At 41.5% G+C, this 144179-nt stretch overlaps 1 protein-coding gene and 1 long non-coding RNA gene across 6 annotated transcripts; one reads left to right on the top strand and one right to left on the bottom strand.

Moving 5' to 3' along the window:
• Nucleotides 1-27270: 27270 nt before the first annotated feature.
• LOC146433117 (uncharacterized) lies at nt 27271-33045 on the bottom strand. The gene is made up of 3 exons (XR_014853996.1): nt 32232-33045; nt 28199-31720; nt 27271-27696 (listed from the first exon to the last, which is right to left on the bottom strand). It is a non-coding gene; the product is annotated as an uncharacterized LOC146433117 (long non-coding RNA).
• A 423-nt stretch (nt 33046-33468) lies between these two features.
• Nucleotides 33469-141429, top strand: TBL1XR1 (TBL1X/Y related 1). Of its 5 annotated transcripts, none has more exons than XM_085069061.1 (17): nt 33469-33839; nt 80648-80712; nt 103376-103443; nt 119259-119361; nt 121549-121694; nt 123170-123389; nt 125369-125501; nt 126207-126348; nt 126632-126695; nt 126797-126894; nt 128585-128645; nt 129808-129929; nt 130405-130479; nt 132874-133001; nt 133184-133349; nt 134202-134303; nt 136064-141429. In XM_085069061.1, exons 4-17 carry the CDS (start codon nt 119304-119306, stop codon nt 136088-136090), a joined length of 1542 nt encoding a protein of 513 aa, XP_084925187.1. In that variant the 5' UTR covers nt 33469-33839; nt 80648-80712; nt 103376-103443; nt 119259-119303; the 3' UTR covers nt 136091-141429. The 5 variants fall into 5 exon arrangements, with proteins under 5 accessions (XP_084925187.1, XP_084925190.1, XP_084925188.1 ...); XM_085069062.1 differs by lacking the exon at nt 33469-33839 and adding an exon at nt 34792-34863; XM_085069063.1 differs by lacking the exon at nt 33469-33839 and adding an exon at nt 45759-45777.
• The last annotated feature ends 2750 nt before the right edge of the window (nt 141430-144179 follow it).

Below are 144179 nucleotides of genomic sequence, written 5' to 3'. Positions count from 1 at the left end.
GCAACAATCCAGACTGTGCAGAGATCGGGGCTGGGACAGGAGTTGTACAGGCAGTGGAGATTTAAGATACACCTGGTGCTCCTTGTCACCATGTGGCCACTGTCCTTTCACAGGGCCATCAATGTAGCAGTAATGAGAATTTTAAAAAATATATAATAAATTAATAAAATAGATGTATAAATAAACATGCATCCTTGCAACGTAAATTAAGGCCATATTGCAGGAGAAATTGAATCCAAAGAATGCAAAGAGCCAAACAAACAAGCAACCAAAGAAAACCAATTATTTTTTGAGGGAGTCAGGAATGAGTAAACAAAACAATGACTGCCTCTGGCCTTCAGCATCCGTGCACTGGCACTATCACATCTCCCTGGGAGCAAGGCCTGGGCTTCCTCTTGGAGTCACTGCTGCCTCACCAGGATGCCCTGCTAGCATGTGGCTTGTTTATCTCAGATTAAAACAATTTAATTGTGACACACGGCTTTGCCTGATGGACCTGGCACCAGCATTTTTTTGTTAAAGCCATAGACAATCTCCCAGAAGGATGAGGATTTATTTTTCCATTTTTCTTGTAGCATCCACTTTGGAAGGAATTAATTTCTCCTCCTCCTTGATTGGCCATGCAGCCTTACAAGATTTCCCTGCATCATTTGAAAAGCAGCGTAGACGGTTGGCCTATTGTGAGAAACCACAGGGAGTTTTTAAGCTGTACAGTTACCAGCTTTAGCTTCACCAGGATGAAAACACACAATAGCGAGAGGATGAGGGTTCTGGAGAACTCCAGTCCACTGTTTCCAATTAGGAAGCGACTTCGATTCATTCCATCACTGTAGATCTTTGTGAGCAGCACAAATTGTTTGGGTCCTCGCTCAGGCTCTGCTTGAAGAAACTTCCCTGCTCAGCAAAGCCCTTCAGCACGTGCCCCAGTCCTGCTGAATTCAGCGAGGTCGACGCAAACGCTCCAAGGGGATCCCAAGCTTTCCAGCCTTCCCTGAGCTGGCATTTCCCAGCCTGCGGGATGGGGAAGGTGGAGGGAATGCCCTGGTTTCCAGTGCATGGTCTCGGTGCTCCCTTGCACCACCTGCACAGCCTGAAGACTTGGCTCAAGAGCTCGTCTCCTTGCACTTTGACCCAAGCTCAGCTCTAACACAGGCCTCTCTGCTGCTTTCAGCACCTTGTTACCGAAACTGCAGCACAGTCCACCTGACTTGTAATGAACCAGCCGGTGAGGAATTTAGTATTTACTGTAAACTTCCCAGCCACTTCTTGGCTAGTTTTACAGATTTTAGCCAACGATTATTCACGCTTCTGGCCAAGTACTATCCCGTGTCAGTGTGGGTAGAAGGATCTGCCCCTCGTTTATTGTCCTTCCTAGTTTATTGCCTTTGTTTCTCTTTTCACAGATTAATTACAAACATCTCACTCTGTGAACTCCCACTGTATGGTGGCTGTGTGATCTCAGCGCCATGAATTATAGATGCCTGACATATCACACCAAGCTATTATGATTTTTTTTTCCACAAGCAAGCTATGAATAATGAAGAAGATCTATTAAATTTATAATATTCTCTATCTTTGGTATAGGAACGGGAAGGCAAAGCCCAGTGATGCCTTTTATTGCCCTCCCCTCCTTCTCCAGACTCGGGCAGCTCAGACAATGTGAGTCTCAATACGGACTCTATGTATTTAAGAAAAATTGATGTTGTTGAGATTTCAGCTATGGGGTCCCAACATCACTCGCAGGAGGGTATCTCACGGCTTTATTCAGATCGCTGGGGACTGTGGCTGGCCCAGGGCCGCTGTGCAAGGGGCTGCGGCTGACACGGCCCCACCACCCGCTCCTGTACCAGCGGCCTCCTGCCTCCTTCTCTGGCGCATTCTGCGGGGAGAATGGAGGTAGAGGAGGGTGTTTAAATGGAGGGGTGGAGGGAGGTTGTGACAGGCGGCTGAGAGGGGCCGCATGAGAGGAGGGTATGGACCCCCATGGATGAGAACAGCCGCCTCCTCTCAGGGGTTTCCCCTCAGCGGCCTGTCCTCACCGCTTTCCCCGGGGTCTCCTGTCAGTGGCCTTCGCCTCGCGGGTCTCCCCTCAGCCGTTTCCCCTCGGGGGTCTCCCCTCAGCCGTTTCCCCTCACGGGTCTCCCCCGGTCACCGCCTTTGCCGCCATTTCCCCTCACACCCTCCCCCCACCGGGGGTCTCCCCTCAGCCCTTCCCGCGGGGTCTCCCCCGGAGCCCCCCAGGGGCGCGGCCCCGCCCCCTCCCCCGCGCGCGGCAGCCCCGCGCGGTGCCCGCGCGCCGCCGGTGACGTCACAGCGCGTTATTGCCCGTGCCCGTGAATGACTGAGCGCCGGCGGGGGGGAGGGCGGGGAGGCCGCGCGCGCGCGGCGCCCGGCCAGGCGGAAATGGGCGCGCGGGCCGCGGCGGCGGGCGGGGGAGGGGCGGGCGGCAGGTGGGGCCGCGCCCGGCGGCGCCGCGAAATGGCGGCGGGAGGGTCCGGGGGCCGCGGGTTCGGGGCCGGCCAGGGCTGGGCCGTGCGCACGGGGACCTGGGCCGGCACTTGCCCTCGGGCGCGGGGGTCCTGAGCAGAGCACTGCTGTGTGCAGGCCTCGTAGCATGGGGACTCCACATCCTCATCCCATGCCCCCATCCATGTCCTTGTCCTCAGCCCTATCCCCATCCCTGTCCATATCATTGTCCCCATCCCCATCTCTGCTCCTCAGTGCCTGATGTGGGTGACAAGGCAGGACCCCTGGCTGGTGTCACCCACTGAGGCTTTTGGCAGCTACAGATGGCCCCACAGGGGTGATCGAGCACTGTGTCCAGGCTGTTTTGGGATGGCCTTCCCACAGCTTCCTTTGCCATATTCCTCTCTAGCCCCTACCCCAGCTCCTGTCTTGGCCATCAGTGTTTCCGTGGCTGCAGCCACAATCTGTTTGTCTCGCCGTGACATATCCAATCCTGCCCTGTTCCTGGGTGCAGTGACCAGGGCATTGTCCTTCACCCACCCCACTGACCACACTGCTCTTGCACACCCCGCTGCTCACCTGCCATATCCCTGCTTTGTTCCCACACTGCTGGAGCTGCCTTGTTCCCACTCTCCTGTCTCTCATTTGGGATCAAATGGAACCTATCACCTGCTTCTTCAGTGCTCAAACAAGCCACTTTAGGCTTTCTCATGTGTTTCCAACTTGGCTGTGCCATGAGGATTGTGATTTATGGCTGCGTGGGGCAGCTGGGGTGCTGCGTGTCCTGGCTCTGTCAGGAATGGCTGCATCTCGGTGTTTGGAGCTGAGGCTTCTCCCCAAACCTGTAGGATATTAATTCCTTGGGCTGTTTGGATCACTCAGAGCTTCCCCACAGACTCCAGGTGAGCAGGACTGGACACAGGACTGGACACTGGGCACAGGGTGCTGCCCTGGTGTTGGTGGGAATCACCTGCACTGGGAGCAGTTTGCCCATTGGTGTGGTGCAAAAAGGGAAGATAATGGCACTTAATTTTTAGTCTAGCTCAGTGCTATCATTGGGAGCAGTGGGCATCCATTCTGAGCATTTGGTCAATATTTATGGGGTCAGGTATCTGCTAGTAACAGAGAGGTTTAAACTCTGGGATATGGAAACACTCCAAAAGCAAATGCCCTGGGGTTCATTTCAGTGCACACACAGGGTGATTACAGCCCAGACTGTCATTTGCCACCTGAGAGCAGAATAAAGCACAGGGAAAAATGTCTGCAGTGTGGCTGAATCCTCTTGTCAATGCCCAGCAGGATGGTAAGGGCTTTGCTGGAGCATCCCGTGTGTGATACCTCTGGGAGCTGCTGGAGCCAAACAAGACGGACTCAACAAATGCCTTCTGGATATAATCGTTCCCAGGCACAGCAGAAGGGAAGGAAGACTTCTATAAACAATTATCCATGCAAGCTGCAAGAGTAGCATTTGCAGTAGCTCTCCAGGGCCCTGATAATACTCCCTGAGACATGCCGAGATGGATAGGATTTATAAACCGTGGATGGGTATTTCCTACATTGCGTCTCTCCCGGCAGTATTATCCCATGAAGCTCTCTGCAGAAGACATATATGTTCATGAAAACATTTTATAGCCCTGTTGTGCTGGGATTAATATCAGATAAGAAAGTCCAGACCACGTGGACTTTGTTCTTCCCAGCACATTTCTGAGTCTGCAAATAGAAAAGAGCCCAAAGGAGCAGATGACTACTAACTAATATTTTTGCAACTTGGTGCAATTTTGTATTTCATACACAGTTTTCACAATAATTTACAGACGATGCATTTCTTCAGAAGCAGACTTAGGTGTGTGTCCAGAGATAGTGTCCCAATCTAGAGATGTACAGATAGAAATTACATTTCTTGGCATACAAAAGCTGTTAGTCAGAGTCGGGAAGTCACTGGTTGAACTCAGTGAGTGGTTTTGAGTCCCACAAGATGTGTTGCAGGTGCTCTCCGTGGGGGTGTAGCTAATAAGGTGTCACACCTTGTCACAGTGGTGACATGGAGTAAAACCCTTCAGACACTCCTGTCCTCACCCCTGCAGTCCCTGTGCACTATCCACCCTCACTCCTCATTTTTTAGCACTGACCTTCAGAAACTACCCAGCACAACACAGCACAGGGGACTTCCTGGACAGCTCAGCCTTGTAACTGGGGGGAATTGGAGGAGATGTCAGGAGGCGAGGTTAGAAACCCATCTGCCCTTGCAGGCCCAGGCTGTGGGGAGAGAAGGGACAACAAAAGATACCAGCCCCGGCTGCAACTACTGGCACCAAGAGAACCCACCTAATTTCTTAATTTTTGGGGCAATCACTGTCATAATAGCCTGTTTTGTGGAAAATGCCAGGATTTATTTAATGAATAACATATGTGAAATACCCAAGGCAGGCGGTTTGGAACTAGATGATCTTTGAAGTCTCTTCCAACCCAAACCATTCTAAGACTGTGGAGTCAGAAGTTTCCTTAAGAAAAAACACTGAGGTATCTTTCTGAGGCTCATACAGACCCACCTGGACTTACACCACTGTGAGACCAAGCAGGGCCATCTCCAGAAATCCAATTCCCATTCTGTAGGTATTTGAGGCACCCAAGGGTACAGAGGTGCCTGCAGTCCCCTCCCTGGGCAGGAGCAGTCAGACAGGCACCATGCAGGGACGCTCATGCAAGGAGAACTGAACATGTTGTGCTGAACACGCTTTGTTTTGCATTAGGCTTATAATTTTAGGGCTAATGTTTGGTTTGGAAGCTCAAAGCCGTGCCTGAGCCCACAGCTGCCTGCTCTAGAGCAGGCAGTGGTTTAATAGCCATTTAATTCCCCTCACTGTAATCTGATGGTGGGATGCCCTCCCAAGCTGCTTTTAGGTCTGACTGGGGAACGAAATCAATCACAGAGCACCCGTTACAACGAAAGCGCTGTTGGTGTCAATTACCTAAACTCTGCGAACGTAACTCTTCTAATTTCCTGTTAAATCAGTAATGTTACCAATCTCAGTCTATTATTTTAATTAGGACTGTGACTGCAGTTGCTAGGAGCCGAGCGAGCGCAGACAAATGCGAATGTGTAATTAGTCCCACAAACGAGTGGCAAGTTGAATGTGTCAACATCCTGGATGGTTACAACATGGGGTGCAGCAGGAGGCCAAGTGATTTGGGCCAGATCCTGATCTCACTGGCCTCAGTGCCAGCCCAGCAGACTCTGCAGAGGTCAGCAATACCCTGGACATCAGCTGGGCTCAGGGCATCTGGATCCAGCCCCTGGTCATCGCAGCTTCTTGGAGCTTCACGCTGGGTTATTTTTAAAATGTCTGATGTCCCACCTTGTTTGATTAATTTTATTTTTTTCCTTGCTGTAACACCTCCTCAGAGCCAATTATCCTGCAGTGAGCACTGCAGTCAGGTTAGCTGAACGTGGGTGTTCCCAGCGCCAGCTGGCATCAGATTCCAGCCCTCCCTGGGGACAGGAGCTCCTCGGGAGCTCCTTGGCTCCCTCCTCTCCCTTCCTAGCTGTGAAAGAAACCTCTCAGCTTCTGTCACATCTGACTGCCTCATGCATCCCCAAAACAGCCGCGCATTGACGAGGGAGACAGGCGTTCCGACAGCAGAGCAGCGTTAGCTACCAACCTCCCCAGAAAACACGAGCTGAGGACAGAACCCCTGGCTAAATATAGAGCCAAACGGGGAGAGAAAACAATGTGGCATTGCAGAACCATCGAAATTAAGAATGAAGATCTGAAGCTGCTGCTCACTGACGACCCCCGGCTGCTCCCAGTGAGCTCTGTGTGCCCAGAGGTCCAGCCTGGAGCTGGTATCCAGCATGGAATGGCACAGGAGGGAGAGCACTGCTTTTATTAGCACTTGGCCATCACTCAGCAGTCCACACTCCACAAATAAATGAACGGGCCGGGTGCGTGTCATCCCAGTTCACGTGTTACAGAAATAACGCTGGACTGGAACCAGAGTTAACACAGCTGAGATTTGGGATGTGGCTGATTTGGAGGGAGGGCAGATGGCAGGGCCTTGTTGGGCTGTACCCGCTCTTGGAGGCAAACCTGATTTACAGCTCCATCCATCTTCTACACTCTTAATTTCCCTGCTTTAGTAGGTCGCTCTCCTGCTTCACGTGGTACTTCTTTCGGAACAAATAGGTTAGGAAAAAGTCAAGAGTTTGATTTATATTGGATGGACTGGTTTGGTCACCTTTCCAAGACAACACCAATATAGAAATAGTATGAAAACCTGAGAGAACCCTGAGGGTGTTGTGTGAAGGTTATTCCTGGGGGACCTGAGGACCATGCAGTGATGCTGTGCCAACATGACCACTGCAATGCTGTCAGACCTGGTACCTCATCTGGGGCTGGCTGTGGCTTCATGCTCTCACCCATGGGTTACATTCAGTTGGATTTTCCCTCCTGTCTTGTGACATTTAAACAGAGATCAGGTCCTGTTACTGGCTGCATTAAGCTCTGAGCCCAGCTCCCCAGTGATGGAGCCTCTGCCTTGCAAGAGCTGCTCGACTTTGCAGAAGGTGCCTGAGCTGCCCTTGTTTTCTTCCCACTTATTTTCCTTTACTCCTACAGGAAACTGCTTTAACCAAAGCCACATTGCATATGTGTCTGACAACAACAGTCCATTGTTGCTGTCACTGGTGGGTTTTCAGGCCCTATTCCAGCACGTGTCCTTGCAGCAGAAAAGCCAGCATCCCTCCCAGGGATGTCCTGATGGTCAGTGCCTGGTCCATTCCAGAGAGAGCCCTGGGCCAGGTGGCTGTCACCTCTGAGTTTTTGCAGGTCAGTACACTAATCCCAAGAGCCCAGGGGCTGGCAGAGCTCCCTGCTGCCTCCACACCCCTTGAGATGCCTGTTTCGTGCAGAAAACACAGGGAGAATTGCCGTCATTACACCCTCCTGGCCTGAAGGCATAGGAGCCACAGCTGGTGGGATGCTGCAGTGCCCACGGGCTCTGTTGATCCTTACTCCAGCTTTCTGCAGGAAGGGAGGTGTAAAGCACCTGTACCATCCCAGCTCCAGGCTGGCCAGGCAGGTTCCTCATCCCACCACACAGCCCTCTGTGGTGAATTAAAGTCTGTGATTAAAGTCTGTGTGATGTCACAGATGTGCACAGATACCCTTAGCCGTAGGACTGTGCAACTGGCTGGTAATGTGCATGTTAATAAGGCTGTTAAGGTTTACAAATATTCTGCTCTTCCTTACAGTTTATAATTTAATTAATTGCCAGTTAATTGTCTTATTTTCCCCCTGTGATTGATGTCAGTGAGTGGGATTAGGCAGCATCAGATGACAGAGGAAGGAAGAATGAATGCAGCATCCTGTGATGGTGTGAGAGGAGATGTTTTTATGGACAAATCCTTTCTGACATGGATGAATACCTCAATGAGATATCACAGAGTATCAGCTCAATACATATTGTAATGGGATCATTAGTGGAGGTACCAGCTGTGTGAGGTTTGTATTCACAAGCCACGAGAAAGTAACGGGGAAATATTGGCTCCTTGGAAATGTTTGCCAAGCATAAATCTTTCCTGTTTTTACTGAGCTGGTGCTCAGTTTACATAAACTGGGAAATAATTCTCTAAGGCTTGTGGGACTGCTCCAGCTACCCCTGAAGTCGGTCACGGCAGGGCAGCCTTGGTGAAGGAAGGGAATCTAATGCAGCCCTGCTCAGCAATATTTTTCCATGGGGAAAAATTAAAGAGGAGGGTCTTCCATGAGCCAGGCAATGGCTTCTAAAACAAGAGGCATCTTTACTTCTAAGTGGGGAAGGGCGGGATGGCTGAGCAGACACTGCATCTCCTTCTCTCCCAGGATTTTGAGTCTCTCACCAGGCTTGTTCGCACCCTGCCCGCCCCCGACTGCCTGTTTGATGGACAGGTCTGTGCATCACAGACGTGCTGGGAATATCATTCCTTCAAGATCCTGGTGTGCATGCAGACAGGGGCAATGTGCAGCCACAAGGGCCAAGTGGGTCACTGCGCTCCGGTTGATTCTCGACCTGGACATGGTGCAGAAAGAACTTCAGGGCTTTTGCCTTCCCTGAGTCTTTCTGGGTGACCAAAGGCAGCCAGCTCTGTGGGGGAACAGCATTCCTTTAGCTCCCAAAGCCTGCAGCGGTGCCAAGCAAGGGGATCTGGGGTAAACAAAAACTCAGGCGACTTTTGACCAGGCTTTGATCGCATTTCAGCAGAATAAACCTGGAGTGATTCCAGCGGCTTTGGTGCGAGTGGGATCAGACTGTGGAACTGGGCTGCACGGCAGAAAGCCTGAATGTTCCTGCTGGGGTGAGTGTGTGGTGTGGTTGAACCCCTGCTTAAATCAGCATGAACTAACGAGGTCATTTCTGAGGCTGTAATCGGAACAGGGAGCTGGCCAAACCACATCTGTCTCCTTTAATTCATTCCTTCCATTTTGGGGACTTAGCCTTCAGAAACAGCTATCGGTGATTACATAAAAGAGATTAGCCAACATTTCTGCATAAATCAAGGCCAGTGCAAGATGTTTCCTAAGTGCATTGCGAAACCTGGGGCTGGTGGAGGACAAGTTCCTCCTCTTGGGGAGTGAGGCTCCCCAGCATGGGGTCAAGGACAAAACCCTCCTGCTTCTCAAAACAGCCTTTCAGACAAAAACCTCTCTGAGCAGAGATGGGCATGGTTGGGCATGGTCTGCCCTGGGGGTGCCTGGTGTGGATTTTTTCACCAAAGCAGATTTTCTATCCAAAATACATGATGGAAACAATGAAAGAAAGGAAAGGGCTGGAGAACCTTGTTGTAAACCAGATCCCCATGTGTGAATGCAAATCAATCTTGCTGCTGAAGGAAAAGCCAAACCAGAATGTGTTACATTTACTCTTTTAGCACAGTTGCTAAGAAAATATCTTGATTTGAACACTGTTGGATGACTCAACAAATCTTTTTTTTTTCTGCTTTTTGTTTGGTTGGGGTTTTTTTTTTCATTTTGAGGCAATTTAATAATTTTTCCTCTGTTTTTTGCTCTGTTAACATGCAGGGTGAGGTTGTCCTAAGGTCAGGGAGTTGGAATTTCCCTTCCAGTGTTGTCTTACTGCTCCCCTCATTTTTTTTCTTGCTTTTTTGCTGCAGGTCAGAGTAGATCTGTGGTGAGGTTGGTGTGGGAAGGCTCAGCCCTTCTCTCCAACTCAATCTGCCCTGGATAATGTCAGTCCCTTGACAGGAGAGCACCTGGCTGGGCACTGTCCTTCCACCTCATCATCAACAGGTGTTCATCACATCTTCCCTCATGAGCTTTTAGGGCAAAATTACTGAAAGCAGTCTCGAGTTTCTGATTTCTTCATTTTTGAGGAACTGAACATGCGACGCAGCAGCCGAATTTCAACAGAGCTGAACACCAGTAGCTCCCTTTACTGGCTGAGCACTCATCACTGCTTGAAATCAGACCTGGAGTGTCTTTGATGGTATTTATTGTTTAGAGGAGAATTGTGCTTCAAACCTGAGCAAGACCTGAGAGAGACTGAAGAAAGGGGGATTTGCACTCTTCTGGTAGGAAACTGAAGCAATGTGCAATTTAAGATCTGCCATTTAAATGTATGTTGGCTCTTCATGATGAAACCACCTACCCAGAGGCATTTAGAATTATTTTTTAAAAAGCACAAAGATGCTTATTTCCTATTGAAATGTTCAGGAAACACATGCCCAGGAACAGAGCTGAAAATGAAGCTGGTTATCTTTCTTCTATCCTTTGATCTCTAACATCTTTCAAAATGTGGCCTCCAAGTAACGTGCCCAAGGATGCACGAAATCAAGGGCTAAATCTTTATCTCCTCCACTTGATCGTCTCTGCACTGCAATTCACAACACTGATACATTCCTCCTCAGGACCAGCCCTGGGTAAGGCAGTCAAGACTAATCCCAGAAATAAGGGTTGTGGACAGGAATTCACAAATGCCCTGCACAGCACCCTCCCATCCAGGTTGCATCTACATCTGGCCTGTGATTCTCCCCAGATGTGTGGTGAATTTAAAGATCTATCCCAGTCCTTGACCTACATGGAGGAGCATGGAGCCAGTAATTTCTGAACTAACAGCCATAGAGAATCTGAGGCCTTTTCATGCTGGAAATACCACGGGGAGGAAGGAGAGTGCCTGCAGACAGCAACCGCCTCTGTAGTGAAGGGAAGTCTGAAGTTTCCCCTCTGCTTTTTCGTGCATAACAGCATCTGTACGCCTCATTTCCATCTTCACAGCTCCTGTAATTTACATAATGAACATTTGCAAAGCCTGAGATCTGGGTTCACTTTGTACCACATTTACTGTAGATGACCTTCAGCGTATCATCAGAAAAGTTTCCCAGGCAATTTTCCCAAAGGGTGTGAATGTGAAACCTAAGATCGTCAGGGAAGGAGAAAAGGGGGAATGAAAGCAGATTTCTGAGATATGTGTCATTCAAAGATATGTTTTCGCTTCTACAGCAGAACAAAAATATTTGAATTTAAAAAGAAAGGAGTTTTGTCTTTAAAGCAAGTGTTGGTATGAAGTCCCTCAATAAAGTGACTTTAATTAGGTTTGCCTCCCTAGATCTGTAGAAAGAATATTTCCTTCATAAAAATACATTTGAAAAAATAGTAAGTAGAGGGGAAAAAAACCCTCAGAGAGACAATTTTATTTGCATTCCTTCATAAGCAATGGCTGTAAAATGGGTTTATCCACTCTGGCCCCCTGATCAGGTAATGAATCTGAAAAAAAGTCTGGTGACAAATAACTGGCAATCTAGCAGAGATTGAGGACTGAAGAGGAATTCTGACCTCGAAGGATAGGAATAGGACATGAGGGTGAGAACAAGCAGCTGAAGCCACTTATGGCTCCTCTGAAGGTGTCAGCTGCAGCTCTGATTGCACCTCCTGATAGTGTTCCAGCAATCACCAAGTGATAAAGCAGGAACTGACCCATTTTTCCTTCTGACACCCATCCTCAAGGAACTGTCCTTTTCAGCCCCCTTCAAGTTCCTGCAGAGCTCATCTGATAGAGCTCTGGAAAGCTGCATCTCCAAAAATATATTGAACTTTATGTTGTATTTACATGGGGCAACAGGGAAGACACTTTTGTAGTTGTTGGCTGGCTTCAGGATAAGCACAAGTCAGCGATCATCTCTCGTCTGAGAGGTGCTTGTGACTCTGCTTTTTGTTTGCTGTTTGGGTTTACAACACAGGTTCTTGCTCCCTGCAGCAATGGAGAATGCTTTGAAGAAAGAAATGCATTTTCTGACTGACTCAAGACTCCTGTTTGTACAGAAAATGAGCAGAAAGCTGAAATGTAGAGACTTATTCTGGTGATGAAGAAGGGTTCTCATATCAGCTGTCATAAGACTCTTCAGACAGCATGAATCACAAACCCACCACGATAGGCATGCTGGAAATGCTCACGTAGATAAACCTGACACCCTTCCCGCTGCTGTAGGCCAGGCATATATGAAGTGTTGCTTTACATGATAATCTTGAGAAGGCAAGAAAGCTTTTTAGATTCCTTTGTGCTTTGAAAACTGTGCTCTCCTCAGAGGGCAGGTAGGTGTGTTTGCTCACTGCCAGGTAATTACAACGTGATGGGTATTAGCCTGGATCTTCCTGCCTCTTGTGTATTGCCAGTGGTTTATCCATATATCCTTTTGGGATTCATCCTACAGCTTTAGGGCCACTGTATGGAAACCTGGAATCTGGGTGAATCTTCACCAGATTATTTCTTTTAGTGTGGTCTGGCTCTTGGACTCCAGTTATTACCTTGGTCTGCAGACAGATAATTGTATAATTAGGTTTTTAGAAGATGCAGTGCATATTGTCAACTTTCCACCTTGGGACCAAAAAGGAAAAGGGGTGGATTGGAGGGAGATGAGGAATGCTGCTGTCTGAGGGGCCTGGAAGGGACCTCCCATCCTCAGTGGCTGCTGTGTCTGGCACAGCTGACAGGGCTATAAGAGGAGCATGTGTGTTGGATGAGGTGTTCAGTACAACCTTATCCTGAGCCAAATACAGGATCTCTGCAGCTCCCCTTTGCATTGTCCTAAAATGACATGAGTCTGCCACAGTCACAGTTCAGGGCTGCTGGACCCTCATCCTGGACTGGAAGGGCTTTTGCTTTTAGCCTTAGAGAAAGACCATGCTTTTTAAGCACATGGTGGAGTTGTGAACAAATGGTTAATCTAGCTGCAAGGCAGCCAGAGAAGCTGTTCCTTGGGTTTAAGAATGTTTCCTCCTGTCAGCCTGCCCTTTTTTCTTTCTTTCTTTTTTTTTCTTTTTTTTTTTTTATGGTACCATATAGTGTTTAATAATTCAATGCATACATAATCCAAAATAAACACACTAATTAACCTTTGTTTTGAGAAATTTAATTAGTTAATGCTTAGTCTCTGTTCAGCTTCCAAACAGTTTGGAGTGGGAAAGGTGCCATGGGGAAAGCATGGCAAAATATGTTTAATGCTGAGCACCTTCAATTATTTAAACAGTAACGTGGGCTGGACCAATTAAAAAACAAAGTTGTTATACAGGCATATACATGCTGAAATATCTTGATGTAGTGTTCCCAAACTCCAGCCTTGCTGCAGAATATGTGGTGAAACATATCTATGCATAAAGCAACTGTATGGAGGAGGGAATCTGGTGGATGAGGAGTGATTCAGCTGCTTGCCAGGAACCCCAGAACTTCCCTGCTGGGCTCAGGGTGCAGCAGGGGTGAGGGGAGTGCTAGAGCTGTTGGGGTGGAGACTACCCACTCTGGCTGGGTGAAGCTGGAGGACAAATCTTGCCCTATGTCCCAAATAGATGATGAATTTTCAGAAAGGTCAAATGCTGTTCTCTGACTCACTAGTACTAGTCATCCACGGCCCAAGTGCCTTCAAAATATGTTACTGTCGGATAATAATTTTAGCCAAATACTCAAGCTTTAATATTCTTCCCCAGCTGAACTGTAAATAAAATTATTTCCTAAGAGCACTTATTTGAGCTTGATTATTAAATACATTGCCAAAATCTGGTCGGTTAATATACTGCCTGCTACTTGAGCTGAAGTATCTGAAAGACAAAGAACGAAGTAAACGAAAAGGAAATCAACATTTTGCTAAATTGCATGTTTTTAAAAATCCTATAATTGAGGCTGCTACTTCATTTCCATTTGTAAAACAGATTGAGTTTCCCTTCCATCTACTAATGGATCTGGTTTATCTCTGATACTAATTGCAGCATTTGCATGGTTTGCACAGGCTGCTGGTGACAGGACGTTGGGTAGGGAAAGTCAAACTGCTCCTGCTGAGCTCTGGGCTGTCACTGAGGAGTGATACTTGGCACAGAGCTCTGCTGAACTTCAAGCCCTTGTTCTTTTTCCTATGGCTCCAAAGTCTGGGTCAATCAACCAAAATAAACTTGTTAATTCGTTGTCAGGATTCTGTGCCTCAGGTCTCACTTGAGAAGCAGTGGGAAGGCTCAGGTGATAATAAAGCAACACCAGACAGTCTGGATGTTTAATTAAACTTGTCCATGCTCTCTCTGACCTAGTGACTGGGCTGGAAATGTCACCAGAACAATGGTTGCTCATGAGGCTTCCACGTGGGCTTTCCAGGCACACAAGGATGTGGGGGTATGCAGCTGTTTTCTCATTCTTTGAGGTTATTGTTGGGAAGAGAATTATGCTCCAAAGGTCTGGGGGCAAAGAAAACAAGTTTGGGTTTCTTTAGGTGAATGAACCTTTTCTTGGACCCTCCTCTAGCAAATCTGTGTGCACTCACCCAAATTAAGCACTTCTGGGTGCTGGGTCTGGTGAAACATGCCCAGCTCCTAGTTAGCAGCTGTTCAAGAGCTCCAGGATACATTTTTATTGCTGGGGTGAGCAGGCAAAGCATCTTTTCAGAGGATTGTACCCAGGACTGTAAGCTGGAGATCTCTGTTCTCCTCTACCTGATGATCTCTGCAGCCCAGATACTTTTCCTGGTATCCATGTGCACAGATGTATGATAAAAGCTTCTGTGAGGTGTTCAGCCTCTATCAGTATCCCCACCAGCAGAAACAACCTGAGGATTCACCCTTTGCTGTCCATCCTTTCATTTCGCATTCACAAACAGAAATGCTTGTATTTTTATTTCTTTTAAGGCACTCTTGAAAGTGATCCGTGGGATTCCCAGAGTGGCAGAGGGAGCCCTGGCTACAGAGTGGCCTTTGTGGAGCAGGTCTGTGGGCTCTCTGCCACCAGCACCACGGGGGAGCTTGTAATAACCACACCAGCGCAGACCAGATGTCTTGGAGAGGATTTGGTTTCAAGACACACGGCTGCAAGTTCAGGAGAACGTGGTGGAGGGGGGTTGGTTTCTGCTCTAATATACATAATTTGTTTAAAAAGTTTGCAGGTGTTAGAATTTTTATTGAAGGCAGGGAGCTGAGAAATCGTATCCAGTCGGTGAGGTAATGGTTTCTCTACTCGGGGAGAGCACACAATCTGCATTAAATAAAGGGCAGCTGTGTTGCCAGCAGAATTTTATATATATGAAAACTAATCCGAGCCATACCAAGCCAGACCTCCGCTCCTGCAAATCCTGGGAGAGAACAAGAAAATCCACTGATTGCTCACAGCTTTCCTCCAAAAGCTGGTGGGGATTTGCCCCCCGAGGTGTGGGAGCTCCTGTCCCGGCTGGCATCGCTCCACGGTCTGCACCCTGCAGCTGTGGGGGTGAGCTGTGGGAATGGGGATGCTGCTGGGCTGGAGACATCCCTGCAGCTCATCACAGCCTTTGGGGGAGTGGGAACAGCTGCTTGCCCTGTCAGCTCCCAAATAAAATGCCTGTGACGTGTGGTCCCACAGGGGCCAGGTAGAGCCCAGTCCTGGCCTCAGCTCCAGCTGCAGGGCTTTGCTCTGCTAAGCCAGAGGAGAGCAAACACCAGCAGTGGTTCCCATGGAGCTATTCAAGGGTTGTAGTTTTCTGTTTCCTCTTTCTCTGGGCTCAGTTCTGCTATATGTTGAAGCCCCAGTAGAGAATTTTTTCTTATTATTATTTTTTTTTTCTATAGACAGGTTGTAATGTCAGGATATGAGGTTGAAAGGGCAGGTCTGAGTCAACTCTCAGATGAATTCTGAGCATTTCCTTTCTACGTGGATGAGTTCCAAGAATTTATCTCAGTTCAATAAACCCCACTTATTTCTGATGCTCATTCAAACAGACTTTGAATCCCTTGTGCCCACAGACCAGGGCTGGTCATTTGGGTTCTGCAAAGCTCTTTCCAGAGAGGTCAGGACATGTGGAATCAGCAGGGGGATGTTTTGGGGTGGCAGATGAAGCAGGTTTCTTTATTTTTATATATATTATAGATATTAGAGATTTTAAATATATATATACATATCTATTTATATAATCTACCGCCTGTCAGGATACAGCCTGTAAGTCTCAGGTAGCATCCTTTCAGGTACTGCCTACATCCAGTGCTTGGGGCAGAAACAGGTCCTGCTCCAGGGCTGTGGGTACAGGTTTTGTCCTCAGCACAGCCCCTCCAGGAATGTGGCACCTTCCCATCACACAGCAGTTACATAAACAGGGCTAAAATTAGAGCAAATGACACTTCACAGGCGGAACATCATCCCCAGGGGCTCTCAGGGTTTCTACCAGCTGGGGTAAGGAAGGCACAGCCGTGGTGTGGGGCTCTAATGCTGGAGCTCCCACATCCCACCAGGCTGCCCCCAACATCCTCCACATCCCTGAGCCTGGGCTGAGTGAGTCCCACGGGGTCTTTCTGGCTGCCTGAAGTAAATTTTCTCTTATTTCCCTCCAGGCTGTCTTTTCCCCTGTTGCTGAATTTCGCTCAGTGTAATGATTTCAAGGGCACCATTTTCAATTTCCTCTGCGGAGCCAAAATTAATTCTGAGTTTATGCCACAGCGTAGCGGCGCTTTAAGCATCCACCAACAGTGTGCATATTTCACAATAATGTAATGGCTCCTAAACCCAAATACTGCTTAAACCACCACGGTACTCCACCGTAAATATCAGCGATTCCTGCCTGAACCGTGGCGCCAGCAATGACAACTCTGTTGGTGCTGCTGATGTGCCCATTAACATCCCCCCATGAGAAACATTTTTTTAGCACCAGGGGCATGTTTGGATGCTGCTGCAGGGCAGGAAGAGGTGCTGGTCCTCACCTGGGAGAATGGAAAGGCTCCCTTACAGCTTGCATTTTTCTCTTTCCCTTTTAGCACTGTCTGTGTAGGGAAGCCCCTCTCCTCTTGCTTTCTTCACTTCTCTCTCATCATGGCTCTAGGTAAGACTTAGATCCAGATAGGAAATTTTCCTCCATCCCCAAGTCTTGTGGGCAACTTATTGAGATGGAGGTTTTTAGTTGGGCTACTCCTTTGGTTTTTGCCCTTCTGTTTATGCCTCGCCCCTTACAAGGGAGGTAGCCATGGGTTTTTTTAAGTAATACATATAGGTAAGAAGAACAGAGGGAAATTTGTCAAAAGAACATGTTCTAAGTAATTGCCAAGCTATGGATTGATTGACCATGTTCCGTGCCTTTGGATGGTGATTTTGACTCTGTTTAGAGAGGAGCAGGGGGATTACAAGAACCCGTGTGTGCAAAAGTACACAAGCCATTAATTACGGCAACTGCTGCGCGATAGGATCTAGCAAGAGCTAATGGAGCTTGAGAAACCTGTGGAAAATGTTAGCGAGAGCTGTCAGGATGTTTGTCTTAGGGCTGCTCTGGATGATCTCATCTCTCCAACGTTTCAGAGGGCGAGGGGTGTGCCGGGGTCAGCTGGAGCTGGCAGGCAGGCGCCCCAGCTTGGGAAAGAGGGCAATGGGGTAGGGGCTCAGGGGCTGCCCAGGCAGAGAGAGGGGCACTTGCTGTGCTCCACTGCTGGAGATGAAAAATACAGATGGAAAGAGTAGGACTTGAGGGCGTTTGGAAATCATTGCATTGTGTCTTTTCTTCCTGCTCCTCTGAAGGAGCCTAAATAAAATGTCACTTGGCGTTGCGTAACAGGGTGATGCAGGGCCTGGAGAACAGCTCAGAGGGGCAGTGCTGGAGCCCCAGGCAAGGGGCTGCCGTGGGCAGGAGGGATGTGGCTGGGATGGGGAGCTGATGTGATGCTGCATGCAGGGCAGGAACCATTTCCCAGGGGAATTCCTTCTGCCCCCACCTCTTCATGCTGTGGCTCGCAGAGACTCTGCCCAGAGGACCAAGCGATGACAAACTGGTCAAAAATGGTGGCTTGACCACGTCAGAGCCAGGGGTCAGCTCTCTGTCCTGATTTATAAGAGATGTCTCTCAGTGTCCCAGGGCTGCCTTGGCTTTTCATTCATGCTGGTGATGACGAAGGGCTGTGCTTAAGCAGCATGACCGTGCTGGCACGGGCGGCTTTGGGAGCAGGAAACCGCTCCCTTTATCCTCGCTTGATCTTTCCGAGTGAAATATGTGCAGTGCCCTTGTCAGCAGTAAGAGCCTCCGAAGGAAAGAAAGAAAGGTTAGCAAGCAGAAACAGATGTTTACCTTTAACTTCTTGCTTTGTGTGGATGGGGAGACTGGGGGAGGGGGGTTTGAAGGGCAGGAGAAAATGCTCTCTGGAAGCCTGAGAAAGTCCTGTTGGATGGAATCTGCCTTTCCCTTGATTTTGCTGTGGTTTTTATTTGATCCAGCATTCTTTCATCATAATATCATTGTTTATTATTATTATTATTATTATTATTATTTAAACACCCCATTCTTTTAAGGGAAAGATAATTGCTTTTTCTTTCTTCTGCCTGAGCTTCTCAACATGATTAAGATATAGAAACCAAATGCCTGGACATGAGGATGATCTAATAGGCACCAACCAGGCCGAGTCACTGTGGCCCAGTTTAAAAACATGGCACTTTTCCAGAATCTATTTGTTTCTCTTAATACGGTGATTTGTTTTTCTATGTTGCTCTCTATAATTATCACTGTACTGCGTATTCACTGGCTCTAGGCTCAGTGTAATATAAATCTGGAATTAGTCTATTGAAGTCAGTGTCAGATACATTTCCTTTAACATCTAAACTCGGTCTTAGACTCATTTATCCTACTGTAGCTCCAAACTAACTACACTGAAATAAATACAACTTCTCTCTCACCAGTGTTTTCCAAAAAGCCCTTGCCATGGTCCTTGCCTACACCTTCTCCCCTTGTGCTAAACCTTGGGCTGGAGGCTAGAAAAAAAATTGTCAGAGGAGGTGATTCAGATTAGACATTAGAAACATTTTTTCACTTAAAAAAGTGGTGAAACGTTGAAATAAGTTGTCCAGGAAGGTGGGGGAATCACTGTCTCTGGAAGTGTTCAAGAGGCCTTTGGATGTGGCACCTGGGGACATGGCTTAGGGGTGATTGTGGTGGTCTGGGCTGATGGTTGGACTCAATGATCTTGAATGTCTCTTCTGGCCCTGCACCACTGCTGATGAGGTTGGTGTTTCTTCACCACTTGAGTTCAGCCTCCCCCCAAAATTCAGGGTAACCTTGGGCTCAGGCTGTTCCTTAATCTGCTCCTTGAACCTTTTGTCTCTCTTTGGGCTGCCAGGGCTGGAAACTCCTTCTACAGGGCCATGAGATCCTGTGGCTTTACCTCTGCACATAACATGTGCCTAGTCAGTGCTGAACTGGGGCCAATATTTACCCTTCCCAAGGCTGTGTTCAGTAGCTCAGGAGGAGGGTGGTGACATCTTGGCACAGGTTGTCCAGAGAAGCTGTGGCTGCTCCATCCCTGGAAGTGTCCAAGGCCAGGCTGGATGGGACTTGGAGCAGCCTGGTCTGGTGGAAGGTGTCCCTGCCCATGGCAGGAGGGTTGAAATGAGCTGCTCTTTAAAATCCCTTGATGTTCTTAGAGGTCTTTTCCAGCCTAAATGATTCTATCATTCCATATATGTGGAAATTATCAGGGAAACCCTTATTAGGGTTGCTATGCTGCACATGATGGCCATGGAGCTGACCTGCCTTGACCACGGCTGGTCCTTGCTCATCCCCTGGAAGCACCCAAGTGCTTTTCTGCAGACTCTGATAGACATTTCTTTGAAAAAAAAAACAACTTTTCAATCTCTTCCAGTTTTAGATTCTGATAATGTAAAAGATCCTGATATATCTGAGGGATTAAGGGGTTTTTTTCCTTTCTCAGATGAAGGCTGTGAACATCAATGGGTGCCCAAAAATACACCTTGTGCTTCCTAGTGTTTTCCCCAATTTTTTTTCTTCAGTTGCTGCACAATAAATGCACTTCACAGGGCTGTGCTGCTGCTTGATAACACAGCTGGAGAGAAGCTATTTTCTGATTTTCAGATACTGTGGTTTATCTCTAATGTTGGTTTTCACTGGCAGTTTAAGAAGTTCTTAGAAAACTCTTCAACTTCCCCCTTAGTACTGAGATGGTAAGAGCAGATAAAACTTGTCGTTTAATAATAACCACCAAAAAATGTAGAGTTTTTTTTAGATAAACTCAGGAGCTATTATTTGGTTTTTAGAGACAACACATGGCTCATCTCTACCCCAAGGAGAAAGGGAAGTTATTAACTGTCCTTTCTACTAGACATAAACAAACAAACAAACCCTCAAAGAATGTAGATTTTTTAATTGAAAAGTTGAAGCTTGAAGATCTGGGGGCAAATCTGTCTGTTAAAACATTAAAGTTCTGATTAGGAGATTTTCTTGCGGGGTAGTTTTGTGGGCCAAGACACATGTCCTGTGTCACCATGTGATGCCCTTTCAAATGAGAATTAAGATGTTCCTGGTCATGGTGCCTCACTGGGGATGAGGTTGGGCTTGGGAGCTCTCCCCAGGAAGAAAAAGCATTTTTTGTCAGGAAAAAAAAATTTCTATTTTCCATAGGACGGCAGGCCTGTTTGTAAAGATTTCTGTTACAAAACCACCATTTTTCCAGCAAACATTTTTCCTGGCTACATGAATTACTTCACAGCAGAGAGACCTTCTGGTCCTTCCCTAAGCATCCCCCCAAACCAGCAATATCCAACCAGCTCCTGCTCCCTGTTAAAATTCAAACCACAGTGTTCCTCACCACTCCTTTTCTCAGATGACATTTAAACCTGTCAGCAGTTACAACTGGTGTCACGTAATCTTTGCAACCAGTACAAAAATTGCACTCTGGCTTCTAAAAACAGAAAAAAGAAGGGTCTGGCTAAGAATGGACATAAATATTCCAAAATGCCCGTGTGCTGCTGTCTCTGCTGCTGGTCTGACAGTGTTTCCACCACTCCTCCCCTTGGAAAACAAAATAAATTTGGGCAGTGGTGAGTACTAACAGAGAATAAGCAGAGCTGAGAAATACATTTGTCAGCGGTCAAATGACATGGATGGTGCCACCCCTGTCCCCATGCCACATTTGATGGCACCTAAGTGTCCTTAGGGATAAGGAGAGGGTATTGGGACATGTCTGCTAAGAAGCTGGAGTACATTCCTGTGGAGCAGCTGGAAGGAGATCCCAACAGGGACCCTCAAAAGACCCCTAAAGGGATTCATAGAATTGTTAAGGTAAAGACCTCTAAGGCCATGAAGTCCAGAAATCAACCCAGCAGCACCACTATGTCCACCACTAAAGCAAGTCCTCAGCTGCCATATCCACATATTTAACACTTGTAGGGATGGTGACTTCACAGCTTCCTTGGACAGCTTGCTCCAGTGCTTGACAACCCTTTCTGTGAGGAACTTTTTCCTAATATCTAATCTAAACCTCCCTGAATTCTGTCACACGTGGGCTCTGGCATTTCAGTGCTGGGCTGGTTGAAACACAGCCATGTTCTGATACTGCCAGGAGTCTTGAACACACATATGAACCATCCTAATTGCTTTCATCTGGCCCAAAATGTGGCCACTGGTAAGCAGAGACCTGCTGTTTATGTAAAGTACAAAGGGGGCCAGACAGTCCTCTCAAACTGTTTCCGTTTCCCCGTGATTAATATATTCAAGTCTATAGTCATTTGTTTTTACAAACTTCACAAACAAAACCTTGATGTTTTGGTACCAAGCTCAAATATGGGAACAATTTGGTTCCCAGCCGCCAGCATTTCTGATGCAAGAACTGAAAGGCGTCCAGAAATTCCGTATTTTCACTGAATAGTCTTCAGTCCCAAGATATAGCATTTTTAAAGCATTACAGAAGCAAAAACAATCCCAGTGCCTTGAAAGCTTTTTACACTGACTCTGCTTCATGGAAACACTGACTCAGGGCCAAATGGCTGATTATGTGGTGTGATGTAAGAAGGAGTTAGAAAGCTTAGCTGGGCATTAGAATAATGCAGAGTGTGTGTGTGTCTGTGTGCAGTGAAGGGGGGACATGGCATTTATTAGAAAGCTTTAAATCTTTTGCAGCTCCACGTTAGTCACTTGCAAAACAGTCTCAGACCCAGCTGAAAGCGATGGGGATGTGATGTGTGACAAGCTCTGAGCTGCTGAGCTGAGTCCCTGCTTGAGATCTTTTCTGTTCATTTCAAGGCTGCAAAACCTTCCTTGCTGGGGTGTGGGGGAAGCAAACACTGCTGCTGTGCAGCCGAGGGAGAAAAGGACTCTGTGAAAAGGACTCTGTTACGCTTCTGGAAGGGGATGAAGGATGCAGCAATGTTCAGGGGAGCTAAATTGTGGCTTGGCTTCTGCTATCACACTGAACTAAAGGTGGAGATTTGGGGACGGTGCAGCTCTGCCGTGATGCAGATGCTGGCAAAGGGAAGGATGCAATGTGAGGGGAGTCCCAGCCCTGCCTGTTCCCTGCTCCGAGCTGGTAGGAGCCACTTCACTGGGGAAGATTTTATCATTTACTTTATCTCATTGTCCAGAGAAGCCATTCATTGCAAATGTGAACTCTGAGACAAGTAAAAATCAGAGATGACCCAAGTGCCTGGAGGCATAAAACCAGCTGCAGAATTGTTCAGCATGTTTAATGAAATGGAGCAGCTCAAAGACACAGTTCAAGTATAGATCTCTATATATACAAAATTGGCACTCAAACAATTTGTGGAGCTCCTTGCAAATTTAAGATTGGTAAACCTGGCTGCTGTCAGCTGTTAGGAAGAGATTTGAGATAGAAAGTCGTATCAGGAAAGCTTCCCTCGCTGTAGTGCTGTGATGGCAGAACATGAAGGAGCTGGGGATGTGCCAACTCAAAGCTGCTGTGGGAGGTCAAGGGGAGCTGCTGCTGAAACCTCAGGTCTGGATACAGCGAAGTGCTGCTGTCATCTTGCCCTTGAGTGGTGACTCCCTGCAGAGCTGCAGGTAAGTCACTGTCCCTGCTGCACCTCAGGACAGGCTGAGCTACGAGGCAGATGTGCTGCAGTTCACTCTTCTTTTCTAAATATTTCCATTCTACACATACATACATATATAGCCATACCACAGCTATCACACCATCCCTTCCTTCCCAGGCACCCCAGTTCCCAGTGGTTTGATTGTGAGTGGGCAGCTGGCTGCTCATACTGCCCTCTCTGCTCTCTCTGCCCTTGCCCTGCTCCCTCTCTGCCCTTGCCCTGCTCGCTGTCTGCCCCTGGCACAGCCCCGTGGCCTCTCCTGCCCGCCAGGCAGCTGTGATGGCTCCACACTGAGTGCTCCCAGCCTGTTCCCGGCGGCGTGGAGGGTGAGTAAGGCTGTCTCATCACGCTGCTCCCACCTCCAGTGAGTCATCGGCCGGGAGGAATTGCAGGCGCTGAACTATATTTGATGCTTATATCTGAAACAGTGGGCTCGAATGACTGTGCAGGTCATTAGATCCCTAATTTCTTCTTTAATGGATTTTCTAATGTATCTGATGAATAAAGAGATGCTCAATAGTAAATAGAGATACCATTTGCAACCTTGGATGCTAACTGGGGCCACAATGATGCCTTTATTTATGTTTACCCAAGTCCTGTGGACCTCACGGAGGTGGAACAGTGTGAATGCTGCAGTGACAGGGGCTGGGAGTGCACAGCAGTGTCACTCCGGGCCACTGCCAAAGGAACTGCTTGAGTGTGGGCAGGGTTTTTGGGACATGAATGATCCCATTGACTCCTGATGCACTGCGGATACGACCTGGGCTGAATGGCTCTTGTGTTTGCACGCAGAGATGGCCCAGAAGGACCCAAGAAGGATTCCAAGCAGACATTGCTCAATGTTGCTTTGTACGTGCAGGGTCTGTGCTCCCCCCTGGCTGTGACCCCTGGGAGGGGTCCAGCGTGCCTTGGACTGTGCTCAGGGAGGGGTGGCATGAGCAGGGTCCTGACCAGCTCTGTAGGCTAGACTGAACCCCTCAGAAGGGCTCACACTCACTGCATGGAGGCTGCTGTCCCTGCTGTTTGGAGGGGAGCTCTGTGCCCTGCTGGCTGCAGCGAGTTGAGCCTCTTGTTTCAGAAGTGCCATGTTGGTGCAGAACGATGTGATTAAACATCCACATCCATTTGTGTGAAGCTGGCAGCCTCCTCGGCGGATATTTTTGTACCTCCAGTTTCTAAATGGCATTTCTGCTAACAGCCATGTATCATCATTACCAGCACTGCTTTGGAGGATGCACAAGCAAAGTGTGATATTACTTAAACCTCTGCAAGTACTGTCTGATAATTAATCAGGCGTGGGTTGGTTATGTTTTCACCTTACTTGGTGGAGAATAATGCGATGCAAGGGAGCAGGATTTTGGTTAAAATTCGGTGGTGAGCTGCTCCCCCCAGGTTAGGGAGCTGTCTTGCTATGTGTGTATGAGGGCATCACGGACCAGAAGGATTGTCCAAATCTTTTTCTTCCTGCTGAAGCATCAGATAGGCACTGAATCAGTGCCAGAAGTGAGAATTCAGCCCAGGGGAACCAAGGGCCCTATCCAAGAAGGCAGAGCCCCAGCCCTTGCTGGCACAGACACCATTTGATTTTTGGGGTCCCATCCTGCAGCTGCTTTTTCTGTGGTGTTTTTTCCAGTCGTGCCATTATGTATTAATAGGGGATGGAGCTGGCAGCAGGAAAGGGCAGCAGAAGTACACATTTGTCTTGCTGTCCAGTAAGCCACATAACAAATAGCGATGCCAAGTGTAATCCTGCTTCAGTTAAAACTGTTGCTTTGGTTTGTCATCATTCATTGTTTGCAGTACAGCTGCTTAATGACAGGATGTGGGAAATGAAAAGTTTTTTATGTCCTTGGAGACTTTTTAAAATAAAAATTCCTGAGTGATGAAGGGGAAGAAGGTGCTTGCATGGAAACTCTGGGTCTCAGCGCCGAGACACAGTCTGGATGGAGTGAGCCTTGTCCCAGCAAGGCTCAGGAGGTGGAGGTTTTGCTCTCAGCTTTAAAAATAACCTGCTGTGTAAATCCAGGCAGTATCTGTGCCTCAGCCTGCTTTGCTTACATTACACATCTGGCACAGCTGCCTCTGCCTGGTGCCTTGCAGAACAGGACCCGTGCTTGATAGGAAGAAATGAAAAATAAAAGACAAATGCCATGGATCTGTGTGGGACCACTTGTTTGCAAAATGCCCCATGGCCAATGAAGTTAGCAAATGTCATGTATTAAACCTAAATACAGAGGAACGGAGTGAATTATCCACATGGACCATGAGCAAGCAGATGAAATCTGAGTTGGACAGAGCACTTATAGGGGAGACCTCATTAAGCCAGCAAGGAAAGAGACAACGCCAACTATGCCAAACTCTCAGGTGCATGGGGGTGCCTTTTTCATTTCTGGGTACATTTTAACAACCTTAATTTTCATACAGGACACAGTGGGACCACAGTAGGGCTCCACCCCTTCTGGCTGTTAATCACTTCTAGTTGACAGTGCAGAATTACCAGTGGGTGCCTGATCTTTGCTCCCAGTGGGAACTCTCCTATGTGGGTGCACTGCACTCATGTAAGCAAATAGGGAAGGTGATGTGTTTAATGGGAGATGCATTTCATCTGGGATTTGAATCCATTCCTGGCAGGTACAGCCCTTGCAGAAACACTGATGTGTATGTGGCCAACAAGTCTGCATTAGTGCTAGCCCATCCCATGCTTCACCCCACCTTTAGAAATACTCTCTCTCCTCCTCTATGTATATTTATTGAGTCATGTCCTGAACTATGTGAAATTGGTGTGGAATTTGCCTGAGGTTATTCTCTGCTGGCCCAGGGCTTCTCAGCAGCATAAACAAAATTAAAGAGGATGCTGGGGTTGGGATGAAACCACTCCTGCCTATCAAAGAGGGAGAAAGAGAGGAGTCAGGGAGCTGTGCTCTCTGCCCTCAGTGCTGCAGGAGGATTGGGGAGTGGCTGAAATCCCTGTGGTGAGCTTCCTGCATACCTGGGATTCTTCATGTTTTATAATCTCAGATAAATGTCACATTTGTTTAGGATAAGTTGATATATTCTTACAGTAATCCATTACCAACAGATCACCGCCATGCTCATCACCACTCTCTAGGTCCAAAAGTTGTTTTTTTCTGTGTGTTTTCTTGTATCCCTTGAAAATTTATATTTCCAACAAGCCCACTGTTATCTCACTTTTGCTATTTTAAGTCCTGTGGCACAAAAAGGCTGACTCACAGAAAGCCGTGTTGTAGGAAATACTGGCTCAGCTGAGGAAATAATTCTCAGTTCATTCTTCCACTGTGAGATTTGGGGGTTTTTTCCTGCCTTTTTTTTTCCTTTTTTTTTTTTCCTTTTTCTTTCTTTTTGGTTTGTGTGTGTGTCTGTGTGCCTCTCTGTGTGTGTTTTTTGGTCTCATGTTACGGCACATATCGAGCACTGTGAAATATTGACAGCTATTCCTAATGCACTGCTCTGCCCAGTCAGATCTCTCTTTCTGTACATACCCCAGAGTATTTTATGTACCTGCTAGGAACGTTACACAGGATGCTCGCACAGCTCATAAAATTTGGCGTCGTATTGGAAATGTTTTGTGGGAATGTGCTGCTTAATCTACTGCAGCCACTCACAGTTAGTGTCGTCGGGAGGGGGTGAAGATTACAGCCGGCTCGGGGAAGTTTGATACCTTATCAGAAGTCCTCAAGAATAAAACTGAAAGAAGTGGATGCTCAGCAAAATGTAGCTAATTGACTGAAAAAAAGGGGAAATACAGGCCCCAGTGAAGTCATCCTTCTGGCTGGACTTACGCTGCTGTCAGTTCTCTCTGAGTACCTGCAGTCACCTTCTTGCTAGGGGATTGAGTGGAATAAATCCTGGGTGTGCTTTAATTGAGTGTTAAGCACATCAGTGATGTGCAGTGAAAGACGAGGCTGGAGATCCAGGATGGAATCCTTGCCCAGCGGGGTGGGGAAACAAAAACAACCCAACAACTACAAAACCTCTATTGACTTCGAGGGCTTTAATCACTGGAGCAAGTTGTCTAATAACATACTGCAGGGTGTGCTTTGGCACTGCCATCTACGTCATTCATTTTATGCTTAATATGATAGAAAACAATGTTTAACATCTGGCAAAAGTGGATATAGCATATCTGTCTACAGGAAAGCAGCTGATGCAAACAATGTAAGGAATAAAACCAGGGGCCTTCAAGTGTACCTTTTTTTTTCTACACCTTTTTGACACCATCATTAGCAAAACCTAATTAGAAGGTGGTTTTCAACAATTGCTGTCCTCAAGACATAAAGTATAGCCCTCATATAAATAATATTATCATCATCTTTAAAATACTTCATAAACACTAATTTACCCTCCCAATTTTCTTGTAAGATGGATAATTATGTGTTAACAATAATATAATCACCCTTAGTAGCTGTGTTAGTCCTCTCTTTTTATAGACAGAAGCTCATGCCCTGATAATAAACAGCTTGCTGAAGGCCACATGAGGAGCCTTTCAGGATTCTGATTAGGGAGAGAATCAGTCCTGGCTCTGTCCTTCCCTCACATAAAAACCAGAACAATGTTGGTATAATGAAAGAAAAGCAGGGTTTAAGCATGGGCAAGAAAGAGAAATCTTCTTCAGGTTGGCTGGATTCTTGGACTGACAGGAAATACTAAAATAATATGTGACAAAGATCAAGGTAAATAACAAATATTATACCTTTTGTACTTGTGCCTTTGTTTACTCTGCAGTAATTACAGCAAGTAATGTAGATTACATTATGAATCACTATGACGCTTACAAGACTGAATTTTTTGCAACCACATCCTGGCTCTGTGAGATAATCTGTTTGATCTCCTACGAGGGCCAGATACATCTTGCTTGAAACTTCAGAGGTGTGCGAGAGCAGCTGGGACACACCCATTTTCGTAACCCTGTTAAAATAAAACAAGTTTGGATTTGCTCAGCCATTGTAGGATGTAACATCTGAGTTACAAGCCTGCTTGTAACTTGTGAAGGGAGCTTTGCTATAGCCTCGGAGTTAACAGGGGCCTCTTCGGTGTTTCTGTCTGAGAACTAACATTTTCTTTCCATCTTAAGAAATATGGATATTTACATATGCAAAAAACCCCAAAGCTAAACAAAAAAAAAAACAGAACAAAAAAAAACCCACAGAAAAACAACCCCCCCAAAACCCAAAAAAACCCTCCCCAAAACAAACAAAAAACCACCCCAAAAACCACCCCAAAACCAAACCAAACAACCCCCTCCCAAAAATGAAAAAAAAAACCCAAAACCCAAAAAAGCCTCCCAAACAAAAAATCACCCAAAAGAAAAAAAACCCCAATACTTAGAAAATTATTAAAGCCAAAACATAAATTTGTTCCTCTGCCTCTAACAACTTTAGAAGTTCACACTGAAGCTACAGTGCTGCACCTGCAATAACTAAACCCGCTGAGGTAAGTCTGTGTCGCTGCCCAGAGTGAGGTCTGCATCAGCATCTTTCCTTGTTGTTCACTCATTTTTCTCCTCTTCTTGTGTGGAACATCCACCAATCCTCCTGGGGCTGGATTCTGGATAGCAAGGGATGACATTCAGCTTTTATTTCATCCTCCCTCTTTGCCAGGAACCACAGTGGAGCTGAGGTGGACAGGGACATAGTCTGCCCTAAATGACAGCCCTCCATGGGTAGGGAGGTCCTGGGATTACGGCAACAAACCCATTGGTTTTTGTCTCCAAAAAAAGAGGGACAAGTGCCCCAGTAGAAGCCAAGGTGCAGGAACCTGGTGCAGGGTGCTTGAAGAGCTCAAGCAGAGGGCATCTCTTATCCTTTATTTCTCTCACATTTCCTTTAAAAAATATTCCTCTGGCACTGATCTGGAAGCTCTCCTTGGGGTGACACGTTTACACACACATTTGTGCTCCTCTTAAAGCCTTCAGGAAATGATGGGCCTCTGGGTGGGAGGTTGGCAGCAATAACAGTGTGAGGCCAGATTCTGGTAGGTATCCCCATCCTGCAGCAGTCCTGACCTTGGTCATCTCTGGGGCTGTGCTATTTTTTGGGGCTTTGTGGTAGATTTTGAAAATAGCAATATGAAATTGCCCCTGTGTAGAAGGGCCAGGGCAAGCAGCCGTGTCCTGCAGAAGCTCTGTGCACCAGGGAGGTGACTGCTGGTCAGTTCTTAACACCAAATTAGAGTTGAACATGCTCTGAGCAGCGTAACTTGTGTCCTGAAACTTCTGAAATAGCTGCATAACTTGTGTCCTCAAACTTCTGAAATAGCCCCTTCATAGCTTTGGATCACACAGTTCATCAGCTGCCTGTGAATGAGGGTCTATTCACCTGGTTCCTCTGCTCTTGCTGTTTATTTTGAGAAGCAGAAGCCTCCCAGATCTATCTGGAAAGTGTATCAATGAGATGATTGTTTTGGGATTGCCTCCTCCCTGCCTCATAGAGATCTACAAGGTTATCTGTGTGCCTATGCTTTAAAGCAACTGATAGAACTAGTGGTACTGGTATGTTGATCACCAGTCTTGGACATTTTTTACCATATAAGATCAATACATGATGAATTACCGATACATTTATGCTAAGGTAGGGGCAGAAGATGCTCCCTACTCAGAAAGAAGGCCTTTTCCAGCATGTCCTCTCCTGCTAAGAGTCATTGTCAGCAGTCTCAAAAGGAATAAAACCAGTGCCTTCAAACCAGTGAACCTCCATTTCCTTTCTCAATATGCACAACACAGAGACAAATAATTTAGAGGTTTGTTGTTTTATTTTTTTTAAGTTGATATCTCCCTCAAATGAAGGAAAAAGCTAAAGGCTTAGAGTATGAAGGCCTCTAGGCCTAACTGTTCAGTGCTTCCGATTCGGAGCTCGCCGTCACAGGGAAGTCACGGTGGAATTGCCAGGGTGTGGGTGTACCTGCTCATTAGGATTAAAACACCCTTGTGGTTCACGTTAATCCACTTTGGGATGCAAACTGACAAAAGCATCTTTGTGGGGGATCTGTCCATGTGGGGAGCCCGGGCCCTCCTCTGCCCTGCCAAACCCTGAGCTCCCCCGTGGGAGCCTGATGGTTTTTCTGTTTAAATCAACAGGGTTTAAAGTCCCGCTGGTTTAAATATCAGGTTTAACTGGGGCTCGCCTGCATATCAAAGGCACTATGGTAATTTTTACGAGGGAAAGTGTTGAGGGAAAGTGTTTGCCTGGTGCTGTCCAGGCTCCTCCCTGCCCTCGCCGTTGCTCAACGCGGTGCTGAGTCACTGACTGCCCTTTCTCACCCAGCTAGCTGCACTTCCCTGGTGCTGTGTTTGTGCAGGATGGGGTCAGCCTGGGGGAGCCCCTGCATAAACACCAGCTAAAAATGAACAAAGAGCCTTCCCGGTTCGCTGGGATTTATTTACGCGCTGCCATGCGTGGCGAGCTCCGCTGTGGCACCTGGATTGCGTGTGGATTCAGCCTGAACTTTCCTGGAGCCAGCCATCCGCTTCCTGCTGGTGTGCTGGTGCCTCGCTGTGCCTTCAGTCTCGCTCCAATCTGCACAGGATTTATGGGTGGATATTATATAGATTTAACACAATACCATGGGTTTTATTATTTGCTGGAAAATGTTAATAAAGACCAAGTATTACAGATGCATTTTAATCCCTGAAGTGATTTTTGAGTAGAATGCATGAATTATTAATTGTTGTTATTGTTATTATTGCAGTGCATACCTACCTCACAGGGCATTGCGAGGATTAATTAATTCTTGTAAAGATGTAAAAGGCCGTATAGGTGTCAAGGGTTATGACTAAAGTGCTTTGGAAATGGAAACCACTCTGCAAGTGCCAAGTATTATTATTTATGGAGTCCAGGCAGTGTGCTTGGTGCTGTGCAAACACCGGGCCAGTTATTGCAAATATTTGCTTATATGTGCTTGGTAGGCCGAGCACTCCCTGTTACAAGTCATTTCAACTATTTTAAGGATGTGTCTTTAAAATATGGGTGTGAGAAGACTTTCCAGTCATTGGGATTATGGAGCCTTTGGCCGTGAGCAGTGTCACTGAAGCACTTCAGAATCTTTTATTCAAACACAGGGATGAATCAGATCTGCTCCAGTTATACATCTGGACGTTAGGGTTTTGTCCCATCTTTCTTGCTACTTTGGGACAGGAAACATAACAAAAGTTATTGTTTAGAAGTGGCTCTCCCAGAAGGCAAAGCCAACTCCCTAAGCTCAGCTCGCTCACTGAACAATCCACTGTAAACCACAACCTGCTCAACTGCTCCATGTTACCCAACATCCGTTCTTGGAAACCTCTGAAAGCAAGAACCTCCTTCCCATACGCTCTGGAAGTGTCCCCTGTAGCTCTGAGACCAGCTGCACATTTGGGCAAGGGAACTGCGAAGTCTAAAGCTCATCACAGAGAGTGAGAGGCCTCTGTGCAGTCCTGCAGGGTGTTCACCTTCGTGAAAAAAGAGAAACCAGAACAAAATGGACAGGGGATAACTATTAAAGCATAAATCTGCCAGGATGCACTTTGTAGATCTTGCAGAGCAGAACTTGTCCTCGGGAAATCGCCCAGTTGAGCACGTCATCGTGTTAAAAATGAGAACCTGGCATCCCAGAGCCGCGACTGAATATTTGGAGAACAGCAGACCACGGAAACCTTCAGCCAGATGACTTCAGCTCAGCACGTTGTCGCTGCTCGGCAGATGGATGGGAAGACAGTGTTTGTAGTTCCTGAGGGCCAAACAACGCACACTTCAGGGATTCTCCCTCCCCCATTTCTCACACAAGCTTTATGAATGTCACACCTCTAACTTCCATTCCATGGACTTCTCACATACCCTTCTTTAGGCCCCTGCTGTCCCCCAGTCCCCTAGAAGAGCTCCCTTTCTTCTTGCCTTAGGCTATGTGCATATTCCCATTTCCCTTCCTCCACACACTGTTGCTGCTTATCTTCTTTCACCTGGGAAATAAATCAGAGTATCAAGAGGTCAAACTCCTTTAGAAGCATGGACAGATCTAAGATTATAACACAAGAACGTGCCTTGCCACTTTTTCTGCCCCTTTTAAATTTATTGACTTTCAGCAAATTTTGGAATTGGACTGGATATAGTCTTCAGAATTACTACCTCTTTACATACCTAAAGCAGACAGCCTACACAGCATTAGTGAGAAGAGGAAGTTGCCCACTTGGGCCACCAAAATCATTACAGAAATAAATGTTGGACACCAAGTGATTTACAATATGCTTCCTGGCTTTCTAGAGAGATTTAGGTTTCCTCATATAATTCTGGCCTCTTCAAGCAAATGGTCTGAAGGGCCAGGGTTTCCTCAGAATTAAATTATTTTGCAATGCAAAAAAAAAATTATTTTCTCCGAGTATTTATATCTTCTTCATAAAGGAAGGAAAAATGCATGGGCTTGACCCTGAAGCAAATGAGCATGTTGAGGTGATCCTACACCCAGAAACCCACTCACCCAAGGCTTTGTGGAGTTGATGGGCCCCATCTGCTTGTGAGATGATACTCAGGTAGGCAAAATTGGCCTATGGTATGTCCCAGGTGTAGACTGAAAGTAAAATCCAGAACTGCTGCATTTAGGACTAGCATAATTCTCCAGCAATGCCAAGCTCTATCCACAAAAAACCCAAAACCAAAAACCAGGAAAAAAAAAAAAAAGCACTACATTCATGGTCATCTCTTTATCCACTGCCAGCTGCGGTGAAATCAAGTTCTGAAGTTGAGTGTGGTGATGTGGACACCCTGTTTGAGCAGCACCAGAGCTGGGCTGGGTGCATGGCGAGCCTTTGGAATGAGCAGGGATAACATCAGATGTTATCCGTGAAAGGTTTGTGGTCATTGGGACTCTGCAATGTGCCAATGTCCGGACGTGAGAGCGCTGGACCATCGCCCGAGAGCGTGAAATGCTGTTGCAAAACCATTTTAAGATGGAAAGGGCTGCCTGGTGACGAATGTGGTTTTGATTAACAAAGCTCGCCTCCAAAAACAAACAATGCAGGCATATAGATGACATTTCAGTTCTAAAAATGAGCAGCACCCAGGTAGGACATGGCATTACTGGAGCGGAGGATTGTTTTTATTAAATCAAAGGAGAGGGCAGAGGCGGTAACAGGGCTGGCTCCCGGTGCCAGGTGCCATCGCCAACCGCGACGGGCCGCGAGCAGAGAGGCAAAACCACCATGTTACATCCTGCATTTACATAAGCTCTGTTGGCAGCGCAGTTTAATGTCTTTCCTAGAAAAGCTCCGCGGCCCGGGGCCTGCCGTGCCCGGGCGGCCTCCCCTTCCCTTCCCTCCCTCTGCCCGCGGCCCTCCCCTCCCGCTCAGCCGGCGCGGCGGGGCAGGGCGGCAGGGAAGGGGTCAGGGAGCGGGTCCCCCTCCCGACCCCCTCGCTGGGCTCGTGTGGCCGGGCCGGGCCGCTCCTCCTCGCCTGGCCTCGCCTCCCGGCTCCGCTGCTTCCCTTCCTCCTTCCTTCCTTCCCTCCCTTCCTTCCCTTCCCTCAGCCGGCGCCCATTTCGGCGCGGCCGGGCACCCGGAGTGTCTGCGGGCCGCCGGCTGCTCCGCGCCGCTTGGCTCCTTCCCCCAGTAACAGCTCCCACATTCCGCCCCGATCCCTCCTCAATCTCAATCACACACACACATATTACTTTTTTTTTTTTTCCCCTCCTTCCTCGGGACTTAATCTCCAACCCCCCCCCCTCCTCGCCCTCCCCACCCTCCCCTCCCCCGGCCCCTGGCTCGGATATAATTGAATATCACAGCGCTACGCGCTGGGTATTTTTTTTCCTTCCTCCTCCTGTGTGTGTGTGGTGGTTTTGTTTTTTTTTTTTTTTCTCCTGGTTTTTTTTTCTCCTCCTCCTCTCGGTGTGGACACCTTAAAAATACATATATATATATATATATTATCGCTAACTCTACGCGTGTACACACACACACTCACACACGCAGGGATGTGCGCGAATATACACGCGGCGGTATAAAACACACGGGAGGAGGAGAGACAATCCAGGGTGAATTCCTCGTGCCTCCATTCCCTGGGAAGGGGGGAGCAGCCGCTCGCAAGGTAAGAATGGGGGGCTCGGAGCCCCGGGATGGGGTTGGGATGGGATGGGGGTGGGGATGGGGGTGGGGGGCGGCCGGCTGTTTGTGTCGCTGGAGGCGGGAGGGGGATGGGACCACAACGCCTCTGTGACCCCCCCTTTTATTAATATGTGTGTATATATACATATATATGCACACACAGATATATACACACATGCATATTTACCCCTTCCCCTCCCCCACTCCGCGCCGCTGGCTTCCCCTCCCCCACCCGCCTTCATATTTTTTTTTTAAATTAAAAAAAAAAAAAGCCAGAAAGGTTTAATGGAGCGGGGGATGGGGGGGACACCGGCCTCGGCAGCGAATGGCACACGGGAGCCATGGCGAGAGGCCTATTTTTAGCCCGATTTGTGTGGAAGAGCGGCTTCCCCTCCCCCCCTTCCCGCATATTTACTTATGGGGGGAGGGGAAGGGGGGGCAGGGCGGTGGGGTGGGGGAGGGGAGGTCCTGCCCCTCCCCCACTGCTCCGAGCTCTCCCCCATCCCTGGAGGGGATACACCCCCCACCCCCCCGGGCTATTCCCCGCGCTTCTCCCCCCAGAGCCAAGTTATTGATCAGTTTCCCTGCGAACTTCAGGGCGGAACATGCAATACTCCGCGGTGCCAGGGAGCGGGCCCGGTTCGGGCCGTCAAATAAGCTTTTATTTTCCCATTTCACAGCGCCTCTCTTTGCCAGGGCTTATCCCTGTCCGAAACCCTGGTGTAAATTGTGTGTTGCATCAATTAGCCGGGCTCGCACGGTTGATGTAATGTGTTCTGTTTTCTTGGTGGAGGATTTGAGTCCTAAAATATGTGGCTTGTTATTGTTGTACCCTCGAAAGGGTTAAAATTTATCGTGTTGTTCCAGGTGAATTTAATCTTTCATCACCGAATTTCCTTTTAAGGCAGCTTGACAGAATAAAAGTCTCTCCCTCGCTTGTCTTTATCCCCAGAACAGCAAAACTTTGTCTGTGCTTTATGGCAGGGGCTGGTTGCTGCAGATGACACGTGAGTCTGAGGAAAGTTTGGTTTGTAGGTCGCTGTGTAGGAAAGTGAAGTTTGCTGGTGAAGTTTTTACTACTCTCCAGTGTGCTCAACTTCCTCCTTTTCCTGTCTGTGTAAATCAAATTCCTAACTGATTTATGGGGGAGGGGATCACAAAACATATTCCTTCCTTATTGTTAAGGCAAGGGAGGCATGATCAGGAGGAGCAAGTCTTTGTTGCGTAAAAAAAAAGTGTTGTGGGCTCGTCTGACTTGCTTTGCTGTCCTGTGGTACTAAAATAAATGTCTGAGCACGTTGTGTGCATTAGCAAAGCTCTTTGCTGCTGGTGGTCTCTGCCCTTTGGGTATTGTGAGTTGTGCTCCTTTGGCAGCGAGGGCACCATTTGCAAAATTGGTGTTTGGGGTTTGGATGTACCTGAACTTTTGGGCAGTTTTGTGCCCTAGTCTTGCTCTGGGTAACGCAAAGGCTGGTCTGTGTGAGGCTCATGTTGGGTTTGGGCCTTCCTTTGGACACGTGTTTTAGCAGGATTTTTGGAATACATTCCAACTGAGGACTGAACCTGCAAGCTCTTGTGTGTGTCCTTAAATTTAAGTGAGTGGGCATGTGTTTGTTAATGAGCTGTGAAGCATTTTTTTCCTCTTATCCATTGCAAAAAAGGGGCTGGTGATGGTGCTTAGGGCGAAGGTGGTGCCCTGTAATTGATCGAAACAAACTTTCTGTGGTTTTCTCCAGTGGGTTTTTTTTTTCCTTTGCTGTTGGTTAAGGTCTAATGGAATGGTAACATTTTGTATTATTTACCTAAGGTCACCTGAGCTGGTACACTGTCGCTATCTTAAGTTTTCTTGGGGGAAGTTGGTTTTTTTCTCCATGAGAACTGTGTCTTGGGAGTGTGGTGGCCTGCCTCCCAAACTCTTATTGGGAGCACCTGGAGAACGCTTAGCTCTCACTTCTTGAGGAAAGGAGAAGGAAATGTAAACTAAATGTATGAAATAACTTGGGGTTTGGCTTTTGGGCTTTATAGTTTGTTTTTAAGACTGTGCAAGAGTTTATGATTTTTGTTTGTTTGAACGTGCACAGCCATAACGCGTGTGTGTAGCATAAAGAACACAATAATTACAGGAGATTCTGTTGCTTAAGCTTTTTTCCCCCCCTTCAAACAGGTAGTTAAGATTCTTTTTCCCCGTGAGTTTCTTTTTTAATATGAATACTTCTTTCAGTTTTACTCTATATATGGTAATTATTGATGTTTGTGTAATGCTTTGAAGTTGTAAAGCGGGGTATAAGCGCTAAGTACCCAACAGCAATACTTCATAGTCATTTTCCCATCATGAAAGAGTTTGATGCTAAAAAGTGCTACAGCCCTAAGCATAAAGAGGCTCTGGATGGATTAGGGAAAATGGCCAAAATTGCTGATAATGTTGTTTTCAGATAATAGTTTTAAGTTAGGAAGAACAGATCTGAATAATGTAAAGCAAACTGAGTTATTTTACCTAACTTGATTTTGGTCTGGAATTTAATTGATCTTGGACTTCACGTTTGAGTCAGAATGTGTTTGCTGTTATTAGTTTTGTAGTGGCAGTAAAGACCCACATCCTACAAGGATGTAATCTTGCAGAAGTCAGGAAGTCCTGTAAAACACACAACTTTGTGAACATCAGCGGTCTCGTTCAGCTGAATAAGCTCTGCAGCTGTCTGTGAAGTTGCTCCCAGAAGTTGGGTGTGTTTTGTATTAGTGGTGGGCAGTAGGATGTGAATCTCTCATTACACTGAGGCTGTTTTGGTATCGCAGCACTGTCAAGTGTTTTGGGAAGGCTGAGGCAGTGGCAGGTGTGACACCTTTTCATCACTAATTCCTCTGCTCGTTGGGAGTCCCAAGTGACAGTCACCCCCCCAGTTTTTGCTTGCTTTCCTGTCTCTTCTGTCCCCGTGGTCCCACAGCTGCTGAGGATCGTGGTGCCTGTGTGAATTCTGACACCTTGCTGGCAAGGACACTGTTGGGAAGTGGAGGAGAGGCAGACACAAACTTCCTGCCAGCTCTTCCCCTTCCCAACTGGGATAGGGTGGTGATAAAGTGGTCTGGTCTCTGCTTTGGAGTGGAGGGCAAGGACAGGGTGTGCTGCAGGTCAGTGTTGTGTGGATACTGCAATATTGTGATTCTGAAATGTATCATACCCAAGTGTGACTCATTCATAATCTGATTCACACTGTTTATATTGAGTGGTGTGATACTGGTCTGTGTGCTGACCATCCTTACTGTGTGTGTGTTTGCACATTCGTGCACCCAGAGTTCAGGGTGTAATAATGACTGTATTTAATGCCCTAAACATCAGCTCATGCAAGTAGCTGCAGGTTGGGAGAGAAGTGAAAGTGTGTGCACACTCTGTAATTATGCACGTTTGGCTCCTGCAAAAACTAACTGCTCTGAGAATATACTCATTGCATGCTCATTTTTAAATACAAATTTAAGTGTTTGTGTTAGGTGAAGAAGTGTCAGTAGCTTCCCATTAGGAACTATGATTGACAGCTCTTCTCTGTTTTTGAGTTGCATTGCTGCATTAATGTAAGAGCTTCAAATTAACAGGTGATGAAGAAACCATTTTTATATTCCTGCTATTGATTTAGCTACCCCTGTCCCAAATATGCTCAGTTTTTTCAGTGCTGAAGTACAAAGTTAGATGGTCTTAATTTCTGTAAAGTCACTTAATGACAAGAGTGACTTTACTAGAAAAAGGTTTATCCAGTGATCCCAAGCAGAGTAGATGGAGACCGCTTTATTCATCTCATAATTGGTTTCCTCCGAGATAAAGTGTGACAATGAAATGAGGAATAAGGAATATCTTTTGATATGAAATTGTACGGGAATATATTGGCTTTCTTTTAATTTTGCAAAATTGAATTAGCTAACTGGAGGTAAGAAGCAGTGAAAATGAGGCAGCATAGCTGTCACTTTGGGAGAGTTGATTGCTGGTCTGGAAATCGCTCTGCTAGTTTGTATGAAAACTGTGGAGGACTTCTTAGGGTTCCTTCTTGTGGTATCTAATCCAAGATGAGAAGACCCTTTCCTTCCTTTTTGTCATGAAAACAAAGCTGAACTTGTTTATACAAAATGCCCTAGAGCTTTAGTGGCCTTGTTTGAGCTTAAGTTCAATGTTCCTTTGGTTCTGAAGGATCTACAGAACTGTAATTCAGCTTATACTCTGAAACCTTGGTCTTTAATACTTTACCACTTAGCTTTCTGTGACATCCTTAGATGTACCTTTTTATATTGATAAGGAGCCTTAAAAAATTCTTCCTTGATAAGAAGTGGTCATTCCAAGCTGAAGGCTGTGTAACTGCAGGGGAAGATGCACATGCTGGTTGGTGTGTAGGATTTTGCTGGCTTGGCTAGCCAAGGAGTGAAATTGGTGGTGTTGCAGCTCACCCCTGCTCACTTGCTTCTTGGATGGGCTGATTGCAGGGAAGACTTTTGAGCATATTTCCTTACCTGTAGAAACAGTAATCAAAAGGTCTGGTGAATTGGTGTAGCTTTCTGAAGAATCTACTGAAAAAAGCTCTGAAGTGATAAGGGGGAGCATTATGGAAGTGGCCAGTGTATGTGACACCTTTCAAAAAATCTTCCTTTACTTTGAGTGTAATTGTGTGTGGCCTAGCTCAGTGCTACATGGAGATACTGAGGTCCTTTGGAACGTGTTAGCTGGAATGCCAGAAGCAACATCCCTAGGTATGCTATCAGGTCATTTTTTGAGGATGAGTAATGCAGGCAGACTGGGTGTCAACCTGACTGTGTAGTTCAGTGCCTGCCTGTGGCCCTTCCTGGTGCTCTGTGTATCCCACTTGCCTTCAAGAGCTGCTCGGTGTGGTGGCAGAAGGGATTTGGCCCCTGAATTTGTGCTGTAGTTCTTGGTGCAAGCATGACTCCTCTTAAGAAGAGTATAAGCTGGCATCTGCATCTGTAAAGCAAGATATTAATAGTCTTATTTTCAAAGATGCTGAGTCCCCGCAGTTGCATGTGAAGTTGGCAGTCTCTGTGTGTGCTTAGCATTTCTAAAAATCAACTCTTGTGTGCGGTTTGCCGGCTTTTGCAAACTCCCGGGAGGCTGTAGTTTCTGTTCCTGGGAGCAGTATTAGTAAAAGGCTATGTTGTGTGCTCTGACTTGTGTTTATTGTTGTAATTCTGAAGTCTCCATGTTGCAGAGGAGCAATCTTGCTTACTAGTAATGTCTAGCAGTAAAAAATCAGAATCATCCAGAGAAAACAGTTGTGTGGGTGTTTTTGTTTTATGATCTGAGGCTCAGTTCAATCTCTGTTCACTGTCAGACACGCTCTCCACAGCCGTGTGCCATATGCAGACACGCTGGGTGTCATTTCAGATTGTTGGAGGTGCGTTAACTGGGAATTTTGGCTGGTGGGGTGTGAGTTGTAGACCTTCCCTTCCCCTTCAGCAGGGCAATAGTCTTGCCAGCCTGGCAGGTCAGGCGAGCAGCTGTCCCTGCAGTAATGCTGGTTCTCCTTTTAACCTGTTGTGGGTTTGGGGAATGATTTGGTCGCTTCTCTGGTTGCACGCAGAGCTCCCTCTCACCCCACTGACGTCAGGGCGATGGTAGATTTTTATGAATTGGGACTATGGAAGTGGAAACTTCACTCTGTGCACAGCTATGTGCCCGTTGATGACCAGAGAGCCACAGAAAAGTTCTCTGTGCAGCCTGTTCCTGGAGCATTTTTCCAAGGTTGTGAGTTAAGCGTCAAATATTTACTGTTTGTGAAAAGGTAGCGCTAAATACTGTGCCCAGTGCCAAAACCACAGAAATTGTCAAGGTCTAGAGCCCTGAATAGGACTGGTCCTAAAAGTTGCATCCATTTGATATTAACAATATTAATAGTTCAGGCCCTTCACATGGATGACTTATCACTAGCAATCTGAGGGGGAAATTATGGATGGCGAGCACATGTGAGGTGGGTTTCAGTCCCTTGAGGGCTCCCTAAAAGTACCAGGCAAAGAGGAGAAATTTGATTTCTTGGAATAAGTTGCCCAGGCTGGCTGAGGAGTGGAATAACAAGTTTCATAGCTCTTTAGTGGTTTTTGGACAGACTGATTCATGCTCGAGTGTCAGCATGACTTCTGAAAATACATTTTTCTTTGTAAAAATAGTATTAAAATATGTAGTTATTTTTCATTTATTATTGATATTGGTCTAATTTATGGTCCTCTTGGAGGAATGAGTGTTTTTGCCATTAATTTCAGCAGTTGAGAGTTGATCTTACCTTAAAATACCAATTGATCTTAACAGAGATGAGTGAGTCTGGCCCTCCCCCCTGCTTCCTGGTCTCTCTAGCTCACAGTAAGCATGAGAACTTTTCCTCTTTTAGGTTATGTCTAAATTTGTGGGGAAAAAATAGTTTTGATATTGCATAGACCTATGGGGGAAATAACAAGAGATCTGGGTCAAAAAAGTAGGACGTGCAAGATTTAGAAGCTGTTGAAGTGTATTTATTTGTCCTATATTAGGTTAAAGGAAGTATTGGTGCTTTCAGTTTGGCAACGTGTCCTTCAGTCTGCGGTGTGCTGTGAAGGGAAGACAACTGTTAAACAATGAATCACCACTAATTTCTCTATGGATGTCCACATTCTTCTCTAGTGCCGAAATTTCTGCTTGGATATCAACACAAACACACGTTCCTAAATACAGACTCTTGGAGATAAATTTTAATTAGGAAGTGCTTTGTAAAGATGCGGATTTTTGCCATGATGATGTTTGTGAATCTGTAATGTATTTACTTTGGAGTTTCATTTGTTCCGATTTAATAATTTTTAATGTACTTGTAAAGCAAAGTTAGCATGAATGTGGATGGAGGAAAATGAAGGACAAAGTTGTCAAACCATCTATTAATGCTGACATCAAATAAATTCTGCTAGAAACATATCTTGTGTAGCAATGGATTAGCTGTTTCCCATTGCTAGTGCAACAGATTTGGGGTTTATAGAGGTGGGGTCTGTACTTGCTGAACAACATGAATGTTTTGCTGATGCAGACATGGTACCTGATTCTCCACTTTATTTTGAATGCACAACTAAATTTCACAATCTGGTGTCTTGTTTAGACTGTAAGTATCTAGCATTGTGGAAGATGAAAAAAGTCAGCAATATGAAACTTCAATATGTTGAACTGTGATAAAACTTGAACACAAATACAATGAAACAGCCTACTAAGCAGTTTGGGTGAGCTTGATCTGATAGCAGGAACGGATATCTAAATGTAGCTGATTAATAGAAACCAACTTATTTTTCTTTATTTTTTTTTTTAACAGCTTTTGCCATTATAGTAAATATTTGTCACAGTTGTTTGAGTTGGAAGAAAAATGCTTTGTATTTCTGTGAATGTCTTCCAGGGCAGAATGTGAATGGCCTTTGATTACGTTAGAAATATCAATGTGTTTATCTTGCTGTTGACAAAGTCCACATTAGTTCGTTCTTCTAGTGTCTACACGTGCAAGGTTATTTTGATATGGATTAGTTATTCCTAGTTCATCAAGGCCCTTTATAAGATTCCTTCTTACAGTACGTATAATGCACATTAAATATGTTAGCAATTAGATTTTAAGAGTCTCTTCTATTATAACAAAACAAGAAGCCCCTTTTGACCATTGGGTCATCCTGTCAAGGTGCCTGGCTACCACAGCCCTCCCAGGTGTATTATTTTCTGGTAAAATAGATGGGCATTGCTTTTGTCTTAAAAAATGAACCATCTCACTGTGTGGTTCTGTGGGCTGGTTGTGAAAGCACCAAACTCAATTTTCCTGTCAGTGTCTTCTTGTCCCAGTGCCTGGAACACAGCTGGGATCCCATGTTAGCGAGATACTCACCGCTTGTGTGTGCTGGGGCACAAAGGTGGGCTTTTAGATGCTGTGTGTATGGACAGAAAGGCTGGGAAAAATTTAAAAAAAAAAGACAATATGAAAGATAAAGGGATGGAAACTTTCAGATGTAGCCAGGGAAAACACTCTTGATGTGTTTTGACTCGCTCTTTGATGCTATGGATGACTTCATATGGGAGGCTCGGAGGGTATGTGAAATGCAGTGTCAGACTCCAGCTAAGAGAGCGTCCCTTACGTAGGCTGAGGTTCTCTGTTGTGCCAGCAGCAAGGCTTGTGTATGTTGGACTCTGCTGCAGAGCTCCAGAAAGCTCCATTGATGGTGTTAGAATATGTGAAATTTTATTTGCCTGCTTAATGTGCCTCCCACTTTCCCAGCTGTGGCCTGTAACTGCCTGCTTGTGGAACGGAGTCTTTTCAAGGTGAAACGAAAGAAATGCACAGGTTTTAAAAACACATTCAGGGATCAGGTTAGTCAGACTTCATTTGTCTTGATGTTCCTGTAAATGGTAAAAGTTTGGAACTGGAGTGTACTTTTGTGTGCCTGTTGCTGCCTACTTGTATTTGTTAATCTGGTGCTGTTGGACCTACTGCTGTTCTGTGTAATTAAAATACCCCCCAAGCCTCCCCCTGCGTGATAAAAAGACAAGTGGTGCAAGATTGTGCTGCTTTTTTTTTCTAAATTATCCCCTTCCAAGGGTCAGGGTGGCTCTGGCTTTTCGGCTTGGCTCTGCTTCCTTGTCCGTGCTGCAGCGGGAAAGTGGCAAATTAGTGTGGTGTACTGGAGTCTTTTGTTGTCCTTTGCATCATTTTATTCTTACCCCTTCCTAAGGCTTTATTTGATTTTTCTAATCATTCCCCGCTTGGTTTTTTTTCCTGGGCTTTCTCCTTCCTTTTCATTATTTTGGACTTTTCTTTTGCATTCTCCCCATCTGTTCTCTTGTCAGTCCTTTAAATCAAATTGGTGCCTTTTTGTTTCTACTCTCTGGGTTTTTTCTGCTTTCTTCCCCTTCCTCCTAATGTTAAGTTTATATGCAGGACTCAGTCCTAGGTAGCCCTCTTGAACTGGAGGGGTTGAATGGGTTTGGATGATGTAGCCTGAGTCAGTGGCAGAGCAAAACCTGCTGGGCTGCTGGGGAAATCTCTTTCCTGTGTGTGCCACTGGCGGTGAGCAGGAGGTGAGCGAGGGGCGGATGGGTGGCTGGGATGGGCACGCGGCAGGAAATGCAGAGGACAAATTTTGGCAGCGCTTTTATTTGGTAAAAATAATCTTGGCTCTAGGCATAAAGCATTGATCCAACTCTTGATGAAGTCAGAGGGAGGCTTTGGAGGGAGTTGGTGTGAGAATTTAGTACAGACGCGAAAAGCTGAGGAAGTTGGAGCGAAAACCTTGGCGCAAGGTGGGGTTGGCTTTGGGCTTTTTTAAATAAGGGGTTTTCTGCAAGAAGTTTTTATTGACGCTGTGACTTAAAATTAGCGAAAACAAAGTCAGTCATCGTGAAATCAGTGGCAGCCTTATCTTATTGTTTTTATTGTGGGTAGTGTTGACAAGTCACATGCCCCATTGTTCTGGATGAACAAACAGGGCTTTGAGGCTGCGAGCTGGGACGTGCGCACAGGCGCCTTTGTCCTGTGTGGAATTGCGACTTCAGAGTTGAAAGATTTGTCTTTAAAGAGTTCACATCTAGAAACTGCATGGTAAAATACTCTCTTGCTTGATATCTAAGCACTATTTTTATTTGGTGTCTTGTTGTTCGGAACTTAAGGAAATAAACGCAAGTGACTTGATGGATGATAGTTTATCTTCCATCGTTGCCCAGTGAAACCTGTGGATAGCAGCTTGTGTTCTGGCTCTGAAGTGGATGTGCTTGGGACAGAGAGAATACAAGATGTGCTTTTGAGAAAGTCAGTAAAAGATGTTTTCTTGAAAATCTTCCATGTATAAAGTCCTTTAGCACAAAGCTGTTGACACTTGGGATGATAATAGTGAACCTCTTCTCAACTGAAGTCAGTTTTGTGGATCACCTCTGCATTACTCATGCAGTTTATAAATCCCTGTAATCAGGATATGTGTAGTGTAACTAAGATGGATGCAGTAGAGACTGGCTGCAGGAGCAGACTTGGCACATGTAGGCTGTGGATGTAGTCATCCAGCCATATCTGGGGGAGAATTCCATTGAAATTGCTGTGAGTTTTGCTTAAGGAAGAGCAGAAAGATTAGTCTTCCCTGCCTACAGTGATTTTTATTATGTTGTTTTTAGTACATCTTAACAATGCCAGAGTAGCTCATTGTCTGGTCCAGTATTTTTCATTTGTAGAATAAATGTGATTGTGGGGCGATTTTTTTTCTTTTTTTTTTTTTTTTTTTGGTCAGCTTATAGCCTTTCTTTTTCCTCTTTGGAAACTGGTGCTTGCAGTGTGTTTTGTACCTATACAAGACTGTTCACCAAAATGACATGGAATTGTCAGAGCTCCACAGTAGGTATTACCAGGATGCTTTCATGTGTAACTGCACAAAAGGTGGTACAAACTTTCAAGCTGGAAGAAATTCTCATAGCAATCTTGACTGCGTGTCGACAGTGTCAGCTGTGTGTCCATCTGCTCTCTGGTATTAGAAAACTTCCTCAGTTTGGGTGGCTTGCGGGCAATCTGTAAAACACTGCTTTAATTTTGATACAGAATGAATGGCAAACTTTTGTCATCCTTATGTGGGTGTAATACAGCAATGGAATATATTCTGTGGGTTACTGTCAAGGTTTTCAGACTTTTTTTTGAGCATGACTGCAGTTTGTTTACACAGTCCCTTCATAGGAACTGCTTGATAGAGGGAATTATGGAATTACTTTCTGGTTATGAATTCTCTCTGTAGATTTCCATAGGCCTGTCTGGCTCTGTGTTGGATCCCCAGAGACACACCTCCCCTCCCCACACCCACAATTTTGCTTTTCTGAGTTGCCCTAATATACGTGGATGTAACAGATAACTCTGTTTACTTTATTTTTCATTTACATCCCTGAAGATTTTCTGTCCACATAATGATTAGGACAGAAAGCTGGTGTCAGGATTATCTGTTATTTCTGCCACTGTGTGACCTTAGCAAATGGATTAACAAATTTACCCATGCACCAGTGATTTAATACTTAACAGGAGCTTTTTGAGACTAGTTCAGTGCCCTGAGATCTTCTGGGGAAAGGCTGGCTAGCAGTGTAAAGTGGCTTTTGTTTAATTTTTCAGTGTCTGCTTACTTGGAGTTTTCAGTTTAAGCAAGCGCTCAATTTTTCTTTATAGGTTTTGTGTGCGTCTTCTAGTTTTCTGTTGCACAAAACATGGTCCTTCACATTGGAAATGTTTTCTACTAGCGCCAGGGCATGTTGAAATCACGCTATTTGATTCATAAAGTTAGGTATGTTTGTGTCCTTAGTAATGTGGAAATGCAACCTTATATGAAGTTTTAAGATGCTTGCACTTTTCCTGGACCGTGGCAGCGTTTTGGGAGGGAGGAAAGGCAGAACTTTCTTGGTAAAGCCACTTCAGGAATGGGTTTTGGAGAACAGCTACACAAGTAGCCACTTGTCCCAGCAGTGGAGGTGGAAAGGTGGGACCTTTAAGTTGACCTTGTGGATGGAGCAGAGGCAAAAAGTTTTTGTCCTCTAGTGTGGTATCTCGAGTCCTCTGCCATGCTTGTATAGGTTTATTTGTCCTGAAAACATCATCTCTGGAACGATATGTTAAACCCAAGAGCTGTTCTGGTGGGGAGAGGGGATGAAAACCCAGGTAGCTTTGCTGCACCAGTTTACAGCCTGACTCCACCAACACCAGCATTGTTCCTGTGAAGGTTGTGGCTGAACCATGGCAGTGAACTGTCTAGGTTAGGTAAGGATGGGCCATGAACTTGTTATCTCAGCTTTGATATCAGACAGAATCTTCACAGAGTGCAGTGGGCTGGCTGATAGCTCAGCCAGGCTGTATGGTTTGTACTGACTGCCTGGGTTCAGCCATACGTAAAATAGACATCAATCTTTGTCATGTGCTTACGATTTCATTTGGGTGAGTCTTCCTTTATAACTTCCTAAATTATTCTTGTTTATAAGTTTAACTATAAACTGATTTACAAGCTTTTATGAAAATCATCTTTTATGCCCTTTACCTGGAGCCAGTGGTGTTTTCCTGGTCAGAGGACATGGATTTCTGGTGAATGTTTTCCCTGTTGGTTTAGGTGTCTCCTAAAGCACATCATGGTCCTGGCTGTCACAGCTATGCTTGTGACACTGATGAACAGACATTTGCTGTTAAATTATCTTATTTTTGTATGTTGTTTGGACATTTTTCATCTGCTGAAAAAAAGAAATTTTAAGTAGTGTTTTAATTCTGGGGAATCTCTTCAGTTTGGGAGTGGTATTAAAGCTGTATACACCTGGGTTTTCCTATTATAAATCATTCTTCTGTATGGTGACTTTTCCTATTTTCACCACACTCTACTCTGAGAAGTATCCTCTGGTTAATTTGAAAAGGAAGTCCTGCTAGCACTTTAATAAATACCTTAAATTTTGCAGAATTGTATTTACACACACTGGCAGCATGGCTTGAAGTTAAAAGTGGGAATTTAGAGTATGCTCACATTTTTTTTGGAATGACTCCAGAAAGAAAGTGTCTTATTCCTGTTTAGTGTAATATATATCTATATATCAACTGATATAGCTGTTGGTGTAGTCAAGCCCTAATTGTTTGAAAAAATACCACTTTTAAGTGTGATTCTTGAGTATATTTGAAAGAGCTGAGTGAAGCCCTTTCTTGATTGAACCATTTTCTTGTGATCTGAGGCAGTTTACGTGTTCTTCCTAAGAAATATATTATCACTCCATTGAAGTAAATTCAGGTTCTCTGGAAGTAATCCAACCTTCAGGAAAGAAAAATATTAGTGTGCATGTTGAGGGAAAGGGTTTCCCTTTATTTCGGAATTTGCTTGTCATGTGTAGCAAATAAGCCATTTTCAGATGCATTAAGGCTCTGTGAAACTAATTTTTGGCGCTGACAGTTTTCTAGTCCTGGGTTAAGTTGAAAGATTTAAATTTAATGTTTTCAATTTTGTTTTGTTTCAAATAGGAAGGGATATGTGTATTTGCTCAGTTATAATTTGAGTGCCCTGCATGTTTCAGGAGAACAGAAAAATGAGCCAATTGAAATGAGGGCGAAGGGGATTTTTTAGCCAACCATTTGTTTCAATGTCTGAAATGTTTTGTTGCCAGTTTAAATGTTGGAATTTACGGAAGTAGCCTTTGCTTGGAAGCCTTAAATACTTGCAATGTGTTGTTTATTTGGTTTATGAAGTTTTGTGCCGTTTGAGCGCTGGTTTTTGTTTTAGCTATGAGTTTTGGCAGAGCACATTCTAGCATATGTAGCCAGTCATAAACAAACTAGAGACCACTAATGTTTTATTCCTGTGTCTGTATCAAAGCGTGTAAGGTTAAATTAAAACTGTCTGTCTGCCTATGCTTCTTGAGCCTGTGCTCTACTGAGACCTTCAAGATGCTCATGATAAAATTCTGTGCCTTCTGTCATTAAAGCAGCGACTCTCTTTAAGTTTTCGCAACTTTAATCTTTTAATCAAGGAGGGGTTTTCAGGTTTCCAGGCTTGGTTTGTGGCTCATGCAGACCTGTCTGAGTTGGGCGCCTGCTCTCCAGGGCGAGCGGAGCTCCAGTGATTTCTGCAGGATTTAATGTGCTTCCCGGGGGAGGGCAGGGATTTGGCAGGAGCCTGCCCTTCGGTAGCTGTGTGCTCTTGCAAGTTACGCAAGCTGGGTCATTTGGCAACCGGCTTGTGAAGTGTGCAGACAGGCTGCACAAGGGTGGAGGTGAGGTGCAGTGGAGAGGAGCCCCAGGATGAAGGGCTCTGCTCTGCAGGCTGGAGAGCTGTGTGCTGTCACCCCAAGGGAAGGACAGTCGGGATGGCCTCTGGACAGGCTCAGTAGGGGAAGAGGTTTGAGCCTTGTCCTGAACACAGAGGCTAAATAGGAACCTTTTCCAGGAAGCTGCCACCCTCCCTGAGACCTGCCCTTCGTTCTGTCCTCAGATTTGGCCACCAAACTCATGGCATTCGTCCTACACCTGCTCAAAGCACTTCTTTTCAGTGTTGCTTCTGAACCAAATGCCCTCTTTGCCTTCCTGTCATTGCAATCATAGAGCGACAGTTTAATTTTTTTTTTTTTTCACTATTTGCACATATTTCAGTGTATTTTCCTAAATACTTTATTTAGGCTTTTAATGTCTTAATGACTTCAAACCTCAGCTAGTTTTGTTTGGAACTGTTTTTTCCTCAGGCAGAAATCAGACCTGAAATGCTTTTTTTCTAAAGTTTGTGAAGAAAAAGCTCTCTGCTAGCATTTATGAGTTGTTGAGATTAGCTCTGAATTTCCAGATAATGTAATTTTCTTTTTTAAAGGAGCTCCCCTCCCCCCTCCCCGGCAAGCCCTAAAGTATTCTTTGTATGAATGTACTATATGATCTCTAATTATATGATCACATACCATTCCACAAATAGTGCAATACAATAGCATAGAATTATTTCTAGGATCTGGTAGAGGTCTATTCACTAGACTACCTTAAACCCTGAGCTTGCAAGTTGTTTTGTGTAAATCGACTCCTTCGCCTCCCAGAAGCCCTGTTTACTGTAGCTCTGCCTTAAGCCCAGGTTCAAAGCTTGTTATGGAATGAGGGTTTGGGATGTCAGCCTTGAAAGTTGCCATTTAACTGCTCTTATACAGCACATGCATATTAAGTAGGATAGCAGAATAACAGTGAAATTGCTCACCTAGGTCTGCAGATGAATTACCATAATTAACTGCTTCTTCCCATGAATTGCACCTAACGAGGGCTGTGCTGTTGGCTGAAAATAAATTGCATAATGCATTGCTGTTGACTAAATTATTTACATACCTCAGAGAGGAGATGGTATAAAAAAGGCTGCAGAGCAAGTACTGGACCATTATGAGAAAGAAATGGGGGGAGGGAATCACAGCTAGAACATGGTGTAGCCTGCCTTCTCCTGGGTCACCGAGGAGCTCTGTGTCCTGTTTGCAATACAGTGTGTGCCTCCATGGTTACATATTTATCACATTGCATTGCATAATGTATGTGTGGAGAAAGCAGAGTTAGATCTGTGCACACAGCCTTGGGCCTGCTCTTAAAGAGAGTGTGGCTGTGTGGTTATGAATTACTAAAAATGACTTCTTTTTCCCCCTTGTGTGTAACTGGTTCCAAAATATCCGAAGTCAAAAGCAGAATGTGCCTTTTAAAAAAATCAATTATAAACCAAACTGGACCATTTTTTAAATGCTTGGTTCTTTGTTTACCTGTGAAGTGTCCTTTTTGTGCCTGTTGTGAGATGGTTGAGGATTAAGCTATATCCATGGTGTGTTTTTCTTTACTTCTTATTTAGCCAAGAACTATTTTAAAAGAGCTGTTTTTGGGTCTGCTATCCTATTGTTGTCTTGTGGAATGCTGTGCAGCCCTATTTATTGATACTTATTAGAAAAGATGGTTCTACTACATAGAGATGACTTACACGGATTACCAGAGGAGTCAGACAATAAATATGTGTGAGCTGCTTCTTGCACAAACACTGGTAACACCAAAATAACTGCAACAAAACTGAACATGAGCTCAGTCAGAGGTGGTGTTTTGTGTAAGTATTTTCCAAAATGAGGCTTGTCACAGCCTGCATTTTCCATAGGTGAAAACCAATCTGGAACTGTAGATCTTGATTCCTATTTTTTTTTTTTTTGGGTTTGCCTTGGTCAAGATTAGGCCCAAAACAAAATCCTTGACAAAACTTGAAAATACTTTTTGTTCTGCACATAGGGTTGTCCATCCCTCTGCCTCCATGACAGAGGTGGTGGCTTGGGATGGACAAAGGAAGCTGCAAGTGGGGTCACTGCCCTTGCAGAAACTCAGTTGTTTATGTGATCACTTCTGGTTGTGGTCCCAGTGGAAATGTGGTTGCAATGGGGAAAAGCTTCGTGAAAACAACTCAGCTTGGGAAATTGGATCACATTTATTTTTTTATAAGTAGGCCAAAACATTGCATGATAAGGTTTTGTATTGAGTTGGCTCCCTTTTCTTGCCAAATTAGCTGGAATAGGTCAGCTTTTGCGATAACAGCGACAAGAAAAACCAGTCAGTTGTTTTCGGGTTTTTTTACCTATTAAAAATTTTTCTTGAAAAGCTTTATTTCCTGTTTGAGAACATGTGCTTGAAGTTTGGCAAAGATGTGATCTTTGTGTCAGCACAGGATATTTTTGGTTTGGTTTTGTTTTGGGCTTGTTTTGTTGGTTTGTTATTTTTGTTTTTTTTTTTTAATGTTGGTAGGGCTATTCTATAAAACATAAATCTGACCTAGGCAACTTTAGTTTTTGCATTTCTAATAGACTGTTCAGGCTGGTGAACCACTTACTGTGGAGAGGTTGTGTGTAGTATTAAAAAGCAATAAATGACAAAAACCCATTAATTGGTATGCAGGCAAAAGTGTAAAGATAGCAGAACAGGCTTTGAAATAAAATACGTCAATACTACTTAACATTTGTGACATACCTAACAAATTATAGCAAAACATTTTTAGCGAACATTTTTCTCCAAAATTTCAGAATGCTTTCAAACAGTTCACACACACTTTTTGCACTGTACACTTCACAGTGATGAATGATTAACACTGCTTCTAATACATCCTGTCCAAGAAAGTGCCACAGAAGAAAATTTATGTTGTTTGTGTAGGTTTTGGGTGGTTTTTTAATATTATGTTTCCTATTTATATTTTTAGAGAACGGTCAAAATTTAATTTATGGAAACAAATGAGATATTTCCATGGAAAAGTTGTGAGATTGCAATGAGCAGAAAGGGAATCTGCTCATGGTTAATACAGTCCTTCAGACACATGGTAAATCTTGAAGGCACTGCTGAAGGACAGAGCTGTTTTCTGCTGTTCTGTTGTTGTTTGTCACTGAACTTCTGAGCTGTTGTGTAGGAGAGAGCAAAGGACAGCAAAGACCTTGGAAACACCTTGCCAAAATCTGAACTGAGGTGTTGTAAAAGCGTGTTTCCTTTTTTTGAAGACTGGAAGAGGAGACTGGGGCCTTTAGAGTATAGAGGAGGGGGAGAAGTTGGATTAATTCTGCTTCTCGCTCTTCCCTGTGGAGCACTGATTCTGTGAATGACTGAGCTCAGTGCCCTGCTTTCATGTGGTGGGAACTTCACCAGCTTCCTTGTTCTGTCTGTTAACAATCAACTGATTTAGGGTCACGAGTGTGTTACAGGACATGGCCACCTGACGTGGCACTGCCTGTGGGACAGGGATCCATCAGTGTTCTCGGGCTTAATTGTGCCTTATTGTGTGCAGGTAGGACTTGGGTGACAAAATCGTGCAGTAGGGAAGGGATACAGAGAGAGCAAAGTGTGCATGGAACTACCAATGTTTACATTGTTTAGGCAGGGGAATGGTCACTTCAGAATGTGGCATAACTGTCTTCTGAATTTGTTTGGCATTTTGGTGGGTTGGATGAAGATTTTTGTGTGTTGTAGAAGGATTGTAAGAGAAAAGGTCACAAAGGGAATAAATGAACAAATTTTGTGCAAAGCCTTGGGGCAGTGAGAACCTGCTATGAAGCATTAGTAGAAGGGGCAAGACTTCACATTTAGTGTATAACTAAAGGTATGGAATAATTGTAAATTTGCAGGTGAGAAAACACTGTACTTTGCATCAGGCTTTCCAAGTCCCAGTTGAGCAGGGATGGTATTTGTCTTGGCTAACATCTGTTCCTTTCTGGAATAAGTGGCTTTAAAGGAAGGCATGAAACTTTAATATGATTTCTGGTTAGTTCAATCTATCTCTTTCTTTCTATTTTCAAAACATATTTTATTTTATTAGATTCAAGAATACGGGTTACCTATACAAGCTGCTGGCTCCTTACATAAGTAATCATATGATAAATACAATTAGATGGAACTTCAGCAATATTGAAATCACTTCCATAGGAAGCTGGCCGACTGCCCAGACATCTTGACGTCACCTAGGAACCACACGCTCTGTCTTGGACAAATGTCTTTGGCACAGCCCTGTGAAAGTCACTGTGGTTGGGATCTGAGTGGAAATAAGCTCTGAAAGTCTGAATGTTTTATCTCTGGTATCTCCCTCCCCTCAGATATCTTCCTGCATGCCTCTGAGGATCCTTGCAGTCTGCAGGCATGGGGAGGTGGATGCCAATCCTTAGCCATTAAGGATTCCTTCATGTACAGCGACAAGTTTCCACTCAGCCTTCCAAACCCTTGTTATATGCTGTAATAATGTGGGATAAGGACTTTGCTGTGGCCAACGTAATTCTTGGTAAACAGAGACGAGGAATGATGTCTCATTAAAAAATGTAGTGTGGCAATAGAAAAATCATGTTTATTACCAGTTCTAGAGTTGTATAAATAGAGATGTGAGACATCTGCTGAGCTTTGCTGTAGTAGAAACACTGAAATCACGTTTATCCAAGTTAATAAATCTCAGAGCTAGGAAGGAGAGTAGTGGAGTGAGAGCTTAGGAGCAAGGCAAATGAAATGAACAGTGGCAATGTAGTGATGGGAGACTTTTTGAATATATTTTCACCAGGAGGTAGTTGTATAACAATATTCAATGTTTTAGGAGATTTCATTTCCTTGTGCTTGTTGAAAAGCAGGACAGACTAGACATAACTAGGAAAAGCCTTGCATCAGGCCATTAATTAGGCTTTTATTTAAGTGGTGAGTGTGTGTTGGGCTGGTGGAAGTGAGAACTGCATCTGCAGAGCAAGTGTTATCCCAACGGTGGGGAGTTCCCTGTGTGGTTGGGATAATTGTAGGGGATTCCCAAACTGTAGAAGGTTTTTGTCTCCTCCTCACACGCCATCGGGATTTGGCCTTGAAAGATCACTAATGCTTATGATAAAGTGGGACCTGGGGTTTTTTTTGGTGGCCTTTTTTGGTTTGATTGGTTATTTCATTTATTTTTTTTTAACAGTGAGTGCATCTCAATAAAATTCTGAAAATGAAAAAATCCCACTCTCTTGGTGCAGAGTAGTTCCAAGCTGCTAAGGAGCAGAGTCATAGTCTAGATTTAAATCCAAAAGTAAACGAGTAATTTATTGCCTGTTAAACATGAGCAAACAAAATCTCAGTACATTGAAGAATGTTTTGAATCTATTTTCACTGTCTCCTGTGTGACCAAATGTGTGTTCTCTCAGGATCACTGGTTTTAGCTATTGGAACAAGATTAAAATAGAAGGTGCAAGTGTCACAAAATGTAGTTCCACAAATATATAAGCTGGTATTTCTCTTTATGATAACAAAGTTGGTTGAAATAAGGAGAAACTTAGAAATTGCATCAGGTATATTTCAGGCTGGTTTAATAGAATTCTTATGTTTTATTTAATTGTTTGGTTTTGGTTTTTTTATACTCTGAGGTGGACTGCTGGATGTTTTTCTGCTGTATTTACTTACTGAAATTTGCAGGTTATTCTGTTGACCACCACCTGTCTCTTATCTTACGAATTTGTATTCAGGATTTTTTTGTTTGTTTAGCAAAAAACCCGTAAAATAATGCTGTGCTGTTTTCCACTCAAACTCCTCCTTATTGCTTGAGCAAAATTGGTTTTGATGATAATAATGTTACTTCGAGACCTGTCCCTTCCCCCTCCAGTGTTGGCTTTCCTCAATAAAAATTCATTCTTCATTCCATTTACAGTATAGCAACCAGTTCCCCAAAGCCATTCTGCTTGATCCAAGTCTCACACCAAACTAGATTCTTTGTGGTGTGGAGCATCCACCAATTTAAGATTATTGTTAGGAACTTTATAACAAAAATCAATTGTGAACAGCTCAGGAGGAGCAGGGAAAGACTTTTTTTTTTTTAATCCCTGAATAATTCTAGATTGAAATTTTTTTAAAATACATTTTTACAATGTGTAATTTTAGGTGGAAAATTTGTAACATTTTTGAATATTGGCAACACAAACCCAAAAACTTGGTGACTCTGACTGCAGGCTGGATGTCTGCTGTCATGTTCTGTGGACATTTGTGTGCGTAAATGAAATGGTTGCATTCTGTTTAATTTGAATGGTGGAAATTGCTGTAGTATTTAGTGAACCAATATGATTACTGGGATGGGGTGGCATGGGAAGACCGAGGGAGTTCATTATTTATGGGGCAGTTTTTATTTTGTGGTTCATTATATTGACTTGAAATTAATTCACTGCGAGGTTCCTGTAAAATTGCTTTGTGTGAAATAGTATTTATTTTACCTTTTAGTAAAACACCCTGACTTCTACAAAAGGCAAGAAAATAATTGAAATAAATTGTACACAAGTAATTATTTGAATAGTACGGAAATATAATGTGTGGTGCGATTAAAATTCCTGGACTCCCATCAGTCTTCCTAAGTCCTTGTAATGGTGATTTTTCAGCTGCAGTTGGTTCTGCTCTTGGGCTTTTCCATGTGAAGAGCTCTAGTCTCTGTGCTCAGTGGGGAGGATGCCCAAATCAGAGTGTGAGCAAATTCTTACTGGGATTTCGATATACAGAGGATTAAGGAAGCCTCTTTAGGACCCTGGTTGCAGGCAAGAAATTAAACTATAACCAGAGCCATCCCTTTCTTGGGTGTCTCCAGGTCTGGTTTCCTCACATTGCTGTGCTTTCTGAAGCTCAAAATAATGCCTTGTTCTCAAGCGATATTAATCATCTCGCATGCATTGAAGTGTGGATCTGACTGTGACTCAGAACAATTTAAAATCAGGCTTCATGTCTTATGAAAATAAGTGGCTCCCAGAGGAGAAAGGACTTCTGTTTCCATTTATCACTTGTGATGGTGAGCTGTGCCTCACTTTGAGTCGTCCCATCTTGCATTGACTCCCTCCGTGTCCCAGTTCATGCTGACAGTGCGATTGGCTTTGATCCCAGCCTTTACTGGGAGAAAATCTTGTAATGGTTTGGGTGGCTTGTGGACAGATCTGATAAAGAGACAGTTTCTGATGTTTCGTCAGCAGGTCAGGCAGGGATTGACAGAAATACGACTGGCGTATGTTTTAAGCATGGGGAGGGAAAGGTCTCATTGAAGGGAAGACAGCTCATGGGAAGAATGGAATTGGCTTTGGGAACAGCCCTGGAGCGAGAAACTACTGAAGTAAAGGCTGTGAAGATTGATCTTTTGGGGGTTATTGCTGGAGGGTGTGTGAAACATTTTGCTATCATTAAAATAAATTGTATTTGAGTGTTTTCTAACTGGCACCTTATCTCTATGCTACAATTGAAGGAAGTTACTTTTTGTCCTTTTGGATTGCAGTGGGTGTGTCTGTTTCAAGCGTTTTTAGCCAGTTTCAAGGGGATTTTTCTTTTTTTCCTTGGAATGGTCTAGGATGGTTACTTAAGTAACAGGTTTCAAAGCAGGAAGGGAAAGTAAAATTCTCAGCTCTGTGTCTGCTCACAGTGAACTCAGCTGAGAAGAATGTTTAATAGTTTCACTGAAAAACATCAAGAGCTACAGGAATATTTGCCTAAGTTAATTCACCACATTAATTTCTAGATGACACTGGGTGGCATGGGGATACAGGCTACACAGTAGTTCCACCTTTGAGCATGGGCTAGTGTTTTTTTTTTGTTTTTTTTTTTTTTAAAGCATAATCTTCCCCTTCAGAGGCAGCATATAAGATTGGTTGCCCATTTGTCAGGATTTTGGACAATCTAAGACAAAGTTGTTTTTGTAGACAAGTCTATTTTTGGAGTATGTTCTGGGAACAGTAAGTTGAGGTGGCAATTTTTATTTATATTTTGGATGCTTTCTCATTGTCCTCATCCTTGTTGAGTTGGACAAAATGGTTACATTTCCAGGCAAAAAATGTAATCCTGTTGGGGAGCTAATGCATTGCATTATTCAACAGCAGCCTCCACCCAGTTAAATGTAGTATTGACAGTTGCAGTACCACACTTCAATGTATTGAAGATTAAAATGTGTGTGTGTTTGTGGGAGAGCATTTCTGGTGCTTTTTATTTGATACATGTAGTCATCATAGCCTATTTGTCATTTATCTGTCTAGTTTCAGACACTTCACACCTGTGATGCTTCAGAGAAACCATGATCAGTTATACTTTAGTGCAAAGGCAAGTGATTTTTGGTGGTCTTCCCCTAAAAAGTGGAAAACAAGCTGCATTAAAGTTGGTGCTGATTCAGAGCCTGCAATGTGATTTTGTTGTCCTCTATAGCTGCCATGGAAGCTTGGCCTCCCGTTCATTAGCTTATTTCTTCATTTTATTATTTCATTTAGGAATTTTTGGTTTTTATAACATTAGTGAAAGAAAAAATCTCAGGATGCTACGCTGAATGGCTGCAGTTATTTGAGGAAAAAAATCAGAATGAAATTTAGCTTCTTTTCTCAGCAAGCAAGAACACAAGAATTAATCCTCATTAAGACCTCCTGTGTCATCATCTTGTTAATTATAATTTTCAGTTATGGCTTGGGGGGAGGGGGAGTGCCAATTTACCCAATGAATTAAGAAAAGACTAGCAGGTGGAGAAGTGAGGTAATGTGGAGAGGCTCTGAATCTTTGAGCTGTTGAGTCCAGCAAACAAAGTCATGTGTTTGTGTGGAGGGGACTGAATCAGTTCTCCTTGCTTGTGACAAGGCTGGCCTTGTGCAGCAGCGTGTGGTTGGATTTGGGGCAGGTGTTGGATTTGTGGCTGGATGTGTTCTTGATCGGTGATGACTTTCTTGGCATTTCACTGAGGTGTGTGTTCCTGGAAATGATAAGCTTTGAGTGGCAGTGTATTCTGGTATTTTGTTGTCTTGAGCAACATCTGTGATCAACTGTACCGTTTCAGAGGGCAGGTGTGTGAGAACCTCAAATCTCTGCATGACAGTTCATGCTTCCAGCAACAGTTGCCCTTAGTACTTGGCCAAATAGAAAATGTGAATCCTCTGTGCATTCTCTGTCCTGTTTTCAGTCTTGATTTAGATACTTAGTTACCTAAATGACATAAAAACCCAAGCAAGACTGGCCTTAGGCCAGAGCTCCATTTTCCTGCTAATGGGTGAGTGTGCTTTTTGTATCTGTGCTTCTTGACTCTTGTTTCCAGGAAATCAGCAAAGGCCCGACTGATACAATGACTTTGGGGGAGCTGTGGTGTCTGATCAAACCTGGCATGTGCCAGATCTCAACTGCTTCTTTTGGGCTTCTTTGTGCAAATTCAATCTGGCAACATAATTTTGTATCAACTTATCCTTTTGTCTTGTGTGGTGCTTTGGTGTTGCATTTCAACCCTTGACCTGGTTTAGCCCAAGTTCTTGGTGTGGTTGCAGAGAGAATGGGTAAAGGGTCTCATCTGCAGCAAAACCCCCCAGACCCTTACAATACAAGCAACAGTATTTGCCATTGTAAGAATTTCAAATTATTGCAATGCAAAGTGTGAGGGGAAGCCATCTCTGCTAGACAGCACTGGAATAAGATGCATTTCTCCAATGTCCTCATCTAGCTGTTCAGCCTTCGGACATGAAAGGAAAAAACACACTGAAGTTTGTCCTGGCAGTTCCACAGTGGTGGAGCAGTGTGCTGCTGTGGATTTGACGTGCTGCTCACAAGTGTGCTGGGAGAGGTGTATTTTACAGTCTCACCCCGGGGTCATGTGCACTAGGTACAGTTCCTTTGTGTTGTGGTAGTCCATGGTTCTGAGCTCTTGTGGATTTGACCGCTCTCCTCTAGAGCCACAACAGCTGAAACAACTTCCATTAAACTTCAGAAAAAGTAAGAGGGAGTTTGCTTAGTAAAGAAACAAATCCCGTGGTGTTTTCTGGATGTGAACTTCTAACATAGGAGTGTGCAGTTAAGGTAATTTTAAAGAAATGAGAGTTATTTTATGTGAGTGGCAGACTCTCACATCTCCATATGATTTTCTCATTGGTTCCCCTGTTGGCAATTCACAATCTGTCCTTCAGGCTTGCACTTAATGGGCCAGTGTTCGCTGCATTTTCTCCTCCTAACTACCACAGGTGCTTATTTGCTCCTCTCTGGCCTGTGGCACTTACAGGTATGCCTCTAGAGTGAGGAAATGAGGAGTCATTAAACCAGAGGAAACTCGAAAATAGCTTGCTTCAGGCAGCGTATTGCAAGGTTGTTTAGTGTTATTTTTTTTTCTGAATAGCAGAACAAAGCCACAACAGTACAAACGTTTTAAAGGCCTTTTCATCACTGCTGTGACTTGTTTATTTCTTTTTTTAAATTCTCTTTTTTCCCCCCCTCATGTTATATTATGAAATTTTTGGGCTGTTACCTTGCCACAGCTTACTGCTTTAGCAAAGATGAAAATAGTAACCTGAGTAATCCCATATGCCAGGGATGGCAGCGACACCTCCGCTGGATCGGTAGATGAGGTTCTTCTCTCAGGTTTAGCAGTGGCATAGGTGATATGTTGACCTCTCCTCCATGTTTTGGCACTAAATCCAGGCTGGGCTTTCTCCCATGGCCAGGGCATTCAGTTGCTGTCTGCAGATGTGATAGGGAGCAGTGGAATTATCCCATGGCAGCTGCTGGGCTGTGCTCAGTGGCTGATGCCATGGCTGGGAAGCAAACTGTGTCCAGGGAAAGAGCAGGCAGAGCCTGTGCTTGGTGAGCAGCTCTGGCAGCACAGGAGCTTGAGTCCCACGTGGTGATGTTTGGTGACACTGGAGGTGAACAGCTCTGGCAGCATGGAACTTGAATCCCACATGGTGACGTTTGGTGACACTGGAGGTGAGGAGCAGTTGGTTTTTGGGGTAACCTGACTGCTCGGGGCTGCAGAGGAGAAGAAAGTGTCACCCCTCAGGATAAAAAGCAGGAAGGTATCAGGCATTTGGGGTGGCAGGATTTGAGAACAAATGAGGTGGCAGCAAAGGCTGGGGAGGAAAAATGGCTGGAAAGTGTCAAGGCAGTAGACAGAGGTGGCAGAGGGTGAGTAGCTGGCAGAGGAGAAGCTTGTTTCAAAATGACTGGGACCATTTGGTTTATGTTAACACATTCTACTTCACAGTTTGGGAGGAGTGCAAATAAACTAGGTCATCTCATGCAAGCCTTGTTAAGAGAAACATGAAAAAGTGGCTAAGTGTAGTAAGAGAAACTATGGGAAGCATCAAAGATAAAATTGTTTGAATGATTTTATAATTTTTAAAATGATTATTTTTATTGGATGTGCAATGTTAACTTAGTGAGGCAGCATGGATTTTATTTTCCCTGCTGCTATAGTTAATGATTATCTTGCTTCTTTTGGAGAGTGAAAAATAACAGTGGTCTAGTGTGGCTGGGGCTCTGGAAATATCTGTGACTCAGTAGGCAGCAGTTCTGTAAACAGATGCGAGACATCTCAGGAAGGGATATAAAATTATTAAACCATAAAGCAGTGAAACCATAGAACCTTTCAGTGTGTTTACCAAAGTTCTTATACATTCATGCTCAAAGGAAATAAAACCACTACTAGAGAATCTCATTAATTTGTGTCTCAGTCAGCTTCAAATCTGCACCAAAAATGCATTTCCTGACTTAAAAATATGAATTTATTAGGACACTACTGCTGTGCTGTGGGTATCATGGGGAAGTTACTCATCTAGTAAATTAATGGAGGCGTGTGTGTTGAACTTCCTTACACAGCCATTCCCTTTTGCTACCCAAAGCGGGAACTGATGACTTTTTTTCCTGCTGTTGCAGAATAAGGAATTGGACCAGAGGCAGATTAGGCTCTAACAGTTATGTTAGAGCTGTACCAAAGTGCACAGGAACCAGGTCTGTGGCTTCCCTGCAGGTTTCTGGTTTGTCACAGCTACGTCGTCATCCTCAGTAAAATTCAGCCCTTGTGAGAAAATCCATTTTGCACGGTCGTGAGATGAGGTGTGGAGATGAAATAACCACAGCGGCTGGGGGAGGATTTGACAGTCCTCACTATCCCTCGCTGTCCTTTCCCCTCTGCTGCCATGATCTGGGTGACAGGGAGCATCTCTCTTCTCCTGGCAGCAGGAATTAGTAGTGCTGACGCCTTTCTTTGTACACTGAACTCAGCATCTAATGTCCTTGAGGTAGAACAATTCCAGAAGCCTGTCCTTCTAACGAGAAAAAAACCAAAGTGATTTCTTTTTAAGTCTTTGCTGGAAACTTAGCAGTGTGTCTGCCTGGGTTTATGAGTTGGGTCATCCCCACAGTCAGAATCAGCAGTGGAAAAGTTTCATTAAACAGTCGAGGAGTCTCTGGTTTGAGTGGCAGGAACCCATTAACAGCTCAGGGAGGTGATGGGAGAGATTTGTAAATTGAGGAGCACTATGGTGAAGGTAATTAGGGAGTGATTGCTGTTGCTCTAATGTGAAGACTAAAGGCATCAAATGAAACTAAAAAGTGATATCCAAAATAAACACAGTTAGGTGGTTTTTTTTCCTAGATTATTCCTGCAGAATTTTTTGCCTCAGGGCATGGTAATGCTAAAAGTTGATGTGAATTCAGAAAGCCATTATATATTCATGGAAGAAAAATTCACCTGGAGCTATTGAACACACAGTTTTTGAGCTGACATGGAAAGGGAGACTTTTGAAAAGGGATTGAAAGGAGACTTGTGAATTTAGGAGCAGCACTCATAATGAGCACTGTGTGAGAAAGCATGCTGATGCTCATCAGAAAGTACATCAAGTGCATCATTAGCCATTTGGAGGGAGCTGAAGTTGCTCTCTGGTACCAAATCAGTGATAAGCAAAGTGCAAGGGCCCTTCTTGGCTAATAAAGGAGAAGCCTGGTAAGTGTGTTGTGTTTGAGGCATTAGAAGGTGAAGCTGGTGAAGGGCTACAAAGAGATGTGGCAAGACAAAAGCCAGTCACCTTTTCAGAAGGATTTGAAGTGGTTCTGAGTGGGGTGAGACTGCTTTTGCCAGCATAAGCTCAAGTGTGAGATAACAAAAAACTTCAGTTGGATGGATGGAATAGGCAGTGTTTTACTGGTTCTAAGCAGAAAGAATTGCAAAATTGAGATATAACCTAGTTAAATATGTAGTCTGTATAAAGATAAAGGCATGTACACCAGTAAAAAAGTGTGGGATTTTAATGTGTGGCATTGTGCATCTTGTATATGTGTGTACTTTTTTGAAGATGTAGAGTCACAGGCTCTAAGGCTATATAAATGCTTTCAAAATAAGAATACCTTTGGTTTTTATTGCCATTTGCTTAAAGTGTAAGGAGCCCTGGGATGTACACTGAGGCTTCAACAAGTAAAACAATCTTGCTTTTCTTCATGGTTATTTAAAGAATAAATGCTCTGATTGTGCAGGCTTAGTTAAGAGGATTCTTTGAAGAGCAGTGGAAATGGAATGGTGGTGTATGTCAGCCTTTCAGCTAATATGCCAACTGTATGCTTTAATTAATTTTTTTCTTTTTTTCTTTCAAAGTGATCATTACATGAGATTGTGGTTACTGTGATGCAAAGACTAAAGGCATCACATGAAAATAGTGATGTCCAAAATAAACACAGTTAGGTATTTCTTTCACAGAATATTTCTGGAATCTGCCAAGTATTGCTCAGATACATGTCATAAAGTCCTTTTTTTTAACCTTGATTTGTGAATGTTTATGATATTTTTGAAATTTTTTTATGTTAGGAGATTGAGCTTTTTTGTGGGAAGATTTTGTCCTAAGGGAGGAATTTTGCAGGTATTTCAAAATTTTAGGGGCACTATAAACATCACCCTACCAAATTAAATTTTAACCTCAGGATGTGGTTTAAACCTTCATTTTTAAGAGAATTCCTTTTAACAGCTCTGATTTTTATCTACATAACAGTTTGATTAGTAGCCTTATGCTCACACAATTAGAATATGTCGCTATACAATTAAAATACGTTCCCAGGTATGGTAAATGTTTTATCTTTGAATATTAGCAAGGTGGGATGGGATGAAGGTAGGGCTGCTGTTCAAGCTTGGGAAGACAGTCATGTTAAAGTTTCTTGCCTCTTTTTTCCCCTCCCTAGATGTTCACAGTTTAACCTCCAACTTTGTGCAGCTGCTGTTCTTTTTCCTGGCAGAAGATGACTTGGGGGGAGCATTGATTAGCTCCCCCAGTATTTAGGAGAAATGAAGCTTTGTTTCCCATTTCCCATGTTTCGAAAATGTGCTTTTATATAAAATATTTAAGAGTGTTTGTGCCTATATACGTATATATAAAATACAGTGTTTATATGAACATGCTTCTTGGATAGATTTGCCTTGGTTTAGGTTAGAAATAGCAATTATGTGCTAACAAATTGCCTATTACATATGCCCAGTATACAATTTTTCCAGTAAATTTGTAACAGTTTGCTCAGTTCCAAGCCTGTGTGAGTGTGCACTGTCTCTCCAACCCATTCTGGTTTTTGCATGCGGAAATAAATTAATTTGGTTTTGCATGTTAAGTACTGTATTAATGAAAACTCAAATAGTCACATATATTTATGGGACTTCGCAATTGCTTGACTTTTAAGATGCTTGATAACGAATTAGAATTAAGTACAAACTCAAGGAGCTCCTTTGGCAAATAAGCATAGATGCTCATTGCACTCATCATGTGGCAGTTTTTCATGCACAGGGTATTTACTTTAGCAGCATGCACTGTAGAATTTGCCCCTTAAAGTGCCAATTGTGGCTTCATTATAGACACAAAAATCACAATTTTAAGTTGTTTTGCTGAAGGCTCTGCACAGCCTCTCTCTGAGGACAAAGCGAACATTTTGGGAACAAAAAATCTGAAACCAGCAGTACCTGCTGGATGTGCTGGCATGCTGCTTTCTAGCAGGGTTTATTTTATAAAAGAACTCCCAAACTGTGTTAGTAAGGTTTCAAAGTCAAATATTCCAAAGGCAGTGAACAGACAGAATAAACCACTGTAGCACCCAACATGTCCAAGAGTACTCAACACCACTGGCTGGTGCTTGGCCAAGACCCACAGGTTCTTCTTAGCTGTGAGTCTGTCCCAGCCTGGGGTGATAAAAGGGTTCTTCCTTCCCTGGAGCAATCCCTGCATTGATCCTTGTGGAATTCTGGTGGATTCCTGGTCTCTCTGGATGCCAGCCCTGCTTTCTGGCACACCTGCTAATTGCCCCCAGACTGGTGTTGCCTGTGAGCTCGATGAGTGTTCACGCCTGAGCTTTCTTTAAGTCATTGGTGGAGACACTGGGTAGGTCAGGTCTCAGGAGAGATGACTGCTATATACCAGGTGTTTCTGCCCTTCCAATCACCATGGAACAGTTTGGATTGGAAAGGACCTTAAGAACCATCTCCTTCTGTCTCCAACTTGCCCTTGAGCAATTCCAGGGATGGGGCAGCCACAGCTTCTCTGGGCGGCCTGTTCCAGTGTCTCCTCACAGTAAACAATTTCTTCCTCATATCCAATCTAAACCTGCCCTCTGTCAGTTTAAAGCCACTCCCCCTTGTCCTGTCGCTGTGTGCCCTTGTATAAAGTCCCTCTCTGCTTTTTTTGTAGGTCCCCTTTAGGTACTGGGAGGTGCCCTAAGGTCTCCCTGAAGCTTTTTCTTCTCCAGCCCTCTCAACCTGGATTCATAGCAGGGGTGCTCCAACCCTCTGAGCATCTTTGTGGCCTCCTCTTTGTTGCTGAAAGACTCATTAACTGCTGTGTTTGGAATCCAGCCATGTTTCCACCCATCTGGTGGTCATTCATCCAGCCGGCCACATCCCAGATTGGATAGGTGCATGTTGTGGGGTATAAGTTGGGGTAATACCCTCTGCTGCTCTCTCTTTTTATTTAAGGGTGGCAGAAAATCTACCTTTCTGCAGACATTGAGGACCCCTTGATCTCCATGAGCTTTCTGACATGACAGTGGTGGCCTTGCTGTGACCTTGGCTCTCTGCACCCTTGGACACAGCTCATCTGGTCCCATGGGTCAAGATCAAATAATCCCTGATAGGAGCCTCAGCCTTATCTCCCGTCCTCTGTCACTAAATCATCCACCTCCTTCAGCAACAGGCCCACTTTTTCCCTGTTTAGCCTTTTACTATTATTTGCAGCATTAAACGTCAAACTATTTTCTAAGCATTTCCATGAAACGTTGATTTGAAAAGTTATGGTTTATCAGTGAAATGTAATGCAGCATGTGCTACACCCCAATTATATGTGCATTAAGCGTTCCCATAAGAAGTCTAAACTGAATTTTGCAAATTTTTATTTAATTATAGACTTACATTTCAGGATGTATTAGGCCACCCACTAAGTGTGAGGGCGTTCTAGATTGCTCCCAAAGAGGTACCGGTTGCTTCGGGAAAACTTAGTTCTTGTCAACCTGATGAAGTTTACAGGAAATCTTCCTGCAAAAATGACAGCAGCTCTCCTCTGACTTTTCCATTGTACCCAATAATTTAATTTTAAAATCATAAAATCTAATATTTGAAATAACTCCTTGTTAGTGACAAGTATAAATATTTTTCACTTTTATTTGATATTTAAAGCAAGTGCTGTGACTGTGTATGAATGTGTGCATTTGTACACTGTGTAGAAAAATACTCAGCATTTATGTGTGCTTCATTCATTTTCCTGTTATGAAAAAACCTCTTGTATGTCTAGCCAGAACAGAATTTTACTGTAAACCTAACGCAGTGTGCTCATTTGTATGGGTTGCTGCAACTGGAATTTTTCAAATGCATAATGTGGTGGTCATGATAATGTGTTTACAGAGTGTAAAATTTGAGCTTGAATTATGATTACTAAAATAATTGATCGTCAGCATTTGTGCTTTGCATAAGAAGAGTTCAGGAAAGCTGAATATTAAATAAACAGCATGTTGGATGAACAGCATTTCTCTTTCCTCACAACTCATCAAAGAAACAAAAACTAAAAGAAGAGCATGTATTCTTATTGCCAATTACTGTCCAAGGAGGATAATGATACAATCTTTATGACCTGCTAGAACTGTATGCTTAAAATAAATTTCCCATTACATTCCTCTCAGTGTTAAAATACAGTCTTTCTACCAGTAGATAAGTTGTGCCAAAAATAAAACCAGAAAGGTCTCTCATACATAGTTTCTGGTTATTAAGTAATGTGCACTCTCTCTATCCCTTCCCAGCAGGCTCTTCTGGTTTCTCCAAAGGCTTAAGGAGCTCCTGCAGGAGCTCAAGGAGCTGCTAGATGCAGGGGGTGAATGAACCAAATTAAAATCCTTTCCTTAGAACTTCTCACTCATTTTGATCATCTTGCAAATGAGTAGAAATGTATAGAATTCCTGTTGGTTGTAAAACAATATTTACACTGTGTCTCTGATACCTACAGAAGAGCATCTAGACATCAGAGGGGATCTTCCTTTCGTGGGAATTATAAATTCTGTAAGAAAATTATTAGAGAAATCATTAGGCTTTTGAGGCACGTAATTAATATGTGGGAGTCAAATGTGTTGTGCATTCTGTGTGTTTGATCAGCCCTTATTCTGGGAATGTAATCTTTCAGTGAGGCCCTGAAGTGCTCTGCATTGTGAGTGGGGCAGGTGAAGGATGGAATAAACAGCTCTGATCAGAGCAGAACAGCACCCTGAGCCTCACACTTTGTTTGGATGCAGAGCATTTGCTGCTCCGAGGAAAGAAATAAAGCTGTCTCGGGGCTGAGGCCATCGCCAGGGCAGGCAGGGGAAATCTTTAGGAGATGATGCATTAGTCTCAGCGAGATGTTTACACCCCGTGCCGCTGTTTTCCTGGAACTGTGCTCTGGCAGTGTGGGAGAGATGCAGCTGCTGCAGAGCCAACAGGTTGGGAGGGTTTGGATGTGGTGGAAAAAGGGGGAATGTGTCTGGCGTGGCATAGGCAGGAGGAATACAGGAATATACACCCTCCAGCCCCCACCTTTTTGGGTTTTGTTCCCTTTGGCAGTCTCTGCCATCCCCTAGTACATCTCTGTTTGTATGCTAAAATGATCAAATCAGTAATGATCACTTTCTTGGGGGTTTTATGGTTTTTCTTGTTTCTTTTCTGCAAGGAGTCCTTCAGGGCTTCTGAAGATCTCATTTCTATTCTTGTGATAGCAGGTGCCTTTGATAATCTGTTTTTCTCCAGTCTTAATTATTCTTTTTCTGTGTTGTTTGTTTCTTCCTTTTGGCAATTACATCCTCAATTTTGGATTATTTTCGATTTCTATTGCTAAAATCAAAACACAGTCACTAACCATCTTCTGCATTTGCTGATTTATTTTTTCAGGCAGCGAGGCCCCTGCCCCTTTGGCATCCTAGTTGTCTGCATATGGTAATTTATATTGTCTCTTAGCTGCAAGTTATTTTTTGTTCAGCAAATTATTCGTGTTTGTTTGCAGTCGATCTTTTTTTGTTTAATAGCATTTTCTATTCCATGGCACAGCAGTGTCCTGGGAGAAAAGGATTTTTCTCCTGGTGCTCTAATGAGTTGTTTTCTTAGCTCTCCCAAATGGTGTCCCATTCTTAGAAACAGTCCAGCAAGTGTCCTTGTGGTGTGGATGTACATCAGGGCTTGGCAGATTCATCCTGCCTTGTTGGGAAATTTCTCAGGCGCTGAAGTGAACACAAGTGAATCCGACAGCTCGGTGATGGAGCCAGGGTGACAATTAGATGCCAATCCCAGCTTCCCACATCCTTCTGTGCTCAGGGACTCCAGGGTCTGAGCTGTGCTTCACAGGAGGAATGACTCGGCAGAACACAAATCCCTGATGTCTCCAAGCCAGGAATGATCTGATGTGAAGAGTTTTGGTGCTATGATCAAAAGAGGTTTTTTTGCAGTTTCTATGAGTAAAATCCCTCCAAAAGTAGCAAAAGGGTTGTATCTGCTGATCAAAGGGTCCTTTGGCATCCCCAGCCGGTGAGACTCAATGCAAAGGGAATTTTCAGAAAGGTTATTAAAAATTAATAATATTGGGGAGGGGGGGAAAGCGCAGAGATAACTCCTTAGAGATCAACTTCCTTTAATAAAAGTTTTTACTGGAAATGAGAAATACCTGAATGCACACTAGAAAACAAGTTCTGTAATACATTCTTTGCACCACAGTTGCTATTTGAAGATATGGGAGGTTTATAAATTCTGGGTTTATAACCTGTTTTGTTTCTTGCATGGAGATCTGTTTGATTTATCCCAGGGTTTGCTACTGTGCAATTTACCATATTAAAAAAAAATGGATTTCTCCACCTTAGATTCTTATGGGTTGTATTGATTTTTTAGGGTCTTTCATTTTTTTGAAGTGTGTAAGACAGTGAAACCTAAATTCAGAAGGGGGTTTCTGAGGTTTATTTTTTTATAATTTATACATTTTATATTATTGATTCCCTATTTGCTACTGTACAAATGGGAACAACTTTATTATTCTTCTGATATATCTCTTGTAGTTAAAATCAGCCCTCTTGGTCCAGGGTTTAGTGTTTCTTACTGATGTTCCAGAAGGGATACAGAGGAGCCACTGTAAAGAAATTTCTGGATGAGATGTACAAGTTAATTATCAATGAGGTGAGATTTTTTTTTGATATCCACAGTGAACTTTTGGGAATGCTTCCCTGCAGAAGTGAGAGCAGGTGTGGCACTGCTGGAGTGAATTACAGAAGTGAAGTGCAAAAGAGCTTAGTTTTGAATGTGTACTGAATACAAAATCTGTTGCAGGCACAATTAAGATAGGTGACTTCCTGTGCCAACTGCCCCTCATTCTCTCTTTATTTCTTTCTCAGTGTAATTACCTGAAGATTACTGTAGTCTGGATATAATTTTGTGGTTAATTTCAATATATTTGCTGGTTTTGAATTAAATGATAAAGCTAAATTTAAAAAAAAAACAACCAAACAAAAAAAAACAACCCACCCAGGACAGAATAATTAAATTTTCTGTATTTGTTTGTTTGGTGCTCTCTGTTGTACCTCTGAAGCAGCACCAAACACCTCAGGATGTGGGTATGTCCTGCCAGGGTTTTCCTTGGATGTGTTTGCCATGACTTACATCCAGAACAGAGAGACTACCTAGTGCTGGGTGCTTTTGCTGCTCTACTTGAAATCTTTTGCTTTTGAAAGTAGTGAACTGCTCTTTGAATATCAAGGCTGATTATAGATGTTGCTTTAAGGAGATCTTTTAGGCTTTAATTTACACCTTTGACTACTTAATACCAGAAGGAATGTCTGCTAGGCCCGGAGTGGATCAAAGGGAAAACAATTTAATCAACAGGCAGAAGCCCTTATTTGAAGTAATTGATTGTAATTTTGCTTTGGATTTAGAGAAATCAAACTTTGTCGAGAAAATAACTGTGCTGCAATCTATTAAAATGTTTGATTTGCTACTAAGATTGAATTGTGGTAGTAGAAGTGGTATTTATTTTGCTAATCAGGCTGATTTACTGCTTTTGTTAAGCACATAACCTTTATTTATACAAATTATTTAAGTTTTTATGACTTTTTATGAAGTTGTAAGTTGATGAATAGCATGTTTCTAATTTATTGTGTCAAGCCCCATTTAGAGGAAGGCGTGTGTCTAATGCACAAAATCTTCACTTGGTTCAGTGTTGCAGTGTACTGGATAAACAGGGACTCTTTATGAAAACTTCTGCATTTAAAACTAGGAAGAAATACTCTTGGCAGTAATGAAATGATTTTGTTGTTCAGTATTTTGGATTTAGTGGGGGGTTGTCATCTCATAACTGGCAGATAAATTTCTTATCCTTGAGTATCCAGAGTACATACAAGGCACTGAAGCCACTTGAATGCAAAATAGTTGGGGTGTTAAAAGTAATTTCTGTGTCACTGTAAAAGCTGACCTCCTAACATTTTTAGTTTGTGAGCACTCTGCCTGTGATTTCCAGCAGTTCCATCAGTAGCTTAGCTTTCTTCAAAATAGAATATATTGCTGATTATTTAATTTATTTGAATTTTTTTTCTAGTGGGTTAAATCAGATTTTGGTACAGGTTGCCAAAATTTTAAATTGCATTTGAAATTAAAATCTAAACTCAATTTTGATGTGATATTTCTATAGTATCTATATCTGCAGTGGGTTGTGTTGTCAAAACACTGAAGAATTTCAGTTAAAGAATTACAATAGGATTTTTTTACTGGCTTTTTTTGAATAGAAGTTCCTTACAAATGTAAAAAGAAAACCTCCCTCTTTCTGCAGTTAATAAAGAGAAATGCTTCTGTGGTATTCCCTCTTCTCTTCTTCTGCCCTCATGCCATTAAAGCAGCAGCCCTGCAGTGGGGAACCAGTGGAGATACTGCCCTCCAATTCTCTTTAGGCACTATCATTTCGTTGTGTTTTGTTCTAGTTGGTTAAAATAATAGGCAACAGTGTTTAAAATTTACTGTGTGGTATCTGTAGGGGTTTGTTTTTTAATCTGTCTTAATTCTAAACATATTTAATATTAATGTCTTGGAAGTGTCAGTGTTCTTTACCACAATTTTTCAGTTCACCCTTCCTCAGTTCTGGCCTTTTGGGTCTCTCTGGCCATGAGTAACTCAGCTACTCATCTTAGGCAGTGCCCACAGTTTTTCTTTTCAAGAGATTTGGTTAATTTTTTTAAAAGAGAAAAATAAAAGCCTCAAGAGGGTTTGGGTGGAGTGCCTGAGATAGGACTGCTGAAATGACTTCACCAGGTCAAGTCTGCTGGTGACTAAGGATGAGCAGGAGTATCTTTCTGGTTTGTTAATCAAAAGAATTGCAAATGTTGGCTTTAATGTTTTTCCAAGTGCACCTCTCTCCCTAAAGTGTGCCACATGAGAGATGTGACACGTGTTTGCACAGGGAGAGTTACATGTGAAATCACATTGTCCCCTTGGCAATTTTAAGAGCTCCCAAACCCAAAAAGCTGCTTTTTGTTCCATTTTTGTGTTCCATTGCACCACATTGCTGGAATCCAGGGTTATTTCCTTATCTTACCCTTCATGGCTCTACAGCTTATGCTGGGACAGAGGAATTCCATGCAGTGATGGGAGGCTTCCTAGATCACTTTCATACATGTGTTACTAACGCTTTACACTGTTGCTTCTCTGGCATGAATTATTTGCACTTTCCTGTGGCTACCTCCCTTCAACCACACTCGTCTTTGCCCTGAGAGGTGGTTCTGGCTGCTCCATGGAGCCACCACCTTCAAAATTTGGTAAGAATATTTGGAAAGTGTCAATTTGAGGACTGGCAATTGTCCAGGTCAGTTAAGAATTTTGTAGTAAGGCCGTTACACAATGAATTTATAAAAATTAACTCTTTGTATGGAGGCTAAAATAAATGAGTGTAGTTTGAAATTCATTTTTACTGCTTTACAGGAAGATATTAGAAACAAAAAGATAAAACTAGTAAAGTTTCCTGAAACACTGCATTAACAGGTTAGCTAAAAATGCCCCTAGGAAATTATCTGAACTTGACCAAAGAACAAATAGTGCTAATTGCTCTTAAACTGTGCTTGTTTAGTCTGCAGATGTTGCTAGCAAAACTGCATCCTTTTTGTTTTTGTGGGGGAGAGAGCATCATGATGTAGGTGATGAGCACACCCAGCCTGCTAAAAGTCTAGGAGGGTCGAGACTTCTCTGAAAAGGGGTCAAAACCCTTTGGGAGAATATGGCATGTGGATTTATTTCTGGGTAAAGAAAAAGAAGAGGAGAGGTTAAATAGGTCAGAAGTGCTAGTGTTGGAGACATTTTTATAATTCCAAGATTTTGCTTGTTCCTTAGGCAGTGATAATAAAGATAAGACGCAAGAAAAAGTCTGATAAATGATTGCAGCTGTACAGTGTCATACAGCAAAAAATATATATATTGAAGCTGGTTTTTATCTGATCTGGTAAACAGTCTCTTTTGAAGTGCAGCAGCTTGTAAACCTGGGTTTTTATTACTTGTTGGTGATGGAAGATGTGTCATTATCAGGCTGCCAAGTCCTTGCATTTATTACACTGTGCTCTATGGGGTCTGTGTATCTATTAGTGCTAAATACCTCATATTGTTCCATTTCAGCGTTCTGCTACTGACCTGATAAAGCCTGGCATAAAAGCATCCTCAAAAATACAGGGAAGAAAAGCCCCTGACTAGGTGTGGCTAAAATAATATCTACAGGGTTCTGTTCAGAGATGAACCAGACCCCAATAGTTGACATTTGACACTGAGGGGAAATACTTTTGCTAGGTGGATTATTTTTGACAAGTGTTTTTGTTTGATACTCCTGCCCCAAGCATTTGTTATTTGTTTCCTTGGTTAACCAATGTGTGTTAGCATGGTCACCAAAGAAAGCAGCAAAATTTACAGGCCTTCTGTTTGTTCTCCATCAATAAAAAGAACTTAATATCTGTGGATTCAAACGGAAAAGAGAGGCACAGCTTTTATTTTTATCTACATTCATAAGCATTCATCACTTTTTCTCTTTTTAAAAATGAAAACAGAACTGGTCTGTGGATGCTTTAGTGAATCTGTATCAGAGCAGCAAAATCCTCACCAGGAGCAGTGGTGGTACCTATCTGGTATATCTTAAGGTGTGGGTAATTTTTCTATCTCTGACAAATCGAAAGATGGAGGAAAAATTAAGGATCTTTATTTCCCAAAGACCAAAACCAGAGGTCTTGAGTTTGTTACTTTCTCTGACCAGTCTAGTAGATCACACTGGTGAATGCGAGTTGACTTAAAAAGAAGAAAAACCCCAAACCCACCGGTTTTATGAAGCTCTGACGGCAGTTACAGAGAATGAGATTTCTGTAGGCGACTGCAGAGGCAGAATTCTGTAAATGAAATTCCCAAATGGTGAAATCCTATCCCCAGCCTATTCCAGTTTGAACGAGATTTGCAGGATGCACAGCTCAGCCAGTTTCAGATTCCTGGTGTGAAACAATCAAGATAAGAATCAAAAAGTAAAGAAAGGGAAAAGCCCTGTTAGATCAAACACTATACACTAATCTTTCTCCTTAGGCAGAATTACTCCTTCCAGAGTCCTTACCACTCTTGCTTAAAATAACAGAAACCCCATGGCACAGAGAGTTTCTCTTAACTTGTCTTTAGCTGCATGATTTTGTTGTGGGGAAGTTTTTCCTGGTTATTTCAAATGTATTTCTAGCTACCCAATCTTCACTAGACAAACCTAATTCTTTTCTTGCCCTTGACATTTGCTCCTGTGAAATTGCTGCTTCTTCTGGTTGGAGATGTTAGGTAGCTTTACTTGAGACTGATCCCTTAACTAACATCAGCATTCTTTTTTCCACTTTTTTAACTGTTTGTAAAGTGGTGTAATAGGTTATCTAATCACATTTCACTTGTTTGTAGGATAAACACCTGCTGTGTGCTGCTCTGTGTGTGTAACACGTAAGTTCAAAGGGATATAAATTGAGCTGTACAGCTGCAATGACCGTAGGAAATTCAACAGAAAATATTTCCAGTGAAATAAAAATACTGACTTCACTCATTTTGGCAACAAATTAAGTTTGCTCAGGGTTTTTTTACATTCATTTTGAATAGGGAAAAGCCTTTTCCTACAAGCAGGAAAACCCAACATAATTGAAATGTTAATTATCATATCAAACTATTTTTAGGAGAAGGTGGTTTTTTGTTTTTTTTTTTTATTTCACGGTAGACCACCTAGGTCTATCTAAAACCTCTTTACTGCTTAGGACAGGCTTGAATAAGGGCACTGTTAGGTTGTTACCAATTAATCATAGCCTAGTGACAGTCTTTGTGAGATCTCTCTACTGTGGTTTCATTTCCTGATGTTCATCGGCTCTTTTGAATATGTTGTCTTTGATGAATCAAATATATGTTTTCCTTGGTCATGCTTAAGTCCTGTTGTTAAAAAAAAAAAAAAAGTAAAGAACAAGCAGCATGATTATATTAGTTTAATATGCTGCTGTTGATTAATGACTTTAGTCCATTTATTTAATAAATGCTGTTCTCCTTGACCATAGTGCTAAAGTAAATATTTTGCTATGTTTCTCTGTACTGTGAGCTCCTTTTTCTTTGGAACACGTTTTGGTGTCTCTTACTCCATGCTCAAACATAATATTGATGCAACTATTTCGCTATTCAGTCAGTGTGACAGAGAAACAGTTCTGGTATCTAAATGGTTTGAAAAGACAACAGAATAAGAGATACATGTTTTATACTGTTAGTGTCTGTGTTGTTTCTGGTACAGCTCATACCTAGTACATCATCCTGTGTTTGCTGAGAGCTTTTTGTGCTGGGCTCCCTTTCACTGCCCAAGGCACCAGGCATCCCTTGGAAACATGTATTTTGATGATGGAGCTATAGGGCAGTGCTGCTCCTGCATTTCTTTCCTTTCAGGGCTGTGTTCCCTCTTCCTGTCTTGAGCCAGTCCTGTCCTCTTCTGACCCTGCAGTGGGATGCTTCAGGAGCTGAGTGGTAGAAAACTCTCAATTTTTTTAGGGGAAGGGAAGTGTTGAGAACACCCAGCTGGGAGAGGGTAGACAAGGGTAGACTGAGGTCTTCCCATGCAAGAGCAGTTAGATCTTGGCTAGGATGTGACTTGAGCATAAAACTAAACCAAAGCCTCCAGGTGAGCCACACCTGTGAGCTCTTAGGGACAAGAGACAGCTTATTTGGGAACGAGGGTGCTGCCCCTCTGCTTTCCATGATTTCAGCCCCTGCAGGAAAGGCTTCCCTTCTCATGAGGCAGGAAAGCTTGCCATGGTAATGAGAGGCACAGGCTTTTTTCCTTTACCCTGCTCTGCAATTTGTCACAGCTCAGTAGCTGCTGTGTAAGAATAAGTTGTCCTTTTAGCAGGGATGGCTGGATAACCAGTGCATGAACAAGGACAGCCCTCTCCAGGTAGGTTTTAACTCCTTGTGAATCAGAGCCCTCACATGAGGCTGCAGAATTGCTCTGTTAGAGAAGTGATGGAGGCATGGAAAGAGCAGAGGCCAAAGGTTTGTAGGGAAGATGATATTGTCTACTGGTGGCACAGTGTGAAGATTTGGAAAAGGGAAAAAAATCCTTCTGTTGCTTGATCCTGGGCAACTTGTCTGCTGCTTAGTTGCACCAAGGTTTACCTGTGCAGGAGGAAATTCATCTGTAGGTTATTTGTGTGAAAATATGATCAAGACAAAGTAATTGTATGGAAACGTGATACCTTTCCATATAACTTTCAGGAAAGCCTGAGTATGTTGTGCTTCAGATGTCACTCAGTTTTGAAAAGTTCTTGTGAAAATGAGAGGGGACTGCAAGCAGAAGTGCAGCAGCTTTTGTTGATCAGTATTGAAAAAAAAATAAAATTCTCCTTGATGCATTTAGTTGATGATTTCAGGGCATTCAGTGCTACCTTTTTTGGCAGTGTGAGTGGCTTATGTTTTCCTCTGGCTTTGCACAAAATTGTAATAATAATTTTCATAATAATCTGGAATGCATTATAAACACCTTATTTTAGTGGAGCTGTATCCCAGGAACATCTGGAGTGTATGAGCCCAAACTCTACCACAAGCTTTTCTTTTGGCCCCTGGTATGACTTAAAGTTTTCAGAAAAATATTTTCATACCTGTGGATTTTCAAGTGCCTTTGAGTATTGAAAGCAACTCACAAATTTGAGGGCTATTTTAAAGAAACACTTGGATCCTAACTCTTCAACCTGTGCTACTGCTATCACACACCCAACATCCCAAGCAAGGTGGATTTTTAAGAACATTTTGGATTACCTTTGTTTTTAAGCCTGGCACTGCTGCAAGGGCAGGTATCCTGGGAAGTATTCCTGCAGTGGGCAGACAGACAGAAGGCAGCCAACCTTCCTGCTGTGTCCTCAGCTAGGAGAGAGGCGCTGCAGCACCCCTGGCTGTACAGGACATTCAGGGTCAGTGGCCACAGCTGGACAGACGCCTTGAGCCTCTTGACGTCAAGCTGTCTGCAAACACCTCTGCCAGGAGACACCAAACCCCCCTGCATGGTTGGAATGTCCTCAGCAGCTCCTTAGCTTGCCTTGGCAAAAATGTGGAGCTGCTGCTCTGAAAGAATGCCCTGTTTGACTTGTGGGTGCTCAAAGAACTAAAGGTGGTAGTGGCACCGATAGTGAGGGAAACCCAGCCAGGGCTCCCATGGTGATTACGTTAATTAGGGTTGAAAATAACACAATGTTGTCACATCCTTTTGTTGTTTTGGGGAGATTTCCTTATTTAAATGTTTTGAGCCTAGTTTCAAGTGTGATGTCTGCATGAAACATGTGTCCCACCTCCCCAAATCATGGCATATTTGAGATAGAATTTTAATGAATTCAATAAATTAAGCTCTTGTGCCTTTGCCCCACTGTAACAATTTCCTATGCTTGCCATAATCTAGATAGGTTCTGCAAGGCCACCATGAGTCCCAAAGCAGAGGAATATATTGTTCTGAAAACACAGTATTTGTCTGAAAACACAGATGAAGCAGGCACTGTTAGCAGAAGGTGATTTTCCGGGAAAGCTGCTTGAGCTTTGTTCCATATCCCCGCTTTGGAGACCAATTTAAAAGTCCTGGTAACCTTGCAACTATCAGTTCCCTACAAACACATTTCCACGTTGACAAAAGCAGCTGCTGCCTTCCTTCAGCTGTGAAGGCTCATCTGAGCTAACTGGCTCTGAGTGGAGAAGGGAAGGGAAGAGTTCTCACCCACCAGTGCAGCTGAATCGATTTAGTGGGCTGGAGAGGGCTGAATTAGTATCATGGGAAATATGGCTGTTCTTACTTTGAGGAAAGGGAATGGGAAAAAATACTCAGATTTTTTTTTTTTTTTAAAGTGGTATTTTATTTTTGTGTCTTGGTTCAGTTTTTTAGATATGCATTTGAAATCTGTAATAAACACAGAGAATGACAAGTTACACATCAGGGTGTTTGTCTTTTTTTTTTTTTTTGAGAAGGAAAAATCTTGTTTCAATTTGAGGTGGGTCTGCTGAGAGCACCCCGTTCGACAGTCTGTTTCACTGATTAATGTTGCAGTGATGAATTTAAGTTTGAAATGCAGTTCTAGACTAAATTTACAGAAAAATTGTCAATATGCTACTGTTATGAGCAATATATCTCCAGTCATCATGTGTACTATTTTCAGAAAAAAGAAAAGCCCACAATTTGGAAACTCCCTTGAATTTTCACAGGAGGTCCCCATCCTGCAGGTAGCAGTCGGTGAAGTTGGGATTTTGTAAATGCTCTAAGCTCCTTTCACATTAACAGTGCTTTGAGTGATAACTTCATACTCTTTCCCAGTCTAGACTGGGTTTAACTTCATTCTCTAGGATCTTCTAACTTCCAGTTTGTGTGAATTGGATTACTTGGTAATGAATTTCATTGAAATGCCTTGCAAGTGAAATGGTGCTGCAGCAATGCTCACCCTTCTTCCCGTTTGTATTGGCTGATAGGTATTGACAGGATTACTGGGGTGCAGTATGGGTTTTTAATGGAGCTGGCTAAGTTGGTTTCCTCTCCAGCAGTTCAGCTTCTTTCCCTTTCAGTGGGCTGTGAGCTGTTTTCTGTGATTGCCTCAGTTTTTGAGTGTTACAGGAATTGGTGTTTAAACTTCTGCAGTATTCTTTTGCTCTGGTGTGACCTGTCCTGTGTTTCTCATTGCACACTGAATCCTGTTTCTGTGCACTTCCAAAGGGTGGTTTCTGTGTCTGGATGATCTTTTCTCCAGAGCAGTGCTGTCTGCTTGCCCAGTTCTTACTCTTTATCCCCTCAGATACCCTTTGCTTTAGCAGTTGGTTCACATATGTCCACAGATACACAGGTGCTTGTTCTATGGAAGAGAATTCCTGAAGTGTGGAAAGTTGTGCAGCTTCAATGTGATATGAATGTACAAGTTAAACATTTCTTCTTTGAAACATCCAGAAAGTTAACTTACATCAGGTTTTTCCTATAGTTCTGATGGAATAAAGGTAGAAGAACAAAGACCAGGAAATAAAAATTTCTCAATTGACAGAGAAAAGCTGTTTCAGATGGAACTTAGGAATTTGTGTGGATATATCTCTGGGCAGCTCTTAGCTACTTCCAGTGCTTCTTGTAAAACATCCTCGCCCACGCTGTGCTCCCAGAGTGAAGTACTGGAGCAGTCTGTGCATGTTATTTTGTCACTAGGAACCCTATTGCTACCTACTAGTTCTAAGTAATGACAGTTTTTAACAGCGTCTTGTGTGTGGTGCTGATTTCCCCACACACACACACTCATCCCTATTTGTTTCTCCTGAATTTTCTGAGCTGGTATTTGTGTCAGTTTAGCCTCTCTGTCAGATCTGAAAAGCAGATGTTGTTGTAGACATGCTGAATTGCTTAAAAAAAAATTGCCATACATCACTGTGGAGCTGTGATTAAAAGGAATAACTTTGGTTTTCTCTGTTTATGTTCCAAGCACAGCAGTGGTAGAATCACCATTAGCTTTGTATGTGCCTATTAACCAAATGAAAGGAAGGATTCAATGGAGTGATTAGTTTTCAATTTAGGCTTTTAAAATTATTGTCTCATGCTTTTTGCAGCCTAGTTACTGAGGGGGATATCCAGGATTTAGTTATTTTTAATTCTATTTTGATTGGGACACTTTTTCCAGATACTGAATCCAGATAAAAGCAGGATACTCAAGGATAATTTAAAAGAAAAGATACTGTGTCCTTAGAAGGCTTTTGTAACTCGCAAAGCACGACATCTAATGACTAAATTTGTTGTTAGAGCTCAAATAGCACCAAAATCTCAGAAAGTAGTATAAACAGTGTGATCCTAAGAGGATTAGAAAAAAAACACAAGTGCACAAGTTCACATGGGGAACAGGAGCAATTCAAAGCTCACGCAAAAAACGCTGTTTTAGCCATAACACAAACCCAGTGTAATGTCTGGGAAGGAGAAAATAGCACCAACAGCAGCATTTCTGGAAGGAAGTGGTTAAACATGTCTGCAAGTACCTTTTAGAGAAATCCTTGCTTTGAACTGATTATATTGAGAAACAGGTAAGGGCTAAGATCAGTGCACATCTGGGCTGTGTGTTTATAACCAGGTTTGTCACTGTCTTGGTGCTGGGGTTGTTTTTATCTGTGGTTTCCTTTGCACCACACGATTATTATTTGGTTGATAGCTGCAGCCCAATCTGTGCAAGCAGCATGGGTGGGTATTTGCAGCTTTGGTGTAGGTGGTTTGGTGTGTTAGTTTTGTCCCTGCCTGTCTCATGCAAGCTGGGTGTATGGCCTGGGGCTTGGCTGGTCTCCTCTTCACGGGGAGGTGATGTTGGGTGCTGTACCAAGGGTTTGCCCAGGGTCTCAGAGGGACACGGGCATCAGGTGTGTCATTCTGTGCAGAAAAAACTGCTGTGGGCAAGGCTGGTGAGCACTGGCTGCGGGAACACACGTGTGGCAGTGCACACGTGGCAAAATCATCTTTCTTTTCAAGTTTCTTTTCAATTGATGTTGGACACGTTAATCATCAGGCAGTGGTGAGCTGTTTCCAGCCCCTCTGAGATGAAGGATCCAAGCTCACAAGCTACTGTGCATTCCCCAGGTGTGCCTTATCAACTTCAAGGGCATCTGGTGGATTATTTTTAAGTGTCACGTAGTGTAGCTGTTACTACATCTGGGCACCTGTTTAAATCACTGTAACATGTCAGAATATAAAGGTGAGAGATAGTCTAAAATCAATAAATTATAACTGTAGCCTGCATCATTTCAAGGTACATGCCAAAAACCAATAGGATAAATTTGGAAAGAAGAAAAGCAGCAGATGAGGTGTTTGTACTCAGCAATTGATTCCGAAGAAGGACATTGCAGAGTTTCCTAAATGTTTACATGTTGTTTGAAGTGCCCTTATTTAAAACTGGAGCCTACAACCAATTAACATTGAGTGAGGAATGAAGCAAAGTCAGTGAACCCTTTCTTTTCTCATTCTCTGCTCTCTTGAGTCTTTGCTTCCAGCTTCTTTCCGTGTCACTGCCCTGTTTAGATGTAAAGCAAAGGACAAGAAGCCTCTTCTACAGTTCAGGCAGAAAGGTTTCCCTCTCTGGCTTCGATGATAAGTACTGCACTCAAGATTGCACAAGGGCAAAGAGGTGTTGGAAGGAGACAGTTTGGACAGTGTATGCTGAAGAAAGCCTTTCTTCATTGAAGAAAATGGTTTATGTTTGTGCAGTCATCCTTTTATTTATGTTTGCCATGTTCCTTCCCAAATCAAATAAGCCAAACCAAGCATCGTACTTGGAACGGGGTAGCAGGGCCCTCCTCTGCCTTTCTCTGCACACAGCTTTTATCATCATTCCCAAAAGAATATTGGTTGGTTGCTGTTTTGTTCTGTTTTTAAGGAAAACTCTTGTTTTTAGCAAGTATTTTTTTATGGAGTTTTCGGAGCGAGGAGTTAAAGCTTTCTTTTCTCTGCTGGTCTGCAGCTCAGGCTGTAGAAGAAAAAAAACTTTGAGCAGCCTTATATGGGGTACTGTACCACTTGAAGAGTGGAGTTTCACTCAGCCTATTTACATAATTTCTGCAGCACTAGTACAACTAAGCGAGGAAATAAGAGCATGTTTGCAAATTCTTTCAATTCCCAGCATTCCTGCATTCCTCAGCATCCTCTGCACTCTTGCTCACACTGTGAAGGTGATGTTTCTGCCTGCCTAGTGGGATCTTCTAAGAATAAAATATGCCCAAATGGTGCAGCTTTTCTCTCTCTTTTTTTTTTTTTTTTTTTTTCCCTGTCTGGATCCAAAAATGGCTGTATAATAAATGATTTCCTGCTGGTTGAGCTTGAAAATTGCACATGAGAACCTCGTGTTGATCATGAGTCCCATAAACTGTAGTTATTCTTTAGTCATAGTAAAAGTTTTTTTGAACATAGGTTGCAGATCCTTGGTAAAGAATTTAATCTAAAAATAGTCTGGTAATACTTTATTAGTCACCCATGTCCATCTGTCACCCTTCCTGCTCTTTGAGTGGGCGATTAGATTATGTCCTAAAGAGAAGTCGTCTGGCAAGTATTTGTATGGAGGGCAACCACTCAGGGATATTAGTGTGAATAAAAATTGTTTGTCATTGCTGAATAAAAATGGATGTTGCAGTGGATGGAGTTACCCTATATTTGGACATCAAAAGCTATGTGCTTATATTTAGTTATTTTATTGTGTGCATAAACTTATTGATATGTAAAGAAAATTACTAAAGTGTAAGAAAGTGTGGATTTGTTTACATTATGTTTGGGTTTTGAAGATAGGCAGGATTTCTCTTGGATTTTACACTAGGTAGATTTCTGTTATGAACATGTTGTCAAATGTTGCTAGCAATTAGTATGAGGTGGTGTTTTTTTTTTAATTACTGAGGTCACTGCAGGAGTTGGTAACTGTTTGGGTTCGTGGGCACACCTGTGTATATAAATGGAGTTATTTAGTGTGAGATGTGTTAGAGGAAAACAGATTTATTTTTCTTTCAGTGCTTCACAGTGGATGTAACCATTTTGGAAGTCATACCACTGGAATGTTGATTTTTGTTTGGGGCTTTTCAGAGTGTTTAGCTTTTGGTAGCTGCGGTTTATTTCCAGCAAAAATTTGGCATGGGCAGCCCATACTGTAAGTTGCCTAGTTGCCTTTCTGAAGCTTTTTCCAGAGAGTTGAGGCAAAATGCAGATATCAGGATTCTTGTACCCAGGTTGTTCTGCTTGTGTGCATTCCTGCTGGATGAGTGCGACTGTCCAGAGCTCTGATGGTGCAAGTGTTCATCCAGCAGGCTGATTGTTGAAAGGTGTGTGTGTCAGGCTCCCCCAGGAGCTGCTCTGTGGTGTGGGGAGGACAGGATATATGCAAAGCTCCATTTCTGCGTGCTGTGCCCGAGCTCTGCTCCAGCCTCTGAGCACATGTAGTGCTAGCACTCAGCTCGGGGAACTGAGCAGGCAGGCAGAGCCAGGAAGGCCTAGAGCTGATAACGTTTTTACTGTGTGTGAACAACACCGTTTTCAGAATAATAAATGTTAATATTTCCTATTTTGTCTCCTTATTTCCCTGTCAGCATCACCCTTCTGTGGCAAGAGGCACCCGAAAGGAAAACCTCCGCATATCAATGCACTGCCAATGGTAAGTTCCTTTCTAACTGACTAAAGGTGGTGTAGTTCCTCTCTGCACTTACACTGCAAATAGTATTTTTAGAATAACTACTTTTTAGTATTCAAGTGGATTCTTTTCATTTTTTAAGGAACGTCTGGACTATTATGCTGTTTGACAAAAATATTACAGTTGCACCTGGTTTGATCCTGTGGGAAGTAGGGCAGTGTGTTAATTTTGAAGTGAGAAGTGTGACTTTACAATAACGTAGCTCATCCTGTTGGTAACTGGTGTTGCTTCCTCTTTTGGCCAAGAGCCTGTTTGGGGTGAGCTGTAGCCAAGCTGAGTGTTCTGTTGCACCCACTTGGGTGCTCTCTGCAGTTTGTTTCAATACTAACAGCTTTTTCCAGAAAAAAGCCAAAACCAACTCTGCAGTGTCAGGTGTATTTTGCTTCAGCCCATTTGTCAGTGTAAGACAAGTGAAGTTAAAATCTTAGCTTCTGTAGAAAGGGGCTTGGTTACTGCAATCTTCTTATTCCATCTCTGGAATGTTACTCAGTGTTACAGACTATTGCAAATTCATGTTTTCAGGCTGTCCTTATGCTTGGCTGGTGCTTCGTGATAGTTGTGCAGATGGAAAGCAGAGTTGAGGCCTGAAGGGAAGGACTGGAACTTACTGCTTCAGTTTTGATCAAACAACCTCTTTTGAGCAGTTATGGTATCTTATGGTGTCACAGTTGAGGTGTACAAAAGTGATACTTTCAGCATTAGCCTGAAGAAATAAATACATAAAACGCCAGTGTGAGTTCTGTACTTGAAGCATCTCTAGATCACTGTGCTCAGTACAGAAGCTGAGGGGGATAATATTTTGACCCACTTGCTTTGAAAACTCAATTTTGGATCTGGGAGCTGAATTGGTTTCCTTTGGTTTGTGTGTGGACATGGATCCAAGGAGTATGTAAATCAATTACAGTCTCACTTATACCTTTACAACTCCACTGTCTTTTCCCTGTGTGAGAAATGATTCTCTGAGAGAGTTTGCTTGGATGTAACTGCTATACTTTGAAGCACTAAGCAATTCTGTTGACTCCCAAAGACATCATGGAGTGAAATGTAATATATTTGTTACAGAGTAAAGCAAATACAACTCTGAAATCAGAAGATCTGCACCAAATGTGTATGTTGTTTAATAGTCTGGGTTTTTGGCTCCAAGTTGGTATGTGTAGAGTTTACATTGATTTAGGACTAATTTCAGCTGGTGGGAACGGATTTGTTGAGTGAGAAAGCATTATGTTTACCTGGTCACTCAGCCTGGTATTTCAACTTCTCAGTCCTGAAATGAGCAGTGCTCTCAGCCTTTTCTAGTATTGCTAAATCTTCATTGTTGTTGTTGACCTTTTTCCAGCAAAGAGCTACTCTGTTTTCTTTTTATTTTGTAGCGGTTGAGTGTTATTTTAGTTATGATTTAAGATACCAATCTGTATTACTGCTTCTCTTAAAAACATGACTCATTTCATATTAACCTAGTCCTTATACTTCATAAAATTTTAAAATACTGAAAGACTGTACTTGAAATGTTACTGCATTTTGTCCTAATTTTCCCCCTACAAATTATATTAGAAATTCAGAATTGCACAGTCTCAAGGGCATGGTAGTTGTTACAGTGATCATAAAACATACTCGACTGTTACTTGCAGTGAATGGAAGTACTCCCCACTCTTTTCTTTGAGGACTGTTTTTGTGCTATAAGTTGTTATATTTTATTATTCAAGAGATTTCTAAGCCATTACTCACCTCTAATTAACTTTGAAATAGTTTGAATGTAGATTTAAGAGACAAGCTAGACACATTTTTCATCATCCCCAAAGTAATCGTAACTAAACCTGTACAGTAAAAAAGACTTTTATAGGTTTTTATTACATCTTTCTCTTCGATGTGTATAAACAAAGTGTGGGCCAGAGGTTGCTGAAAAAAGCAGGTTATGTACATCTCCTAAACAGGACTTGGTTTAACCATGGTTGCCCATGTCCAACACATACATTTGAATAAGAAATTAATTTGTGGTTCCCTTGAGAAATGGTTGTAGCATTTTTGTTCATGTTTTAATCCTGATTGTCGCATCCATTTCTTAGTAGTAAAAAAAAGAAACAAACCAGTTTACACCACTTCTGTTGTTTTCTTAGATTTTCAATTTTCAAGGTAATTAAAAGCAGCTTATTTTTTGCATAATATGTTATGTTATATCATGTTATGATATACATCCATATGTTATGTATATGTTAACTGATTAACTAGTATTTTACTCTATTTGGTTACTCCTTAAAACTTACTGTAGTTGTTGGCAATTTTTTAGAAAATTAAATATTTATGTTGTGATATAGCATGGCTGTAAGTTCTCCTTCCCATTCTTCCAGCCAAATTTAATGTCCTCACCATGTCAAAGAAAAGATGCAAAAGCTTAATGAAAAAGGCCTATTAAGTGCAGGAAAGTAAGTGTCTAATGCTACTTTTTCTAGGATTTTGAAGGTTCATTTAGAGGCTGATAATTGGGTACTTAATCTGTGGTCACAAGAATGAACAAACATGTCAGAAATAAAAATTGAAAATCTTGGATCTTTGGTCTAAGCAAAAGATGACATCAGGATTTCAACAAGGGTTTTAGCAAATAAATTTTCTTACTATATGATGGAACAGGTAGCTTAGCTAAAAGATATTTTTTCATCATGTCTTGCAAAACATTTTTGTGAATATTGGAAGCAAACCAGTTTGCCTTTCTGTCTTCTGGAAGTCATTGAAGCAGGTTTGTGTATGTGCACATAAATATATGTGGGAATGTAGCAATGTGCTTATCTGTGCATGTATTTATACACACATACAGATGTATATCTAAATTTAGAAATACAGAATGGACTGTGCAAAACCCAGGAACTTACAGAAAGGTGGGAGCCAGTTTGTGACTCTCCTATGACAGCTTGCTGTGGTGGGTTTAGTTTTGCAGAGGTAGCCAAAAAGAGCTGTGAAGGAATCAAACAAGCAAGGCAGTGTGGTGGCCTTCTTAGAGACATCCTGGGAAACCCTGTGTCTGGATTCTGAGCTCCATCCTTTACTCCATGGATAGTTTGACCAACACCCTGCTCAGTTATAAAGGTCTCATGCAGAAGAGAACAGAGGATGTTAATGTTTATTACAAGCTGGCACAGGCAAAGTGTGAGGATAGGCAGTGAGCACAAAATTACCTTGTCCCCAGGAAAGCAGTGTCATCAACAGCTAAGGCATGTCCTCACAGTCTTGAGGGGAATACCAAGTAGATGATTTAAATCTATTGTTTTCAGTGCTGCCTGCTTTAAGGTGAGCACACCATACTGTGTTGTGAAGGTGCAACATGCCTGTTGTGTGTTATGTCAACTATTCTTACACGTCAGGGATGTTGCAGAGCAGCTCTGCAGGCTCTGAGCCTCTTGGGCCAGGAAATTCCATGGATGCAACATTTCAGTGTAATTACCTACACAGGGAATTTAGCTCAGAAACAGCAGGAGGGCTTAGAGGAGCTGGGGAGAATGAATAAGTCACTCCAAACAAAAATGTGTTCAGTGAAGGGACTGGAAGATGTCTGTAAAAATTTCCCCATGACTGCAGCAAGTTGTTTTTAGTTTGAATGCCTTTGTGGTGCCTTCAAGTGGTCCTGTGACCTTACCACTCCTTAGAAGACAGGTGAATGAATAAATAAATATAACTATTAGCCCGTGGCTCCTCAGCAGCTAAACCATCCAAATACTGATCTGCCAGGCCGTTATGTTAAAATGCTTTTGTGCAAAGAAAGGCAAACAAGGGAAGAGGGCAGGAGCTGGAGGGTTGTTGGGTTTGGTGTGAAGCCTTGTCTCTGCTGGCACCTGCCAAGGACAGCCGAAGGTCTGTGGCACTAGCTCCAAGGTTTTTGCACTGGAATTGCAAAATTGGCTGTGCTTCAAGAGGAGCTGAACGGCATCTCTCAACTGAAGGTACACAAAATGAGTATCTGCAGATGAGCAGCTCTTTGTAAGGTGGTAGAGCTGAAGGTCAGCTGTCATTATTCTGAGAACAGGGACCCCTGCTTTCCAGAGTTTATGAAACCTGACAGTACTAAAGATGTTGCCCTCAAGAGCCTAGAATAATTGATTCAAAATAAGTAACCCTGTGAGGCTAAGGCACTTATTCTGTGAAGTACAAATGCATGTGTGTACATGTAACTTTGAGTGTAGGAGTAGTTCTTTTGAGATACAAATAAGGAGCACTCATATGCATAAAGCTAACCAAGCTTGAAACCACTTTGAACAGTGGGGCCTAAAAGTGCTCATGAAATTTATTGTTGAGGCTGTTGGTTGTACAGTTTATGGAGTACAGCCTTTAAAAGGAGAAAAAAAAAAAATTATTTCTAGCAGGTGCTGAAATAGTCTAAAATAAGTGACAACATGAAATTTTGGACTGTTTTGCTCCTTCTGTAATCAGTGTATGCTATTATCAATGAGGGAAGGTGAAGTGCAACATATTTTGTATGATCATTTGTTGTGGCTAAACAATTATATTTCAACATGTTTGTACGTCAGTTCTATTTATTGGATCAGCATGAATTAGCTAATCTAGTGGTTTATGCGTGGAAGAGAAAATGCTAATAATAGTGTGATACAAAAGAAAAGTTACATCATGTGGTAGGTGCAAACTGTGATAAGCATTAAAAATTGTATGTACACTATTTTGAATCAGTTTTGGAAGGGTTTTTGAATTTTCTGTTAAACACACAAGCAAGATCCCTTTCTGATTCAGAGGAAAAACATCCCTTTTCTCCTTTTTCTGCCATTAAAGTTCACCGCTGAATGAATCAAGTGAAACGGAAATGAACGTCCTTTAAAAAAAATTTAAGTGTTGGCTCCGTCTTGAAATAGCATTTGTCAGAGAACTTTCTCTGCTGTTTCTCTAAGCATTTTACAGTTCAGAAATAAGCTTTGACTAAGAATTCTCGGCAGAATCATAAATATGTAATTATCTAAGCAGCCGGGATATTTAGCCCCTGGCAGGTACCCAGTGCAGTGCAAGAGCAAAGGGAACTGGGCCAGTATCTCAAGCTAGAAGAACATCTTCTAAAACAGGATGAGGACCATTGCTGTTCCTTGTCTACTGCTGTTCCTAGGTTTTAAATCCTAAATGTACCTGAAAAGAGGCTATTTCTGCTGGAATGGGTTTTCTCTTACAGCTGGTTTACTCTGTTTTCTTCATTGTTGTCTTCCTCTGCTTCACCTCCCCTGCCTTAGGTTTTTTTCTATCTTTACTGCTTTATGCTGGTGTTGGTTCTATAGATAATAGTAGTGCAGTTAGCATTGGATTATATCTTACTTGATCAGCATGCCATCTGCTTTAGAGGAGAGGGAGATTTTGTGTTTCTGCTCTGGGTTCACTGCCATATGCCCGTGGTGGAGTGGTATAACCTGAAATGACCCTTTTCCTGCCCTATTATGTGAAAGAATTAAAAATACAGTGTAAAATCTTCTTGTTATCGACGAAGTTTGTTGCTTAGTTAAAAAATTAAACTGGCTATTATGTGTACCTGGGAATGTTGTGGAGAAAACCCAAGGACAGGCTCTTTTGTGTCCCAGCACGAGTGTTGCCATCTGCAGAAGAGCAAGGCTGATTTCACAGGAGATGGTGTTAATGTGTCACTTGTATCATCAGGCCTTGATCCTGATTTCCTTCTTGTCAACAGAAAGTTGATGTTAGTTCAAGTTAACAAAAGTAAAAGCTGCCATTAGTTTCAGCAGTGCTGATGCTGGGAGATAATGAATATTGCTGCAGAACAACAGGAAGTCTGTAGGCTGTGTGGAATGACATTGCTGATACTGACTTTTATTTACTCAGGAGAAACTGAGACCTGCTGGCCTTCAAAAACCAGGACTCTGTGTGGCCATCAGCATGGATGGCAGGGCTAGGAGACTGCATTTGTATTCTAAGTCTTTAGTCCACCCATTGAATAGAAACAAAAACTTTAGTCTGTGGATTAGTGCACCCATATTTGTAAATAAAGGTCATGTGTGGTGTTCTGATTGTAATTTAGTGAACAAATATAAAATACCATTCAAGACAAGGGATTTGAATCCCATACTGAGCATATGCATGTAGGATTGGCATCCATGAATTTAATATTCACATGAATGGGGAGAGTTGATGTCAAATGTGAGCCATAATTGGAATATTTGACCTCATTAATGATATTCATGAAATCTTCCCCTTTCACTTAATTTCTTTTGGCTGTAGGTGGACTATATTTTATTATGGTCTACATGTGTTTTAAAAATGTTTTATCATGTGTTCAGGTGTTTGACAGCTGTTTAAAAAAAAAGCTAAGTCCAGTAGCATAAGTTAAAGTCAAGTCCATCATAACAATATGAAAAGGAGAATAAAGTAATGAACTGGCATGTGGTGCGACTCTTGGGAATGGTTTTGTGCTGGAAAGAGAGTTAGACTCGATGACCCTTGTGAGTCTCTTACAACTCAGCATATTCTGTGAAACTGGCAAATGAGCTTGTACAAAATCAGCCATTTCACTGTCTTGTATCTTGTTTTCTCTTTTAGCTTTGTTGACACTTTTTATGAGAACAGCCATACACTTCTGGTAAAGAGCATACAGTAAGCCAAATAACATATACGTGATGGACTATGAGGAAGTGATTTTAAGTGTGTGCTTACTGATGAGAAGCCAGAATAAAGTCACTGGTGGTTAAAATGAACAGAGGGCAGATCAACCATCAAAGCAGAGTCTTTTTTCATGAATAAAAGGAACAAATTTAAAACTATCAGGTGCATAACACACAAATTAAGGGGAAAACTAGATGGTCAAAGGTTAAAGAGGGAATGAAAACACAAGTTTTATGGTCACAAGATCAAATGAGGCATTAGTTAATTTTCCTTTTTTTGGTGCAGTTCAGCAAGAGTTCAAGTAATTCAAGCGAGTGATTGAACTGGAACAGGAAAGAGTGCCAGAAAAACTGGTTGCTAATAACATAAACAGAAAAAATAATCAAATGAAGTTAAGACTTGATGTCAGCATTTCACATTAAAATGCATTTGAAAAGGCTGGAATTCCATCCTAGTTCATGGAACCTGATTTGCATAGAAAACAAATTTGTAACAACTGTTCTTTCAACAGCTGATAAATTATTCTACTAATAAAGGCATCAGAATGGATTTGACCAAGAAGTGGCTGAGGCTCAGATGGAGGAGGCTGACCATCTGGGAAATGGGAAGTAACCTGAGTAGTAGGTAAAGGTATTTGAACTGTGAGGAGGTGACTTAATTACGTAAATTGCAAATGGAAACTGCATTAGGGATGCTGGGGTTTTGCTCTAAATAGAAGATAAAATACAACTTAATATTTCTTACCATTGATACCCCAAGGTGATGTGCTCCTCCTTAGGCAAGATCATTGCTGCCTTTTCTTGTGCATTTCGTACTTTTTATGCTAAGCAAGTAACTAGTATGTTTTTGAGTTTGTGACTGTGAATGCAGCTTAGGATAGATTGTTGACATACCTTTCCACTGGCCTAATTCCTGGCTTCTTTTATATTTAACTTTTTGTAAAAACAAAATCCTTTTCTGCTGAACCGTTCAATTTTGGTTATTATTAAGATTTTTCCTATGCTGCTGCAGTTTACAAGGTTCCTGTTTCAAAGCCTCTCCAGTTGGTGAGCAGACTCTTGCGTGTCCCAGTTCTTGGCTCAGACTGGGAGCTGTGGTGAATAGGCTGTTGTGGAGCAAAGTTGCTTTCACTGACCCATCCAGTTTTGATTTAACATCCTCTTTGCTGAAGCTGACAGAAATTTCTCAACAGATTGGCCTCCTTGTTGCCTACAGGAGCAACTGTAACTTTTTTTTCCCCTATTTTTGTTTTGTTTTGGTTTTATGTTTTGTGGCTTGTTTTTTTTTTTTTTTTTTCTTCACACATCTCCATGGTGGTCCATGTATTTCAGTTGAATTTCCCTTTCATCATAATGCAAACTAAATAAACTCCTGATTTTTTTTTTTCTTTTTTTTTTTTTTTTTGTCTTTCAAGATGCCCCTGTCAAAGCACTTGCAGGGATTACCCTGTTGAGGTTGACTTGGTCTGTCTCTGTTAAAGCTTCCCATTTTCATCAGACTGTTTTTCAGTCCGTCCACAGCTGGATGTGGATTGTAGCATATTTGGAAGAAGAATGAGTGTAATATGTGATCCTCTGAAATGTCTTAGTCCAAGTGTCTGGATTTCATGGGAGTTGAGACATGAGGGAACTGGGAACATGGGGCAAAAAACTGCAGCCGGGGAGAAAACAGTGTAATGATCAGGAACATTCCAGTTCAGCAAATTCAGAAGCACATAAGTAAGCCCTGGACTCATTTTTTGTCTGATTTAGGAGACAATTTAATCCGTTATGTAAATCTTTAAATTTATGCTTTGGAAAGGAGTGTTATGTGCGCAAATTCTAAATCATTCCCAGAAGAACTCGTGGCATCTATACATAGCAAACCTATGGGAAAAAAATAGTCATTTTTAGGGTTCCTAAGGCTCTGTTGTTACCCCAAGATAGATGTGGGACGTTTTGCAAATGCATGAGTGGAGAAACGTCAGGAAAGGCAAAACTTGAGCAGAGTGTTACTAGAAGTGCCAAGTTACAGCTGTGGTGGGTGACATCAACTTAAAAAGATGTCAACTATGCAGGACTCATAAGTTAGGAACCTCTGTGCTTGCTTTTGAAGAAAAAGCACTGCAGCTTAAGTGAAGTCAATTGTTCCACATATTTTTGTGACTTGTAACTAATCTGGCGAAAGATCTGCAGTGGTTTGTAGGCACAGTGCTCTGAGAGGGAAGGGAGCTTGGGGATCCCAGGAGGAGCTCTAGGCCATGGAATAACACACTTGCTTCCCTATTCTCTTAGCCTGGCAGCATGGCATTTGTGTTCTTGCAGTGCTATATCCACAGCAATCTTCCACTGGGAAATTAATGCACGTCAGAAGTTATTTAAAATAAATCCAGCCTTGCCTCCCACTTCCCTCTGGCTACACCCATGAAAATGGCCAAGAGGTCAACTGAGAAATTGCCTAGAGGTCAGAATGTTTGGGAGGTGGATGAGTTCATAGCCCTGCCTTGGAGAGTTTATGGGAGCTGAGTAGCACTTAGGACAATTTGGAAGGTAATGCTGTAGCTCGTTTCCACAAGCAGCTTGCTGCTCACTGTGCCAGGGCTGAGAAGCGACAGTGCAGTCTTAGGGGGTTTGGAGAGCAGTTTTGTGGCTACCTCAACTTTAAATTCAGTGTGATACACAGCGCCTCTGCCAGCATATGGTGAAATCCTGTGATAAGAGTGCTATAATTAGGAAGCTTAGTTGAAGAATTGGGTGAAGGAAACACTTGCATTCCTTAGGTATAGCGGATTTGTCAAAAGGCAAAGCGTTCCCTAACTTGCTACGAATTCCTGGGAGGATTTCATTATAGACTCCTTGGGTTAAATGAAAAGGAATATACTGAAAGGGGGAGGGGGACAACTGTTTCTGTTGTAATGGGTGAATACCATAAAATCCTCCAGAATGCAACATTTTGAAGAGGGGGTTTTGCTTCTTTTTACTTCTCTCATTGCATCTTAGTACAGGAGGATTGTAGGATCTGCAAAGCATGGACTTCACTGTAGGAAATGAATCTATTTATCACTTCAAACCAAACCTAAGTGAGCTGTGTGGATTGTTTTAGTAACACCTGGGAAAAAATAATTTGTTTTGGACATCTTAAATCGACTAAATATTTGCTGAGTGAAGAAAGTATCATAGCCAGGCAGAAGGGCATGTGTAACCTTTTACCTCACACTAGGATAATGGCTGCAAATTTCTAGAGCTTCAGCTGTTTAATAAGGCATTCCCTAACTCAGCCCAACAGCCAGAGCCAAGAACAGAAAAAATGCCTATTCTTGTGATGCTTTTTCCTTCCCTCTCTCCCTACAAAACACTTCTCTGCTTGTTCAGCTCTGGTCCAGCTCAGTGCCTGGGTTCCTGCTGGGTTCACTGGGGCTGAGCAAGGACCTGGCTGTGGGAGGCTGCTTGCTGTGTGGTTAGAAAATAAGAGAAATCCCATTCTCCCACTACTTACTAGCTCTGTATAGATTGTTTGTTTTTTCCAAAGACAATTAGACTTGTTACATAGCTCTTTATCTAGCTTTTTTTCTGAGATAAACCAGGGGCTAGCATTTAATCCTCATTCAGTACTACAAATATTTCATTCCACTGGCCAGGGAAGAAGTTACTGAATTTAGATAAAGATGACAATACTCAACATTGTATTTATCCTGACTCAGTAATAACTGGCACTTTCAGGAATATCTAGAAAAGCTATGTTACATCTCAGCACTTCCATTATCACTGAAGACTCCTCAGTGTGTTTTGTCTCCCACAAAGGAGGAATTTCTTTTTTTTTTTATTTTTAATGGGTGTGCTAGGAGGACAGACTTGGCAGCAGCAGTGGTGCTGACTCTCTGGAGGACCTTGGTCTGTAAGAGAGAGTAGCAGATGGTCTAAGGGAATATATATTAAAACAGAACAACAGAAGTCCTGGACAGGAGACTTTGTTGTTGATGTTTAATGTTGTTTATTGACCTTGTCTGGTGAGATTAAGATCTCTTCAGCACAGGAACGAAGTCCTACGTGTTTATGCAACCTTAGCACAATGGGGGCCCCATCTTAAAAAGGGATCTTTTGGATGATGTGGTTATTCAAATAAATGGTGGTAATAATAATGTTCATTATGTCTGGTTTTAGTTGGTCTGAAGGTTCCTTGAGCAAAGAGAGATGTGCCTGAAGTAGAACAGCAACATTTTAAGTGAAATGAATAAAGTCCCCAAGATCCCTTGCTTTTTAATTGTCTGTGTTTTGTAGGTGATTTTGTACCACTCCGTTTTATCCAAGTGTGTATAAAACCACATCAGAGATTTTACAAGGGTTTTGTATCAGCGCATTTTGTGATTTATGCTCAGTAGTAAAGATGATGACTGCCAGAGGTTTTTTGGTTTTATATAATCCTGGCTTTGCAGCCTTGTAATTCACTTGCTGTCTGTTTTGCAGCACAGAGCAGTGATAAAAACTTTGCACATAGACTTGTTTGACTTTTCCTTCTCTCCAAGTCATGGAATCAGAGCTGTGGAGGTGGCTACCCCTCCTGTGCATGGTACCTGCTCATTTTCCTCCCAGGCACTGATTTCTGGTAGCCTTGTTTTGGTTTGGGTTTTTTTTTTTTCCCCTCAGGTTTCAGTATTATAAATGGAATTGAGAGACAGGGTAAATGGAGATGAATTTGGTTACATATGGCTGTGCTGTGATAAATGCAGGTCATTTGTGTCTAGAAATTGGGTCAGGTTTTAATTGCATTGTCAAGGGTAGTTAATGCTTAAATAGTTTGCTGCTCAATATAAAAGGGAACAAAAGTGGATCTGCTATTAACTTTTTCTAGCATTTCTAAAATTACAGTGTATACATATAAACCTAAAGTGCAACAGGTCTTAAAAAGCCTTACAAACCTTTAACTACTCAAAAGTGCTCTCAGTTTTCTTCGTGACAAAATGAGCTATTTTTGTTTTTCAATAATATATCTTGTGGCATATCCACAGTGAGCCTTTTCTCATCTGAGTGTTGCTATGCTGAACAGACAGACCAGTTCTACCTCGACCTGAGGCAGAAAATAACATTTTCGGTATATTTTGAGTAGCATTTCTAGCAGATTAAGGAGCTGAAGTTCAAGTCCATGATGAGTTGACAGTGCTGCCTCATCCTTGGTGCCTCACACTGCCTTCCACATCCTGTACTCCACATTTGCCCTTGGCATTACCCAGAGGTTGTGTTTGTGAATAACCCTGTGTGCTTTCCTTGCTGTGGGGCACAGGGTCACTGAATTTTGCTCTTTTCCTAGCTGCAGTTCAGGTGAAGAACATGATGGCAAAGGATTTATTGTTCCTGTGGTTATATAACAGGATAGTCAGTGACAATAATTTCAGTTAATGAGGTTAAATTCAGCGGAAAGGCAGCTTCTGTGGCATCTTGGAGGGAGAATCCTCTTGCCAGGAGATCCACCTTAGAGTGACCGTGGAGTCTGTAGTTTGTCTGGTGGAAACTCATTCCCTCAGCACTGTCAAAAGGGTGTTCTACTGTCACCAGTAGGGGTAAAGTGTCCATTGTTGGCTTGATGATTTTTTTTATTTCCCCCCCCCCGGTGATTTGAAGAAGCTTTTGGTGTGGATTTTTTGAGTCATGAGTGTGAGGACTTACTAGAAAAGGACTTACTAGAAAACCACTTGTCTTCGTCTCCATAACACACCCAAACTTCTAAATTTGATCCCTATTTCTATTAAAGATTTTGAACCATAAAAAAATCATGTCAAATGTCCTTCCCTCTGTAAATCAAATTTTGTTTAAGGTAAGCGTAACTAAGAAAAAAAAATTAAAACAATATTTTATTATTGCTGATAGTGTTTGCAAGTTTTAATATGAGTGTTACAAGTAAAGTGATTTGGAATAGGAGAAAAATCAGATGATATGAACTAGGTCTTGATTTGGTGCTGGTTTTATATAAAGCAGCTGGTGTGATATTGGTCATGGTGTTACAGCTACAGAGGCACAACTGCTCATTGATTGTTGGGCTCCAGTTTTTATTCATAACATAAGACATGGATTCCTATAGCTGTTTCTTGAGTGAAATTTGCTGATAGTAGAGACTTTCACTTAGCAGGTCAAGCCTACTCTAATCCTAAACATTTTTATATTATTTCCTTAAGGTTTAAATATTTTTAGTGTGTATAAAGTAAAAGCCCATCAGGGAATGGATGAAACTACATTTATCTTTTCTTTCTTACCTTCTTTTCAAGTACCTTGCAGCTTTTCTGCTTACAAGTGTGGCAGTTATTAGAAAAAATAAAGTGCACAGTGGATATAAAAATATCCCACATGATCAAAGTGGCTTTGGATCCCAGCTAGCTTTGTATTTTGTTTTTTGCAGGTCTTGTTTCCCTTTCCCAATTTTCTTCCTCTAGTTTTTTAATAGTTATAAAGTGAATTTTAAGATAAAGAGCAAATTTAGAAAATAAAAAACCAAAGACAATCCTGTTCCCAGACAGCAAATGATGATCTTAATAACACAGGATTCTCTTCACTCCCCGTGGATTTAAAGGTGAATTGACAACATGCAATGTTAGTCACAGCTACAATTGATTTCTTTGTACAAGTACTTTGGTATGCATAAATACATGAGAAATTAAACACCTCGCACAGCCCCTCTGGTTTTGTGTAAATCTTAAGGCTAGGAGGATGATTTTTAAATTTTTTTTCAAGATTCAAAGAGCTAGCTGTAGAAGGAAGTTCTGTAAATAGCATTATTAGGGGGAGTGTGCTCCTGCAAGCTGATGGGAAGTGATGTGATTTTATACCAAGAGGAAGACTGAGCAGCAATGATTACTGTGTTTCTCTTCAAGTCTGTCTTTCAAATATTTCTGAGTATTCCAAATTATTCTGCTGTAACACTATAAAAATAGATTATTATCCACTGAAACATGAGCACAGGTCACCTCTTGTTGAGGGGATGGTGTTCCCTTGTTATAACTTTGTTTAGAGAGCTGTTTCTATGCAATTCTGCCTCCATTTCTGTTTTCTCTCCATGTCAGATGTACCTGAAACAATGAGTCCTTCTCCCTCAGCAGAAGGCTTGAGGCAATTTAGTGTATGTTGGTATGGTTTCTCCTGCCAGCTTTCCATCTTCACTGAGCATCCTCTGCAGGCTGCTCTTTTTTCCACTCTTCTGCAGATAGTGTCAGGCATCTGGAAAAAGAAAGGGAAGAGAACTGTTTTCAGGGCAAATCACAAAACCTATACTGGAAGAAAACCCAGTGAAATAGGCCATATTCTTTAAAAATGTAATTTGCCTCTTCCAAAGTCCCCAATGCGGTCTAGTTTTGCCAGAGGAGTCCTCAGTTATGTCATTTACAAAAGCTGCAGAGAAGATGTTCCATGGTGACTGTGCTTTCCTTGCTTTTGCCATGATGGAAAAGAAACAGGAGAAGTCATGTCAGTAGTATCCATGTATGAAGTTTGTCCTCCCTCTCAATGGTCAGTGTAGGGCTGGACCAGAGTTCTTATCCTCCCACTGATGGATAAGATATATTGTTCAGAGTTTTTTTCCACTTTGTTGGTGGCTCTTCCTTTTAAGTCCAGTCTAAAGATGTAATATATAAAGTAATACGTTGTATTGCATCCCATGGTGCACCAGCAATCAAAGCTAGTCTTTCTCTGGGAAATAATAAAATCAGATCCAGGAATTTCTTATTACCATCTCCTGGACACTCACTCCTCCCAGCATCACTGTGTCCAGTGTCCCACCCTACTTCATTCCAGAATATTATTTAACTCTACTTTTAAAATTTTTTTTTTCAAAATTCTCTGCGTAGACTTCTAAATGGAAAAACGTTTGCACCAGCTTCTGTGATGTAATAAAGACTATTAAAATCTAACGTGGCTTTTGTACGTATAGTTGCCTATAATGAAAGTTAGGTATTAATTTGGGAAGGCACACAATAGGGGTATTGTAATTGAGCAGTGGCTGACACGTCGCTCAAAATTCAAAGTAGGCTGTACTATAAATATAGTCTCTTGTTTTGCAATTGACATTTTGCTAGTGGGTGGCTAATTTGAAAGGAAATAGACCAGTGATCTAATATTAATAACTAATTAATAGTTATGTGGATATTTTAAGTCTATTTTTCTGCTTATTTATAGGCATATATTATTCATCTATGCTGTGTATCCTTTGCGTATACGTTTAATTCTGAAACTCTTGCTTCAGTAACATTCAGGCTTGGCAATCAAAAGCTTGAAAGCAAAGTTGGTATGCTCTTCAAACCCACTTTTTGAGGATGACAATTTCAAAGTGATAACACTTCAACTACTGAGGGAAGTCTCCCTCTTAAGCAAAGCCTTAGAGGAAAACCAGTGATGCATGGTCTACATCTCACCTTCATTTGTGAGTCCTAAATCAGCACCACTCCTGTATGTTTTCCTGTGTGTAAAGAACGTAAGGCAGTTTTCAGGCCTCCACTGAAAGTGTGTAGCTCCTAGACAAACCAAAGAGGAATAAAATAATAACCAGCATCTCACAAGCAGCTTGATCCTTTGGGATCAGAATAAAAACATGCATTCAAGTGCACATTGCTTCTCACAGCATATGTGTTACTATACCAAAGAGATACTGTGTTCTTGTTTGCTCTGATGGGACGAATTTCAATGTAGGTTTTTGTCTCTTCTACTTATTCCCCCTGCCTCCTGCCTTCTCTCTCACACTCACATTCACCTGTAAATTAATAACCATGTGTGATACTTGTCCTTTTAATGAATTCTTAATTGAATTGATAATAAGGCAGGAAGACTGTGTGAGAGATTCATCGTACTTTGTATATGCTTTTTGTTATTTTTAGATCTGTTTTGTCACAGATGTCCAAACATTTTTAAATGTATTCCACCAAACTCCGTAGAGCAGCACTGTGATATCTGTGCCTTGACTGCTAGTTGTGGAATTTGTCTGTGTTGTCTTTGCATCTCATCCCTCTTGTGTGAATAACTTTGCTGTGAGTGCTCAACTCACAGGGAACAAAAATTGTTTCTCACTATCTGTGGAGTTTCCATTACTCATTTAGCTGCTGTCCTAGGAGGTTTAAGCTGTGTCCTAGAAAGTGTTTCCTGTTGTTGGATTAAAACCCTGCTGCAGGTACCTGTGGAACTCACCTGCTAGTGGAAACACCCATGATCCCTTCAACCACATGCTGCATCTTCTGCATTCAGGTCTTCTCAGAATGTGTGGAAGGTGTGAGGAAAAGCCCACATTAGCACCAAATGTCTAAAAACAAGCTGATCCAGCATTCTGCCTTTTAGTACCCTGCCCTGCAGAGGCTGGGGCTTGCAGCTGTTTGCTTGTTGCAGGGCATGGCATTGATGATAGAGGAAACATATTGTGGGGCTTTAAGCTTTCACTGCCAAATTGGCTGTGCCTTTCCAAAGGTGCTGAGCTCTTTGGTGTTTGGTCTCCCCAAAGCTGTGTCTCTGTGTTTCAGAGTAGTTCATAATGTCATCCTTGTGAAACAAACAGTCGTGGATAGACAGATCCCTTGAAGCAAGCTTCCTCTTCCCATTTTCTTGTGTATATCCAGAGATTGCAATTTCTAAGTGCTTTTGTTTGTTTGTGGGGTTTTTTTTGGGGGTGTCCTTCTTCCTGGTTCTTATGTACTTTGCTGTGCACAGGGCAGCTCTGGGCAGAGAACCAATCCCAAACAACTGGTGTCACAGATGCAGGGGTCTTAGCTGGGGGGGTTGGTGTTTCAGGCATTGCTTGGGATCCAGGCCATTTCAAGAAGTGCTTGAGGTTGTTGACCATTGATAAAATGCAAATGGCAATATTTATCCAGGTCAGAGGACAGAGCTGACACCAGTAATTCACTCACCTGTGTGTAAGGGCAGATAATGAAGCCCATGTTTAAACTCTGCAGGACATGTTATTTCTCTGATTTCCCTTATTTCAGAGTCAGTTTGAGGCATGTTGGAAGTGACTGTCAGGGGGTTGTTTTGAAGTTTTTGTCCCTGTGTATTTTTCTGACTCTTTGTGTGACAGTACATGTTTTTATTTTCAGCTCCCCGTGACTCAGGGAATCTTTTCTCTATGCATATGATTATTGCAGGCAGTATTTAACATAGGTCTGTTGATTCTCATGTAATAATGAGAACCCATCACAAGGTACATTATTAATCTGCCAAGATTTATAGACAAATTTTATGATTCTCCCACAACAAAAAAAAATTTCTTAACCCTTAAAAGATTGCAGAAATTCTCTTGTATTTCAAGTGTTGACATGATGGTGTTAGGTTGGACTCAACGATCTCAGATGTAGACTTGGAATAAAATCTTCCATCTGAATGGATTTTTGACTGGTTTTGTTTATGTTCCATAAGTATCTCGATAGTGTTGCTTTGCTGTTTATAGGTTTTGAGGTGGTGTTTTCCTACACGAACACATAACTTGCTGAGTAGCACCACAAATAAGTGTCCTTTTGCAAACATTTTTCTTTCCCCCTCTCATATTATTAAAGGCCCATTGAGTCTGAAAATTAAGTGATGTAGCTTCCCACAAACATGCATATTTTTCAGCGTAATTGGAAGATGTTTTGGATTACTGTCTTTAGGCCTGTGGAGCCAAGAACCCAATTATAGGCATGGTTAGAATGAGATTGTGTGCGTTAGTCAGATTATAACAAGATTCCAATAATATAAAATTGCTGCACGACAAATTAGTTTGTATAGATTTTGACAGTTGTTGCCTTTAATAAACTAAATTATTAAGCAATACACAGCTGCAACACTTGCGAAATTGAAGAAAAATAGACTCTTATTTCCCTGTCAAAGTCTTTGCTGTAGAGCAGGACAGCAGGTGTAAGTCTGGTTTGAGTTGTTCAGTTGGCTTTGTGACTCCATCTGTCCCAAGATGATTTTTTTCTCTGTGAGTAGATGAGAGACAGGTTACAAGAGCTACATTTAATACTTTGTCAGGCACCTTCTTTTTACTGTTAGTGCTGACAGATGTAGTCACAGTCTTTTGGGCTGACACTTATTAAGCTAAGATTTGGGGGGGTTAATTGTAATTTATGAATAAATGTTGACTAGATTAATGCTGCCTGTTTATTTTCCCTACAAACCTGAGCCAAGAATTTACCTTGTGTCTCCTGGCAGAGTGCAAGAGCCATCGATGTGGTAACTCCATGTAATAATTGGAATTGGATTTCTGAAATCCAAGAACCTGTCGTTCCCTGGAGTAAGGTGTTACTACAACACTATAAAATAAAGCAAAATTGCTACATTCTAGCAATCAGACTATTCAATCAGTAGCTTTATTATACCTTCTTGTCCTGAGTTATGTTCCAGCTGCAGTTTTGAGAACCACTGTGGCTGCCGAGTGACAACTCTATCCACACTGTCAAGTCTCTATTTCAGTGATGTGGACTTTAATTAGACACGACACAATTATGATACAACCTGGTTTTGGTCCAATTTAGGACCAAGCCCCACTATTTTTGCATGCATTTCCAAGCAAGTTAAAACCCAGTTTGAGGTCTGTGCTCCATCCCAGCTCCTTGATACCTATTCAAAAGGAGCTGAGACTCCAGCAGTACACAATCACTGCCCTGCAGTTTGGAGCTTTCCTTTTCCCAGCCCAAGAGCAGCAAGGGCAGACCTTATTTCTGAGTGTCCTTGGCTGCTGTCGCTCGCGGTGTTTCAGCTCTTGCACTTTTCTCCTGGGAGAACATGATGGCACTGACTTAATGGGGGTAAATGGGAAGATGAAGGCTGCTCATTCTGTGTGCATGGTGAGGGTGAATCTCTGGTCATGAATTCAGAGGCAGCACGAAGAGCTGAGGAGCCTTCTGCTCTCACAGTGCTGACAGTGATGATGGCTGATGGCGTAAAATAAGCTGCTGGAGATTTGTGTACAATGGTAAGGGAGAAAAGGAAAAAAAAAAAAGGAAAAATATATTTATTTACCAAATTTTTAAGTGGAAAAATGGAGGAATGAGAAAGATGACCAGCTTTACAATGCTTTCGAGTAGCTTGCATCTGAAGGATGTTTGGTTTTTTTGGTTTGTTTTTTTTCAAAAAAGAGCTGCAAGCTCCAGAGATCATTTTTAATGAGTATGCAAAATAGTACCTGTCGTATTTGCAACACCAGTCATGAAACAGTACTGTTGGAGGCAGCCTTTAAAAGTGAAATATTTCTGCTTTCCAGTTTGGTAAAAATGATTCCTGTGTTTGATTTTTTCAATAAGCATATTCTTACAAAACTTGAATGTTTTAAGCCAAATAGTGTGAATTATGATCAGGCCAAAGAATTGGAATATGTGTCAAATAGAAAGAATGAGAATTTCAGCATCTTGTTTCCAAAGTAGTTGGACATACTTCTTGCTTCCTTCATGTGCCCTTGGCAGTCAGTCAACTATAAGACTTTCTGAGCACCATTGATGTACTCTGAAAATATCCTCTGCACTTCTTAAATCGTTAAGAGGATGAATTATGGAAATGACAGTGAATAAGGAAAAGAAGCAAAGATGCACATTCACTTGGGACATTGCCTTGAGGCTGGTGTCATTTGTTGGTTGGATGGTCTTTGAAATAGAGGCATTAGAGGGAATAAGTTGTAGCAAGCAGATCAAATATCTCATCTATAGTCATACTCATCATACAGAAAGAAAACAACATCAAATATTATTAACAGGTGGTCTAGTGGGAAGACTGCAGTAAACAATACTTTCTAAAAGTGGATAATTTGTCTCTCCCTGATGGGCCACATTCAATTTATAAAATGCTCATCAGTATTTTTTATGACCACATAATTTACTTTTTTTATCCTGTTTTCCCTAATTACCCATGATTTAAAATCAAAACAAGCAAAAACCCTAATCAGTCATTAAAAAAAAGTCACTTGTTTTTTTTGTTGAAAACCAACTTTTAAAAAAATTTAAATACAGATATTTAAGTCCCAATCTAATAGCAGTAAGGATTTTGTTTAGAAGAAATGGAAGAGAAGAAAAATCAAAAAAGGTTGTGGAAAAAACTCCACCCATGGAATGGGTGAATGGGCTCCCTGTTGATCAAGGAGCACTCTCTAGAGGCAGGTTAATCCAGCATGGCCTTGGGTGCCCATCCTCCACCTTTGCTGATATTAATCAGCTCCTTCAAGAAAGTGACATTTTCATAGAATCTTTCTGAATTTACCATTTCTGTTGCTGTCCTGTGCCAAAACAAGTGCAATGTGTTTACATGTGGCATCATCACATGTATTGGTGGTAGTGAGATGAAATTCCTGCTCTCTAATTAATTTTGCAGCGGGGAAGTAAATGTCTATTTTTGCAGATGGTTTTTTAAATGCATGGATATTTTAAGATGCAGAGGGAAAGATTTCATGCTCACGATGCACAAATTCTTATGGAGTGTGAGCATTTTAGTAACAGACACAGTTGTTAATCTTGCCTGTTAGCATCTCGTAAAATGTTGGGTTCCCAAAACCCTGCACATTTTTGCAGTGTTTTCTGTTCTTGTCCTCTCCCTGAGGCTGGTAAATCTCTTTAGCCCTTCTTCTCCTCTTCAACTTTTTTTTTTCTATAATGAGACTGTAGGTTTACAGTTTGATTCTCTTCAGATTTCTGAAAGACATGTAGATAGGCATCTTGTAAGAAAGAAAAATAAAATACTAAGCATGTAACTATGATGCAATCCACAATTGAAGAGTAGATATAGTATGGGAAATTATGCCCTGTGCTTATAGGTGAACACCCTGGAATGTGCTTCATTTCATCATGTAACTTGGTGGGAATATAATTAAATGTGAACTTTTTGTCCTACATCCTTCACTGTATGTGAAGGGTTTTTTTTGCTACAAATTCTATTCACATCACTAACATACATAAAAACCAAAAAGAACATACACTCTTTATGTAATGTGTCTCTGTTGCACATGCAATAATTTTTACTCTTATTTATTAATTTGAAACAGGTTAAAAATAAAATTTAGAGGATCCTCTGATGGTCATGTTATGAGCTGCAAGTGCCTGCAGAATTGGCTGACTATTTAGGATCCAGCTGAAAAATTACTTTTGTTGCTTAGTCATTCTTAAAAGCCCTGTTAAGTTAGGCCATGCATTTAATTCTTGCTGTTCTCTCATCCCTCTGCATGCCATGGCTAAGGAGTTAAGTGTGAGCAGGTTTCCTGCTGTTGTAATGAGGTTAATGCAATGGTGAATTTCTGCAGTTCAGTGTGTTTTGTGTTTTCTGTGTGTGCTCTGCGGGGAGCTGTGGAGAGGAAAGGAATTCCTCTTTTAGCAGCTTCTGTCGAGGGTGTGGTGATTCTCTGCTCTCCTCCAGAGCCTCCGGGTTCTTTCTCCTGTTTGGCATCATTTTGGGGGTAATTTCTGTTATTTACTTGGGTAGAGTTTGTTCCAAATGAATGAAAAATCCTTGATGTAAACATAAAGTGCACAAAGTTCAAGCATAGAAGTGTTGAAACTTACTGCTCCGTCTTGTTTGTTCAACCAGCAGGATCAACATCCCCTTCTAATGACCTTTTGCACTTAGAGTTAAAATTTTATAAGTATTTTAAACTTTGCTTCTGATGATTTCTTCCAAATTAAATTTTAGCAATGCAGTTGGCATATACAGTTAGGTTTGTAGGAGTGATCAAAGCAGTACATAATAGCCTAGCAGAGAATTAAAATTACATTAATAGAGGGTCAGGACCTTTTCACTTATCTTGTGAACTACTGACAGTGTTGCAGGGAGGACCAAAACACTTTTCCAGTTCAGGGTGGTGGTACCGTGGCTTTGGATATTAATGTCCATTTGGTTATTGGAGGCTTTTCAGGAGGGAAGGAGGAGAAGTTTACTTGATTCTCTTGGGAATTTAAACATGGAAAATGATCGCTGACCAAAATACCCTGTGGTTCCTCAATCAAGAGAGGAAAAAACATTTTCAGCTCTTATTGAGCTTAGCAACAGACTAAATAGCAGAGGGTTTCGTGGAGGTCAGTGGTTGCTTTTAGGATGATGGAAAGTCTGAAATGCTAAGTTCTGTTTAAGGCATGTGTTGCCTTCCTTGGCTTTAATCCTAGTATTAAGGAAGTGCTTGGGAAGTTTTAGTGTTTTTTGTAATGTGTTTTGTGAGCCTTTGTAGCTGGAGTTTAGTACTTAGAAAACTGTTGGTATTTTCCAGATCCTCTTCCAGAGGGCAGAGTTATCTGTTTTTACTATTGAGTGTATCCTGCTTCAAATAGCATTTTTGAAATATGTGGATTCTTTTATTGTGGTGCCCAGACAGTGTTCCTGTGCTTCTGCCTTCAAATCTTCTCCTTAGTCCCTTAGTTTACATAAGATCACTTTCTAATGATTTAATCTGTAATGAATATTGGTGGTAGGAATCACCATGTTCCACAAATACAGGATCAGTAATTATTCTGATCACAGGTGCATAATGTATTTGCAGGGACTGTTTAAATTTTGAAGTCACCTGTAGAAATTAACTTCATGAGGGCATTTTAAGGATTGTTCATATAACACATTCTTTATAGTTTGTTGGTGTGACTCAGCTCCCAAATGGTCCCTTTTGAAGACACTTGGTGGTTTGATCATGGCCTTGTGTTTCCAGGATTTTATCTTGCTATTGAATCATTTTAGTGTGCGTTGGTTAACACTGCAATAATCTACTTCATCAATACGTATCCCTTTGTAAACTTTAATCTGGAGTCTCATAAAGTTCCCTTTTGTCAATGTGGACAGACAAAAAGAACAGAAATTCCTTTGAAGCTAATGCATTATTCTGTGGTGGGGTTTTGCTTTCAACTAAAGGAGTGAGAAGAAGATAGAGTTGAAACTGTGACTGTAATTTGTTTTTTAAATAAATTCTGTGTAAATAATCAAGGTCTCTAATTTTTGTTTATTTTCTTAACTAAGCATATATTGTTATCAGTAGGAAACTGAATGTTGTTTTAATTCTTTCAGTAAAAAGACTGGTAGAAAAATAGCTTTTATCCTTTTTTCATCCTTTAAAATAAATATTGATAGAAACTATCATAATATGGTTTGTGTTACAGGTGGTGTAATACCAAGGGCTGTACTGCTGCCACATCACAATTTTGTGGGGTTTCAGAGAGTAGTTCTGGTAAGGACACTCAATGATTTATCTATTTATTTATCATAAAAGTGGACTGTAGTTTGGTACAATTTAGTATTACATGCATTTACAGTATTTGTTAGGTATCAGTTTCTGCAGTTCACTGAATCCTTACATTAAGTGTTCTTTTATTCAATGGTCTTTAACAGCTCCTTTTGGAGCTGTTAGTGTCTCGTGTAAATCCATTTATTTTGTTGAGTTATGATATGACACATCAATGCACAGTATGGAAATATTAATAAACAGATCTTTGTCAAAACACATTGTAAAAACTATATTGTCTTCTTGAAGTATGGAGTCACTAATGCCTTGGTGTGTATCAGTTCTTAAAAAAAAGATGGGAAGTTACTGTGGTATTTTGATTATAGTATGTTTTTTTCATGTGCTAAATTATTTTCCTTCCTAAAGGAATATATGAGTGTGTGGTTCAGAGGGCAAATATCCTGACCATTATTAGTGTCTTCTTAAATGTAATGTAGTCATGATTTTGCAGTTGTTCTTTAAATGTATGTAAGTGCAATCCCTCAATTTCTTTTGATTTTATAAATTTTCCTTAAATATATTTCCTTATCTCTTCTCCATGGCTAGAGTTACAAGAGAGATGAGATTACCTATACTTATTCTTAGGAAGGGAAAATTCCTTGTGCACCAGGCTACCAGCCATGCTCAAATATTGTGCAAGGGCACAACTGAGCATTTGTTCCTCCAGCAGGAGATAACTGAGACTACATTTGTATCTGTAGAATATTTAATATATACCATAATTTAACAAATGTCTTGTGGGTGTAGCAGATGTCTTTTCTTTCCCCAGCATCCCCCCCCTTTTTATTTTTTTAATTCACATTCCCTTAAAGATTTTGACAATCACTTTTTGTGTGCTTTCTCAGGTCTACAGAGGGCACTCAAAGACAGGGGGGATTTGTTTTAATAACCCTTATCTTGCAGGTAGACCCCCACAAGGTGGAGAAGGATATTGCTGATGTTCTTTGTGGCCTTGCAGGGTAGTGTTGTGCTGGCTCTGCTCCAACACATCACTTAGACAGCTGAAGGCAGTGGGGCTAGAATATGTTTAAACATTCTTCTGGATTGATCTGGATCTGGCTGTACTTTCTGAAAACAAGGTGGAGTCCAGGAGAAATTCTCAATGAGGTTCTCTGGCCAAGCTAAAAAACCAATAAGGTCTTTATGTGCTGGAGATACTGAGGAGAAGGGTGTCTTTGCTTGAGAAGTCTCTAGACTGATAAATGAAGGAGGCAAAAGGGTGCTGGAAGTTGTGAGTGAATAAAGACTGAAGCCATTTTCCCTTCTGTCATTGCATTAGGTTGGTTTATCTAAAATAATTGGGCATGGTAATACTCACACTGTATGATTTCCAGCCCTATAAGTACATAATGCCTCCAGCATGCACCAGCCATGCATGTAGGCTTACTTTAGAGTTTCTTAGTCTGGGAGTGGAAGAAAATGGGCTTTCAGATTTCTAGGAGAGAAATGGCTTTGGGAAAGTTTGAGTAGCATCACTCAAGAATGTTAAATGGCAATTCTGCAAAGTAAAAACATCATAGCTTTATAAATATTGTAAGAAAAGAAAGATGATGGGAGCTCTTTGGAGTCTGAGAAATACTGAAAATTTTTCAAAATGTTGTGAGCAATTTGAGCAGTACTTATTAAAGTATAATGTCATCTGGAGAAGTCATGGACTTCTTCCCCTCTATCAGCTCTTTATTTTCAAATAACACTCCCATTACTGGAAATGGGTGAGCAGAATTTTACATGCATACAATCTGTTTGAGGTAAGATAAAGATAAACCAAAGATGATGGGTTTCCTTTTGTGAGAAGCCGTCTTATCTAATTTGTTTAACTCCGAGCTAGCAGAAGTAGTTACTGTGATTGGTTAATTCTGCAAAAAGCAGAGGTCACTCGTGGGACAAGCTGAAGACCATTTCAGTGCAGCTGCCTGTGTAATAGTGGCCTGCAGTTACAAGACAGGGTGTATTTCCATCTCTGCTAATGCTTTAGCTTGACTCAGCAAAACCCTTTTCTCTACACAAAGCTGTGATTGTGTTTCCAACTGCATCAGTGGAGGAGCAGTTTAATTCAAAATAGCACCTTCTGATGGAGGAGGGTCCTTATCGGACAGATGAGGGATTGTCAGTTTTTGAATAGTTTGCTTCAAAAGGGATTAATTAAAAAATTAGTGAGAACAGATGTCTGATGTTGGCCTGAGCAGTTAGAAAGAAGAGGAAATGTCCTGGGTTTGAACTTTTTATCTTAATTGGATCCCTTGTGACTTACAGGCCATTTGATAAGAGTTTCTTCAGTAGACTCTCCTGCTTGTACTGAACAAAGCCAACAGCTTTAAATTTTAAGGTTTTTCTGTGTGGGTATAGGCACTCAGGCAAGTTTTTGCATACAGCTTGGGAGGATGATTCCTTCACAAAACAAAAACTTTATGTTCCACAGGCTGCTTTAGTATAGCTTTTTTAAATCCCATGTGCTATACAGAAAAGCAAAATCATGTTCTTTTAAACTACATTTTAATATATTTTTGAATGTCATTACATATTCTTCTACAGGTGTGTTCAGGCTCCTTTTACCAGTTAGACCTTCTGTACAGTGCCAAATTAGCAAGAGGAACATTTGGTATGCTGCTTTAATCTTCTAAGATCAACAATGCAATTACTTCTAGAGATGCAGGTGACTTTGCAATGTGTAGGAGCTGTCTGGGGCTGTGTTATGGCAGGCATGATCATCCAATCTCTGGGAATTTTTCCTTTACAGTAGTATAAATATGCCTCTAGACTTAAGCACTGATGAAGTATCAGAACTTGGCATTTATTCAAAGTTGTCCTTAGTGTGGGATAATTTGAGTTAGGCAAAATATTCCAATTTCTACAGGCAAGGAAAGAAGCTTGTTTTTATTTTTCAGGGCTTTCTGTAGAAGAAAAGACTGCTCTTGATGATTCAGATGTTGGAACAGTTCCCAGTAGAAAAAAGTAGAGTATATTGCAGGGTATGGAAAATCTGGTCAAGGATGATGACTGTGTTGTGTGCCTTTCCCATGTATTATAGGCATTTCACCTAAGCATACGTGCTATTTTTAATATTCTGCCAAAAGACCCTTGGTACAGCTTCATTTTAAGAAACAAATAAGCAGATGCTGACGGCAGAAGGGGGACCAGCTTAATGTCTAGACAACTTTTGGAGGCATGAGTGAGTTTTTCATCAAATATATATATGCTTGAAGGGAAAAATCAATACGACTTTTTATTGAACTTTGGGTATGGCTAATATAGATAGAGATGTCTCTGCTAAAATACACAGCACTGATGCCTAGACAGTATAGGTTTTGCTCATGAAAACTTCCACAGTCAATTTTGAGGTATGGTACAGAGCAGGAGCTCTGAGATCTTGCTGGGGTTGCTGTTGCTTTATTCCTCTATTCCTTGCTGATAGATCACACCAGTAGTGCAGGTTGGTATACAGTGCAGTGAAAGAAGCAATGGGAGTTTTGACACTGGTCTTGCATTGCTGTTCTTTTCAGTTGCAAATGGAAAATAGGATGGTGAGTACAGTGCTGATGCTGTGTCACTGCCTGGGACAGTGAATCAGTGCTGTCTGCAGCTGCAGTCACTGTGTTCATGAGTGGCCATACCCAGTACAGCAGGGCTGAGATCATGGAAATTAAACCCTTCTGGAATGTTTGATTGAAGTTTAACAAATAAGAGCTTTGCCTCTTTGAATACCAAAAATAATGTTTGTCAGACAGTGTTTGTTTCTTAATTTCTTTCACGGGTTTTGAGAGATGGGTCTTGGTAGAAAGTAGCCACAAAAGGCAAGAATGTCACATCTTGTTCTTTGTTAGAAATAATTCCTGTAAGGCATCTAAGTGATCTGGGTGCTTGTGGAAAATTTAGCTGCCTAATTTCAAAGTTCACCTGAAATTAAATCTTGAGGTGCCAAAGTAAATACAGGTGGTTTCTGATCCACTTCAGTGGTCCATTTTCTGAAATAAACTTGTAAGTGTTAAATTTGTTTTAATTTGTACATCTTTTTTTGGTTCTTTTTTTTTCCAATGAGGAATCTCTGATGTAATAACTTTTTTTCCTGCTAATTGGTCTTTAATTAAAAAAAAAAAAAATTTGGTGAAGATGGTTTCATACTGCTTTTTTGCATCTGATATTGTTTACACTGGTAACTGATTTCTGTCATTTGTGCTCAGACACTGCAGTTTGATTATTCCTGAACAAAAATGTGCTGTAGTTCTAAGATGGCTCCTTAAAGACTCGGAGCTGTGGTTTGCACTTCTTAATATTGGTGTTGCTTTTGGTTATATTTAAGAATAAGATGGTGCTGTAGGTGGCATTGGTGGAGTGGAATGAGGAAAGGAGGCTTTTTTTTTTTTTTTGCAGATTAGCAACCAGTAGGGCAGGGGTAGTGCAGGAGTGTGGGAGTAGACACAGCTCATGGAGATTCACACGTATTCTGGTTTTGCATTCATGTGACCAATTGCAGAAACACATTATCTATGAGTTTTGGTTTTGTGAAAAATGGGGTTTTTTTCACATTTTTAAGATCCTGAACTCACAATGGTTATTTACCTGTTCCCACAGTTTCATTTCAGGCTGCTTTAGTGAACAGAGCTGGATGTGAAACTGCTTGGACAAAGCAGAGAGTTGGGTGTTTAATCTGAGGGTAAACTTTCTTAAGCTTTCTTTAAAACTCCATTCATGCATAATGCTGCAGTCAGTCGTGAGTTACACGTCTTTAAATCTCTTGAGGTGAACATATTGGGGCTAGAAGAACTTGTCAGTTTACATTTAATTTATTCCAGGCTCCAGGATATGTTTCATGGCTGTGGAGAAGTTTGAATACTAAATATGATGAATGTTAGTCTCTATTTTCAATACCAAATTCTGCTGGCCAACTGCAGTTAGATTCCCAACATTTTAATATCTGGGTTAATGGAGAGAAGCTTTTTTAAAGTGCAGTGTATTTCTGCTATTAATGTTCACAAGTACCAATCTACCAGTTTGCCATCAATCCACAACTCATGAGTAATACTGACCTTGTCCTAAGAAGTCAGAAGTATTCAAGGTTTTTTGTTAAAAAAATCCACAATAAACCCCTGCATTGTTAGTATAATTAATTCATTGTTTGCCCTGTCCAAAGGGCAGTCTCTTCTTTTTCTTCATCCCAAATTTAAAAATAGATAAAGAAATCTGGCCTCCTCTTGAGCCTATTCTGTGATTAATGGACACTAAAGCTGGGAATTATCTTTCCTTGTTAACAGTTTGTATTTTCTTGGCTTGAAATTTCAATACATTGTAACTGAAGGATCTTTCCTGTGTCCTGTGGGGTTGTTAGGTTGGGTTTTTTTCCCTTTTTTCACCCCATTATGTTATTCCCTCACAGGGGTTTTGTGTTTCATCCTAAATTTTTCAGAAACTCAGGACTCAGAGCTGTTACTGATCAACAAGACATCTGCCTCAGGAAAAGAATTGGCAGCTTTTATGCACTCACAAAGGAATTTCAGAAAAATTATTTGTTATTCCCAAACTAGATGCTGCCAGAGTACATAATTCCAAAACTTCTTTTCTCATGGGAAAGGCATAAAAGACTAGGCTTAACAATGGGAAATAAGCTGGGTTTATTTGCGTTTAGAATGGATCAAAGCCTCTTCAAGACCTGTTCTGTGCACTGAGCACCTCGTTACTGTCTCTTTTTCTTCTGTTTATATCCCCAGCACTGCTGAAGCTGTGCTGTGCCTGATAATCCCTGATCTTTTCCAAAATAATGAAGGAGTCAGGAAAGATGTTCACACGCACAAAGAGCATCCTTCAGCTCTAGGAAATGTTTCTCTTGCTCCATTTATATGGTCAGTATTTTTTATAGAGTAGTTCTGTCAAGTTCTTATGGTGAAAATAATACCTGCACTTGAAAATAACTGTGTAGGTGCTGAAAAAGCTGAGGTGAGAGTGTTCAGGCTCATGCATGAGGGGCAGGGCAAATGAGGGAGTGGATCCTTTGTTGGAAAAGGTCACGTTCATGGAGCTGGCTGTATCCAGACCGATGTGTGTTTGGTTTTAATTTTAATTTGGTTGTTCACTAGGAGAGAGAGGCCAGTCCCCAAAGACCTGCAGAAATTTAGTCTCGTTACCTGAGTAATGATATGAATCTTCATAAAACCTGAAAATCCAGTGTTTTTTAAAAAGCCCTGTTCCAAAATTGTGAGGCCACCAATGATAGTTTCCAAACTTGGACTCTAGCAGAATTCATTGCTGTCAGAGCTCCCAGGTAAGGGCTGCTTGGGTCCCTGCAGGCTCAGCCTTGCAAGTCCCCAGTCACACCACAGAGCACAATTTGGAGTCTTTTCATTTCACTGTTGTTTATGCAAAAATTCTAGACGTGTGATATGAAATCAGCTTGAGCAAGGAGGTACCCAACTAACACATTGTGCTGAGCTGTAGGCACCAGTTTGGGGCAGAAAGAAGATGCTGTTGGCTCTGGCAGATGTGTTCTGGTCCCAATTTCTGCACCTGTTGAGGTGCTGGGAACTCAGAGCAGTGCTGTGCTTGGTTAATCTGTGCAGGTGTCACTCTGAATCACCTCGAGTTGTTGTTGTTGTTATGGCAACATTAAAAAAAAAACTTCCTTATCAAGAGTGAGGGAACCCACTCTGGTAAATACACTGAAGTGAGTCAGACAAAGGCCTTTCTCCTGCAGGCAGTTCAGGACATGACTCAGGGCACAAGGCTAAACAAACAAGGACGAATGAAATGAGCAGGGTTTACTTGGACTAGAAAACACTGTTGTTGATGATTTTTTTTTTTTTTTCCAGCCAGCAGAATTTATTTGTGCAAAATGTTAGCAGCTTGTGTTGTAATGGAAAGAAGGAAATAGAAAATGAAGTGACTGAAGGAGGTATAGATAAAGTCAGTGCTCTGGGGAGCAGATGGAGAGGTGGACTCAGGAGTGCAGAGTATGTGCAGGCAGTGCACGGCAAGGAGGTGACAACCAGGGCAAATGTGTGACCACAGGCTGGAGATCGGGTGTCAGATCAAGAGATGAAAGCTGGAAGATGGATCACCAGCTTGGGGAAGATAGCAAGGGCAGTGGACAGAAGCTGCAAAAGGGTGACAGTGCATGAAAAGGGAAGAGGAATCCACACAGCCATATGAAAAAATCCCCAGTCAAGATAGGGCTGCTGTTGTAGGAGTGCAGAAATACCTTTCAACAGCTGCTTCTGACAACTACATCTGCTGTTTTATTACCAGCAGGTAGCAATGTAAATATTTTAATCATAACAAATAGAATCCATGCCAGGCTACACAGTCACTAATCACCGTTCCACAATAAGATTTACAGAACACTCAAAACCACCCCCAAAAAGCCACAGACAGCTGAGAACTGACTAATTACAAAAGTCTGCCCAAACTTCAGTAGTTTTCCATGGAGAAATAAGCATTAGTTGGAGAATGAATCTTATTTTGTAAGCCAGCAGCAGTGTAGTGAAAAACTGTGTCACTGTTAGTGCACCAGTATCCATCAGCTCCAGCAATTGATGTAGATGTAATCACTGTCTCTAATAGAAATAAAGTCAGGGTAATGGAACATTGTCACAGGATCAATGTCTCCTGTTTTGAAAATAAACCCCCTCAGCTTTGCTTTTGCATTTATGTACCAGCAGGCAACCACATCATTCAATTCAATTGACACAGTCCCTTAGAGCCCTGAATGATCTATTGTGGGAACATCAGGAACAACATATTGGAAAAAATGGAATGTTCCTGATCAGACTTACAGGCCATGTTATTCAGTGGGTTTTCTAGCAGTGAAAATGGGAATAAATCAGGTGAGAGCAGAAACTTAGCAGGGTGTGGAGATCTTTAACCTCATTTAACTGTTAATTTCTGCAGGTTCTTGATCAAAAAGATTGAACCACTGGAGTTGTGTTTATTTTCAGTGGTGGTGTTCGCAAATAGAAGAGCATTTCTGGGTGTTGCTCCTCCCCACCTTAGTCTCAGCAGAATCCCTTGATAGAGCTCATTTTGACTCAAGGGCTCTTCTCAATCTGTTATTTTCTCAGAATTTTTCACACAGTTTGATCCAAGTGAGGTTTAATGGGTGTGCTCCCACATTCATCCATAATTAATTTCTTGCAAAGGCTTTGTAATGCAGCACAGGAGATCAGCAGCCATAGAGTTGCATACTTAAAACCAGGTGCGTGCCAAAAAGCCATATATAGGATTTTAAACAATGTTGCAGAAAAGGCTTCTTGCAATTTTCACCTTTCTTGGACTTGATTCCAGCAGCTGTTCTGTGTCTGGATACAGGCAGCATTAGCAGGCTGCTATTTTAGCACTTAGTAAAGCCATTGAACAATTTCATAAAGCCTGCTTGAGACAGGGTCTAAAAGTCTGATTGCAGAAGTCTTTATTAGAATTACATATTCCTGAAGGACTGTAACTGTCTAAAGGGACATCCTTCTAGTGGCCTAAGATGCAAAATTTGTTTGCTACCCACTGTTCCTGAGGTGGCTCCTCCAATAAGAAAATTTTCCCTTTTGAGAGACAGATGGACAGATGTCTCTCCCTGGAGTAATGCCAGGCATTTGTCTGGTTCTTCCCTCTCCATTACAGAGATATATTTAGCTCACAGAGCCTGGAAGTTGGACTTTGCAGGTCATCTTGAAATAATCCATACTGGCCAAACCTGCACTAGTGCTCCCTCAGGTGACTACTAATTCTGGCCACAGGTTCTTCCTTTCTAAAAATGCCTTTGGTTTGGATTAGATGTTGGATCAAGGAGAATTTTATAATGTTTAGCTATATTTCCTGGTGTGTTCCGATAATTATTTTAAATATTGAAAGAGGATGGTGGTTAAACTTTTGAACTACTATGTCTGGACAGTTTTCATTTAATCCCAGTTTGTCTTCATCAGGGAGCTTGAGCTCAGTGATTAAAAATCCTTCACCAAACAAAATGTTTGGGCTTGGGATCTTGTGGGGAGTCAGGGAAGGATGGCTTTCATGAAGTAATTGAAAGTGACACAGGACTTTCTGCTGGAGGTTTTACTGCATGTTCTGAGCAGCTGAATTTGGCTTTTAAGTTTTAAAAGAATGTATTTGCATCTGCAGAAGGATGTATCAGGATTAGCCCCATTTCAACAAGGTTGTAATTGTCATGCAGGAGAGTTGTGCCTTTAAAGAGATGTCACAGAATGATTGGTGTTGGAAGGGACTTCTGGAGATCATTTAGTCCATCTGTGTCTATTTTCATTGTTACCCAGAGAGTTGCAAAGCCTTCAAAATACTAATAAACAATAACTCCTTGCTGTTTTGATACAGGAAATAAGGAGGAAAAAACCTCCCACAAACACATAATTTCTTCTGGTGTTGCACTGTAATAATGAAAAAAAAAGGTTAAGATAAGACCCTAAAGTGTTGAATAAAGTGTCAGTACCAGAAATATCCCTGTGTCTTTAGTCAGCCTAGGGAATTACAAAATGTGGCTGCCAAGAATCACTGCAAAATGCCCTATAGCTGTCCAGGAAGATGTGTTTTCAACTCTGGAAAGCACAGAAGTTTGCAGCTTTGTAGCCATAACCCTGGAAATACAATATTGGAAATATTGTCACTTGTGTCTGTGCTGTAACATCCGGAATTCCAGCCTCCAGGGTCACACAGCATATGACTTTGGGGAGGAGATTCATAGTTCAGTAATTAAATACTACTTTGCTTTAGGCAAAATCAACAAATGGGCTTCATCTGCAGCATATTTTATAACAGTACTCAGGACTGGGCTTCATTTTTCAGATAAGCAGACAGAAACTTACTTTTAGCCAAGGTTTTGGGTGGTATGTGTTTTGTTGTGGGGTTTTTGGTGTTTTTATTTTTTTCCTTCTCTTCCCTTTCAGGGTTGTAATTCTTTTTCTTCAGAAGATTTCAGACTGGCTTTGTCATCTTGTATTCTTCATACTCTCAAATTGGCATGGAAAGACAGAGACTGTTGCCATAAATTAGGTCACTAAAGCTGAAGTACAGAATACAAATATTTATCGCCTGAGCTAAGGAAGGCAATTCAGACGAGGAAAGGAAAAGTTTTGGGTTTTTTTTAGTGTTTGGAAATTAAGCTGTATTCCTGAGGTTAAAAGTAAAGCAGTAAACAATGAACATGAGAAGCATCTCTTGGTATAAATTACTAGAAGAAAAACTAGCAAAGCCTGACATATGAGAAATCAGTAAGATGTTTCATAAGCTAGAATTACAGATAATTTTTTGTGCAAGTGCACATTTGACATATTATGGAATCTTAAACAAAAAGGCATTTAAATAATAACAATTTAAAGGCACAGGTAAAAATGCAGAAAATGAGAACACTTTATTTTGAGATGTTGCAGAAAAAACTCAGGCATTTAACTTGAAAAAAAATGTTTTTCTTTATGTTCAGAGTGTTAGAAAGAATTCCTAACTGTAGATTGTCAGATGGTAGGAAAACTTTACTAAGGGCTCAGTTGTATTGTGCCCAATATGGTCTTGGCCACCATCTCTCAAGTGAGAGCAAATAGAAGTGTTTAGAGCAAGTAGTTGCTACAGTTAAAGAAAAGTCAACTTTTTTTCTTTCTTAAAGGTGTGATTAAATTGTTAATTTTGATTGAAATTGGTATCTAGCAAATTCTTGGGGAGAAGGATATACAAGTTGAGTTGTACACTGCATGCTTGATAAAAAGGAACCACTAATTTATTTTATGAGTTTTCCTTTATAAAGCATTTCTAAAGGGCTGTGCAGCACTCTTCTTTGAATGTAGTTGTAAAAATTTCGTCAGCCATTGCGGGTAGACCCATCATGTCTTGGGGAGGAGCCTTTGGAGAAAACTTAAGCAGAAAGCAGTGTTTTGTGGTTTAAATCTCCAGCTCTGCAACCAATTCCCATGGTGGCTTTGGTATCTGAATGAAGTCCTTCTGAAACCTCACACATCCAGGAGTTTGCCTGGTCTGAGTAGCTGGGTTGAAACAGCACCCTTTGCTCTTTTTATTTCAATCATCCTGTCCATCAAAAACAAGACAGATTCTAAGCACCGATTAATAAAATGATATTGCGGTCTATGTGCACATATGTTAGCAAAATATTTGTCTGGATTTCATGCAAAAGAGGAAAAAATAAAAGCTCTAATGGCAATATTTCTGTTGTAGGGGATTTATTGTTTCTGTAGCCAGACTTCTGTTTTTCCGTGGATAAATGTAGCAGTCTGTTAATGTCTGAACATTAAGCATTCTTCAGAGCCACCCAGAGCATTAGCTGCTCCCTTTAACAGATCATATTTGGTATCCAACTAATGATTGGTATGTTTTTGGGGAATTATTATTCACAGCAGCCTGCCAGGTTTTCCTGTTATCCTACCTAATGAGAATGTGTTAAAGCCCGCCTACAACTACAGAAATATCACTTTCTTAGCCTGTTATTTGATGATACAATAACTCTAAGTGTAGTATAACTCCAGTGTACGTTATCAAATGGTGATTAAGAGATACCCAGTGACAACCTGATGTATTAGCTTTCTCTGCCAGTTCAGGTTGGTCTGAAAAACAACCCTAAACAACCAAAAAACCTATTGGGCCAGGAGCCATGTCAGGCAGCATCTGCTCTCCAGCATTTGGCATGAACCTGGACAAGGAGAACAAAGCAAGCACAAACATGAGGAGTGGAATAATGATTTGTCAGAAACACAACCAACTTTGCACTGTTGGGCACTGATTAGCCTGCAGATCTGGTGCTGGTGAGAGTGGAATTTGATCTCCTTATTAATGGATTTTATTTGTAAATTTTACCCCAGGTTTGAAGTGTGTGAATGGTCCTCAAGGGACAGAGGTGCTGGGGTGACACCTGCCCTGTCTGCCTTGGCTGGGAGCAAAGCCAGAGCTGGTGTTGTCTCTGGGATGAGAAACCTCCTTTCCTTTGAAAAAAGTAGCTTCCAAATGAATTTTTGTGTGATTCCTGGCATGGAATGAGTGGGTCAGTTTGTCTAAAGCACAGCTCTGTGTGTCTTGTCTGCTCCTGACCTGTTCCTGAGTAAATCTCAAGGCCAGCATCTCTACAGACAGTTGACTTTTATGGCTGATGGGTGAATTGCCTGATAAATTTTGGGAGTTCAGGGACTTTCTGTAGCAGCATTAAAAAATTACCTGGGATATCTGGATACTGGGAAAGGAAATAAATATATTCCTGGGAAAGGAAATAAAACCTGGGAAGAGGGCTGCTGAAATGGTCTTTCTTTTGAGCAGGGAATATCCATCCTGGTGTGGTCTCAGGGACTGGAAGCCCATGAGCAATTTGGGCATTGTTAATAAGCTCTCATGCACGTCCTTTTTTTACATGTCATGGGGTATTTTATTTACTTATTTAATCCTGGTTTTACCAGTAAGGAGGCTATTTGCACTGTGCCTGCTCCAAGGTGCAAAACAAAAGTAGAGGCAAGTGGGAGAGATTTCCTTTAAAACCACACTTGGATCTAAAGCAGCAGTGTGGATGCGTCATGCTTTGCCATGTAATTCCACAGACTGTTTTGAGGAAGACCTGGAATTTTTTTAAGGGCAAGAAAAAAAGGGCCTGAAGGATCTCATATTTTCAGAATGGGTTTGGGACATAAAGCTGCAAATATTTTAAGATATTTTTAATGGGCCCTATGCAAATTAGGCAACAAATCTAAACCTGCTAGGAATTACGTGTTAACTTCTACTTATTTTTGTCTCATTTTTCTGTGTCTCTTTGGTGATTTAATTGCTGCATCTAAAATAAAGAGCAGTATTAATATCCATTAAAGTGCCCAAAATAAGTAGCTGGTTGCTTGTGGAAATAGTGAATTTGAGGGGAATAAGCCAGCACTGATGAATTGATTTTTTTTTTTTTTTAGGATGAGGGGTACACGTCTACATGCATGAATCTATTGTCACAGACAATTTGAGAGTTGGCAGCATAAGCCTGGTGTCAGTTCAGAATGTGTCAGAGGGAAATAATTATTGTATCATCTTCTGCTGTGTTTTCTCTTTAATGTGCCGTTTTGCTTTGGGAAGAAAGGAAGGAAGGTGGTTTGTGTTGCTCTTTCTTCTCACATTTCTTGTGTCCCTTGGCTGTGGGACACTTGTCCCCAGGCACTGCCTGAGCCATGGAGCCTGGGATGGGGAAACACAGAAAAAAGTAGGTATTTATTATTACCAGATAATGTAAACGAGTGCTGAAAACATGGATGAAGCAGTAAAACACCAGCACCTTTTGCAGCCTTTCCAGTTCCAAGCCCCTCATCAGGCAAACTGTGTATTTCTGGGAGGCATTTCAGTGTTTTTGTGGTGGCCAGGGTGCCACAGCCAATGCTGCAGTGCCACCTCCTGATAGCTGGGCAGGACAGCTCCCAGCCTGGCCAAAGCTTTTGTGGGAAACACTTGGAACCAGCCTTAAAAAGTGAGTCTCATTTGATTTGGGCAGGGTAAAGAATGCTTTTGACAGACAAGCAAAACGTGGATTTTTGTTTTCTTTTCTTCAGCTACGCAGCTACATAACAGGTGAATTGATGTGGCATCTCCAAGGTTCTGCTTTCAGGGGGGAGCCCTCTTTATATTAATAATTCAGGATTTCTCTGTGTGACAAATAGCACTTTCATCAGATTTCTGCAGTTTGATCTATCGTTTTTGGTGATGCAGCAAGATTTTAAAAATAAGTGGCAGACCCATGAAACAAGTACTGCCATTTGTGTGTGTATGTGATGTAAAAAACCTTCTTTGAGTCTCTCTAAACTTAATTACCACTGAAGGAAAATATTGTTCCTCTTCCTACAGAATTTCTCTGTTAAAAAACAGTCTTAAAGAAAGATAATTTGTTCCACGTATGGCAACAAAACATAGCTGTATCAAATTAGAGTTTGGCCTTGCACATGGTAGAATTGGCTAATGCATAAAACAGCTAAAAATACCAATAATTTCACATTCTGCTCAGTAAACAAGTCTTCAAAGTATTTATTGGAGTTTGGCAGGTGTGTCATGTACCCCTGGCATGGCTGGGGGCTGTGGAGGGTATGGTGGGTTGGTATCAATGTACTTTCCTTTACCAGTCGTGTTGCACTTTCTAGAAGCCAGGAGGAATTGTCCTGGAGCAATTTTTCCTTTAGAAATGAGAAGGATTTAAGTAGAACTGCATTTTTATTTTTTTCTTTAAAAACTAAAGCCACGTCCCGCTTTGACAGCACAGCATGGCTGTGAGCTGGGTGAGCACATGCCTGGGGCGGCTCTGGGGATCTCTATGTGTGGTTTCAGGCAAATACACTCCTTTTGATATCTGAGTTCATCCTTTAGCCTCTCCTCTTCTTGAGGAGTTTATTGGATCTTGTCTTCACAGCATGATGGGACTTGTGGGAAAGTCACATCCTGGAGAGCTGCTCCCAAGTTTAGCTGCATTTCACTGGTAAAACTCAAAGTTAGGTGAGAAGAAATACAATGTGGTCATTTTCTCCTGATTCCTTGGGAGGTCTTTCTAGCAAAAGATGCCTGGAGGGAATACACATGGCAGCGTGTAATGTCAATTATGATCTTGTATTTGATACTTTCTATTGTCTTTGCCACTTTCCCACTTGGAGCAGCAGTGGTGAATAGCCTGACCGTGCAGCCATGTAGCAAGAACTTTTTATTTTGAACAATGCAGACAAACCCATTCTCCAGTACTTTTTTACATCAGATCCCAGATCAAACTTTGTCACATAACAGTAGGAAAGTCACTTGCCTTCTCAGACTCTAGTTGCATAGAAGAAACAATGGTGGTGGTCAGCTGGGTGAAAACCTGGGACAGTTTGCTGATGAAAAATACTGGATGGAAAAGGAGGTGGACATTATTTCATAATATGTTCTGGAAGCTGATGTTTTCACTTGCTTACTTGGAAAGGTCAGAGTTTTCAAACATTCAGACGTCATGAGAATGTTCTCAAAAATGAGACTCTGAGTTAGAAAAAATACTGTATTCTGCTTCTTCGTGTTTTAAAGATTCTTGTTACCTCATATTTTAAAAGTTTATCATCAAAAATATATACAGTCTGATACATTAGTTGTCTTGCTAAATACCTGCCATTACTAAAATCAAGGAAAAATTGTGTGTGTAAATATATGTACATATATCCCATCAATATTTAGAAATGTTAGTAAAAATGGACTGTTTAAAGTTTGTCTCTAATGTCAAGAATTCCTTTTGCAAAGCCAAAATGTATGGATGAGGTGTTTTCTAACCTTTAGTGGAATTAGCTGGGCTTGTTTGAACAGACAGCATGCTGTAGCTCATACTGTACCTTTTCACTAGAGCAGCAGTACCTGAAAATCAGAGTAGATTAGAACATAAAAGTGAGAGCTTGCCTGGATACCAATGTGAAACCAAGTTCTTGGTCTTTGTTAACCAGCAAGAGAGAAAGCCATGTTGTAAAAAATGTATTCTATAGCAATTCTGTAGATTAGATGAAACTCACTTGATTATTTTTTAAAACTTGTGAAATGAGGCCTTTTTAGTACTGGTATTAAACAGCACAGTTCCCCAGTCCATAGCAACTTGCATCATATGAGAATCCAGCCCTTCAATATTTAATTTACTGACCTTTATTTTGTGGTGAGACAAATGACTTTTTAATGACTCCAGCAGACTTATTTGCATCATAAAATAAAGCCATTGTCTATGCTGCCAGGGAGCTACTTACTTTATAAATATAGCATTTGTTGGGAAATACCTATTAGGTACTAAAAATATTTAATTGACCTACTTTTTTTTTTATTTGCAGGGTTGTGTCCTTTGTTGTGACCTCATGGTTTAACTGGGAATAAAGATGAGTATAAGCAGTGATGAGGTTAACTTCCTGGTATATAGATACTTGCAAGAGTCAGGTGAGTTTTTACAATTCTGGTTATTAAACAATGCATAATTTATTTGATCTTCATCTGCAACTGGCTTTAGCAAACACAGGCTCATTTAATTATTTTGCCAGTAGGCATGTGCTTCTGTCTGAACTGTTTCTTGGTGTTTCTTCTCAACAAGAGAATGAATTCCTGCCAAGTTACCTTCTGTAACTTAATCAGATTTAGTCATTTGGAGTCTTCAGATGGCAGTCAACCAGCCAAGGACTCACTCGATTGCTAAAATGCATTTTCCTGGAGATCACTTCTCTGCAGGGTGATGATGGCACTTTGCACCATTTTCTTCAGAGCTGCTTGAGGAATAAAACAGAATGATCAGCAAAATGCTGTTTTTTCTTGTTGTCTTGGAGGGATGGTGCTTCTGTGAGGCAGTCATGTGTAGCTGAATTCCTGGCCAGAAGCTGACTGTGGGAGGGCAGATGTGGCTGTGGTTCAAAGGAAGAAGTGACATCTGTGACTGACTTGTATCACTTGACTCTAAATAGAGATGAACATGTTTTTTATAGGAATAACTCTTGGGGCTCCCAAAAGCCTCTGTCCCTGCAGGACATTTTTTTTGGAGGATCTTGTCCTTTGGTGTCAGCATAGAGAAAATCTTTTCCTTAGGAGAAAGAGCAAAAGACAGTTGAATATTGTCAGACTTGAAAAGAAACCTTTTCCCTGTCATATTTGTTCAACACAAGCAAGAATGCAGCAGTGCTTCCTTATTTTAAAGCTTCCCCAACCCAGTCAGATCAGCAGTTTGAGTTTGTGTTGCATGTTTGGGTTTCTAGATGCAGCCATATGGCTGCAGGGAGTTTGGTGGTGGTGGTTATTCTTGAAGCTCAGTAAGAGACAACATCATCTTTTACTCACAACTGTGATATTGATTGCTTAACACAGCCTACATTTAGAATGGGAAGATTTGACTGGAAGTCAGGGCATGCCCTAGTAAATGAACAAGTGATGATTGTCAGCTGGCAGGAGGGAATATGATCTCAGCAATACATAAAAGAAGTCTGCATATTAAAGCAAAAATAAGCTCCAGTCTTAAGACAGCAGTGTAAGAGATCAGCTTTAATGTATATACATAGAAATATATTAAAAAATATACACATATATTTTTATTTTGCAATACATATTGCATATTTTACCTTGCTGCTTCAACATTTACTGATTCTTAGTTTTGTTTAGTGATTGCTGATGGGTGGCTTCAGGCTTCTTGAAAATGCATTTGATGCAACATATGCCCACTGCTCATGGACTTCCCAAACTGAGGCAGAGAAGCACCAGAAGCAGTGGTAGATGGCAGACTTTTTCAGTTTCTGCTTGTCAAAAGAAAGCAAACCCTCATTTTTCCGCCTGAATTTACTGAAAACTACTACATGTTCTTATTCCAGTTGCAGATTGCTTTTGTCACAGAAGCCAAACTTACAAAATTGCTTCATCTTCCTTTAAAGTTTGCAGGCAGCTTCTTGCGTACCTGACAGGAAAAAGGAGAAAAAAAATAAAGTGGTTTAAGAAAAAGTGCCATGACAGTAAAGTTAATTTGCTGAAACAACTATTTTTTTCTAGCTTAAATTCACTATTTCAGGGTGATCAAATGAATAGCAAGCAACTGCCATTGCTGCACCATAACATGTTTGCCACTTCTTAATCGGTGCACAGTGCTGATGTAGCTCTAAATGCCAGAGCATACACTATTGTGACAGCATTGTACCATGAGCTGATTCTGTTCACATACAGATCCACTTCACTTTCATGGGTATCAAATCAGTGAGTAAAAATAGCGAGTGAGTCTTGTGTCTTGGACATTTATGTTTTTTTAATTAAATACTACATATGATACAATATATACATGTAGTTTGTGAATATATAAACATATTTAAATGCTATAGTGAATTGTATATTTTATATTGACTCATGCACAAATGTTTTGCCATTGATACTGTAATTAATAATTGTTGTGTTTATATATGAACTTTGCTTTTCTTTTTTTGTACACTTAAACTGTGAGGGAATTGAGGTGTTTTGACAAGTTTTTTGGTTGTTCAGAAGCATGCTATAGCATTATACTTGTATAATTTGCTCAGGTTTTAAACAGAAGGTCCTACCGTGGTACAGCAAGTAGCGTTGTGTATCTATAAATCAATTCTGATGTCTTTGCCTTGTCTTTAGGGTTTTCCCATTCAGCATTTACCTTTGGTATAGAGAGCCATATCAGCCAGTCTAATATAAATGGTGCTCTGGTGCCACCAGCTGCTTTGATTTCCATCATCCAGAAAGGTCTGCAGTATGTAGAGGCAGAAGTCAGTATTAATGAGGTAAGGAGGCTTTGCCTGCAGGAGCATTGTGTCCTTGCTTGCAGTAAGTTTGAATGTTAGTATTTTTTCTTAACTTTCTTGTATCCTATTTATTTACTTTTACTTCAGATTCCTTACTGCTGGTGTTCACCATGACTCCAGTGGTGGAACCAGAATGGAGTGACATAGCTGGGTGGGGGTTCTGCCCAGTGCAGCCACACAACACCAGGCATGGTGTTCTGGCTCATTGTTAAAGGTCCGTTGTCTGTAGAGTTTTTACCCTACTATAATGTTGTAGTACACCCAGACAAGTGCAATAAGATAATAATTGAGACCAGCAATCTCTGTTTTTTATTTTCGTAGACTGGCGCTAGGGAGGTGGGAGAGCACTGTGCAGCTCTTGTTTGGGCTCTTGTGTCGTTGCACTGAAGTAATGTGAGCCCAAAGGCAAGGTTTCCAAGGAGAGAGAGGGTCTGAATTTGTGGCAGGAAGGCTGAAGGTATATGCCAGTTTGCCTTTTGCCTCTGCTGGCTAATTCATCTTGAGCAGGATCTATTAAATTTGATGTTTAAATGGTTATTCCAGCAGTACAGAAAGCTATGTATCTTCCTGCCTGATGCTGCAGACACTCGCCCTCAATTTCCATTCTCATTTGTGCCTGGAAGGTGAGAAGCCTTTCTATGTGTCAGTTAGATTACAGAAGGAAACTTTTTTTTTTCCCATTAATTCTGCTCACTTTCCAGTCTCCCTTATGTTTGCTGTTTGTGTAGTTTTCACAGTCCCAGTGAAGCAAATCCTTTCCCTTAGGAAGCCTCAGAAAAACAAGGCGAGTGATAGGAATAGAAGGAGACCCTCTATTTATTGCAAGGAATCCTTCTAGCTCCTAAAAATAGATCCTTACAAAGCCCTAGCATATGTATAAGGGTATTTTTAACTGGGTCTTGTCCATTTCAGGATGAAATTCTTCCTTGTTGTTTGAAAGCATGCCAGCACTGTTTAAAAAAAGGAAGAAAACTAGTCAACTCTCCAGATAATATGTTTATGGAAAGTATTAGTCTAATAAGACTATAACTTCACAAGTCAGTGACCCGAGTTGCAATGTTTGCAGCTCTCTCTTCAAACAAACCATTAGATTTTGCTGCAGCCACTCATGTTTGAAATCATATTCATAGATAGCTTACAGAATTTTTTTGCTTTAGCAGACAATTCCACAAACTCGAAGGAAATAACTTTTGATTCCACAGGCTCTCCCAGAGGCCTGCAGTGGCTTTTTTTGCACATTTGTGGTGGCCACTTAACTTTAGACTAAAATTCCAATCCTGACCACAACAATGATGAGCTATCATTTCCAGCACCATATGTAAACTGCTTTATTATATGAAATCAAATATTTTTCTTCAGTTTTGCTCAAAATCTTTGCCCATAATGTTAATTTGTACTTGGTGTTGTCTTTTTCTTTTTTTTTTTTTTTCTTTTCTCCCTGTGCTGTAATGTAGGATGGTACCTTGTTTGATGGTAGGCCGATAGAGTCTCTCTCACTGATAGATGCAGTGATGCCTGATGTGGTACAGACAAGACAACAGGCCTACAGAGACAAACTTGCACAACAGCAGGCAGCAGCTGCTGCAGCTGCAGCTGCCACCAACCAACAGGGATCAGCGAAAAATGGAGAAAATACTGCAAATGGAGAGGAGAACGGAGCACACACTATAGCAAGTAAGTTGAGACAGAAATGGCCTTCACCTGTGTTAGCATTTCCTTGTCGTTTATCATAGTATGAGCTTGTAGACAGTGAGGTAAAAGTGCAGAGGTTGGAGTAACCCTTCAGCTTGCAGGGAATTCCTTCGTCGTGGATGATTCTTGAGCAGATTGTGTCTCACCTTTGGCTGTCCCCAGTTTTTGGGGCTGCAGGAGATGCAAAGTTCTGAATTCATTAATTCACAACATTACTGTGACCAGTCTCACTCCCAGTACTGCTTCTTTTCCATCACCTGAAGGTTTTTCACAGGACCTTTCCATGAAAAGAAAAAAAAATCAGTCATTCCTGTACAAGGAATGGGAGTCTGCCGTTCCACGGCTGGTTAAAACTGAGCATTGCTTGTGAAGCTCTGCAAACTCCTCCTAACAGATTGTGTTAATCCCATGGATCCCAGAGCTGTATCCAGCTCACAGTAGGACAGGCTTTTTTGTCATGCTGAGGTCAGGGTTGCTGGGAAAAGCCCTGTGTCCCTTGTTTCCTTTATCAATATTCAAAACTGCTTGATGAGACTGCTCTCAGGTTTGGGTTTATTCACAAATTCCATTTTAATTGTGGTTGGTGAAATAAATGAGTTCTGTTTGTCATCTCTGATCAAAGGAACATACCTTAAAATGAGGCTTAGTATGGAAGAGTTTGGGTCAGGCATTGAACTGTGATTTTGAAAATCTCCTGGAAGTCTGAATTGCACATTTAAGAGTGGGAGTTACAGTTCTTGCTGTAAAAACACCTGAAGAAATGATGTTTTTGAGAGAATTATAATATCAAGTTTTACAGCCTGCTATTACTAGGCTTTTTTCGTTAGTATATATGATAAATAGCTGGAAATACAGTCTTTGGCTGAAAAAACTGAGCTCTCTACTTTGATGCTTTCATTTAAAAATCTCAAAAAAATATTTCCTTGATAACTGTGAACTGGATAGAGGAAGGGTAGACCTCAGATCTCGGCAGTGTTAAATGTGATCTACCAGCAACCCCTGCTGGCTGCACAGCACTGCAGACTGGCATCGATCCTCTGACTGAAGCTATGCTTTCTGTGGTGCTCTTTCTGAAAAAACACGCATGTTTTAATAGCCTTTTCTGTTTTCTCACAAGTACAAACACTGACAGAATGCTGAATTAGTGCTAAATTAAGCAATAGCTGTGAAAAGATTTCTTTAACCACAGTGAATAAATATGGAACAGGTGAACTGTGCAGCATTTCTTGTGTTTTGCATTTGCACTCATCAGAATTTATTTTTAATAATGGAAAATGATTGATGCTAGTTGCTAAAAAAAACTGGTTTGTCAGTTGAATTACCCCCAGTATGTTCTACAGAGCAGTATGGATGCAACCTCAATTCCATGCAGGAAGTTACACTGCCATAATTGCATGGTAATTGCCTAAGAAGTTTGAGAAGCTTGGTTATCAGTTTGCTCTGTCACCAAATGTGATTATATTAATTAAAGGCATTTTGTAAATGGAGTGTCTGAGATGTAGCTTTAAAACCTGTTTGACTGCAATTGGTGAAAAGAGAAGTTTTTGAAAACGAATGTGTTATAAATGTATTTTTAAAGCACAAGCTAGACTAGTAACATATTGTACTATGCAGTATTGGGCCTGAAAAACTGAGTACTTGTAACAGCATTTTTTTTTTTTTAGCATAGCAAAAAATTAACTTTTGGCCTCAATTCTGAAGCTCCAAAATTAAATCCATTTGGATGTGAAGGTTTACAGGGGCGAAGAGCTTTCTCACATTTTTGAAACTCCCCATCTGTTTATAGTGCTTCATTAATTGGAACTGAAAAAATAAAAGAGCGTGACAGCTCTGTCAAATTTTTGAATCACATAAATGGTGAATTCTCACACTCATCCCAGAAGAACCTGAACCATACAGCAGTCACAATGTCCCAAAATACTAAAATCCACCTCTCTCTACTGTTGTTTCCCATAATGCAGATAACCACACGGATATGATGGAAGTAGATGGAGATGTGGAAATCCCTCCCAACAAGGCAGTGGTGCTGCGTGGCCACGAATCCGAAGTGTTCATCTGTGCCTGGAATCCCGTCAGTGACCTTCTGGCCTCAGGGTATGTGCACTGACCATGTGTATGAACATCTGTGCTCATGGGGAGGGCAGCAGGGAGCCTCTGCCCCAAACATCCAATGCCACAGGGTTTGCTCTGTAGAAAATACTGCTTTTAAATGGAATTATTCGCTGTAGTAGTAGTAGTAATAGTAATAATAGTAATACTGCATGGGGAGTGCAACAGGCTCAGGGAACACCTGCCCCAAATGTCAAATGCCACAGTGTTTGCTCTCTAGAAAGTAGTGGTTTTAAATGGCATTATTCACTATAGTAGTAGTAATTTTAATAATATTTTTATTATTTGGAGAGTATTGATACTTTATATTATACTTATGTGATATGTGATATAATATTCTAATAGATTATGTTGCACATTATATATTGCTATATTATATATTGTATATTACATACAATGTATTATATATTATTTTACCTATTATCATACACACTATATATTACAATAATATATTACATATTATATATTACATACAATGTATTCTATATTATTTTACCTATTATTATACACACTATATATTACAATAATATATTGCATCCTAACACTACATTGTGTATTAATAATCCAGTGTAAATTGCACATTGCATATTATATAATCATTATAATGCCATATACTAAAATACACATAAAATAAATGGAACTAGCCATGTTTAAAGGGCAGGATTTCTCTCCTCCCTGGCTGTTGTGCAGATCTGGTGATTCGACAGCACGGATATGGAACCTCAGTGAGAACAGCACGAGTGGCTCCACGCAGCTGGTGCTTCGGCACTGCATCCGGGAAGGGGGACAGGATGTACCCAGCAACAAGGACGTGACATCGCTGGATTGGAACGTAAGTGCAGCGACAGGGCTCCAGATACTCCCAGGAGAATTGTGCTTACAACACCTCATAGGGAAATTTGAAGTGACAGCAGGGGTGTCCTCTGTGGCAGCACTTGAAATATTTCTATTTCGAGCAGTGTTGTGACTTGTTCTGTTGTACTTCTTCTCAATAAGTTGTAATCATAAATTGTAATCATAAATCCTATGCAGATCTATTCTATCTCTAATTGCCTTTGTCCTCTTTAGCTTTGAGTTATGCAGTAAAAATAAATAAATAACCTTTTTGCTGGCAGAGTGAAGGTACACTTCTAGCAACTGGGTCTTATGATGGCTTTGCAAGGATATGGACTAAAGATGGTAAGCAACATACTTTTTAATTTATGATATATTTTCCTGTATTGTGGCTCACAGCATAGTTTTTTATTTTTTAATGTATTCATATCAATATAAATTTTCAGGTAATCTTGCCAGCACCTTAGGGCAACATAAAGGTCCTATATTTGCGTTAAAATGGAACAAGAAAGGAAACTTCATTTTAAGTGCAGGAGTGGACAAGGTGAGATAATCTTTGGTAAAATTAAAATTCTTTCCTTCACCATTGTAATCTAACTGTAAGCAAAATAGCAAAACTATGAAAAGTAAGTAAATGAAACTAAAGGCATGGGATGTAAATATGTGCTTACAAAAATCTTGTTGTGCTTAGCAATGTGTCCTTGGGTTTTGTAGCAATTTATTTAGATATTTTAATTTCTTAGATTTCCGTGTTTGTGGATCTCTTCCCATTTAGGTTAGCCTGACTTGGAAAGTAAGTGCATTGAAACCAGAAACATTAGACCTTTGTAAAACCAAACCATCTAAAATTTAGTGAAGCATCGTGCAAAGCCTCAGGTAAAAAAGTTCTGCTAGAGGGATAGTTCAGGCTGAGTTGGGTATTAGCCAAGCTGGAGAATGATTAAAAAGTTTAGAGCTGGAACATAAGGAAAGTTGATATATGTAACTGGGGAGGTGCTAGCTGTGTAATGCTATGGAGCTCATTGTTTGTGTTTTTATTCCACATCTCTAAACAAATCTAGGCTCACAAGGTCTCTCAATTCAGAGCTGCTGTTAGTGTGAGAGGTTTTATGAATGGTAGAAAGGGCACAGAGCAATGAGAAATAGACTTAAGGTGAATTCAGAGAATAAATAGGTTATTCCAAGAGTAAGGAGTGTTGATTTTTTTCCTCTGTAACTGATTGAAGGTGCAGAAGTCAGCACAGGTTTTCTCTTAGTGAGAGTGGCAAACTGCAACCTCAGTACAACCACTTAAAACTGGCAGTGTCACTGTAAAGTAGTAAATTTTCTCCTTTATTTGTTTTGGATTTTTTTTTCCCCTGCACGCATTTAACCTGGTTTGCTTTAGTAGCCAGATTTATAAATGCTTGTGCTGGCACAAAGGAAGGAAATTTTAATGTCTCAAAGCATGGAAAGGATGTGTTTAGTCTTCTGGCAGCTGTGATGGTTATGCCAGTTTTTAAATATTTGTGGAGGTACAGCTTTCATTTATAGAAAAATAATTAAGGAAGAAATAGAAGCCTTATTTCAGTCAATAAAACTTCTTAGACAAACTGAGATTATGCTTAGGCTCCTTTTCTGTAATGTATTTGTGTGGTCAGTTCATGCTTTCATTGAATTTGGTATCAAAATTTTCATTGATCATAAAGGTAGGTCAGGGATATTGGCATACAATATAGTGATCCATAAGATACTAATTCTGTCATATAAGGTTTCTTTAACTGGAAGGTTATCCAAGTGTTGGCATAGAACCACTCAGAACAAAATTACCCTCAAATCTTTCAGTATGTGACTAATTGTTAATAAGATCTCCTTAGGGACAAGTGAGTAGTTGATATTACAATTTGAATATACAAGTATTTGAAATTAAAATAGGTTTGTGGAATGGATTACAAGAATATAAATAGGACTAAGGGGATAAATCTATTTAAAAGCCCACAAATTCCTTCTTCCCTCTAGACCCCGAAATGTTGTGATTAAACACCTTTCTAATGCAATCTTAAATTTTCTACTCTTGTCTGTACATCTACTACTATTTCCTTTAGTACTGGAGAAAACTAGAAATGTATAATCAGGAGCAGGTTTGGGTGATGGGAAGCAGGGTAGGTACTCTTGTACTTGTGAGTGGTGGTAGTTGTGGGTAAACCAGCAATTTGTACAAGTGTGTTTATTGTTTATTTATCTGTTTAACACAGACCACAATTATTTGGGATGCCCACACTGGCGAAGCCAAGCAGCAGTTTCCTTTTCATTCTGGTAAGTCTTGATTTTATCATTCAGGTTTGTCATCTGAAAAGACAAGAAAGTGTTACTTATTGAAATAAATTAAAAAATCGGATGTTCATGGTGCTTATTTGCATCATCTAAAAATCTTGGAGATAGTCTTTGGTTACTGACTCTCATATGAGAGAATATAAACAAAGATAGATTTGTTCTGATTTTGTAAGTCACAGTTTTATTGCAGTTCCATGAAAGTCATGAGAGATAAATAATCCAAGTATTCCTGACTTTCTGTAGTACCGGGGCAGACAAATCACGTGGTTGGCCCACAAGAGATCTGTGTTTATCACCTAAGGACTGCATTTGTCATCTTCCTGCTACAGTAATCCCACCCTGTATCCCAGTGTTCTGCTGTCCCCAGTTTGTTTGGTCACAAACCAGCTGAAAGCTGTTCACTGGCCAGCTGGGGTGGGAGTGCAGGAGGTCAGACAAATTGCTTTGTGGGCTGCATGCTGAGCAATCCTGCCAGAATCAGCTGGAAAACAGAATGGAGGGGATAACAGACGTGTCATTGAAGGGCCTTTAAGAAACGTGTCTTGTTCCCACTTTTTATTCCGCACCACTTTTCCAGTGGCATGACAGCAGTCAAAAACATCAACTCAGGATTTACTCCAAGCAGTTCTCTGTGCTATCTGCCATAAATAGCTGGCTTGATCAAATTGAGTATGTTGCCCATGATTAGGCTTCAAGTTACGACACTTTACAGTGCTGGAATTAAGAAAGGAAATAAACCCTTACCTTTCCCTGGCTGCCATCCCTGAGTGTGAGCAGGAGCTGCTGGTGCAGATGAGCTCATGCATGATGATGTGTGAAGTTGTGGGAACTTGTTCCTTGTGCTGACTCCTGAGATTTATTTATAGATGGCTTAACTACAGCTTGATGTCCTGCTGCACTGTCTTCTGTGTAACTTTGATTTCAAATATGTTCCATATTACAATGACTTACATTAAACTTTGTTCTGTTTTGCGTAAGACTTGTTTTGGCTGCCTTTCTTACTGTTCATAGGGTTTATCTTCAGAATTAAAATTAATGATTGCTTCCTATTGGCTTTTGTTCTAAAGTGATGCATGCTAAATTTGCACATCAAATTCCTGTAGAATGCATACTACAGCTTTACATATATTTCTTTTTCTTTCAGCACCAGCATTAGATGTTGATTGGCAGAGTAACAACACATTTGCCTCTTGCAGTACAGACATGTGTATTCATGTTTGTAAACTAGGACAAGATAGGCCCATCAAAACCTTCCAGGGTCACACAGTAAGTACTGGGAAAAGGGAGTTGCTCTGTGATGTTTTTATTAGTGAGAAATTAGGGGCCCAGTAAATTCACCAGTATCCAGCACTTGTGTAATGGTTGGCCACTGGCTGTAGGTGCACACATGGGTGGTTGTGGTTAAGGTCTTATGATGATCATAGTCTCTGTGATTATCACGACAATTCTCACCCCCATGTGCAGCTGCTTTTACCTGTGCCAGGATGCAAAAGTGAGCTTTAGAAGAAGAAACATGGTAACTTCAAGGCTTTGCCACATGATGTACAAGTATGCATGGGAAATGTGATAAATGGGTAGCAAAAAGCTGTTGTTATTGAAGGCAAAGCTATGAATAAAAATTAAGTGTTAAAATCCTGACAATTATGCAAATACTCATAACTACTGTCCAGCTTTATCTTTTGTAAGCTGTCATTTGTAACAGAAGGGAAGACTCCAACTTACTCTGATTGTTCAATTTTAGAATGAAGTAAATGCAATCAAATGGGATCCAACTGGTAATCTGCTGGCATCCTGCTCTGATGACATGACTCTAAAGGTAATGGGGGTTCTGGGGCTGAACCTTGTCTTTGTAGGACTCTGCAATGCACACCATTGGCCTGCCCAGTCCAGCAGTATCACTATATTTTCCCTGTTGTCCAATATTTCTTCTTTATTAATATAGCAAGGTTAGGCAATCCTAGAAATCCTTGTTAATCAGAGCCAAGCTTTGGTCCAGAGAACTTGTTACAGGCTGCCAGCCTGAGACTCAGAGCATGATTTATTAGGTGCTTCTAGCTGTTTACAGAATCAGGTCATTAATCATTAAGCTGTCATGCTTGATGGTTGCTTTTGGTTAAGAGAAAAAGTTGGAATGCATGTCATGTAACACATACAAGAATGGGTGACTTCCTCCTTTCCTGGTTTTCTTCTGCTTCCCCCTTCTAAGTCAGAATCTTTGGCATGTTGTTTCTCCAAATGCTGTGTGCACTTCTGGATTTTCCCAGTTCATCAGGAGTCATTCTGCAGTTTTCAATCACACCTACACTTGTCCTCCAAATGATTCCTAGCAATGTGCTTTCTTGTAGAACTGGGGCAAACTGGAGAGTGCAGAGGACACTGCAACTTACACATGTGACTTCAGGGCACACTAGAGATCCTTATAAAAATGCCACCAGCAGAAATGAGGTTGTTCATGCCTGACAGGCCTGTGCTGCTTCCATGGTACAGATGTTTTCCATTTACTGGGAGCTTTAGCACTGTGCTTGGTACAGTTTCATGTCAATTTGTACATTGACAGCACTGTCCTGCTAGTAGCCCTTGGGACAGTTAATTCCATCCAGCTCACTGTTATTTAATCAGGGAATGGCTGAATGAGTAGCCACATATCCCTCCTGCTGGCACAGGGTCAGGTTCTGGCAAGGGAAATCACCTTATCTAAATACAAACACTTAAGCATTAAGCCTCCAGTCTAAAGCTGGATGTCTAGACATCTCCACTCAGCACTGTCTAGCACTGCTGAAGAGCAAGTTATCCTTTCCCAAGTTAAGTGTCTTAAGTCAAGTGTGATGAGTAAACCCCTGAGAGCATCAGTTGTTCTCCACTGGCAGTGGATGGAGTCAAAATAGCCAGCTTAAGCCAGGTATTTAATACTTAAACAGCTGAAAGTCCAGAGTGATGAATTCCAGTCTAGAGCTCGAGCTGTTGCTGCTGCCTCTCTGTGAGTAGAGGTGACAACTGGGAGTGTGTCAGCATTTGTGGGATTCAGCAATTAACTTCTCTTGGTGGCTCTTTCAAATTGAGCCCAGGCTGGAAAGAATGGTATCATTTTGTTCAGGATTAGCTCAAACACAAAGTGCTTGAGGATAAATCTGCACATCACTAATCACCTGTGGATCACTTTTCAATGGCAGAAGGAAATAAATATCAGGTTTTGAAGCACATGGAAGGGACCTAGTGATTTATTTACTTGATTAGTTTCTATCTACAACTTGATGTTCTCTAGGGCAGCTGACTCTTTCATCTATGCTAGTTTTGGGAAGAGAAGCTAGATTTTGATCCCATCCATTTAAACTGGAAATACAATTTCAATTCTGTCTGCACATTGAAAATCAATTTCCTCTTCAGGGAAGCAGCAGTTCTGAAAAGCACCATTTGTTTAACCATGCACCTCAATTGCATCTTAAATACTGTTGGGATTAAACATGCTCCTGTTAGCTTTTTCTAACAAAAGGTGAGATAAAAGAATTACTAAAACACGCATTTATTAAAAAAGCATTCAGATGGTTGTCTGCCATATCAAATTTCACATGTAGGAAAAGGTATGAAAGCCTTCCAAAATTCCTTCTGTAGGAGCAATGTAAACTCTTAATAGAATAAAGTTACTTTGTTTGTTGAGCCTAATCATATAGGAGCTGGAGTCCTCTAATGACCTCTGTGAAGTACTGAACACTAAAATCTGGCAATGCAAATGCTAATAAGTCAGGAAAATGCCATAGTGATATTTGCATCTACGGATTTGTATGAAAACAGAAAATTTCTCTACTATCCCTTTATTTCACTCAGTCTGTGTAGCAAGAAGTTCATTTAAAAATAGGACTGTGATATTTTATCAACTCAGGCATGAACATTTACATATTGCTCTTCTCATTTCAGCATCTGCTCTCATCTCTGCACTTTTCAAGGGTTTTGCAGTTAAACTCAGGCAGATTGGTTTCTATAGTCAGCACCTTTATTACTCATTAACCTCACTGGGGACTTTTAACCCAAAGAATGAAAGGTCCTGGAATAATACTTGGCATAATTACCATAGAAACCTAGCAATCATGGCAAATGTTTTGAGTGGCCTAAAAGGTAACAATCAGCCTGTAAATGATACAGAAGAAAGATGTAAATGTATTTTAGTACTATATTGTACTGAATGTATTTGTGTTTTCTTCTCTTTTTATCACAGATCTGGAGTATGAAACAAGACAGTTGTGTCCATGATTTACAAGCACACAACAAAGAAATTTATACTATCAAATGGAGTCCTACAGGACCAGGAACAAATAATCCAAATGCCAATCTTATGTTAGCAAGGTACTATTTAATCTTGCTTTTAAATGCTTATTAAACCTTATTTTTGCTTCACTCTCTATAAATGTAGCTTCACAGAATGTTTTGAAGCACATAGGATACTTTATCATGTTCTGTTTATATTAGCAACAAACATACAATGAATTGAGATGTAATTAATCTCTTGGTTTTTTTTTCCTTGACAGTGCATCCTTTGATTCTACTGTTAGGTTATGGGATGTAGACAGAGGAATTTGTATTCATACTCTGACAAAACATCAAGAACCTGTGTACAGTGTAGCTTTCAGTCCTGATGGCAGGTACCTGGCCAGTGGCTCCTTTGATAAATGTGTACACATCTGGAATACACAGGTATAGCTCTTCTCTCTGTTGAGAAGTTTGTGTTTTGGTCTTTTCTATCCTTCCAGCCTTTGCTCTTCCATCATACTTCAGCCACAAAGAGCTTTGCCATTGCTAACACACTGGTTTTCTCCTTGTCCTAAGATTACTTCTGTTAATGGATGTACATTTAATTTCTCACTTGGAATGCTTGCCTGTGGTGAAGTAATAATTGTCTTTACATTATCTTTATTTACCAAAAAACCCCACAAACAAACCAAAAAGACCCAACCAAAAACTAACCAACAAAACCCCTCATTCCAAAAAATTGTACTTGTTAACTCTGAACTTTCAATTCATGATAAAACAGGGGTTTTTTGTGAAAAATGATGACTGGTTGTAGACATATTAATCTGATTAGCTGTTTCATTGAATTTCCGTGACCAACGAGAGAATGTAAAGTGAGGCAAGATAATGATGGCAAAGTGTTTCTATGTAACTTTTTCAAAAAGGACACCCTTGCTTGTTTTGTTTTTCTGCCAAAAAACAAGTGCTTGTTATGTTTGAAAGTTTACAGACCTTGTTGTTAGGCATGATGCAGTCTCTGGCTACTGGGAATTGGGTATTTATTTTTAAAAGGCTCATTTTAGTAATTGGAAGTAGTCATGACCATCCCCAGTTTTGCCTGTCAAACAAAGAGCTCAGCATGCAACAGTTGTGTCACATTTTTTGACACAGTGCTGAGACTCTTCACAAGTCCCACCTGAACCACTCTCCTCTGAGAATTTCAGCTTTTAAAAGCAGGGGGGGAATTTTTACATGTACAAATTGTGCTTGTTCACTTTGATTTGGTTGTATTAATTACTTGTCTTGTTCCTTTTTTAGACAGGTGCCCTAGTTCACAGTTATCGGGGAACAGGAGGGATTTTTGAGGTTTGCTGGAATGCAGCAGGAGACAAAGTTGGAGCAAGTGCTTCAGATGGTTCAGTAAGTGTTGCTTGGCTTGATGTTCTAATAACAAACATCTTCTGGGAATCTATTTTAACCAACAGTGAAGACAAAATTTCCTTCTCTTGCTGAAGGTTGAATAGAGCCAGCTCACCTGTAGGTTTTCACCTGTAACCATGCTGTGATATTGAAAGGAGAATATCTCTATTCCAGTTTAAGGCATCACTGTTCAAAACCCTCAAAAAACCTCCAAAGCTGGAGATACCTCCAATTTATATTTTGTATTCCTGCTGGGGCTTAGTGTGTTCAGTGTTGCTGGTCTGGAAACAAATTTGTTTTTCTTTCTCTGCCCTTTTCAAGAGAAAATGCTCGTTGCAGGTGATATTGTTATAATGCATGACAGGAATTAAATACCTTCTGCATTGCATTCAACAGCAAAACTAAGTGCAGGTTTCTAAATGCTCGTAATTAAAAGGTTCCTAAAAATGTCAGGAGCTATATATAAATACCAGTCTGCTTACTTTGCTAAGAAAAGGCAGGGAATAAAATCATGTTTAAGTAATCCTGCAAGCCCACAGTGACATTTCACAGCAGGGTGTTGGAGCATCACCTCCTGGCTGCTCTGACCCTGTCCTGCAGAGCTGCAGGGAGATGGGGATGTGCTGATATTCATAACCAGCACAATCCTGGGGCTTTGCTTGCCTCTCTCTTGCCATGGTTTGCAAAGAAAGGAGAGGAGAACCTAAGAAAAAGCAAAATTAAAATAAAGTGTGATAAGGGAATTTGTGTTGTGAAGTGCTGTAGCTTCCTTTAGCAAATGTGAGCAAAAAGCAATTCTGGCAGCTTAGTAGTCCAATGTCTCAGGTGGTATCTTAACACAGATGCCAAAGCGTTTCCCTCCTGAATGCTCCATACTGGTAAGTAAGACTGTTTTGCTAGAGTTCAAAACAGCAAATAGAAGTTCTGGATTTTAAGAAGTCTAAATCCTAGAGAATTTTTTGATTGGTCTTTCATTCCATTTTAGTCTTGTAAGTACAGGCAATATCATAAAAGGACAAAAGCTCAAGACATATCCTGAGTAGAAATTATCATTCCCCCCCAGATGACCCTTTTTTATACATGCTGTGAAACCTTTACAGTCCTCCAATTAATTGGGTCCAAGAGGCTGATTATACTTGGAATAAACTTGTTTTCATTTAGTTTTTGATTTTTAAAAGATGTTGGGCTTAAATTGTTCTATATTGTTTGCTAGTGAAAGCCCTTCTCATCCATTTGGTTTTAAATGCATTTGCAGCTGGTAGTGCTTGCAGCTTGTGTGTGGTTCTGTTTTACTAATAGATTTTGATATCTGACAGACCCAGAAGCACTACTTAGTGGAGACTTTGAGAAGACTAAAACTGGAATTTGTACACCATAAACTCGTTTTCTGATCCATTTTAGTACTTGTCCATGTATTTTAATTTCATTTTATATTTTTACAAACCAGATTCGAGTAAAGTCTCAGCTTCACAGTATTAAATACCAGGCAAACAGCTTACATAAGATGTTGTTGCTGTTCTGATAGTAATTCTGGAGGCAGCAGTGCCCTTAGCTGGGTGGGGGTTCATAAAGGGCTCACCTGATCATTTTGATATTATTGACTCATCGTTAATAGATTTACTCATCGTTAATAGATAGAAGGTTAAGCTGACACAATCCCCGCTCAGATTTTGCTCAGTAGATTTTGCTCAGACCCTTCCCATAGAATGCAAGCCCTGTGTTGCTGTGCAGTTGCTGTATCTGTGTCTCTCTCTTTGCAGGTTTGTGTATTAGACCTCCGGAAATAGCGCTCTTAGTTGGAAGCCATGGACCGACTATGAATGTGTACATAGCCAAAATGACTGTCCCTGACCCATGTACTGCTATAGTCCCAATCGAACCATGGCCAGTCCACTACAGCCAAATGTAAAAGAAATATATACATATACTGTATATAAAAAAAAAAAAAAAAAAAAAATTAAAAAAAAAAGAGGAAAAAAAAAAAAATTACACCCTGAAGAGGATGACAGAGTTTTGTCACAGCTTGTGAATCCTGTTCACCAAGTGCTGGAATCTGCTGTGCCCCAAAATAACATTTAAGGTTTTGGATATGAAAAACAGAAGAGAGCGAGAGAGAGAGAGAAATATACCATATACAAGAGCAGACCCATATACATACCAAATTCAGAAGATACTAATGGCAGCCTTCATTACCCCTTCCCCCATTAAATCCATTCTCACATGGATTGTGGGGTATTTTTGTTTTCCTTCTCAGTAGTTGAGCAGTTTGTGTGTACAGAGAAAATGGACTTACAGAAATCTGCAGCAGTAGTTTTTCCTTTGCTTTTAACCATTGGGCTTTCTGTTTTGTTTTGGTTAAGTTTACGGATGCATGAAGTAAGGGAGTGAATTAGTTTCTTGTTTATATTTTTTTCACCTTGGGAAAAAAAAAAAAAGGCGTTTCTTTGAAACATGTTTTGATGCATTCTTTGAAGAGGTAGTTTGAACCTGATAATGTTTGGTACATTTTGTGGCTCCCAGAGCACAATTTTGTGAACGGAAGGAGGGTGGAAAAGGGATTAGGGAGAGAGAAGAAAAAGAAAGAAATCCTTCTTTGCGGCGTGATATTTCATGTCCTTCTCATCTAGGAAGGATGATGGTAATGGGTATAATGCTATGTTTGATTTTCTGGTGACATGGCTGAAATGCAGTAATTTCTTATTTGGGACATAATTCTGCCAAACTTAAGAACAGAAGGGCACAAAAACACAGGAAAAAAAAATACAGGGATGCAAAAAAAAAAAAAAAAAGAAAAACAAAAAAGAGGAAAAATGCATCTTCTGTTGCTTTAAGACCATAGCTAAAATATGGTTAAATTGTGCACTATTGTGAAAAGGAGCAAAGTATAGCTGGGGGATTTTGTTGAAGAGGTTAAGATCTTTCTGGACAAGGGTTCATGCCACAGCTTCTTTGAGAGTTGCCCATCATTATTTGTAGGAGCTTAGATGTATAATTGTAACCAAACTCCAGTATTAAAAGTATTTCATGTAATTTTTCTTTATTAAAATAAAATCTTTGGCATATATTTGATAACACTGCCATTAAGAGGCAAAATGTTTACTACCTTAGATTTAAAAAAAAATCTTAAACAGAGGACTTGCTTCAAGTTTATTTTAATAGCAGTGATTCAGCTTATTTAAAAGATGAATACTTGCACTAATTCCCCTGCTGCTCCAGTCCTGCAGTTTATTGTATCTTGTGACTACATTTTTTTCCAAATATAGGGTAGATGTAAGCTGCTATTTTTTTAATAATCACTACTATATAGTGTCTTTTACTCTGTTTACAATATCAAGTATTTTTCTTACAATGACAGATGTATATGGCAAACCTTTTTCTGCTCATGTGATTAAAAGTATACTAATAGTGATTTTATTTGTAAATGATAGCATGAGGTTGTGTTTATGTGTATGTGTAGTTGAAAAGGTTGCATCATGTCTTGCATAAGATTCCAAGAGTGTAAATTTATAAAAAGAGAGGTTGTCAAATTTATGTCACAGACATTTTACTTAAGGAATGGTTTATATTACAGAGCTTTGCAAAGTTATCAGTTTTATAACACTATTTCAATCACAATTAATTTTGTGGCTTATGATTGTTAGTCTCTAACCTATTTTTTTATTCGTTTGGGGTTTTTTTCCTCCCCTCCAAGTTAAGTATAAATTCATTTAATTGAGATAATGCAGCTTTGACATTTTAACCATTGTTCTTTAGGCATCGATTTCTGCTATTTCCATGAAAAAAACATGACTTGAAGCAAGTCTGAGTTTGGCTAAGGTAGGGTAGCAATTTGCCAGTGGTAAAGACAAGTCAACAATACATTGTTTATATATACCCCAGGATTATACTGCTGTCATACATAGCGTTTAAAACCAACACCAAGTCATATCCATAAAGACAGTTATCCATGGTGGTTCTGTGCCAGCTATTTTTAGGGTTTTGGAACATATTGCAAATGTTTAGAGCAATTACCCTGTGAGTTACAATATGTAGGAAACCTAATATATTGAGTGTCTGGCACTTGAAATATTGCTTTTATTGCTGGAGGTCCATGACTGTGGCTGACCTCTGTCATTTAATGAAAAAAATAAAAATAAAAAAAAAATTCTGTGCAATAATTTTAAACTGTGCTCCCAGGAATAGACACAAATGTTTTGAGTATGTTTAAGCTGCATTTTTCGTTTAGCAATGCATTTGTCAATTGCACTGAATTTAAATCTGAAAGTCAGAAGTGATTCTTGATAGTACTTTTGTATTTTAATATGGACAGTTTATTCATTTTCATAAAAGTTATTGGATGATTCTTTCAGCCAATCTAAACAATTGTGGTGGAATTCTGTGACATAGCTGCAAAAATCACACAGCCATGTTTTAGGGTATTGCCATTTTTCCTCTTTCTCAATCATCAGCTATTTTTGTTGTAATTCTAGCTGCTTCAGCATAGCTTCACACACTCAGAAACAAACACCAGAGCTCCAGCGTGTCTAGGCCAGGGCTGGCAGAGGCTGAGGCCAGCAGGAACGTTGGCTCTGTTGGCTTGAGAGCTCCGGACAGAGCTGCTGCCCCAACGAGGGTCAGCAGTGCCCACTGCCCTGGGGTCAGCCCAGCAGTGCCCAGGGTCAGCCCAGCAGTGCCCACTGCCCCAGGGTCAGCCCAGCAGTGCCCACCACCCTGGGGTCAGCCCAGTGTCCCCAAGCCAGGCTCCGGCCGTAGCTGTCCTGCTGTCCAGCCTCGCATGCCACAGTGCTGCTCCTGCGACTCAGCACACCGCTTTCTGCCATCCTGCCAACCAAAAAAAGAGACAAAAGCACCACAGAGCCGTGATGTTAATTACTGTCCTTTGTAGCACAAAGGCCTCGTGTTCCATGGTGAGGTAGAATCTCCAAATTGCTCCTTTCACAGGGGAAGCCAAGTGGCAGCAAGGCCCTGACTTTGTGTAGTGTGCATTACATGCTCGGTCTTACGGATGGAGTCATTCCTATTTTTATCAGTTCAACACGATAATGGGCAAATATCCAAACAGAGGATAAAAGGAACAGGAAGAACTGGGCTCAGAATTAATGATGGGATAAGAAATGAACTGGTCTTGAGTTCGCTGTCTTTCTGTGCATCCATCTCAGAATCCCGTTTCTCATTTTTGCATGACCAGATCCAAGTTTCTGTAGAGTTCGTCTTTTTCTATTTTTACTTTACCTTTTTCTGCATTTTTAAATCGATGTAAAGATTCCCAACCAGTGGACTTTTTAGTGTAGTTAAGAGAATATCTAGGTCTTCATAAAAGCTTTTTTAGACTCTTTGTAATGTTGATAAACTGAGTTTATTCTGGGACTACCATTGTGCAGGGTTATTTAGCATGTCTACTAGATGATTGGAAATCTTATATGAAACACTAAAAGTGCCTCTTTTTCTGGGTTGGGTGGAGGGGAGGTAGTAGTTACCAGAGTCAGAACGACATGGCATTTCGAAGCATGTTTCTTGATTTTGTGACACTTTAATGCATCTTGAGAGAAAGGCCAAAGATTTCTACCGATTTTAATTGATTTTTCATTTTAAAAAGCACTCCTTTTCCCTTACACTGCTTACCTCATGCTAGGGCGTTTGATGGGGCATTGTACCTTGGAAATGTTCTTTGTGTTTAGGGAGAGCAGTGGGTGGCACAGGGTGGCAGTGCTGGTTTGCCAGCAGAGCCACCTCAGCAGCTGAAACGTTTCATCCTGCTGAGGGAAGGAGTTCCATCTCCACTGCAAACCGGGGGATTCAGCCTGTAAACATGAGGTTGTCTGGTTTTGTCTGTTTAGCGAAGAGAGAGGAGCCTTGGGACCTGAATTTTTCCAGTCTTTGCTTCACCAGAAATCCCGTTGTCTGTCCCTTCATGAGGAACCCTTGCCAGGGTAAGCGTTGGAGGCACCAGGGCTGTGCTGTGCCCACAGTTGGGTAAAACAAACCACATCCCCTCCAGCCCAGGCTGCCTCAGTTTCCCTGGAGTTTTGCCAGAGCAGCATTTAGCCCAGTGTTCCTTTTTGGCTGATGAGTGGGATAGCTCCTCCCTTCCCAAAGCCCTGTAGAGCCATTCCCCGGTGGGATCACTTCCACACTCTCCAGACGCCTGAAGAAAGCAGAAGCAACATTGTGGCATGTTAGAAGCAAACACAGCTTCGGGAGACAGCAGTAAATCTCCATCGAGATCCCTGACATTTTCCGTAGGGAGAGAGACATGGAGCAGTCCTCACTTCTCCCTCTAGAGAAAGCTCTGAAATACCATGAGCTGTGAAAGTGTGACTGTCTTCACTGTCAGTCTGGTGGGAGGCAGACGAACCAGGAAAATCTGCCGTTTCGAGTGGATTGCAGATTTAGTGGTAATAGTGCTTCAGATCCGTAGTTTTGAGTACATAATTCGCTTTCTCTGCCTTTAAGTTTGAAGCTTGGCCATAACTTGAGGCATGGTTTTGTTTTTGTTCTCGTTTTTTTTTATTTTTAATTTTTAAATAATCATTCATTTTTACTTCATAATGTTTTTTGACATTTGTGGGTAAATACAAGAAAACAGTCTGCATGTTGTTGCTAGTCCAGTGTACTTTGCAATCTTGTCCTCAACAGACTGCAGTGTGCAGAACAGTAATTCTAGAATACAGAAGTAATTTTCTCTCTCTCCTGACATTGACATTGTAGTTGTAATGGTTTCATTTGGAGTTACAAATCCTTTGGGTCTAATTCTGTGAGCCTACCTATAGCACTGGATTAAAATGTCTGCATCATTTCTTCAGTTATCCAGTTAAACTACAACTGTTGTAAAAGTGTAAACCAGCCCATGACAGTTTTTTGTACTTGTTTAAAGGACTTTTATTGTTCAGTTTTCATGATTATTGTCTAAAGAAGACTGATATAGATGTTCTATACTGTCCTGGACCATGTTAATTACACTTTATGATGTATTTTGGTTCTACATCACAATGATTTGTCCCCAAGGCCCTTATATCCCTTCTAGGCACATTTTCTGTTGCAGTTTCCCTTTGCATTGTATTGCTTTGACAACTGTAATTTGAATCAGATCTGAAAGAGGTCCAGAATAAAATATATTTTGATATTACCTTGGCTGAATGTTATATACCAGTAATTTTGAATGCTTGGGATGGAAGATTTGCAGATCATTAGGCTGGGGAAGTGACAGACTGGAACACTATTTTATATTTAGTTTGGCACATTTTCATGTAAGGCAAGATGCAAACAGCAGCAGGAGGTAATGCACTGTGTGGCTGCAGGATCTTTGTGAGCACACAGTGGATCTTGGGATGGTGACACCATTTCCTGCTCTTCCATTCAGGGGAACTGATTAATTTCATGTTTTACTGCTCCATCTTTCCCTCACCCCTGCACCTGTGGAACAGAAGCAGAGTCCAGTGGTGCTTGCAGCTGCACCCCAGCTGTGTGGAAGATTCTGGAGGCATGGGAGCAGCTCCTGCATGGGGATGGAATCTCGAGTTGGAGAGATCTGCTGTTACTGAGTGACTCAGTTTGCTTGTGCAGAGCAATGCTGTTTGTGTTATTGTGTTTCAGAGATGTGAAAGCATTTAGATTTACATGTGAAATAGTGCACATCCATCATGCATGTAATGATGTTTTAATTCCTTTAGAACTGTGGGTCATGTCATAATCCAAGTGAGGGAACCTGGGCAGTTTATTTCTAATGCATCTGAAACTTCACGTTGAAATTGCTGCTTTTTCTTGTGGATTACTGATTTGCTCTATACTCAAAAGTAGCAGCTTTCTTAATTGTGCTGCCAAAATCAATTGATCTTAATATTTTGAAACTTGCTGTTGAAAAGTGTCCATAATGGAGTGAAAACAGAGGAGAAACTCTGTTTTACATGCATAAAACCAGTTTTGACTTCCCTTCACCTGGAATCCAAGTGCACTGCAGGATTTCTGTCATCAGCTGGATTTTGAGGGAGCAGTACTGGAGCAGTTTAATGGTTCTGAGACAGACTGAGTTGATATTTCATTAGTGCAAATGCAGGAACCAAGGAGCAGTGTTGTGTTATGTACACATTGCACTCGTGTGGTAGCAATTCCCAGATCCATCCTGTGAAGAGGACAAAACATTCCAGGTAGGTGCCTTATGCCACTGCTTCCTGAATCTTCCCGCTGGAATTTAGTTGCAATCTGATTCTTGTAATTCTGTAGGAACCCACAACCTCAGGTATTCATAAAGTCCATGTTCCCTACCTCGCAGGGAAATGATTTAATGGAAGTTGAAGCAATATCTTTGGTTTGCTGATGTCAGCACAGGGCAGCTGTAATGGAAGGATAATTTAGGAGGAATTTATTGATGATTCTGTAGAAAATGATGATGCCCCAGTTAGTATTTTGTCCTTAAGGAAAGCTGACCCAGGAGTTCTGCAGTGCAGAGGCTCTCCTGTTCATCTGACTAACTGCAAATTGGTGTTAGAAAGGCTTGGTGAAGGATTAATAAAGACAGAGGTTTTCTTAATAGATGTAATGTGAGAATGTTCTGCTTCTAGATTAATTCTTCAGTTACCAAGTCAAGATTTTGGGCTCAAAAAAGTGTCAAGATGTCTCTATAGAGGTTGAGTACTTCCAGCAGACTATTTTCTTTTTTTCCACAGTTTTACTGACTTGTTCTAGATGCTGAGTACCCTGACTTTAACCTTAAGAATGCTGTATATTGAGTTTTCTGTGTTATGTGTTCTTGAACATTTCAAGACTTCACTGGACTGGCAACAGCTCAGACTGAGTGTTCTGCCTTCCCAATTAGAGAATCAAAGGGCCCAACTCAAGGTGATGCTGAGGGCAAATTCCCAATTACTTCAGTGCAAGCAGACCTGGGGTAGCACTTGTGAAAAGAAATGGTGGATGAAGGAATTTTTATTCTGACATATCAAAAATCCATCCATCAAAGATCAAGTTCCCTGTTCCACTGTGTTGCAGTGCTCATACCACAAACCTAATGCATTTGCTCTTTGCATGTTGCCTCAGCCTGGATGGAAACCATGAAATCTGCAGGCTTCGTTTAGTTTAATTTCTACCTTTATCCTTGCTTCAGATGTTTTCTGCTGACAAGAATATCTGAATGTGTGGGGTCTGCCTTCACTAACTGCCAGGCAGAGGGGCACAGGTGGGGTGTAAGTCATGTGGATGTGGCTGGAGGCTCTCCAAAGCTGCTTTGGGTCTCCACAGCTTCTTTCTTGCTCAGGGAGTTGTGCTGCTGCATCATTTGCAGTTCCAAAAGCCACTTGGAGCACACTGTCTGCTGTTAACACTTGAGCTTTATAAATATGGAAAAAGACCTTTTTTTAAATGATAATATAACCATGTATTCATAATGCTTGGGAGCCACAGTAATTTTGACATATATCTCCTAATTTCTTGTAAGTGAATAGTTTTTTAAGGTAGCAAATTCCCACCTCAGGACAAGAGTGAAGAATTGCACTTACTGATACTTAGTTTACTTCTTCCATAGTTATTTGAAAGTTTTGCAGTTCTTTCCCTTTCTGTTGGCACAGCCCATCTGTCTTCAGTTTGCTTGAACACTTTAGCAAAGGCAGGTGCTGATTAGGTGGATGGGAACAAACTGCTTTCTAGCAGTGAGTAATTTGAAGCCAGAAGCCAATTCCCAAGACACAGAAGTAAGAGTTTGTTGCAGTTGTGTTGTTTACCATATCATGCTCAAATTGGTAAAACTTGCTGTGTGTGCTGAATTAAATATTCTATTATTTTATTCTATTTATTTCCATTTAGTTCCTGCAGCTGATGCTGTGGTAAAGTCATTCAATATAGTTTTCATAGGGAACAAATTATAATTTGCCCTGTGTGTTGTTC

The sequence above is a fragment of the Lichenostomus cassidix genome, chromosome 9 (genome assembly GCF_008360975.1).
Source record: "Lichenostomus cassidix isolate B80296 chromosome 9, HeHo_3.0, whole genome shotgun sequence".
NCBI classification, from domain to species: Eukaryota; Metazoa; Chordata; class Aves; order Passeriformes; family Meliphagidae; genus Lichenostomus; species Lichenostomus cassidix.
The sequence above is the reverse complement of the archived record's forward strand: the minus strand, read 5'-3'. Positions and strand labels throughout refer to the sequence as shown.

Bases quoted from the DNA above. Each gene is read 5' to 3' on its own strand.
- TBL1XR1 (XM_085069064.1), top strand. From the start codon at position 119,304: ATGAGTATAAGCAGTGATGAGGTTAACTTCCTGGTATATAGATACTTG. The intron at 126,349-126,631 runs GTAAGTGCAGCG...TTTTGCTGGCAG, and splicing joins TGACATCGCTGGATTGGAAC to AGTGAAGGTACACTTCTAGC. The intron at 133,002-133,183 runs GTACTATTTAAT...TTTCCTTGACAG, and splicing joins GCCAATCTTATGTTAGCAAG to TGCATCCTTTGATTCTACTG.